General features: G+C 38.4%; 2 protein-coding genes across 6 annotated transcripts; one reads left to right on the top strand and one right to left on the bottom strand.

The window, feature by feature from the left end:
- The first annotated feature begins 42,169 nt into the window (after nt 1–42,169).
- On the top strand, nt 42,170–71,946 carry FANCL (FA complementation group L). 4 transcript variants are annotated; one of them, XM_054195228.1, is made up of 15 exons: nt 42,871–43,595; nt 44,238–44,553; nt 45,251–45,304; nt 46,278–46,338; nt 47,844–47,900; nt 49,425–49,522; nt 56,129–56,225; nt 61,053–61,121; nt 67,408–67,558; nt 69,136–69,219; nt 69,834–69,879; nt 69,969–70,050; nt 70,855–70,971; nt 71,257–71,328; nt 71,811–71,946. In XM_054195228.1, the coding sequence occupies exons 2-15, from the start codon at nt 44,378–44,380 to the stop codon at nt 71,844–71,846; spliced, it is 1,200 nt and encodes a 399-aa protein (XP_054051203.1). In that variant the 5' UTR covers nt 42,871–43,595; nt 44,238–44,377; the 3' UTR covers nt 71,847–71,946. The 4 variants fall into 4 exon arrangements, with proteins under 4 accessions (XP_054051204.1, XP_054051206.1, XP_054051203.1 ...); XM_054195229.1 differs by lacking the exons at nt 42,871–43,595; nt 44,238–44,553 and adding an exon at nt 42,170–42,307 and having other exon boundaries at nt 45,246–45,304; XM_054195231.1 differs by lacking the exons at nt 42,871–43,595; nt 44,238–44,553 and adding an exon at nt 42,330–42,854 and having other exon boundaries at nt 45,246–45,304.
- VRK2 (VRK serine/threonine kinase 2) lies at nt 71,567–117,103 on the bottom strand. 2 transcript variants are annotated; one of them, XM_054195227.1, is made up of 14 exons: nt 116,952–117,103; nt 116,549–116,689; nt 105,669–105,724; nt 105,086–105,155; nt 104,173–104,260; nt 103,951–104,053; nt 102,434–102,526; nt 93,634–93,766; nt 83,548–83,668; nt 80,921–80,979; nt 78,932–79,113; nt 74,795–74,968; nt 74,262–74,444; nt 71,567–72,149 (listed from the first exon to the last, which is right to left on the bottom strand). In XM_054195227.1, the coding sequence occupies exons 2-14, from the start codon at nt 116,682–116,684 to the stop codon at nt 71,907–71,909; spliced, it is 1,641 nt and encodes a 546-aa protein (XP_054051202.1). In that variant the 5' UTR covers nt 116,685–116,689; nt 116,952–117,103; the 3' UTR covers nt 71,567–71,906. The 2 variants fall into 2 exon arrangements, with proteins under 2 accessions (XP_054051202.1, XP_054051201.1); XM_054195226.1 differs by having other exon boundaries at nt 103,951–104,059; nt 116,952–117,102.
- Between the last annotated feature and the right edge of the window lie 27,076 nt (nt 117,104–144,179).

The following is a 144,179-nucleotide window of genomic DNA, read 5'->3' as shown; positions in this document are numbered from 1 at the left end:
GCAGCAGTCTGCTAATCTCTTGGCCAAGAAAATCTAGTCTAGTATAAATCTAATGCATTCAAAGGGGCTGCAGACTCTAACCATTTTTGGTTTAATCTTACAGCGTTCTCAAGCTAACTTTGCTACAGGGAATAGGTAATATACATTAAGAGCATCCCTTTGGATATGTTTCTGACTTCCACTGAAGTCAGTTAAGAGCATTTTGACTGATTTCTGGACATATAAGTTTAAACCGGATCATACAGAAGATTGCTAAATATTTTTTTGTACTTTTGAACTACAGAAGCGAAGTAATTTATGTGCTTGGTGCTGCTGTTCAGCTGGTTTAGGATTCAGTCCTGTAAGCGCTGGTTTCTTTCAGTGCTATTTTCTGTGTTGCTCATTACTTACTAAGATCAACTGTCTTGTTAGAAGATTCCTAACACTGATTTGAGAATGCACTTAGTATAAAAAGCTGAAAGGAAATTTTATTGTAGAATTTACCTCTTCAGTGCAATGCATGGAGCTGTTGTCACATGCCTGTTAATTGTAACAGTTAAATATTATCTCTTTATCCTGCATATTTACCCACAAGAAACTTCTGCAGATACAGATATCAAAGATCTCATATCAGCTGAAGTGATTTGTTTTCAATTTTAAAAATGCATTGCAAAATAATAGGTGTATTGCAATTATAAGATATGTCCAATGTTTAGTGCACATAATGCATTTGATAAAACATTTGGAAGTAATTAGTAATTGATTTTTTTTAATATACTGCTTTCTTGCAAATTGTCAGCAATGATCCCTAAGACTCACTACAAAGAAGCAGGTCAACTAATATTTAGTGCATATAAAAATTGCAATTTAGAACCGGGAGCATATCAAGAAGTTGTATGTTTTTATGGTGAGCAAATGCATATCCTGGTAGGCCTGTTAAATGTAAACAATAGTGGAGTGTAGCTTACATCTTATTCTACATAGATGTTCTTATAGCCTGCTGTGATTTTTTAAAATTGTACCTGCAATAATATCATTTATCCAGATCCTTCAAATTAATTAGAATAATTCAAATTAACTGTGAGCATTTTTCTTTAAACCAGCCTTTCTTTGCCTTACATGTCCGTTGCTTTAAATTTTCTGAGATTCAAGTTCTGTATAGGGACAAGCCATATTTCCAGGTCTTTCCTCTGTTTTGTGCTATTTGGGCTGGTTTTGTCTAACACGGTTAAGGATGTCAGAAGCAATATGTACTCAGTCCATTAGTTTGGCAACTGCACAGAAGGCCACCATTTGAGAGCTGGTCTGTGCCAGGGTCAGTGTAGTTCAGGTGTGCTGCAGAGACAATGTATTCCCGTAGAATGGGGAGATAAGATTTATGATGACCTGTTCCATGGCCTGGTGAAAGTAATAGAAAGCTCCTACTGCATTCCTGCACTCTGTAGGCCGCTGCATACAGTGGGAGTAGTGCCATCCTCAAAAGAGACGACTTGTTTACCTGCTCTTCACTTAAAGCACTTCCAGCATCTAGATGTTTCAGGGAAATGGAGCAAAAGGTGTTTCCTGGAGAAGGTAAAAGAATAAGCTTCCAGAGGGTACAGAAGAGCTTCAAATTCCAGAGGGAATTAGATGCTAGGATGCAAGAATATCCCAAAGTGGATAAAAGTGTGTGTGAATTCCCACGGTCTCCCTCAGCTCTCATATCAGCACAACTACAAGTATATAGGCATGCTAAGATTTTATATCAATGTGGTGCCCAGGAAAATGAGAGCTTAACATCAGCGCAACATGATGACCCCTCAAATCAACTCACGTCTGAAGAGGTATTATTGTGCCATGTGTGGCTTCTCTAAAAATGTTAATAAGCTGGAGATGCATGAAAACGCTGCAAAACAAAAACCTGATGGTGAATGGATTGCAAGAGGCCACAAATAAACGCAAGCTTTGCTATTGCAATTACCTTGATTTCCTCCAGAAAAACAATACATGTGCAAAAAAATCAGCTCTACAAAGAACCTGCTTACACATGTCAAAGCAAGCTGCCTTTCAGATAATGCTCTGGGTACTCCACTTGAACTGTTAGTACAAGTTCGTAATCGAGAACTTAAGCCTCTGGTTTACTTGTATAAACTTCTTTTTGTTTTAAATTTGTCCAATGATTAAAGTAAGTTCAGGTCACTCTGAAAAATCGAATGTGCTCTTATTTATTCAGATTAATTAACACTGAAAAAATGTGCATTCAAAGACAAATTTTTTGAGTCTCTGTTGCACAAGAGAAATTTAAGATCTTGAGACCTAGAAGCTTTCTCCTGCTAACCTGCAGGTTGTCGCCGCCTTGACCAAACACCAGAGAGGGGGCACATATTAACCAGTGCAAAATACATACTGGTAAGAGACAGCCTACAACTTTGGCTTTTGCAGTCTGAAATGCAGGGTATTGTTTAAAGTCACACACACAGCTCTGCAGCAAACTTCTGTCCCTTTGTAATGCTCATAAGATCTCATTATATGGTTATGCCTGCACAAACAAAATTGCACGTTATATGGAAATTCACTGTGAGTGTGACGTGTGTCCAAATGGAGACTAACTGGGCAACCAGAGTTAATTTAATGTATAACTTTAGGTAGGGTTTAGCTTTTATGTTTTATTCTTGGAAATTCTAGTTACTCTAAGCCCTATGTCTTAGTCAGATACTTAATCAAAAGTAGCCTTATAACCAGCCACAGACCACATGTAGCATGCCAGAAGCACTGTCCTGTGTTTGGTACTGTCAAATACATTCAGTCATTTGGAAGAGAGCATTCAGGAGGGTGGTAAACTTTCCAGACAGCAAAGAATTATTTAGGTTAGTCAGCAATACAGAACACTGCAAAGATGTTCAATGAGACCTAATAAGCCTGCACAATGGCAGCCAAATTCAGCATTGACAAATATGAAAATACATATTGGAAGGAACAGATTGAATTGCTCATGCACATTGCTGGGTTCTAAATTAACTGTAACAACTTGGGAAAAAGACCTGGGGGTCACTGCGGGCAGCTCAATTAAACATCTGATCAATGAGCAGTGGAGGTTAAAAAAGCAAACAAAATGTAAGAATGTATAAAGAATGGGAAGGAAAACAATGACAATATTGTAATTGTGCAATTATACACATTGTTGGCACACTTTCCCTGAATACGGTATTAATTTCTGGTCATGCCATCTTAAAATACATAGTGGAAATGGAAGAAGCCCAAAGTTAGGCAACAGAAAGGAACAGAGACAAGGAGAAACTTCCATATTAAGAGAGATTTAAAAGATGAGAACTGTTCAGTTGGAAGAGGAAATTAATAAGTGGGGACATGATCGAGAGATATAAAATAATTAATGGTATGGAGAAGGTCAATTGGGTGCTCCTATTTACTCTTCCCCATAATGTAAGAACAAAGTGACATCCATTAAATTGAAAAGAAACAAATTTAAAACTGATAAAAAGAAATACTTTTTTACACAATGCATAATTAGCCTGTTGAACTCACTGCAACAAGCTATCATTATGCCCAAGAGCTTAGTAGGATTCAAAAAGGATTATACACTTATTTGGATAATGAGAGCGCCCAGGGATACCTTAGATAGGATAAAAATGGTTGGGGGTGGAGATACATGAACCCTCATGCTTCAGGGCATAAACCAATCATTAGCTGTCTGGGATTAGGAAGAAACTTCCCCCACGAGCAAATTCAATAATTGTCCATTATGGGTTTTCTTACAAATTCCACTGAAGCATCTGGTCCTGGCCACTTAATGTAGAGGCAGGGCATTGTATGTGTTCCATGTGATCCAGTATGGTACCTCCTATTGACATTTCCCAAATTGTCATATGCATTTGCCATGAGCCTAGGAAAGACACCTCTGTACCAAGAAGGGATAGTTCTCTCTGTTCTGTGACCTCCTTGCTGCATGGCAATTAATGAATATTTATTTATGTATTGTGATACAGACAAGACAGGATGAAGTTTCATCTTTCAGAGAGGACAGATTTTTCGTTTTAAATGCAAGCATGGCTTGCGCTGAACTGTCGAATGCTAACGTGACAGCGTTTTATCTTTCAAAGTTTTGTAAAGCTTTTTGTGAGATTCACTGATAGTCAAAAGAGCATGTGATTCTACTGAAGTATTGTTAAATCTATTTTGGTTTTTATTTTGTTCCTTTTGATAGTTCGCTTGACAGATTTTTCTCCTTTTCCCACTTTCTCCCCAAGTGGGAAATACAAAGTCTTAAGGAAACAGTATTCCAGTCTTCAGCTGTGCTAGCCCTATAGCAATCTAGGTTAGATTCTCCAATGAAGGTACATCAGTTTACCTGTCCTGGAAAATCAGCGAGATATTCTAAGTTACTTTCTGGGGGTGCTTTGACCATAGCAAAGTCAAGTAAAACCTGCCAATTCTTCCTACTGTGTAATATGTTAAAAATTAGATGCCATTGAGATGCTTTTGTGTTTATTTTTGTTTTATCGTTTGTTCTCTGCCATCTACTTACCCTGTTTTTAATTCATTTACCGCATCTTATGATCAAGTTTTACTATTACTATCTAGTTTTACTATTTTACTATTACTATATAAGGCTTTTTACTATTACTTTTTTTTTCTACTACTACTATCTACTATTTTACTGTTACTATATAGTTTTACTATTACTGTTATTTACTATCAGGTTTTACTATACCATTTTACTGCATGAAATTCTGCAACAAAGAGAGTGACAGGTGAAAATCTAATTTCTGCTTTAACCCAATCAGAAGAGCATGCACGTACATAATGCAGAACTGGTACAATTATTCTGGACTATCCCTTTCACAGGTTTGTGACTTACCAGCCAGCCTCTGTGCCTGGAACTCTCTTCTACACACTCGTTTACCTATGGATAGTGCTTCTAAGATCCAGTAAGGTCAAATAATCACCAAATGCCAAACCTAAAGTGCCTTTATTTTGTATCTCTAATTGTCAGGACACATGACTTCATTATTAGTTTTTACAATACTGTGACCTGACAATGTCAAAAGCAAAAGGATAACAATACTTCAAAGACAAACTGTGGAGAAAGGAGTCAACAGTGCAGAAAATAAAACAAGGTAGATTAATTTGAGGGAGTACATTCTTAAACTCAATGGAAAAACAACTTTAAAACATGTAATTGTTTCATTATGCTGCATAAAAATAATCCTTAAAGCACACAATTAAAATATTGTTTTCCACACAAGAACTGTGTAAATGTATTTAAATCCAGTTAATGGAAAACAGACACAATGACTACTTGTAATGGTGGAATAGCATTTATGTTTTAAAAGCAACAGAATGTTTAAAAGTTTTGTAAGCTTGGTTAGAGTTTGGAAAATTTGGAATAGGGTTTTCATACCAAAAAAAAGTGTCTTCCTCATATGCAACTTCTTAGTCTGCAGTATGTGTACGTGTATTTTAACGATACATTTTCCTTAAATAATAATAGTGACCAATCCCATTTTGAAACTTTAGGAGCCCTTAGGAGATGTATCCAGTGTTTATCTATCTACAAGTAGCAAATGCAATTTCAGATGGTATATAATGGAGGAAATGCATGATGAAGTTAAATGCAAGGATCAGCACTTCCAGAAAGCCTCGTGAATAATGACAACCAAATTGGAAGCGTAGTTGTAGAAAACTATACTCAGGGAGACCAGCTGGACTGAGTTAACAAGTAGTTTACAAGATTAATACTAGAAACTTTGTAAGTCTTTAGTTTTAAATCAGCCTAAGTTAGAAGTGACCCAAAGGAGTTAATATATAACAACTCTCTCTGCGGCCAAGATGAAGTGAGTTTTCTGATTTTGGTCCAGTTCCTATCACCAAGTGTTCACACCACAGAAATTACCATTCTGAGTGATACTGGTTAGCGTCCTTGTTGGCAAGCCTCAAATAGCTATGGATTGACTGGGCACGGAGAATGACCAATGCTGGCAGCCTCATGCTGGAGGCTCTGCAGAAGCAAACATAGCTGCTGCCTATGCTCTATCAACGTACAGATAAATGGAGGTCATCAGCCTCTAGAGATGCCAATGAGCACCTTTTCTGAGTGTAGATTTCACATTTACAGCTGTGTTTCCTGGCTCCTAAAAGCCCTGAACTGTTGGAGGACTTCAAGTATTCATATAAGCAAAATATTAGAGAGTAATACAGCCAATGTGAAATAAGTAAACATTTGCTATATGTTTCTTTGAAAAAGGCTTCATAACCACTGTTGAATGTCCTTTGTTGAAACTGTTGAAGCATTAGCCAATACGGTCCTCAAAGGGGTTTCTGTTGGAAAAGTCTTAGGTCTCTGCCTGTTACGAGGCACAAATGACGCTGGTATTGGGACTGCTTTCACAGCAAGGATGCACTAAGCAAATGTTATTTCAGTGTAGTTTCAGAGCTGTTTTTAACACTTCTACTCAAGAGTTCATCCTTTAGAAGACTCCTCACATAAGTTCAGGCCCTTCTTTAATGCATACCTACCCCAGCCCAAGCTACTGATTTTGTTGGCATTGGCACTGTCTAAGATTTTTCGTGAAAGACACTGCGCCCCAGATCACCACTCACGTAGCCCTGAGAGCTCTCTTGTGACAGCCGAGAATCAGGGCCATTGTCTGGTGGTGTTTTTCAGATTCTTTCCCAACAGCTTTCCTATCAAATGAAAATGTACAATTAAATGTATTAGAATAGACACAGAAAGAGAATCACATATAAGGGATCTGAAAATGCACTGTACAAGACTGTATTAAAAAAGTAGTCACATAAAGACTCATTGCTATAGCATATTTTCTTCATTATTTCTGCCTCATTGTATGTGAAACTATATTAGTATAATGAAGTGAGAAATAGTAGGATATTGGATATTATATTTCCTGCCTAGCAGTTTTAGAGAATTTTGCTCAAGGCAAGAGAAAATGCAGCCTTTCTGCCCTGAAGAATAAACAAAAACCTGTTACAGAAATAAAAGTGTCAGTAAGAAATCAGGTGGTCTCTCCATATGCATCAGTGCATTTCTTACCATAGCTTTATGGCAGAGAACTGCTTGGGGTTTAGTTTGGTTTGGGGTTTTTTTGGAAATTCTCATGCTTCTTACGCAAGGATACGTACTTATATGTATCTTTCCTCTTTATAAAGAATGGCGACATTTGGGATGTTGAATAACCAAGCTGCCATTTACCAAACTTGAATGTCAGAGGAGTGGGGCACTGCAAAGCTGCCTGCTTCAAGACTTCAGGTCCCCTAGATCCCAATTAAGAAAGAAATGATTTCTTTTCCTCTCTTTTTCTCCCCCATGCTTTATTTTCCTTATTCCATATGTAAGATGTCTGATATTTCGAAAACTGCTGTTTCTCTTCTCTCTTATCTATGTTCTCTTTGGTCTGCCATTAGTCAGTCTTTAAAGAAAAATGAAAGGTACAAAATAGCAGAGGAGCCCATGTTGCTGGGATGAGTCTTATTGGACAGAAGTCCTGCTTCTACCAAAGACATCTTGCATTCTTTTTACATAAGCTGTTTTTAATATATATCACTGGTGTAAACTATGTACAGCAGACTTATTCACTTAATAGGTTCAGGTCAGAGAGTTATTGTATTTCAGCAGCTGGTGTTCAGAGATTTTGTAATTTATGGAGCTTATTAATTTACCAGGTTTTTGTTTTAAAAATGTCACTTTTCCCTTTACCAGGCCTTAGCAATAAAACAAAAATGTCTTATCAAAACAGTGGACCTTCACAGAACTTCCCACATTATTATGCAAAAGTCCATAAAATTAGACACAATATCTAAAATTAAAATTATCCAAAAATTCAGGCTTAAAGGAAAAATAATGCTATTGCCCTGAAAGAAATAATAAGAGAAACATGAGTGGGAGACTGGTGAAAAAAAAAGCAGACATTTTGAAAGACCGGAGGACCTAATACATCGTGTAAAAAAGCAAGTAACAATTCAATACCTACCCAGCATCTCATGCGAGTGAAGTGCAATACAAAGTTGCATTGTAATCTGCCTATTTGATATTTTGGAAGGAGTTTCTCCTGGTCTTATGCAAAAAGAATTGTAAAGGCTGCTACTGAAATAGCTTTTGAGGGAAGTATATCCTAAAGGAGGCAGGAAGAGGTAATAGTTTCAGCAATGCATCTCATGCGTTGGCCTTAGAGACAAGCCTGCTGCACTCTTTAGAAAGGCGTGACTCCCATTAGCTTAGCAAGCATAATGCTCTGTAAGGATACTCGCTTCCCACTTTCACCCCTTGAGGCAAAGCAGCTCCACACTGTTCCAGAGGACAGGGCTATACCTCCCAGGAAGGATCTAACACCTCTGCTGTAGCCTTGTAAAGAAGCATGATGCTGATCAGAACCTGAATGCCCTTTGGTTTAACCTTCCTTCAGGTGAGACCATTCTAAAATTCTTAAATGTGCATTACTTCTAAAAGCCGATTGTGAGCTTTGTCAAATGCACTTAGTTTCTGCTAGGTCTTGGGCTTGGGTAGTCAAGGCAGTGTACCTATAAAGGCACGCAGGCATAAGCCTAGCCCTTTAATTGGAAAGCGCAAAGTTATAATTAAGTATACAGTACTCAGAAGTCAGTAAGGCAAGTAGCTCATCTCAGAGGTTGTAGCGAGGCAGTTTTATTCCACTTTCATGTGAAGGTATTGTACTCCCAGTATAATCTGCAAAGAGATGTCCCTCCAGCAGCAGTGTCAAAGAGCTGCTCTACAAGATCAAGTGCAATCCTTTTGCTACAAACACACATGCAAAAAACCCCCCACGAAAACAAACAGAGGAGGTACTGAGTATTGTCACAGTACTGTGACCCCCAATAGCTGGCATTGCTCAGACAGTAGAGGGCTAGATACTGTAATTCATGTTGCTCTGAACTAACAGAGCCCCTCTGCTCCACCATTCCTAGCAGCCTCACTTTCCCCAAGTGGAAGGGAATAGAAAGTGCTTGCAACTTAGCTTCATTCTTTTTTTTGTCCCTGGACCATGATGTCTGCCCAAGCTGCTTTGTGAACCTGGACTCCTTCGACATTGCCTACTGAACTCTGGAAGTTCCTCCTTCTTTCCTAGCCCTCTCTGCCCTTTGAAAAGGGAGATCCAACGGTTGCTGAAACTGGATCTCCTCTACTTCGCTTTCCTAATGCCAGATACTTGCCCCCCTTGTTCCAATGCAGACTGCTACAGTAAGACAGGAGGGCTGACGAGAGCTCTCATTGCATTTAATTGAGAACTGCAATCACTGGCATAACTTGGGGCAGCTTAAGACCAAAAAGGGGCTGTCCTTGCAGCTGGAAGCTACAAAGAATTAGGAGCGCTTCTGTAATGTTGCTTTTCCCCTGCCATTTCTCCTACTGAAGTAATACCAGGATACCCTCATCCAAAGACCCACTTACTGTTGCTTGAGGACATGTTTGTGCTATTAGAGAAAAGGAAAATTACCTTAATGAAGGCCAGGTTCCAGCCCTGCATGTCTAACTTCTTTTATTCACATTAGAACAATTGCCTATCTTTCCTACCAACTACCTTTTGTTTTCATTTCACCCTGTTACAGTTTCCCCTGTATTACAGGAGAGCTAGTAGTTACTTCAGTGTTTGGATCCGTTACTTGCAGTTCCTTGGTGAATTTACAGCATACTTGTACCAAAATCACTTTGTTTTACCATATAGCCCAAACTAAATCACTTTCAGTGAAATTTCCCAGTACAGACACCAGTCTACTCTACTTTTTAACTCTGTCCAAAGGAGGATACTACTTCACCAGTTGCCACCAAACAGAATGCTTTGCATATATCTCAGAAAACAAACTTATCCTAGGGGTCAGGTGATCGGTTTTGCTGGAAAAAGCAATTTAGCCTTCAACTAAGGCTTTCTTTTCTAAGAAGAGCTCTACTGTGAACTGTGTTTTCTTTCTGTTAACTTTTCAAACTGTTTTATATGACATTTCTATGTTTTCTTCCTAACATAATAATTCTGTCTTTGTTGCAGGGATAAAGGCTGTAATATATTCTCATGTTTGCCACAGAGCAAGCACAGATTCATCTAAGATATGACAACCAGCATGCTTTCTTTTCTACAAAGAGGGTCATCTGTTGTGCTTAAGAATATGGTGCAAATGATTGTACCAGTATATTGCTAATGCTTAAATCTACATTTCTATGTAAAATTAATTTTCTCTTTTGTCTGTAGTTGCAACTTGGAACGCTTTCCTTATATGCACTATAAAATGTTAATAGCAAAATTTAGTGTGACTTTATGGCTGTGGTGTCATTTTTCTCAGCTTGATCAGCTCTTTCAAATGGCATCATTATGATCAAAGTTGTTTACAGTAATAAAGCAAGAATAGTTCCAATAAAATAGTAGGTGCCTTTACAGTTAAAGAGTAGCTGGCATTTAAGAACGCAGCAGCTACTCATTCTGTGGGTGCAGAATCATAGAAGTCCACAATATAATAGAGTTAATGCATGTAATTACAAGATTGCCCCCCTCAGGATTTGAGGGCATTGAAAGAGACAACAGGAAATACATTATGAATCTGAAAGGGGGAAACATAGCAAAATTGCATATATTGATGATATAAGGAGAAACAACTATGCATTGAAGCTTTGAAGTCTCCAGAATTGTGGATTATTCTAACGCAACATCATTCTTCACCAGTAATTTGTCACCAGTTATTGACTTAGGAGAATCAAATGGTGACATTTTAAATTTAGGTACATTTATAAATATTTCACTAATGTTACAAGATTAATAGGAATTACCTTAAATTATTGTAGGTATGCCTTAACATGTGGAAACACATATGGATGATGTTTCAAAAGATGTTTAATAAATGATGCTTTAACTACCAGTTATAAACATTAGTACTCTGGGACATATGAAATCATTTATAAACCATGGGTATCTGTAAAATCTTTAAAGAAACTTTGTAGCAATAAGAAAATAATCAGTGACGGTGATTTACACCTACTTTACTCCACATAAAGCACAAAGCTGAAGCCTGGGAAAGCAGGACTCAAGGAATGTAACGTGAATGAGATCTCTTAGATCAGCCACTAACCAGGAATATCATGGTTACGGTAATAAATTAGGTGAAATTCCAGGTCAGTAGTTGCAGGGAATAAGATAATAAAGAAAATAACAAAAATGAGTTCAGTGGAGGGAAGAAAAAAGATCGATGATTCTTTAGTGAAGCACTGCCTGGTACTTCAGAAGACATGGGATTAGTGCTCACCTCTGCTACATATGAATTCCATGACCTCAGGTGAATTACCTATACCATGATTGCAGAAAACATGTGATACCATCTCTATTCACAGCCGTTTTAAGCACTGACTTCAAACAGATTTAAGCATGGGCTTAAAAGATGAGCCAGAGCGACTTCTCTAAATCAAGACATTCGATTTGAGGATTCAGTGTCCAGTCTGTAAAATGAGATTAATACTACTTTCTCTTCTGCCTCTTTTGTTTACCTGTACAGTATGCCAAGGCCCTGCACGTACCAACAGACTCTACAGCTTCTTTCACCCATGTCCAGAGTCAGCTCTGACATGGTGCAGCTGTGTAACCTTGCATCTGGCTGCCCGGAAAACAGCTAAATTGTGAGAAAAAGCTGCAAGAAACCTCACAGGGGCCTCTGCCCCTTGGCTTGTAAGCTGCATTTAAGCTTTGACCATCTCACTTGGCCCTCCTCCAATTTGCGAGCTGCATGAGGACAATAATAATATGTGGTATTTGCCTGGTTAACAGCGATAACTGGCAAAGTTTGGATCAAGGTTAAACAAGTGAAAACTGACTCCGAATGTTCATACCCTTGGTAATAATTTATTAGCAAAGGTTTTACCTGGGACAGTAACAAGTAAATCCCAGACTGATCATTGCTGTCTTACAATGAAACCTAGTAACAGTACTGATTCCATTTGAAAGCTGTACTCTAAGATTGCAGGTCCCTGACAGAGAACTGAGGATGTGATTGATTTACATGACAGTGTTTTAACTGAGAACACCGTAAAATAATTCAAAACCAGTTTGACATCTTGGAAGACAACCTTATATTAAGAAACGTCAAGATTGTAGAGCACAGAAAGAGAAGCCCATGATATATTTTTTCAATGAATACCAGAACTGGTAGGGATGCATACCTATAAAACTCCCGAACAATGTGTTGCAGCACTTTGTATCCTTGGAAAGGCCAATCAAGTAGCACATTATATGGTACTTGTGAAATGTTGCAAGTCTTGGAACGAGGAACAGAAATTTGAAACAGGCATATAAATCTGAGTCACGCTGTTAGGGTTGAAGAATTTTCTTTTATCTGGATTACCCTGCTGCTCTTATTTGATGTTGAAAGGTGTTTATAACTGTTAAACTGGGAATGAAAAATATAAGCCAAGATAGTGTGGTGCCACATTCACCCAGAAAGACAGCTCACTGAGGAAATCAAAGTTATCTTTGACTCATGGGAAAAGAGGAGGAGACCTGTACCTGGATAGGGGCAGGTTCTTGTGTTTTCACAGGAAGAACGGCCTTTCAAAGCTGATTGCCTCGTGTTTTCTGTTGGTAAACTACATCCTTATTGCATAATTGTTTTTTAAAAATGTACAGGGCCACATTCTCCTCTTTTAATCTTAGAGAAGTTTAATGACTTTCCCTGCCTTTTAAAGAAATTTTAATCACTAAAGACTCATGTCTACAGTGTACATAACACTGCCGTTATAGAACATAATGCCTAGACAAACAGCATTATTTCTGCTTCATCCTTCCTATGCAAAGAGAGAATGAATTCGGTTCTGATCCTTTAGATGCTCGTTATCAGACAGATTTATACAAATGACACATGTACACATGGTTGCAGCCCCACTCAAATCAAGAGAGTTGCAATGCAGGAACTTAAATTTATGCATAAAGGTTTGCAAGATCCAGCTCATAATAACAAACGGGCTCAGTCTCTATGCATATGCAGTGTTTTCTCATTTGCCCTCATCTCAAAGTGACAGTGCATTTATATAAAGAGCTGCTTTTTAGAAACTCCTGTATCATTTATTATACTTTAAATTGTAAAGACTACAAATTATTTTAATTAGTATTATTTCTTGTCTCTCCTGCATTATTTATTCCAGTTCGACCTGTCCAAAGCACGAACATTGGATAACATCCACTTTACAATCCAGGTAGTAAGAGAAATTTTTTTGGCCCTAGGATACCCCAGGGTCTCTGAAATGGCAGTAGGTGAGTATGTTTAGATACCTAGTCCCAAGGTTGCGGGCAGTTAAGGTCCCAACTATGCATCTTCTGATGGAGGAGATGTCTTATTCCTATCCAAAGCCTTACTGAAGTCAGGGAAACTCACATTTGACTATTTACTTTTTTTAAAATGAGAAGAATTTTCTCCCACAGAAGAAAACATCCATTTCATCCAGTCTTTGCCTGAGAACATGTTTACATCTCTCTCCTCTCATTCAACATTATTTGGAATTGTATTAGGGCTACATTAGAGCTGCAGATGCATTAAATCCCTTTGCCTTTCCCCCTAAAAAATAGCAGGTCAACGTTCTCCTTCTACACATCGTCCTGATGCCCTTCTGCAGCAGTCTGAAATGTCAGCTCTCTGTCTCATTGCTAGCATCTGGCAGCCAAACGCTTTCTCCCTTGTCACAGAACATGCAGGGTGAGTTGAAACATTATCCACCAACACACACAGTAAGTGCACAGAAGGGAACGTGTTGCTTAGAGCGACTCTTTGCCTATTGTTGTCATGCTCCATGGCTATATTCTTTTTACCTTTGGCCTGGTGGAATTCCCAGTTGGGACCTGATGTAGTTACACAAAGCAGTGAGAAAGGTACAGACCCAAGTTTTCCATTCTCTGTGCCCTGCTGTGTTCTCTTTCCTTTTTTTTTCTCTTCTGGCTTGCACAAGGGTGGAGCAAAGGGGCATATCTGATTAATCCCTTTCAGACTGGAAGGCTTTGCAATTTTATTACAGGACAAAATTATTATGAACAGCTCAAGCTAGAAATACTCTTTGATACAGAGAAACGTATTTAAAAGTTTGCCTGCAATGCCTGGTAAGACCAGAGCTAGAATATTTGAATAAGCCCTTTGAAGCTTGCAGTTGCCTGAGTTCATTGTCGTCCAAAGCTATCGTCCAAGATGACTGGAGCTGCTCCAGGCTTTGCGAACTTATTACAAGCATAGGTGAGTTGCTGTCATCAAATTGGAGTGTCCATTAAAACTTCAAAGGATAAGCTTGATCTAAATTTTCCTTGTCATAATGTGTAATACTTATTACAGAGAGATTTATTAAGCTTCTCTCATTTTATAGGTAGAATCTAGTGTAGGGTCATGGAACATATTAAGGTTTTGACCAACAGTAAAGAGCTGAAATTTTCATATTTTGCTATTCATGACCTTGGGACTACCTGAAATGGCAGACACCTTTAATTCAATGCAATTGTGCCTAAGCATATCTGTACTTTCACTCTATTGATGTTTCAAGAGACAAAAAAAACATGAGAAGATGAATGTTGAGTGGGTTTAGGAGGCATTTTAAAAGCCAGGCACTATGCTAAGCCATAAATGAGGGACCCTGCCACGTAAAATAGTCTTACACTCAGGTGGTAATGCTATAAATTGAGAAAAAAAGATATATAATTTAGTAAATTAAGTTTGAGTGCTCTGTCCTATCCTGAACTAAGTCTGTGTCACTGCCACACATTAAAGACCCATACTGTGTGCCTGAAAAATCACTTTTAAAACAGTGAGGTTTCACACATACTTTAATATTGCATTCCTATCTACTGTGAATGTAATTACCAACTGGCACTGCACAGCTAATAATCTTATTTTTTCCGGACGGCTCTAAGCAGAGCCACAATGCCTATGAGAGAAGTGTTTACATTGCTTATGCTGGTGTACATCTATACTAGCTTCTGGAGATTGAGAAAGTTTGAAAGAGCTGCATTTTCCAGCTGTTTGTTTATTTCTTTGGACACCGGTTTTGCAGACTTGAGGATGGGCTTCATCTGGCTAAGAACACCCTGACATCACCTGGACTCTCTTGGTATAGTTAGTCCAGATTTAGTCAAAGGAGCCAAGGGCTCAGGTTGTTTCACCTTGAAGCAGACTCTAAACCAGTTCAGTGACTACTTTTCTCTGTTGAAGTAAAAGGGAGCTTTGTGTACAGTGGGTACCTCATTGTACATGTCTAATGCTTGCGAGACAAATAACTTCACTGTGTTTAGTTTTCAGAATTTCCAGTCACTTGCATCATTGTTGCTCAGGCATCTCAGACAAATGTGAAGATTTAACAAAATCTTACATTTCTGGAAGCCCTGTAATACTGGATCCCCAATATATCTCTTACTGGATGGTGTTGTTTTCCATGTATTGTATTAATACAACTAAAAGCAACATTTATCTATCTTTCAAAGTTAACTGGAAAAAAACACAAAAAACAACTGGATTTCTCTCCTTCTCAGGAAGGAAATCCAACAGCAAAGTTGTTTCTGCTTAAAAAAACCCAAAACATTTGCAAGGGTTGCAAACCCCGTCAGGTTTATGGGACAACCGCTACACTCAGGTTCTTAATTATGATAATACAAGTTCCTACTTTCACTTCACACAAAGTAGGATAATTCTTTCATAAACTAAGCTAAATTATCTGTAAGGGTATCACTGGAGTTATTATGGATTTACAATAATGTAACGATGAGCAGAGTGTGTGCATTAATTTGTGTCTTATTCCATTTTTATAGGCAGTTTTCACAATTTTGGGTTTTTTTTGTCATTTTACACACTGGGAGGGGGCCAATGGTATGAATGTGACAGGCAACAGGGAAGTATTCATTCCTCCTGATATTTGACAGTAAACTGAGACCATTGTTCTAGTGAGGACGTTAGTCTCCAAAAGCTTCCTGTATAATCCATGCAGAAAGAAAGGCTCCTACAGAGAGTGCCTGAGAACACCTGAATTAGGCTTCTGCTCCGAACTGCTCTGTGGAGGATCCTTCACTCTCTTCATATATAGGGAGATTGCCTTCCCCCCAGTATAAATTGGGTGCCTAAAAGCGAAGACCTTCCCTGAACAATCTATGTTCTGCATGGATTTTTGTGCATAGACTACATGACTAGCGGGAGAATGCTTTTTATTTTGGAGGGGTTAATTTGGACTGCTGGACATCTCTATTTAAATCTTTTTGCAAAGAACAACCTTTTGCCTACTGTCCTAAAGAATTTATTTGTTTTCATGAGTTTGTCTCAACCTTCAAGTTATTGTAACAGTTTTGTGTATTTAATATACAGCGTGTGTTAATATCACAGACAGTTTTATAACAGCATTATAACATACACCATTTCCTACAGCTTTTTATGGACATCTACGCTTCTGCATTAAACTACTGTAGCTTCTGGAATTTACAGTAGAAATCAAGAAAGAAGCCTGATGAAAAGCCTTTTAAATTGTGTTGTGTACATCCACTGCATCCATCTTGCAAAAGGACTAAAATGAAGAGAACCCTTATGGGATAATTTCTAGCATCGTATCTTAGCAAGAGTACAGGATTACCATTCTGCTAGACAAACCATAAAGGAAAAAAGATTGTAGTACAGTAGGAAGGCTAACTTAATCTTTTTATTTGCAGTCAAGTTTAATTATTTATGTTTTCTGAGGAAAATAAAAACAAAGTGGTAACTATGCATTCGTAGTTTAATAGAGGTCTCGTTTTAGATTCTGCGGCATTAAAATACAACTAATATATCCTATCTAGAAAAATAAAAGCAGAAGAGACCTGGGGGGGAGAGACAGAGAGAGAGGGAAACAGACAGAAAGATATGTCTCTGCCTACCTCTGCAAAAATTGGAGTTAAATAATGAGGAATTTTGTAATTACAAAGCAGTCTAATTATTTATTGTACTTTGAAGATATATTAATTCTTAATTTGAGAATTTCTATGTAATTTTTAATGTAAGCTTTATGGAAGTGAAGGAAGTTCTTATTATATTACCAACCAAAAAGAAAAGACACAAAAAAGCTAGACTGTTCTTTTTACCTTAGAAATGCTCTGAATTTCTACTGAAAAATAAAATAGATGACACAAGTTATACTTCACATTATCAGTAAATACTACCATAACCTCACCATGAGGCAACACAGGTTGTCATATCTAGTTACTATTTTCTTAGGAAATAAATGACTTCTGGTTATCGTGGGCCGATGTGACATGACAGTGTAAAATCATATTCCAGTCTGTGGTGAGCAAGATGATAACATATGTCACCACTCTACTAAACCTGTGAAAATCCCTTGGAATTTCTATTTATTAAACCTCACGTTCACCACACTGTACAGTATACGGCTTCTTCACTGGTTACAGTAAAGCACTGCTTACTGTTAATTGCTTCTGTGGATGCCATTTCAATAGCAATCAACCTTAAACAAACTAGTGAAAACTCTCCTTAAACAAAAACTATGAGCATTTTTCAAAAGTACTAGTATGCCACCAAATTAACTCAAGGACAGCTCTTTAGCAATCTGCGTCGCCTGTTTGTAGTCTACTAATTCAACTAAATTTAGCTCCCAATTAAAGCACAGCTGACCCATACTAAAAGTACATTACCTGCATTTAGGTTCTATTTTCACAGCAGTTCTTATCCCCTTTATCACTCTATCTCTCAGTTCTCCTCGTTTATCTTACTACAGATGTTCTTAATGGGGAATTATCATCCTGAATAAATACTCTGAGGAAAATTATGATTGAGCAGTCTATATATAACAGATAGAAGCAATTCCTGCAGAACCATCTTTGCAAAGCAAAGAAAAAAGTAACCTGAAAAATTTAACTCCAGAGTTTAAGACCTCTATGTTCATATAAATGTCCAATCCCCACTTTGATTTTTGCCAAACTAACATCCCATAGCAACAAGCTCCACATTGTGTGAGAAGTATGTCTTCTGCTTTAAATTTCACTGAATGTTCTTAGCATACATGACAAGATCCTAACCATCCTTATCAAGACATTATTTCGTAGCTTTTTATCATATCTATCATGTAGCCCTTCTGTGAAGCTGCTGATGCCAATTGTTTCAGTCTTTTCTCCTTATCCTCTGTCATTCTTGCCAGAGAGAACTGAGCTGCTTCTAATTTTGCAAAACTTCTGTTTGCAGTTGGTGACCAGGATTGTACATGGTGTTTGAAATGTGGAGGACAACTGATTTAATGACATTAAAGAGTTTTTCATATTATTCTTCCTTCCTGTACCAAAAGTTTCTACTATAGCTGCATGCCAAGTGGAGAACTCTACTGCACTCTTGACAATGCTATCAAGGTCCTTTTCCTTTGATACAATTAATGTAGAACTCACTAAAGTGTAAAAATAGATTAAAAAAAAAATCTGTGTAAATACGTTAATTTGCATACATCAACACTGAATTTAATCTGCCATCAGGTTGATCGTTTACCTAACTTGTTTATTTTCTTCTGAAGTTTCTTATTACCCTCTCTGGACTTGATTAACCTGAGTAATTTTGTGTCACCTGCAAATTTTATCACCTCAATGCTCATCACTTTTTCCAGTTCATTAAAAAATATATTAAACTATGCCACTCCTGCTTCAGAGTAGCACGCACTTGGATGTCAGATTCTACTATGGTGAAAACTGAGAATTCATGTATTCCTCCTTTTGGATCTCCTAGTTGGATTGATCCATGGCAAAAACTAAGTGAAATCTTTTTTGACTGAAAGCTACGGGAACTTTGTTGGGCATGGAATTTCTGTTTTTGTCTCCAGTTTTGTGACTACTTGATTTCTTTAAATTTTGTGAGGATTTGAAAGGCTAGACTTAAATGATTAAGCAGTTTACCTTTATCCACATTTTTATGACACATTCAATGATTTCTAATAGATAAATTGGTATGTGAATGTCCTGTTGTATACAGAGAACCAGAAAAGCAATTTTTGTTTACCAGATCAGGTTCATTTAAAAGTAGTACTTATATTATACTAATTTTAGGGAGTATTATTCTGAGAACTTTGGCCATTTCATTATTTAGAATATTTGTCTGAAGGGGTTAATTGAATTCCTTCAGAATGTGTGGCTCCCCGTATTTGTCATTTATGTTTGAGAGGACACTCAGCACACTTGGAACCTCTTTTAGCCCTGCAAGGTTTCATTTTCAGAAGCAAACAAGCAACCTGTTTCCCCACCTGACATGTAATTGCTCCCTAGGATAGTCTAGCAAGCAAAATCATTACCAGTAGTGAGAGGCTAAGTTTCTTGTTCCTGCAAAGAAGGATTTGCAGTTGTTAGTTCAAACATAAAAATTCTCTGTATTTCTAACTAGCAGATTTTCTTGGTTCTCTGTCCCTTGAGAGCAAGTTATCAGTTTAATGAAGGCCAAAGAATGGGCTATGCTACTACTATGAAAGTAACCAGACTGTAGGCAGGTACGTCAGGGTTACCTGTCTTCCCCCTGAAAGATGAGACCCTGCTCTGCTGGTGTCCTCTGCCTGATGATGAAAGTGAAATTAATAGCAACATTGGAGCATTCCAGTGTCTGAAACAAGGACTTTTCTGAAGCCCAATGATATTTTGGAAGATGGAAAAGGGAATGAATAACAGAGTATAGAGGGAATTATTTAATCCACTTGCTGACCTCCCTAAGATATCCTGGGAAAGTTCATTGAGTTTACAAAGAATTTAGTAGAGGGAGGCGACTGGAAGCTATAGAAGTTTCACTAATGCTTCCCTAAAATTGGGAAGTAATCCTCTAAGTTATATTAATATTTAACTCCACATCTTGATGCTCTGTAACTCCTTTAAAAGGAATCTATATTATTATTTTCCCAGGAACATGGGTTGCAATATATTATACGCAGGATTAACACGGGCCTGGTAATTATGTAATCTGCATGTAACTCATGTTACAGAGGTTTTTTTCCCATGCCTTAGTGATTTTCAGAGCTCTCTGAACACCTGAGAGCTCAATATGCAGAATAGAAATATCTTTACACAAAGGAGTCCTTTTACAAGAAGGAGTCCCTACCTCTCTACTGGATTGTCTATTGTATACAAGATCACTGTTAGAAAAATTCTAGTGAAAGGGTGGCACGCGTCAACTTTTTTTAGTTCTAAATTACTTGGAAATTTATATTGCATTGTGGAAACAGTTTCAAGATAGGTAAACTCAATTATTTTGGTGATGTGATGACTTAAGACCCTCTCTTCATGTGAGGAGAGGCTGAGAGAACTGGGACTGCAGCCTGGAGAAGGTTGATGGGGGATCTTGTCAACATTCATAAAAACCTGATGGGAGGGAATGAAGAATAGTCAGACAGACTCTTCTCTTCTAGTGCCCTCCGGCAGGACAAAAGATGATGGATACAAATTAAAAAGCGTAAAATTCAGTCTGAACACAGAAAACTTTTTTACTGTGAGGATGGTCAAACACTGGAACAGGCTGCCTAGAGAGGCTGTGGAGTCCATCTGTGGAGATACGCAAAACTTGACTGGACACAGTCCTGGGCAACCAGCTCCAGCCGACTCTGCTTGAGCCAGGGGGTTGGACTAGATGATCCAAGAGGTCCCTTCCAACCTAAACAATTTTGTGTAAATGTATACAGAATATTTAATGATTATTATTTAAAATGATTTAATGTTATCTCTAACTACTAATAGTCTAAACACTGGAACTAGTTAACAAGTCAAACAGAATCCCAAACCAATCAAACCAAACAACAGATGAGAGAATAGTTCAGTCTTTGGTGAAGCTTGGAATTTCCTAACTGCTTAACTAACTCTTTATGAAGTCAGTCCTTCAAAACTCCTGAGATGCTTCGATACATTTACATAATTTATACTTAGTGCCTCTTCTTTTTGCATAAATTTAATCCAATTATACAGGTCCAGTAATGAATATAAACTGACAGAATTTCAAAACATCATCAAATCTATGCACCTCTCATGAAGAAGTGAGAGAAGTGAAAAATCCACTCTTTCCTGATTCAGCCTGTAACAATTCCATTGCTTGTCTCAGTGTAATTAAATTCCCAAGACATGATTTTATGGGTGAGAATGTGAGACACGCTTTTATAAAAACTAATGCCTCATTATTTTTTTCCAGTAGATTCATAGAATAGCCTACTAATTAAATTATTAAACTCTTATGCTCTTTTGTAAAGACTACCTTTTTTCATAATGCAAATGACGAAAATGTTTCAACAATATTTTTGAAGGAATCTTTATCCCATTATTGCACATTAGACATGTTTTATGATATATTAGTGTTTAGAGCATGAAGAAGAGACTTCTCACTTCTTCCAAAGCAACATACGGGACATCTTGAAAACAGAACACAACAGAGATAGGAAATGTTTATGAGTTAGAGGAGCATGTACTACCAGAGCCAACTTAAATGAGGTATCAGATGTTTCTGATGATGAAAATCTTTGTGTAAGGTGAAATGGGCTACATTCTCTTTCTTTTATTCCAAAGATGAGATGGATTTGAAAAACCTACATGGCTCCTTGATGCAAGGACTCGCCACATGAGATAATCTCCAGCACATTACTATTGGCAAGCAGATCTTTCACCCTTTTTTCTCCATGCATTACAGAAAATATTAAATCAGTTTTGTGTCCATAAAAACTTTTGATCCTAGGAATAGCCTAGGGTACTATCATTATCTTCAGGAGAACCATTTGTAGATCTTCACTAGGTAGCACTAATTTAATTTCTTTGCTAGAGAAAAAGTGGCTGATTTTCTAGATCAATATTTGATTGAATATGTTTGAAATGTCAGCAGATAAAGGCCCCTTTTTCTGGCCCAAAGAGTTTTTGAACCACAGAGGTATACTGTTCTAGCTCCCCCGGGATCTGACTGCAAGGAGGTCTCAAAGATCTGTTAGAAACCTTCCTGCTGTTCCTTGTGTTCTTCCAGCAAGACTTTCTAAAGGTTGAGATGAGAAGAAAGAAGATCAAGAACCAAAATGTCTTTATATCCATTTTTTAATCTTTCCTGGTGCCTCTCTTAACTAAAAATAATCGTTTATAACACAAGTTTACAAAAAAACTCCTCTAATAGGATCATGTGAAAGGAAGAAAAAAAATAGTGAGGGCCAGTCCTTCAGATTTGCTTTAAGAAGATGCTCCAACAACTTTTGCAAGTCATTGACATTTGAAGGGCTTTTTCTCTTTCATGACACTAATTAAAGCAGAATATCAATGTATCATCTTCTTGAAAGTGATCTATTAAAGAGATATGCTCAAGGCTGAAAAACCAGGGCAATGGACATATGTTTTAGAACTTCAGAAGAAAAGTTGCCCAGTTATGTTAGATAACTACAGAAAAGCATAAAAGTGAAAAGATTCTTAAACAATGATAAGAGATGCTGTTGAAAAAATGGCATGATGTGAGACCCTGCATCAATATATTCCATATAAATTCATGCCAAATACATGCACACACAGACAACCCCCTCCCTCAGCCCCGTAGAGAACAGCGCTCGTGTTCGTGCTGTTCAAATGGAGAGGTTTCTTTAAATCTTCAGGACCTAGACCTACATTTCTCAGAATGAGACAATGAAATATTGTGGATGGAAACTTCTTGTAAAATTGAGATAAGAAATGCATCTAAAGAGCAAACCATATTGTCTATCTTGACTACATGTACAGCTTGATGTTACATGATTAACCGTACATACACTTCTACATAATAAGGTCCATTCATCTTAACATAAAAACTAATTTAAATAAGAGAAAATTGATGGTGATTTGCTTCATAATAGTTTACTTAGAGCTTTGATTTTATTTTTAAAAGTCTGTTTAACTTGCTAATAATGTATGTGCAAGCTTTTTCAATATAAAAATTAGAAAGAAAACTGTATTCAAGATAGCGAAACCATGTGGTACCATATCAGTTCTGATGATAACAGTTCTTACTCATCTGCTGCGGTTTCTAATATCAGTTTTTCTGCCATCTTTATAAATACTATGTTGTTTGCAGAGATCCAAAGTCCCCTGCTTTAAAAATGCCTTGTCAATTAACCAGTATTTGAGCAGCGTAATATCTTAGTTTAATTTATTTCACTGTGAAGTAAAACATATGCTTATAAGCCAAAAATGTGTAAGGTAGACCAGTAGTTGTTTTGTGTGTCATTTCAGCCATCCTGGGAAAGGCTTTCAGTCTTTTCATTTCTTTTAGAGGCAGCAAAAATGCACTAACATTCCTGTTAATCTCTTGGGAAATACAGAAAAAAAATCACTACCACTCTTGTATCTATCACATAATTTAGAAAGACGCTCTAGTAACTCCAATGCCTTGTATCTAAATAGAACATTGGTTGCTCGTTACTTCATTGAAAAAAAATTAGCAGCTTTGCCACCCGCTATTTCTGCATCATACCTAAATGACTAGATTATATCAAAAACACCTCATCCAGTTGCTGTACCAGGTTTTGCTAACCGAAAGCATAAGCCTCCAGTAGCGAAGTCAGATACCGGATAGTCTCTGCATGGATCAAAGTAAGCCAAACAAAATCTATGTTTTGTACCTGCTTCCAATACGTTTGGGAAGCACTGTTAATGAAAAATGAGGTTGATGTACCTATTGCACACTTTTGGATTATTGTTCACTACCATCAATCTGAAACCTAATGAAACAGAGACCACCTACAGTGGAGGGATATTGTGTCCATCTGACAAACCGCATCCAATTTACTAACTGATGGGGTGGCATAAGCTGCCACTGGTCGTATGATTTTCAGCTTCTGATTGGTCATACATTAAGCATTAGTAATGGGGCAATGCCATTTCCACTATCCTTCTCTGGCAAGAGTAAAAGTATTACATAGTACACTATAATTCTGTGATAATGATAGCACACAATGTGGTGTTTTCTCCCCACTGTGGACATGAAAATTGTAGCAGACTTGGCTTCTCCAGACCGTCTTTATGGAATTAACAAAGAAATATGCTTGCCGTGACACATATTGAACCTTTTCAGTGCATTTCTGGGTAACTTTATGGGTACGTGTGTTATGTATGTCACAACCAAACTCTGCAGGAAGAGATAAAATACTGCACACATCACACAATGCGTATAAACAATGGGCAACCTGGGCTCCAACCTGCATAGTACAAAGACTTTTTTTCAAAGAAAAATGCTGACTCTCTAAATGGAAGATGCTTTTGTTTCTGCACCTGTTTTGCTCGGTATCTTGTTACGCAGCTTCTACTACTAAATGTCATACTAAGAGGGAGAAGCAAAACAGGGAGAAATTATGATGGATATTAGTTGATCCTCTTGTTACTGCTAGATGTGATTATTGCTTTTTCCTGCTTGGGCTCCCTCAGTGTACTCCTAACAGAGTGCAGCTTATTAAAAAGCTCCGCTGTTTAAGTTTTACTAGCATAATAACCAGTTCTGTCTTTATGGTTGTTCTGAAGTCAATTCACTGGCCACCTGTCAGTTTGTGAAATAAATGTTTGGTTCTCCTAATGACTATTAAGGTTTTTCATGGATTTTCTCCCACTGTATCTCTCTGAACTTGTCCAGTGCTGTGTTTATGCTTGTGATTTATGCTTAGCAGGTGTTTGTTTGCTATGGGTTTCTAAATGTTGGCTTCCTACTGTAAGAAAGGCATGGGAAGGTGGGAATGGGTTTATTGTATTCTGTATATCGTTCCACAACTACAAAATGGATTTCCAGCTGACACTCTATGTGCTGCTACACATTAAGCCACAAAACCCTATCTATATCGGCAATATACCAACTAATGCAAGGGAATTCACAGTTAAGACTGAAGCTCCATTATTAACTCACTAGGTTGTGCCTAGGTATTGCTGTACGTATTGTTTTGAAATGTACCAAGAACACTGCCGTAGGTAAGCAAAAGCAGGTGAGCTCACAATACAACTTCAGTCTTCACTATGAGATTCTGTGCCCTGACTGTTTTAACTAGACCTTTTATATTCCCTGAATTTTATCTTTTGCTAAAGTTTTTCAACTTTAAAATGTTTGTTGAGGCTATGTGATCCAGTAAAATATATCCTTAGAGATCTCTTGTGTAAATACGTTAAATGTTTAGCTAACTTCTTTTAAAAGACATTATTCACATAATAGTTAAGATCTACAATACTAAAAAACACTGCAATTAGCTAGATTAGAGCAACCTAATTTTAAAATGCATATTACTTCCCTCATGAACTGTAAACTCAGAGTCTTTACAGTGTTCGTTATAAATACTTTTTGTCCGTAGTTCTCAGAGACATTACTCACTTTAGAGAGGATAACTACTGCTGTGAAGTTGTGGATTGTTAAGTGTTGCTAACCGCATTGAGATTGTTTTCAATACTGTACCTATACAAATGGTGGAATACGGTAGACATCATACCTTTCCTTAGTCTGCAAAAGCTTCTGAGGTTGCTTCTGTCACCTGCAGGATCATTATCCAAAGCCTCCCGAGTTGGCAGAAAAAAAAATCGATTGCCTTCAGTGGGCTTTGGATTAGTCTACATTTTAATATACCTTTCAAAGATGGGGTTTATACGTGCACGGCTCCTCTTTTTCCCCATAGACAGATCCTACTTAGCCTATGAGTCATAATTTACTCATGTCCTCAAGGGGCTCCATTGCATTTTGATAACCTTTTTTCCCCAAATTAGGTCTTCTTTTTTCAAGTGTTGCTGACTGAGCATCATTTGGGGCTTCCTTTTATTATTACATTCTCCTCTTGTCACTCATGTTACCCAAGTAGTCACTGGCATGATCTGTAGTTGACTCTTACAGTTTTATAAAGTTCTGACTTTTTTCCTGGTGATACATAATAGCACTGGTATTCCATAATGGGGAAAGAAGATACAGCTCAGCTTTCTGGAAAAAATATGAACCAACCCAATACAAGATACTGCAAAAACCTGCAACTGGTTATCATGCCTAGTACTGCGGGCTGGCTTTAATTCACCTGAATATGATTATAGAGGTTTAAATCAGCATTTCACTTGAAATTAGAGCATACTGTAAAGAATGAAATCTCAACAACAAATTATGGTGTTTGTAGGACTCTACCTCAAATTTGCATCTAAACTAAAATAACCTTGTATATACCCTTTGCAGGAATTTAGTTACTGGTCTTTATTCTTCAGCCATTCAGTGTGTTTGGGAAGTTGCAATGCATAGAATTTTATTTATCGTATAACTTTCCTTCATATCATTGAGATATACACTAGAGCTAAGATTGGCTGTCATTTGCCAACAAAAGGTTGTTATTTTTGTTGTTAAGTATCTGCGTGCTGTTTTGACAATAACTCTTCTGTTTCCGTGCCTCCTCTGCTTAAACTTCATAGCACATGCTAGATAATTTAGAAGATCTTCAGAAGACTGCTACTTATCAATATCTGTTAGCTCCATTTTGTAACTCTCATTTGAGGAAGGTGTCATTTGATTTATTTCTTTATTTGGATTTTTACTACTCTATAATAAGAGTATCCAGTCAATGCTCTGGGCTCTACTGACAACCTTTTAAAAATATGCACATAAATAAATAGAATTTCCAATTGTCACAAGATCCATCAGAGAGTCCAGGAACAAAATAGATATAACAAAAATAATTTGCCCTACAAAGTGACTGATAGTTCCAATGACCTCACTGGAACAGAAGCTGTATATCATTACCATAGTACCATAATGATATCACCAATCCTTTCCACTCGTATTCTTACAGCATAGGGAGAAAGAATGGGCTGAAGATGAGAAAACATATGATTTTATAAACTGAGGGAGAGCACCTTGTAACAGTTCTAAGAGGGATGCTTCTAATATCTGTAAGACAACTTAAGAGAAAGGAATCTGGATGTAAGAGATCCTGATTATATCACTGTAATTATTAGTCTTAATCTGGCCCATCAATTTCTGAGGATTTTTCCGTAATTTTATCGGTTTAAAAAGAACACAGCCAACCTTATAATAGGCCTAGTTAGCATTATAAGAATATTAACATAAACTACCTGCCAAACAGAATCATATATACATGTATGTTTTTGTAAAATCTGAATTCTGGTATTGTAGCACAGTGGAATGCTATTTTTCTCATAAAGTCTGCAACAATGCAGTATAGCTCTTGAGAGAGGAACTTTTTTCTATAGTGTTTGAATCACCTTCCTTTTAAAATGCTGCTAAGTGTGAAATTACTGTTGTCCCTCAAAGTGCATGAGAATAATTGTCAGTAATTGAACACAGTTTGGGAGCTAATTATATAAAAATTGATATTAAAAGAATACTACAGGATTGATTGAGTTTTGCAGTTCATATTTAGTTTTCAAATTACTAGAGTTGAAAGGCTGTGGTAAGAAACAATAAAAATCTATTCAAAGCTGCTAAAGCAAATTAAGGTTTACTAGTCCTTTGAAAGACAAATGATCCAAGTGAGGTAATGTAGGGAGGACAGTGAAAACGTTCTTGACATTTACCATAGATTTAAATTATCAGGTGTTTTAGGATGCTGTATGTTGAACATGTTTGATTTTTCCACTGAATTTCTCTTAAAATGGTTGGGATATCTGTTTTTGTTTGTCTTTAAAAAGGGAAAAACTCATAATGTCATGGAAGAAATGCCTTTTTAGGTGTATCAACCCCAGAATTTTTAGAGGCAGTATATGCTGGGATGTGGAAGGAGCATAGCCTGTCATGACCTTCATCTATGCTTTTGAATGGGAGCCGGAAATTAGTTGTGGCGAGAATTTTTTAACCACCACTTGTTCTAATTATATACTGTCAGAAATTAATGGGATCTTGACAAAAGTAGAGCAAATGAACTTACAACTGTTCCTCATGCTGGAAGGAATTTTGCAACCCCAGAAGCAGTTGAAGCACTCCTGAATTTTCCTGGAAGAATTGTTCAAAAAATATGACAGAAAAGAGACAAACCATGTGCACTGTTGCATGTCATAGGCGCAGAGGGTTTCAAGACCTATTGTATGTTTCTTTGCAATCAGAAATAGCTGGAAATTGCTGAACAGTTACAACAAACAAAAAAAAGTCAAATAAATATTGATCTACCCCAAAAAGTTATTGGTACATAAGCATTTCCTTTTTCAACTAGTAGCATGGAAGGACCACTAAGCAGTATTTTGAACATGCACATGACAATGAAGAATGTTTTAGTTGTGAATAGCCTACTCATGGAATATTCAAAAGACTGGACCAAAATGATCTAGTTCGGGGTTTATTTTAATTGAAGCTTATAAGTATTGTAAGGAAGATTATATCCTTTTCAGATTTGCTTATTTCCCTATAAAAACATCATTCCCTCTTCATCAAAAAGTCTAGAGAAGGTTTGTAAGAATGATCACTTATATTTTTCTCTTAATGAAAAATGTTAACTCTAGAAAAAAAGTATTACAATAACATTTTAAATAAATACAGGCTAGCTAAGTATAAAATAAATATTCTTGTAAAATATTTTTAAGAATCTGATAAATTTCAGTTTCCGTGTAATTGTTTGGAGGCTGAATATTTTGCTATAAATAGTTATAGTTTTACAGTATTATTGTATCAAGTAATTTGGATGTTACAAAACCAGTGAATATTTACATTGATAACAAAAATATTTCTAAATGAAATAGCACGTTTTTGAAAAATAACTGAAATGTATCTGAGAAAAAAATACATTTCTCTCAATAAAGACAAAGTTCAAGGCTAAACAATTAAAAAAACCAAAAACAACAACAAGAAAAGTAATAACACCAGGATGAACAGATATGAGGAAAGACTGCATAATACTTGCAACCTCTAAATGATCATAAATAAGGAATCAGCCTCCGATGAATCGTAAGATTATCATTAAAGTCATTGCTTTAAGGAAAAAACTTTTTCTTCTATTTTACTGTTAGTACAGAGAACACAGAATTTGTGCTTCTAAGGCTCTGCTGACAGCCACAATGTTATCAACTTAAGCTGCTCTCAGCAGCTAGGCTTTTTAAAAAATAGCCATGGTATCTAGAGTCACATCTCTAAAATTCACAACTTTGGCTGGATACCATGACAGCATCCATTCAGCAAAATCGTTTTATGTCCAGCAAAAATTTAATATTCGCAAACCAAATTGCATGCCTGGGCATGTACTCCGAAAGCAAAGTTTAGATGGTAACAAAGAAACTGAGTTAATTATTCTCTTCCTATACAAACATTCAAACCCAGACCCTTTCGATGATAGTTTGGGATGCTAGAAATAAAGGCAACATGCGGTAGTTTTGCAAGTAACGTGAAATGTAATAGTGGTAAACATGTGCCAAAAAACTAACAGACATCCATGCTCAAATACTAAAATACTAAATATGATTCATTACTGAGAAATTAAAATGTTCAGGAGATGAGGCCAAACTGTTCTTTCTACAGAGGATGCCACTGGCTAAAGTTATAAGCAGTGGAAGAGCAAACATGCTTAGATATAACGGCCAACTGCAAATGCATGTGATCAAACATGTTTGTCTACTCAAATGGATGTACAAACTACAGTTAATGAATCTGACGAAGTTTTTAATGGATTGGGATGCATTAAATCTATAATATATCACACTGCTATAGGCCCCAATGTGCTCTCTGAAGTAGATGTGCCACATAAAACCCAATTAACTCTGAGACAGAATACAAACTGAACTTCACCAGACAGCTCAATCATTTGGAGTTAATTCAGACACTACTGACTGGGTTAATAGTATGGTCACTGTACTAAAACAACAAAAAAAGTTATGAGAACTTTAGAGATAAGAAAGACATGAATAAAGCAATCAACCTAAAGCAGTTCCCCAGAAGTGTAGGTGAAGAGGTCATATCTAGACTAGATGTGACTAGACATCAAAAATGCAAGAGAGCTTTTAGTTTGGGATGTCAGCCAAGGAGCCTGGCAAGTCTAACTCTATAAAGAATTTGTTCCTTCAACTCTTTTCAGAAGAGGTCTGCAAGAATTAATATGTTTCACAATACCATCAGCACCTGATTTTTAGGTGTATCTTGTCTCAGATTTTGAAGGGTGTGGACAGCATGGAATCAAGTAATTACTACTGACCTGCTGGGAAGTGAAGAAGATCAGCTCCCACATCAGAATGTTTAATTTCCATAAAGGAGAAAAAACATTAGACTGAACAGAAAGACACTTCCTGGTTGGCCGGGAAGAACGTGGTTATGTAGAAGAAAATAGCGACACAGAACAAGGCTTGACCCTGTAAAAATGGATTTAAGTGTATGAATGGAATATCCCAGAGCAAGGGGGTCTGGCATACATTCATGGACTTAATTCTCATACTTGAACATATTAATCCATAACTTCTTATGGTTAAGTGCTTCCTTCAAACAATACATAACGACAGTAGGTTGAACGGCAGAAGAAAAGCCTCTGGAATGCAGAAGACATTATTCTACAAGCACTGGAATATTTTGAGATTAAGCAAGGTCCACAATCTCAACTGTGTTGCGGATTATTTTAATATTTATTGACATGCACTTCTAACCCAATAAAACGTAATAGAATGTTAACACTTCATTTAGTTCAGAAATAGTCTCTCGTTTAATGACTAAGAAATCAGGATTATTTAAAAGTAAAAAAAATCCCATATACAAATGATTGTTTTCATAAATCCTGCTGTCCTTGCTGAAGCTTTGTTTTATACTAACACCTCTGTTTTGAAAGACAGGTGAATTATTTTACTTTTTCTATCCATCACTATCACTGCCATTTTAAAATATGCCTAACTGAGATTTGAACGTTACATAGCTGTCAGGAATCTTCACTGCTGTGAGTGTTGCCTCCTGTTTAGCTGCCTCAGAAAAATGAGCCCAAGGTGAATCTAAAAATGGATTTCCTTAAACACTATCCTTCCTTACAAGCAGCTCACCCGTATTACCAAGCAGTACAACATAACCATAACAGTTTCACCAGAAAAACCTTTCAAGCTTTCAGTGGCTTCAAGGCCATGTAGTCTGAAGAGGGAAAATTCAGAGATCAGCCTCAAATCCTGCTACTTCTATATGACTGCACTCTTAGCAAAGCCCCTCCCTATTTTCTTTGTGATCTTTCATGATTTAATTAGAAACATCTTTAAAAGGCACTTTTTTCTTTTTTACTATAGTAGTATAACATCTGCATTTTCAGCAGTATGCTATTTAATCGCATTGGGTTATAAAGTGAAATTCTTAGTGTAATATCTTGTAGAACCCATGCATTTGGTCTTTTAGTATTCCTGACTCATCATCTTATATTCTTTCATCAACATTTTAATAGCCACTCTTAAAAATGTAATTTGATGGATAATTCTCTAAACCTGTTTCAGTTCTGTTATTTCTTTAAAAAGTTGTGTCTCTGCACATGATTTCTTTCTGTGATTACTGCACCTGAAACTAATTCTGAGCATGCAAACATACTTAAACTGAAGTTGACAGAGCTGTGCTAGATTGTGTTATGCAAGAGTCTGACTCTCAGGTCAGTGTCAAGAATTTCACTTCTAGCTTTAATTGAAATGTATTTATTTATTATATATTTAATGCATGGTATGCAGCATAGTTTGAGTTTAGATGCCTGAATTCTGTTTTAACCCTGTGTTTGTTCCCCACGTGCTTTATTGGATCTAGTACTCACTGCCTACAGTTAGTCCTCTGTTCCAATGTAATTGATAGTGACTCTGAAAATCAACTATCTGTGGGTATTTTGCAGCAAACTAACTAGGCAGACCATTATTCACTTAACTTCTTTCTAGTTAATTTGACAAAAATAAAATTCTATACAGTAAAGTGAGATATCTATGAATTTCAGGGAATTTTGGATCAAAGCTTCCCTGAAGATAGCACCTACTTAAAATGATACCTGATCTGGACAGCTCTGAAAGAGACATTTATGTTAAATGTTTACTTAAATATTTTTCTGAATAACTCTTTTTCCTTGAATATCAGGGGTGAATAGTCATATTTAGTTCAACTGGACTATCTAACATAAGCAAGTTACTTATGAGAGGGTATGTTCTTTTCCTCTCTAGCAATTCACAAACAGTTATCGCAGAAACCAGGGGACTAGGCTGACTGTGAAAGCCCAAAAGAGAGTTCCACTGCCATGTATTTCCTTTGATAGATTTCTGATAGTCTTTAAAGTACTGGGAAACAAGGAAATGCAAACTACTCCCTGGACTCTCTGAAACACGCCAATAAGGAGAGGAAAAAAAGAGGACAGACAAAATAGAACTGGCATTGAATTATTGCAATCATCTAATGTAACTGAACTGCATAAAGTCAAAAAAACCCCAACCAAACAAAAAGCTTTAAGGTGTCTGCTGTTGTTAAGGAAATCCCAGAAAGATAAAGAACTTGAAAAAACAGAGGAAAGAAGGTGTAAATGCTAAATATCTGATGGGGAGTCTTCACCTAAAACTTGAAAACATACTTTAAGTTCTGGTTTGAAAAGTGACTATGCAGTGCTGGTGCTCGCTTATTCAATACCTGTGTCCACTACGGCAGTCATGTGTGCCTACCTGGGTTTTTAAACCACATTGTGCATAAATGAGACAGTGTTTTCTTTCTATGTGTTTAAAAAAAACCCAACAACCTGTATACAAATTTCTACTACATATTTAATGACACACACAGAAAACTACTATGTTTCTATATACTGAAAAAAAAAAAATCTGAATTTTGTCTACAAAGATTTGCCTCACTAAACTGCATCAGTTGTTGTAGATAGACAGGCTCCTCTGGGGAGTGATACAGAGCAAAAGCCTAGTTTTAAGTGCTTTTAATTGTTTTTGGAAGGGTTGGGCTACACAGAAATTGCTTGACAGAGCTAAAGTCAGCATATGTGCATAACCCCTAAAGAATAGGATGGAAGCGCTGAAACTCTAGGCCAATATCTCCATTCTCAATCTGGATATTGAAAATAACCAGTCTGCAGAAATGTAGCCTTTGCAGATTCTGCATAGTGTACCTCCCGTTTAGAGAATTCCACCAAACCTTGCAAACTGAAACCCATAAAAATTCCTAATACTTCTACAGCACTTGCACAGAAAGGAAGTTAACTTTATCGGTTACTTTGGATAAACAAACTCTTTTTTGTATTTATGTATATTATACCAGGTGACCAGTCCTTATTTCCAGGCAGTGTTGTTAAGTCTTCATGCCTCAATATGCACATCTTTTGCTTTCTTAAGCAAAATCCTTGAAGTACTTCAGTCCTTGAAGCACCATTGGACTGAATATATGGTTTTGACCCACAAGTGATAATTATGAAGCCCTGTTTCAAAGGTGGAAGGACTCTGTATTGCAACTTACGTTACTAGTTAATTTTTTAAAAAGTAATAATCGGAGCCATTGTCTGAACTAGATTTCATTACACATGAGCAAATCTGGAATAAAGCTACTGCAGTCAGGTTAAAGTCAATGAACTATATCAGATTTATATTGGCTCAACTGAGATCATAAGTTGGTCCTGTAATTGGACCTTTAGTTTTAAATATAACATTTGCAATTGGCTGTTCTGCCCAGGGAACAGACAACTGTATCTTGACAGAGTTCTGATTGTATTAGAATTAGTTGGGAGAGGGTGACTACATGACGAATATCTAATTCTATAAAAGAGAAAGTAAAACTAGAAATAGGGAGGTGCTGAATTTGAAGTAGATTATCCTTAAACTTGCATCTGCAGTGTTTATAGACCAGGAGAAGTGTTAACTTAAAGCAAAATAGGTGGTGATGAGGATGTGATGTCCCTGTCACACTTTTTTTTTTTTTTTTAAACTTAAAAAAAGCTGTAGTAGGGCCCAATTGACTGAGTGCCTATTTGCAGCTGGAGTGCATTAGATGCATTACAGCACTTTCCACTTGAGTTTAATCCAAAAGAAATTCAGTTCATGTGCTTCAATACCACATGATGATGTGAATCAAAGCATGGAACATCGGGACAATCAGATATTCACTTCAAAAGCGCAATGCTGATCTGAACTAAAATGACACTGAGAACTCCTAGGTACAGAAAAGTATTTGTAGACTTTGCTGAAGATTGTTTATACGCTCAGTGCAAACTGTCTTATAAAAAGGCCCTGAGTCAATCCTATCTGCATTCTTTTCTGAAGTGGGAAGACAAGGCAAGAAGGCCTGTGAGTGAATTGCTTCTTAAACAATGCAATCAAATGATCTTGTCAAGATCAAACTACGCTTGCTGTTTTTTAGCCAGCAAAAACTAATCATGTAATATAAGAATGGTATACAACACATCTCTTAGGGCTGAAGTGTTCATAAAGAAACTATTTGGAGAGGAACAAGGACTTACTGAGATAACATTAACTCCTCTGCTGACCTTTAAGAGAAAACATCAATTGCAGTGTAGCTACTTTTAGCCCAAACCAGCTAACCTGGCTAGGTTAAGGGCTGAAATACAGGCTTGCTCCCTTTAATATAACATATTCCATTTTCAGTGCAGATAAAAGCCCTAATGTGTTGATAGTTCCTTTATGCCCTTTCCACAGCTCACCCTCATGGGCCAACAAGGTGTCTAACAAGCCAACTTGCAGAAGAATCCCATGTTACTTGACAACAGGTCATGTTAAGGGGAAGGCAGAAACTGTGAGCAATCCTTCATACAGATCAGGCTTGATAGTGAGGATGCTCACACAGTGACTAGACTGTCTTGCTTATGTACCTGCAGCAGCAATCTCAGCTCTGGATTTCTGCTTCTAGAGCTTTTCTGGAAAAGGCAACAAAATCCGCTTCAATGGCCTTCCTCAAATTTTTAAATCAAAATGGATGGCTTTGCTAGGAGCAGGAGGATCTACTGCGTTCCCTCACTCAGACTGATCAGCTGAAGAAACACTTTTTGGCACAGAAGGGACAGTCAGGTCAACAGTGTGTTCAGCATCTTCAACCAGTACAGCTATTCATGAAAGGAGTATCTATCCATGGCCTGACACTGGGGTACAAACCAGCAAGTTAACCGTATGCTGCAGATGCAGCCTAAATGTAATTAGTTCTTTTGTTTAAGAATAAACTGACTCTAACCACTTCTTGGGCATGTGGTTCTTTCAAGACAAAAAGGCAAATAACTCAGTTACATTTAGAAAAATGGCTTTAATGAACAGGAAAATGGCATTTAATCTTTTGGTGCATCCTGCATTTTATGAGTAAATTCCGTGGGAAACTGTGTAAATGGAACGTAATTATTTTTAAAATAGAATCCTCTGTTATTAGCTACATAACTGTCATGTGTACATAAAGCACCCTGCTGTACAGACAAAAGACTGGAAAAGTTTCCTGGAGAGTTTCTGCTATTGAAAGAATAAAAATTGAAGCAGTGGGGTGAACTTTTGGTTCACAGACTCAAATACTGAATGTTAAACCTGGCTGAGAGAAAATCACTTTATTCTGATAACCGGATTACTTAGAACAAAAATAGAGGAAAATTAAGAACTGAAGAGCAGAAAATTAAGGTGGAATGCAATTTAAAGAGTAAGTAGATGATGTAGGCTTTCATTTTCATCCCCCCCAGTGTCCAGCTAATTAAAATTACAATCAAAATGAAAGTCTAAACTTGTAAATATCTTTAGCTAATGATTTTGTCTCTTTAATCATCTTCACATTCAAAGACTTTATTTTATTCATTTAGAGCTTTACAATAAAATGAAATTGTTTTTCTCTAGTAAAATCCTTTTAATTTTTGTTATCTGTTTCTTTTTACATCATACATTATGTATTTTTCTTTTTTCTTTCTAATTTCTACACAGTATTCTCTACTTTTATAGTCTGTGCTCCTCTTGCACATTTACTTCAAACTATTATAAAGTTAAATGTAATAAAGTGCTATAATGTAAACTTTTTGCTTAGCATAAAATCACTAGAGTTGCATCAACTGGCTTGAAAACTAATCTAGACCAACACTAGCTTTCTTCATAAGGTGCATATGCAGATACTATGAATTTTTAAGCCACTGATCACATACAACTTTAAATTTAGACATAACAGTATGTATTCATCATCTTTGTTTCTAAGACGAAGAATGGATTTGCCCCAATTTATCGACTGTTATCCATGAATAATGGCTGGTTTTTTTCTGTGAGTTTTCAGGCAACTCTTAAATGGCTCAAGAGTTAAAAGAAGTTAAAAACATTCTTAACATACTGGGCAGCAATGACTCACCTTTCTGACCTTGGTGTTCTAAAAATTAGCGTTTGCTACTATTATATTAGTCAGTATACTTTGCACTTCCCAACAATCTGGGAATATGGAGTAATGTCAAAATTTAAAAATGCATACAAACTTAGATCCTTTTTGTTTTACATGCTTATGTCACCACAAAATTTATAAAAGTACATATTAATTTTTGCTTCAAAATTTGTTTTTATTATGTAATTTTTCTAAACTGAGGGTGAGCAAAACCTTGAAAATATAGGAAAAATTATGTTTGGTGATATGACTCTGTCATACTGACTTCCCCCATTTTGGATAATACAGGAATTTTATTTTATTTTGCTAGACAATATTGATTTGCAATGCACACGAACGCTGGAACTTGGCAGTCATAGCAATATACTTTAACACCATACAAATACAACATTTATTTAGTAACCTGGTTCATTTCGACCTTGCTGTTACTTGCATGATCCAGCTACACTGTGAAAACTGAGGCTTCTGAACTGGATCCTGGGAGTCAGACTGTGGATTCTGAGCTATGCTTGAGAGATGGTTTTGTATTCCTACAGTATTTGGAAAATCCCACAAAAATGCAGTGCTAACACCCAAGTGAAACACCATAGGTTTAAAATATTCCGATTCAATGTCTGGCGGATTCAATGTGAACACATCTGAAGGAGCTAAGCCTTTAACTTTACAGAAAGACAGTTCTCAAGTTTCACATTTGTAACAGCTGTCATGGATGCTACAAGTCATGTGTGTACAGGAGATCCCATTCTCATGCAAACACAGAACATGGCTGCATTTGCAACTTTTAACATTTTTCAACCTACCTGGGAAGATTTACGCTGTCAATCATTACTCTAGTTATCTGAATTATTTCCAGCTAAAACCTATTAGCAACACAAAAGATCCATCATGAAGCGTCTGACAAATGTTTTGGGGCTTATAAGACTTCTAGCTGGAACATGACAATATTTTTCTTTGTTTGTTATCTTCAGTTTGGTTTTTTTAGGAATTATCAGGAAAGAGGATGTTCACATTATACTCTATCTTGCAAGATAATGATCAGTTTTATATTTATATTGGCATACATATACACATCTCCACTGAAATATTCTCATTTTACACTGGTAAAAGCAAGGACAGATTTTGGCCCAGCATCTTTTGGAATCTCTAACAACATACATTCCCTGGTTCTAAAAGGCAACTTTCATCTGGCTCCTTGGAAGATCTCCAAGAGTTTGTGCTCTGCAAGGTTTGAAAGGGATTAGCTGCATACTCTTGTGCCTTTAGAATCAATACAACATATGGATTGGCCTCGTCTTCTTGAGTTGCCACTGACTGCAAAGGGAGTATTTGTACAATTCAGGAAGGCTTAAAGCCTCCATGATTTTCATGTGCAGAAGTTAATTTATCTGAATGTGTTAATGTTCATCCATCAGTCATTTCACCAGGTCATCTGCCAGAAAGAGTGCCAAAATTTTGCATATATGTACAAAGATGAACATGAGGTTTGAGAGCCCTCTGGACCTAAGACATTTTAAAACATCCAATGCTTACTTCTTCATTTTATACTGTTAATAGATCAATCAGTATTCTTGGGTTTGGTACTGGCATATGTTTTCTAATATTAAAGTTCTCAATACAGAAGAACAATTGCATTCAAAATCATCAGAACAGACACATTTGCTGCTTCAGACACTTTTGTTAACAGCTGCAATGCTTTGTACTGAGGTATCATAATAGAGATGTCCAGAGTCTCCATCTGAGTTTGTGAGCTGATAATGATCCAAAATGATTTTAAAATAGGCAGAAATAAAAATATAGTGCAAGACAACTCTATGCAAATCACTAGAAATATTTTGTAGCAAAAATTTCTTAGGTAAAGTAAAGGAAGGGGAATATATGAAAACTGTGCCAGTAACAGACTGCAGACTGGGAGGACTGTGGTAGAAGGGGAAACCTGGTGGTTCTCACCTGTGTGCTCTTCCAGCGTCACATCTAACATCTCACTTTTTTCAAAAAGTGTGGCTTGGCTTGTGGATAAGCCCCCCAGATGCTTTCTTCATGTCAGCTCTAGTGCTTGTGTCACGGCTTCAGCAAACCAGGCCAGCCTAAAAGCAATTTATCAAAAAAGCAATTAGTGTTTGGTCAGTGAACAAACTGTCCCAGTGTACAAGGGGATCAATGGGGAGTCAGAGTTGGCATACATGAGGAGAAGGGGCTGCAAGGCCAGGAACAGGGGGAAGGGAAGAGCAGACCGTCCTTCACAACAACAGTAAGCCAATCAGTGGGAGCAGCAGTACAATCAAACCTCTTTCAGACAACAACCATGGCCTGCTGGTTTAGTCACAGAAAATTCCGTCTAGTCCCAATGGCTGTTAGCATGCCTGAGCTGTGCTTTCTAGAAGTGGAAAACTGAAGCTCAAGAGATGGAAACTCCTTAATTAGCTGAGGGCAAGGTTTAAGTGTTATTTTTTGTCTAAGACCTCAGATAAGCTTCCCTGGTTTTCAGTGTGTATGCCTTTGGCGTAGCTTTTAGGCATAAGCAAGCTAATTTAACTTTAGTTTAAAAAAAAGTACAATTGCATACTACTCAAAGTATTATTTTGCTGTATTTGAGTCCTTTCATATGCTTTTACCTTTAAGAATTTGTTAGGGCTGGAATTCTTAAACTGTGGTCTGTGGTACATTTTATAGAGGCCTGTGAAGTTGTGTGCCTTTAGGTCTGCTTAAAAGGCAGCTAAAATATACTAAATATTTTTCAAGTGTGGCTTTTCCTTACACACAACTACTGCTTTTAACACCACACCTTGTGATCACCAGATAGATGCGAAATCACCTCATCAGAGAGGTGCTCTCTGAAATAGAGATGTTCTGTATTAAAAAATAATCTAAACTATGAAAGTTTAAAAACACTTGGTCGATGGCTTTGCATTTAGTAACATTGACCTTCAGTGGCTTGAAATACTATTGTAATTTTTCAATTTGCTATTATAAAATCCAGATTTCATAAACATATTATTATCTTTCCATTATGATTACTTATTCCCTCTAAGGTCTACAATGCTTTTCTATAACATCTAAATGGAAATGGGATTAGGATGAGATTCTGTCACTCAGGGGATTTGTGCAAAAAGGTGGGGATATGCACAGAAAAGGTCATTTCTTAGGGGCGAGATGAATAAAATGACACTGAGTTATGATGAAGGACAGCAATAACAGTATTAGCAATTTTGCATGTTTTTAAATTGATTGTTTTATATTGGAGATACTAATGTTGGAGAACAATGCACTGTTATTTTCTTGCCTTTCATAATATCTTTAAATAAATAAAAAAATCAAGCTCCTAAGGAATCTACATTATTTCAATAAATTATTTTTTTAGGTTACTAAGTGGTTTCACGTGAATGCTATATTCTGTGAATGTACTTGCTGTTTGACTGTTTGTGGGATAATTGTACTAACAAAATCTAACCTATTAGATATTCAGAAATTGTCACTTTCACGTGTTTGGTCTGCATACTGTTTGTTTTGTCACTCAAGTCATGATTTTTTTGATTACTTAACTGGCTGAATGTGATATTTGAATGGACAAATAATTAATAACAAACTCCATTATGATTCTTACGGCAAACAATGATTGTAATTAAATTAGAAAAGGTGACCTGTGGCTGAAAGATCAGATCAGGACTCCTTTGCCTTAAGTAGTATACCTGTCAAATCTCTTTCTTGCTTTTATTCTGTTATTTTCCCATTTTGAAAATGATGAATTCTGTGTGCCAGATCAAAGTAACATGATGTTTCAAGTAATTGCATCTTTATATGAAGTTTAAAAGCGTGCAATATATACAGTATAAGATAATGATTAATGTTCTCTGGGCCCCAGTACTAAAATATTTTATGGTTCTGATATTACAGTATTTTTACTTAGATACATTACTCCGTAAATGCACTTGGCTAAAGTGACTTGACATTTCCTTAATGTCAGAGACTAAGATAAACATGGCCAAAAGGAGAAGAAAACCTGTCTTCAGTTTTGCATTTGATGTAATTAAGAAGTAATCTCTGTACCTGGTAAAATACAGAGATAGTTCACAATTAAATAAGGTAATTTCTAGTGTAATGCATATTGAGAGAAAACAGCTCAAGAGAAGAAATGTTTTGATCAAAATGAAATTAATAGATAACACAAAGGATGGAATTTATGAAGTATTGGATTAACTGCTCAAGGTGAGCCACACTGGGTAACAAAATGCACATGAACAGCTTTAGGGGAGCAAACTATGGGCATACTGCTTGAACACAGTGGTATTTAAAACCTGTTTGTGCATATATTTGGAAAATGTTTCTTGGATCGGTAACTGAGTCTTGCATTGCCTGAAGTTCTCTAGAGTAAAAAAGGGTGACTAAAAGGGGTGATTAGGACAACATTCTTGCACAGAACTGAACTTCTAGGACATGTCTTTCTGAGTTACACTGATAATTTGCTGGAAGCCTGGAAATCATCAGTAACATTTGTAAAGTGTAAAAAAAAAAAAAAAAATTAATCAACATTGAGTATATATTTTTATTAGCACGTATTCTTGAAAATCTTACTATGATGAATTTTAATGGCAAATCTTGGGACTCTTTAATGTCTCTATTGACTCTTCTTAGTGCATTGTACGCCTGATAGTTGGGCAAAGAAAAAAGAGACTAACATCCAGCTCAAATGAGCAAACAAGCTTCACATTCATTCCCTCATGTAGTAGCTGTATTTTTAATAGCCACTACAACAACATAAAACTGCAAAGGGTTTGACTTCTTTTGATGCCTCTATTTCCATGCAATCCCCACATATAGGTATCCCAAGCTAGGGGAACAAGATCTAACTGCAGGTATAGACATTTTCATTGTTTTCTTTGCTTCTCTTTCTATTCTCCTCTTGTCCCACAGGTGCTGAGCTGCTGCCAGCTATCAGAGACAGTGGTTTTCTGACTGCCATAAAAACTTGCAGAGAATACTTGAAGCCATTTCCCAGTTCCCTGGCCTGGAACGACTGAGCTCCTGCTACCTAATATTGTCTTTTCTACATTTTTCTGAGCCGTCTGTACTCATTTCCACAGTGAGAAGCACTGGTTTAGAGACATGAGAGACTCAACATGTGCTGGGAGAAGTAACCTCCTCTATTACAAGACATAAGTAACTGGAAAAGTTGACAAGATTTATCCACTTTAGTCATTCATATCATATCCAACAGTGGAGGCCTTATTGGCTGGCCTACAAATATATGACCTACAAACTTCAGTAATATATTGCATGCTAATCAAATTGCATTTGCATTTATTCTCAAGGGAAGCAGCCTCAGGGATTCTCAAGATTCAGTTGCTAGTTCTGCAACACACCTCTCAGGTGACTTTGGTAAGTCACCTATCCCTTTATAAAACTGTGTTTTCTTTCTCAAACATGTCTATTTAGGCAGAAACTGCCTCCTGCTGTGTTTTGCATGATGCTCAGCCTCAGTGATATACAAGGTCTTATGGCCTCCTGAACCATACATAATAACGCCCACAGTTTTGTTTAAGTCTCTTTCCTGAGGCGTTCCCAAACACAGTGACTGTCAGGCCCACCCAGAAAGGCGAGGAAGGTTTTTATCCCAACACCTGCGTGAGAGGGCAGAAGAGCTTTTATCACTCTAAATGTGTTGTGCCAGGAAACGCTGTATGATCCCTAGAAGAGAAACGCATTAATCGAGCCAGAAGTAACCCCTTGCCTTGCCTTGGACAACGCTGCAATCTGCCTGGCACAGCTGGCCATGCGTTAAGGGCCTTGCTCGACGGTTCTCCATAGTCCAGGCCGCTTATCCCCTCAGGACACGCTCAAGCGCGAGCAAACCCCGGGGACGCCCTGTTCCTCAGGCTTCTGGAAGCCGCCGGGGTCTGCACAAAATTTCCCGCCTCAGCTAACGGTCGGCTCACGCGCCTGAGGGGAAGGGTGGGGCGCGCGCTGGCGGGGGCGGGGCCTCCGCCGGCGGCGCGTCGGGTTCGAACGGCCGTGCGGGAAGGAGCGGCGCGGCATGGCGGCCCCGGCGGCTCTGCTCCGCCACTGCCCGCTGCTGCCGCCTCAGGACCGGGAGGGGACGGCCTACGAGGGCTTCGTCACCGCGCAGGTACCGGGAGCGGCGGGTGGTACTGGGCGTCAGCCTCTTCCCCTCATTCCCCACTCCACCCCGGCCGGGTTTGGCGGGCGGGGCGGGGAGGAGCGGAGCCGCCGGGTTTGTGAAGCAGAAAATGGCGGCGGGGGGCAGTAGCGGGGCGTCTCCGCTTGCGGTGGCTGCCTGCACCCGGTCCCCTGCGGTGTCGGGGGGAAATAGGGGGTTTTTTTGCGGCGCCGCCTCGCTGAGGGCGAGTGGGCTGGATTTGCGCTGGGGAACGTTTTCATTCGGTGTGCCTGTGGCCTAGGGTTAAAGGTTGAAGCAAATGACCAATGGTGGGTATTTTCCTGTCCCTGTGTTTGCGAGGTTTCACCTCCATCCTCTCCCTGGGGATGTGGTAAACTGCAGCGCAGGGAGAAGAGCAGCACCCGCGGTGGCTTGGGAGCGAACGCTCTGAAGCCGCCTTTGCCATCAGAGGTGCCATGCACTGGTGCCACAGCCGTGGCTCGTGAAAACGTCACACATGTGCCTGCACGCAGACCATAGAGACAGCTCCTAACAGGTGTATTTTAATTTAGAAATGGCTTGCGATTGTCTTCCTATAAAAATAAGTAAAAGTCAAAAGACGCAGGCTGCGTCACACTTGCATTTTCAAAAATCGTAGTTTTGCAGTCAAAACTCAGGAAAGTTTTTGGTGACTCTGTTGTTCAACTTTCAGAAGACATTTGCAAGTGTGTGTTTATATTTGCATTCCTCTAACAGCTGCAGCTTTTGAAATGCTCTCTGTGTTAGAATGCATCCTGGAGTTAACGGGAAGGATAAGATGCAAGTGTGGGTGTCTGGTCTCAGATGTGATTTTTGGGTTAGGGCTAAGGCCATAATGTAGTAAAGTCTGAGGTTATGTGCTTAATTTAAGCGTACAGTAGATGTCAGCTTTGGAGGAGTTTGGAAGCAACTGATGTGCTAATGGGCTATATCCAGCTCTGAAACGGGTATCTTGTTTTTGCTTGTGAACATCACAGAAACAGGGAGGTTGGAAGGGACCTCTGGAGGCCCTCTAGCAGGGTCAGCTGGAGCAGGCTGCTCAGGACCATGTCCAGTTTTGAATATCTCTGAGTACGAAGACTGTGCAACCTCGCAGGCAGCCTGTTGCAATGTTTGATTACCCTCGCTCTTTGAGATTTTTTTTTTTATTGCACGTAGGTGAAACTTCCTGTATTTCAACTTGTACCAGATGCCTCTCATCCTGTCAGTGTGTGTCACTCAGAGCCTGACTAGACTTTCTTTAGTCCTCCTCCATCAGGTATTTGTACACGCTGGCAAGATCGCCCCTGAGCCTTCTTTTCTTTGGGCTAACCAGTCCCAGCTCCCTCAGTCTCTCCTCTTGTGAGAGAGATTTCAAGCTCTTAATCACCTTCATAGCTCTTCACTGGACAAACTCCAGTATGTGCATGCCTTTCTTGTACTGGTGACCCAGCACTCCAGGTTTGCATCACCAGTGCTGACCAGAGGGGAAGGATCACCCCCCTTGACCTGTTGGAAATGTTCTGCCTAATCCAGCACACAATGTGTTTAGCCACCTTTGCTGCAAGGGTGTGGTGCTGGCTCAGGGTCAACTTCATGTCCACGAGGACCACCTGGTCCTTTTCTGCAAAGTTGCTGTCTAGCTGGTCAGCCACCAGCATGTGCTGGTGCATGGGGTGAATCCTGTCCCAGTACAAGACTTTGCACTTTCCTTTCTTAAGTTCATGAGCTCCTTTCCTCAGCCCGTTGAGGTTCCCGTGAACAGTAGCACAATCACATGGTCTATCAACCACTCTTCCCGGATTTGTATCCTCTGCCAACTTGCTGAGCAAGGGCACATCCTGTCCCATCATCCAGGTCACTAATGAAGGTGAAATAGTGTTGGCCCCAGGACGGACCCCTGGTGTGCACCATTATTCAGGGGCTTCCTGCTGGACTGCTTCCTGCTGGACTTCGTCCTGCTGACCACAACCCCTTGAGCACAGCAGTTCTGCAAATTTTCAGTCCACCTTGCTGTCATCTTGTCTAGTTCATCTTCTTCAGTTTGTCTATGAGGATCTTATGGGAAACATCAAAAGCCATTCTGAAACTGAGATAAAGCATCCACTGTATCGGTCATCTAATCAGAGGACGAAATCTGGTTTTGTTCTTAAATTCCTGATGAAGAACTCTCAGAATTTGCAGACAGAATTCAAGGTATGCCGAGCTGGAACAGAGTCTGGAATAAAAGTTTTGAGGTGAGTTAACTGCCCTCTTTGCTTCAGGGAGGAGTTAAACTTACTCGCAAACCTTCTTTATTTCAGTTTTATTTTGGTCATCCCATAAGACAGTATAAGGAGGATCACGAACAGGAACAATTACTGAAAATACAAGTAGGTGGCATTTAGGAACTGCCCCATATGCATTGCACTAACAGGTTTACATTCATGTACTTGGGACTGGTTTTGTTTACAGTTTCTAAAACCTTGCTGAAATGTGTTGTGGATCAGTGCCCAAGTTCCTTCTTAGTGTGGTACCTTTATGATAAGAGTCTTTTTTGACTTCTGCTTGACTTGGAGACAGGCTTTCATGTACTTCAGCATGGCTTGGATTAAATTATATTTCTTGGTTTTGTCCAGATTTGCATAATGTTTATTTTCTTCTAAAAGGTGTTATCTTTGCTTTGTGAAATATGATGCACTGAACAATTTTTACTGAATACTGTGAGTTAGAGGTCAAGAGTATTTCAACTTCAGAATTAAAATCAGCGTTATTTCTAGGTGTCATTTATGCTGCTTTTTTTTCCTAAATAAAGAAAATCTGAATAATATTCCTGAAAGTCAGATAATACAAACTTTCTTTCTTAGCAGCTGATCTTATGGGCAATACTTCCCAAAAGTGTCTATTTTTCTTTGCTGACCTTCCTATTAACTAAATGTTTATTTTTAAGGGTAGAGACTTCCATATCAGGATACGGTTACCAATGGATTTTCAACTGAAAAATGCAAGGTAAGATAGCAAATGAAAGCAATTTACAAGTGTACATAACAGAAGCTTATTTTGATAAAAGCAATGATGGATATGCATATGAATTATTTTTTCCAATATCAGTGTTGGTAATTAATTCTTACTGGTTTCAACTTAACCTTGCAACAAAATTGTACAGCATCAGTGTTTTATAAACACTGGCAATAAACATTGCCTATATCAAAATATTTTGTTCTTAATTAACTTTGAAACTTGTTGTAATTAATAATTGGTTGTACTTATATATAAATCAATGTACTTGGAAAAAAATGTTCGTTTAATTCAGATTATTTATATGTCACCATTTGGGAAAAAGAAAATTCAGTGCAAGTTTGTAATTTTTAAGTAATGATATACATGGAGTTAAAGTTATGCTAACCATGATTTTCTCTTTCCTGTTAATACGTATTAATTTGTGTTACCCAACTTTTCTTTAAAAGCTCTGTTCTTATTGCTGTGAGTATTTATACGAATTAGTCTTCAACATTGTGTTCCATACTTCTGCCTTGGCCAGCCTGCTCTGAACTGCGAACAGATGTGGTATTAGACAGCTTTATTACATTTTGGGTCAGAGACTTAAAACCACATTTTAGGTAACTTTGACATTTTCAAGATATCATTTTTAAATATTGGTGTATTTTATGAAGTCATATTAGCTTGCAAGAATTATGTTGTTGTTTACAGCGAAGAACAGAGGCTTTTGTAGGTAAATGCTTAATTTTTAATGGTCTTCGGGATAGTGACATTTGAAAGTTTTAAATAACTTTGAATATGAAAACGCAAAGAAATCTTGAAGTATTGTTTACTTCCTTTGTTTTTTTGAAGAAAAAACTTTTATGTTGTTGTGTAGCAGACTTTCTGATCTCTTCTAAAAACTGAATTTATAGTTTATACAAATTATTATTAAATTATAATACTGTGAATTTATAATTTGTACAAAATACTGTTTATCTAGGATAGAGTGTAGCTGGCACCTAAAGAAGATACTGCATGGATATCGGCATATTTTAAAGCAGGTATACAACTTTTAAAACCATTTCTGTTAAATGTATGCTTATAGCTCTGTGGCCCTCAGCACAGGAACGACATGGACCTGTTGGAGTGAGTCCAGAAGAGGCCATGAAGAGCCCCTCTGCTGTGAGGACAGGCTGAGAGAGTTGGGATTTTCGGCCTGGAGAAGGCTCCGGGGAGACCTTATAGCAGCTTTCCAGTACTTAAAGGGGAATTACAGGACTCTTTTACAGAGGAATTACAGAGGAATTACATTACTCTTTATCAGGGAGCGTAGCGATAGGGCAAGGGGCAACTGTTTTAAACTAAAAGAGGGTAGAATTAGACTAGAGAAAAGGAAGAAGTTTTTTACGATGAGGGTGGTGAAAGAATCACTGGCCCAGGTTGCCCAGAGAGGTGGTAGATGCCCCATCCCCAGGCTGGATGGGGCTCTGAGCAACCTGATCTAGTTGAGGTGTCCCTGCTCATTGCAGGGAGGTTGGACTAGATGACCTTTAAGGGTCCCTTCCAACTCAAACTATTCTGTGATGGTAATTCAGAAAGGCTTACACTCACACGCCTATTCTAAAAGTGTTAAAGAACACTCATTGTGTAGCCAAGATTTATTTTGAAATGCTTGAGGATTTGCGTGTCAACCTAAAGAGAAATAGACAGAATTTGGTAAATATTTATTTTTATTTAAGCTTGATATTGAACAATTTTAATAAATGTCTGCTGACATATTACTGGAATTTTTCTTTAATGTCTCTTTAATCTCTCAGTTAAAAACAGATTTTGTTTTTCCCTTTTTATATATTTATTTTTTTACAAACTGTTCATAGTACAATGAAGAGAATGAATATTAACTATTGATAGATGTAGGTCATTCTGTATTGTAGACAGTCAAGGAATCTAAGTTAAACCTCCCTATCCAGAAGAAACTTTGGAGCAAGAATACAACAGCCCTGGAGTCATGAAGAATGTTTTGTTTCAAAGAACGCATCTTTGCCACCTGTGCTTTTTGAGACACTGTATCTGGATGTGCAGGGCAAGGGTTGTGACTATGGAGTGACCAAAGATACAGAGCCAAGGAAACTGAAGTGTAAACATGTACCACACCTGAAGATAGACAGGGATCCTTAATCATGGTCAGCATCTAAAAGCAGGCAGGTCTGCAGAGTTCTTAAAATGTAACCAACTATAAAACATTTTTGAGTCATTCTAAAGCTTCTGTTCTCATCGTCGAAGATGAAAGTCTTCATCAATGTCTTCACAAATACATAAAGTGTAAAGTCTTCATAAACTATATAAACATGTAATGTGACATGATGTGACAAAGTTGGTGGTTAGTTTTCAGTAAAGTTCCCCTCACTCTGTGAGGTTTGTTCTTGAATTGAAGTATTTAAACGTGGTATACGGTTGTGATTTTTATGTTAATTGCTTTGACAATACTAGAAAAAACTAGACTGAAATTGTTTACCACGGAAAGTTATGAGTTGAAGAAAACAAACTAATACTGTGTTCCCTCCAGAGGTTGCACAGCTGTCCAGATCTTGTCAGTTTTATGGTGGAGCTGAAAACTGTTTTGGTAAGTGACAACATGTATGTGTGGCAGAGGGATGTACTTAGAGCTTTGGTTTTCACTTTCGATTTGTTACAGTTTACTGTTTGGTAGATGGATTTATTTGTTTGTTTTAAGAAGAGGTGACTTTGTATGTATGCTGTTCATGTAATATTTGTATAAATATCCTTTAGGGTTTTAAGTGACTGTACTCTGAAAATTGGAATGTTATCGAAAAATTAAAATCCCAGCAAGGGATTTCAGTATAGAGCCATCCTCTTCCAATGATTTTCTTGGAATTCCTGGTATTATCCAGACGGTGAAGAAGGCTTATAATCACACAAAGGATTCTACAGTCAATGGATTGCTAAAGGTGCTTTTATCTGTGTGACAACTTGACCAGTAAATGCTTGCTTGTTTGTTTTAGTTCAGATACTGCTGTTTGTTTGGAGGTTTTTAAAGTGTTTTGTAATCTGGCATTGAAAAGTAGCAAAGTCTCCAGTTAACAACGCAAAACTGACAATTTCTTGTCTGTTGATAAAACATTATTCTATAAGCCTCCTTGGCAAAGAATACTTGTGTACAACTTATTTGACTTAGAAATAAACCAGAGTAAGTATTCTTCAAAACAACAGAAATACCCTCCTGGTATTACACAACTGCTCTGTGTTGGGAATGCCTTGCCTCAGTGTTGGTTCAGTCCCTGACAAACTAGATTACGCTAAACCAGGCAAAAGCGCTTGGAATGGGACTGAATAAGAATGTCTTCGCGTGGCTATTTTGGAATATTTCACAATAGTAATTCCAGTCTATTTGCCTGGATGCACAAGCACTCAGGACATGAGAATGCAATGAAAGTATAATTCATTCAAAATAGTAAAATAGTGATCCTCAGTGAAGACAGTAAAAACAACAGAAGACACTGTGGGACAACTGGGCAGAAATGATTGTTATACTGATTTAATTATTAAATCTATTTATTATTTATTTAATTTTAATTTTTTTAAATTATTAATAATTTTATTATAAATTTAATTTTAATTTTTTTGTCAGTACTCTCTGGACTCCTATGATGATAAAACTGAGAAATGGATTTTTTTTTTTTGATTGCCGTATAAAGTTGTATATAGCTACTTAAAAATAATATGGGGGATTTTATAGATGTGTCTTCTTTAGTGGCTGTGGAGCCCAGGAGACAGCTGTGTGCTTAATAGAACCTTCTTTTGAAAGATGCTTTTAGTCAAGATGCTTGACTTCAAATTTATTAGCTGAAAAAGAGGCACTTTTGATATTTGCATCTGAAGACTATGTTGTCAACATCTGTGGGTTTTTTTTTTAAATTGCAGATGTTTTCATTACCAGTATCTGAAGTAATTTACCAAACAGCTTCTTTATCTGCTTTAGCTGGAGGCTATAACAAAACAAATGCAGTGTACAGTTAATTTTACATAAGCTTAATATTTTTGAATGAATTGCAAAAATCACGTGACTAAATAGATGCAAAAATATTGAAATCTCTCTTAATGATGTTTCTAATGTTCTTTTAAATAGGAAATTGCTTTAAAAAATACACAAGACCTGCATGTACCACGGCCGCCAGAATACTACTCCTGTCTTGTCAGAGATCTAGAAATACTGGGATGGAATAAGTATGTTTATTTTATTTCTTAATAGACATTATTTTTAGAATATATGTTCTTTTGTATTTGTGAGTTGAACATATCAAATGTTCTGTTAATTTATCCTGTTCAGAAACTGGTTTTGCTTTAAAAACTCCGCTGCTTTGTTTTTAATTTAAAAAAAACCACACAAAAAAACCCAACAAACCTATATCAGCTGAAGGTATATTTTCAGTCTCAAATAACTGAGCTGAAAGGTGACATGCTGCTACTAAGAAATCAATTCTTCTTTGACCTATAAACTATTGGCACAGTAAACATATTAAATACAATTTTTATAGGTCTCTTTTTTTTCTTCCTTCTTTTCCCTACTTTGTACAGCTTTTTTTGACTATTCCCATATGCCGTGGTTGATCATCTTGTACCTTTATGCTTTCATAAATACAGTTCATACATTTTTTAGAACTAGAATAATTATTTTTGAAGAACAGTTCTATCTTGTTCTCCAGAGCACAAAGATCTCCTTAGACAAAGGAATAACATAGTTATCCACAGAAAGGTGAATCTACAAAAAAAGTCTGTGAGCGGAGGGGAGAATTTGCAAGGCTGTAAATCCAGAACTTCAAAACAGCCAGCTCTTTGTGACACCTGCAGAGAGAAACTTACATATATTTTTGCTACCTAGATGGGCTCAAACAGAGATGAGGGCTATTGAAAAGCATTCCTTAGTCTCCAAAAACTCTGCAAGCAGACCATGTTTGGGGGAGCAAGGGGGCATTTCCAAGTGAGAGAAACGTTGGTTACTGCACAAGGAGAGTATAAACTGTGTTACCCGGATGGAGGCTCGGTGCACCCAAAAAACATGGTTTCATGTATATGCTGTACTATAAATTGAGTATCTGTGGAACAAGAAGCGACAGCTCAGGTCGTCTTCTGAGGGAAGAATACTAGAAGTCAATCTTTTCACCCCAACTTAAATGGCTGGTTGAATACCATGGGAAAGTGTGTCACACTATGAAGGGATATTTGATTTTGTTGAGGAACGAAATGTACACATAGCTGCCTCTGGATGCCTTCTCATTAGTGTCTTAAATGAGTGCAAACAGATTATATTATTCACAGTCCCATATACTCTCAGATGACCTCATGGAACAAATTTAATTTCATCATCCTACAGAGGAAGACAAGGTTATTCTCCTCATACCTCGTGTAGAAACCTGAAGGAAGACACAGTTGGGATCAAGTGCTTAAGGTCCATGTGGAAATTTTTCGGGAGTCTGCAAAGCTTCCTGTTTTGCGGACTGTTACTTGAAAGGCTTTAACTGCTATCAGCTGGCAGGTTCTCTGATACTGAGTCTTTTATTCCTCCAGCAGAGAGCCTGGAATGGACTAATTTCTGTCCTTTCCCCTGGAACCTCCAGGAGACCTCTATGGGGTTGAAGAAGGTAGTTCTAGGGAGGCATTAAGGAAATATATTTGAAAGTGTCTTTCACGATGTGCAATTAATCTCACAATGCCTTCTTTAAGGCGTTAAAATGAATGATTGTGTAGGATGTTGAAGAGTTTTGAATGAGAATGTACTTTTAGTTTCAGTAAAATGAAAGCTAAAAAGTCTACACTTGTGGTTTTCAACAAGACCAATCTACTTTTACCTTAGTCTTGGATGGATTGTAAGTTAACTTTAACTAGTGTTTATTTTGCTAAATGAGATAAAGAGGCCTTGGGTTTAAGAATAGCTTTGAGTTTTCTCACCTGATTCGTATATAAATAACATGTGACTAACATTAAGTAGGAATCTGCTTTGAAGGCCCACTTTTATTTAAAGATTTAAAACATCCTTGTTAAATCAGCTGTAGTTTTTTCAGTGATTTCCATTACTAAGTATGTAGTTGTGCCAGCTGATGACATACTCTATTCAAATTTCTCGCTCAGGTCAGAGAATATTAGTTAAAATTTCCTAAACACATGCAAAATAAATTTGAATCATGCCTACTCTCCCAAAATGAAAAAAAACCACAACCCCAGACCCTTAAAAGCCCGCACCAGCAAAACGGACACTGTCATAAAATAAATATACTTTAAAGATATAAATTTGTAAAATATAATATATTTATAATTGGATATATAAATACAGTATATAGCTAAGTATACTAAAAATACACTTTCAAAATACAATTCAGTAGCTTATCTCAAAAATGGTATTTCTTCTTACTTGCTGTACATAGGAAACATCCAGTGGTTTATTATTAAAAAGCACATCAGTGTTTTATCAGAGAGCATGCTTCTAGGGCAGAATTTGACCCGGTTTCTAGACAAAGGTGGTCTTCATGTAGACACACAACTTTTGCTTTGCTTTTGTCCCGTGTAGCCATGTAATTCAGTAAACATACGCTTCTTGACTTACGTTACGGATAAAGTCTCTGTGTGATTGGGTTTTTTTGGTTGGGGAAGTCAATCACTAATCAAAGGGCTAGGCTGTACATAGATGATCGTGTCTGGTTTACTGTGAGTTGGGAGAAAAATAACCTAGAGAGGCGATTTGAAGTACATTAGTAAGTTACACCACTAATTTTAGTGTGCTTTTAACAATACAATGAACTACAAGGCCTCTTAACCTAGACTGATTTAGAGTTGCAAGTGATTCGTATTCACATGTTAGTTAAAAACATCCTGCTGTGGTCTTTCAGCACAGAATTAAGTCTGCATATAGTACTGGCAGTAAGGATCAATCACTGCTTGCACCTTGAGAAGCTTTCAGCTTTATTTATCAGGATTTCTCTTAGAAAAGAACTGGCTTGTTGTGGGCCCCAGATTTACTTTTTCATAGTGAGTTTTGGGTCATGCTGGAAGCCGACTGCGTCCAAATCCAACGGACAAACTGATAGATGTTTTGGTTGACAGAGCATCAAAGCAATAGGCTGTGGTTCCTTTACCTCTGAAGTGAGTTAAGAAGATCATGGGTATGGCATAAATTTAGTGTGTTCTAGTGGCTTTTATCTAAGGAATATGTGAAGTTTCTCAGAAACAAATTGAAGACATTTTCTGCAATGATCTTTCCTCCTAAACCACTGAAAGTACAAGCGATAATGAAGACTGCAAATGGGCAGGCTGCTGTGATTAGGTATAATCACTTTCTCTGTGAAACAGAAAACTTGATTCTCTGACCTAATTTAGGTGTGGGGGAGGGAGAATATGCTTTCATATTCAAATGCTTGTACACAAAAGTCACAGTTCAACAGGTTATAAAATTGTACCAAATTTCCAACACTTAAGTGCTGTCCTAACAGCTGAGGAGTTCAAAGGATACTGCTGTCATTCAAAAACACCAGCGCAAGCCTAATCAGCTGAGGTGGGAGAGAGTACGCATGTAGTAGTATTAAGCTACAGGAAAGGCTCTTCTAATACTGTTTTATAATCTCGCCAGTTGATTCAGTGACAGTGTCTTGGGAAGGTAAATTATCAACTATAAAACGTTTGTAGGACTCATCACCCTCACGTGGATTCATAAAGGTTGCCAGTATGTCTTAACTCTGTGGTGTGAGTTATGATTCCACTTGTCTCAAGTCTCAGTGCATTTCTGCTTGGTACTTGCCAAGTTTTTTCATAGAAAGTATCTTCTCCTCTTGCCTTCTCCATTTCCAAGGGAATCCTGCCGTGTCGTGTGCTCTCAGTGAAATAGGATTTGCATGTTATGCTGGATTACAGTGCTTCAGAGATTGAACTCAGGCTTTCCATCTTTATGGTCATTCCATTTTTTTCTATGTGGTAAAATGATGGAGCCTACAGACAAATAAAAGTTTATATAACTAAAATATCACCTATGTAAACAATTTCTTATTGTTTATTATTGTATATTGTACAATCACATGAGGAATTTCATACCACTTTTACAGCATTGAGCAACTTTTCCCAGTCTTACAGAACTGATCCTTTCATCTCTTCTTATCCAAAGATGTCACGAAGCTACTGGGTTCCTTTATTGTATCCTAAATGGAAAACTGAATCCTCCTTTGTTCCCTGGAGGCAGTTTATTGGTTTTGCATTCTGTTGAGAAGAAGGAAGGCTAGCTATGAGTTTTCATTCTGGGCATTCTTCAACCCTGTATGCCCCTGTCTGAGGAGTTTTTTATTCCTTGGTGTTACCGTTTGTGAAAAAGTTTGAAAAGGAAGAGAATCCTTTACTAGAAAACCTCTTTAAGTACGTGATTGGTGATGAATAATACTTAAAAGGTGTTGTGTTGCTTAGCCTGAATAGTCGTCTTCTACTAGGGACTAGTTGTTGAAGTCAAAATTGAATAAAAGTCATAAGAATTTCCAGATTGGTCTGTGTTGTAGTGGCGCTTCATACAGCGGTGACGATCTACATGTTTTTACAATTTTTTTTTCCTGTTACCTCCAAGCTCAGTGAAAATCACATTTTTAACTGGTATCATATAAATTCTAAAACTAAAAATATATTAAAAATTGAATAATGGACAGAACTTGAAAGTCATTTTATGACGTATTCCTCTGTACATAACTAAACTGGTGGTGATTATGTGTGCTCTTAGCACTTTTTCTGAATGCTTACATATTTTTTCTGAAGTGTCTAATTTACACTGTCAATAAAACTGTAGTGAAGGTTCTTTACAAATATGATTGAGCATAATCATATAGTCACTATATTTTTAATATAATGGTGTGCATATATTTATTTTTAAATACATAAATAGACACACACATGTATATATGTTTATTTTAGAGGCCGTCAGGTTGTTAAACTAATTGTAAAAGTACTGAACCCCTAAGCATTTCAGAAATAAGATTTAAGATATGTATGTCCATTGCTATCTAAGAAATTAAAATAATTTTTAAATCTTTTCCCCTCCTGCCCAATATAGAGTGAGGAACTGCAAAAATGTTTGATTTTAAACTAAAATAATCCATACCTTTCTGGCATCTCAGGAGTGAAGTGGTCCAAACAAGATAACTGTTAGAACAGATAATTTTAAATCCTAACCGCTTTGGCAGCATACCTTTAATTTTTCCGTCCTTTTTTGCCATGTAACCTCACAGTGCATTGATGCAGGCAGCAGTTGGGCTTTGTTTTGGACACTGCTATATATTTTATTGCAGTAACCATTCTGGGCCTTAGCTGCTGGTTTAGGATTTCCCCACCCCAGGCAAGAGCAGCTGGAGGGGTGGCATATAGGTGGTTTCTTATCTTTGTAAAACTCTGTGGTATATTTTTGAGGTAAATTTGGAACAAAGCGGGAGTAATGAAGTTTTTCCAGTTAGAGGAAGAATGCTCTAATTCTCTTTAAATAAATCAAGTTTTGTGGACTCCAGTTGAATTACACTTTTATCAAGACTTGTATTTCTTTCTACTGTTGTAGAGAAAAGGAGAGCCAAAACACGCGCAGGAATCTGTAGGGTTATTTAATTTTATTGCATTAAAGCTAGTCAGCTTTAAACATGACATGGTGTATCTCTCTCCCTACTTACTACCTCTACTGCTTTTTCCATCTGTATTTTTCATTTCCCTCATGTTGAGGCTGTGTCATTTATGCAGATCGTTTTTTCTTCTTTTCACTTCCTTCCTAGGAAGGTGCACACCCTTTGGTGTATATCTACTTTTTCTTGTACAGGCTTCTACAACTCCGTGGCTCATTTTCCTTGGAAGAGAACCATTTTTCCCAGCATGCTGGCTCAAATGACTGGGCTACTTTGTAATGGTTTAAAAAAAAAAGCGTTGCTTAAGTCAGCAAGTAGGTGCTTTCTTTGAACTCTGATAGGCCTTCCCATCAGTCTGGGTGGTAAGTTGTACGATGATCTTGGACTGCTTTTTATCTTTATGCAAGAATGACATAGTAAAAATGCCAAAATATTCACATTCCCAGTTCACTGGTAAATATCTGGAGAAGTTTGAACCTTTTTGGCAGTTGTTGAAGCTACTCAGCAGAATGTGTTTCTAGAGCGCTCTATATTTTACAATTGTATTCATCTTCGTTGTTGGGGGAAGCACGAATCTATGACATCTTAAGCAAAGAGTCAGTGATTATGTCAGAAGTTTTAAAACTTATTTACATTTAATATGTACTTGCTACTTGCTTGGGTGCATGCATACTGTGTAAAACTGTCAGGAAACGAAGGCAAATCATCATCAATAACTCATTTTGTACCTGTTTGGGTACTGTTTTCTGCAGAAAATCAATTTCAGAATAGGAACCAATATCCATTGAATTTTCCACAATAGCAGTATTGATAACAGAAGAGAACTTCATTGAAGAGAAAAGCAAATCAAGAGCATAAAAGTCTCATACACTAAGAAACTGCAGAAATGGATCAAAGATTTGACAGGAAGTTTAATGTGTACATAAGTAGAGGCTGACAGGAACATGCTGTGTGTGTCAAAGGTTCCGGTGATGGAAAACTGAAACACAGTGCTCACTGACCACAGCGTGAGCCCTGACACACATTGTAAATAACCCAAAGATATATGACTGCATTAAGCAGTAGACCGGTGTATTAACAGCAGTACAATGGCTGACATGTAGAACTTCCTCTGATTAATATTTGTAACAGACTAATAAGAGTATTGCAGACACTTCAAACTGGACTTCTTACAATGCTGTTAGAGTTTTCTGTTCTCTTTCAGAGTCGCGTATGTGGATAGTGGTCTTGCCACAATCAAGCTAAAAGCTGAAGACTCTTGCGGTCGACAGCATCTCATCATTCTGAAGTTAAATGCAAAGGTGAATTTCTGTGGGAGAAGATGTTTTAAGGCTTCCGTGAAATACATGGATTTTTGTTAGTTCGTGAGGATTTTAGAGAGTTGGTTTGTTTTTAGTATGTCTGTTCTGCAAGATAATGGGTGGGGAATTTTTTTAAGAAATTACTTTATATAAAGTAGAGTTTTCAGTCTTTAACTTAATTTGAAATTAGTAGTGCATTATGGTTATCAAAGAATCTTTCCATATGAAATTGTGTATCACATGAAAAATGTTTTATGATATTGTAATAATTTTACTGGATTACAGACAAAGCCATTTGGGAGACTTTCTTTCATCATCACTCTATCCAGAGACTATGCATATAACAAGAAGTAGAGGATGTTGGGTTGCTTCTGTAGCAAGCCTTACTGTTAAAGCTATAGATATAAAGATTTATGAAAAACTGACTACAGAAGCACGTTCCTAATTTTTTTAAAAGTATTTCTTTTTATTTTAAATAATTGTCTGAGTTGGACAGTGCTTGCAATGCAAATCCATGGTATGTGCAGAAGCAGAAAAATTTTATTTTATTTTTTATTCTTCCTGGTACTTAGAACTGAATTCAGATTGCGGTGCTTCTTCACAGAATTTCTCATTTCAAGGCATAAATCTCTTATCAGAAACTGTGAATATCCAGGCTGTATGGTAACAGTTATATGGTAATAGCTGTTGTCTTCAGAAAATCAGTCTAGAGGAAAAAGTGGATCCAAAAGTGTCTAAATGTTGTTGTTTGGGGACTATCCTTGGTCCATCATCTGGAGTAATAATCTTGGAGAGATGAGGAGTGAGCATGGTATTGTAAGATTAAATTTCACCTTCACAGGCATCCTATGTTCCTTTAAATACGAGCAGTTTTTGAGTTTTACATAAGACAAGCTAATTTTACCTTAGAGGGGAAAAAGGAGCCTGTGGAAAAAGTACCGTTTGGGAATTGAGATTGCTAAAGTGGATTTTGGAAAAAGACTAAAACTATCCTACACACACAGAGTAAAGAATGCATAATTAATTTGTTAGTCAGTCCATTACTAAATACATTGATGGGAAAATATATCAGGAAATACAATTATGGTCTATTTAACGCGTGAGGAGAGTAACCAGACTGTGTTGTCATTGTTCATAAGGGAGCTGCTATCCCGTGCTTAGGCTGCACTTAATTTCTAGTGTCGTACTGTTGCCCTTGAGTTTGTTCTTGATTTTATGGTGACTGAAGTATTTTAACTATATGGAAGTATAGAAGTGCAGAAAAAAAATACAGTGCAATGCCCATTTTTACCAAGCAGCTGCCATGGTCAAACATTATTAGACTTATGCATCGGCTGGTTCTGTTCAGCCTTAACTTACCACTGTACTGTAAGGGGAATCGAGATTACCGTTTTCTGTTCTTAGGAAAACTTGTGTGTTTTCTTTATAGTAATAAAAGATCTGAAGGTGAGGCTCCTAGTAGCAGAAGAAAGCACTGTCTAACAACTAATGATCTAGTGTAATGAAGAGACTAGATTATCCAACTTGTCTGTTGTAACAATTAATCATCAATTTTATTTATTTTTTTTTTCCAAGTGATGGTTATGATGAAGGATCAATTGCTTGTCCTTTTTAAACCATGTCTGGCATTTAAATTTGCCAGAAGAGAAAAACTATATGTGAAGTGTGGTTTGGTGACATGGGGATTTGATTTTACTTCATATGCATATCTAATACCTTTGGAAAGACTTTGATAAAGTATTTTTTGAAGGGATTTCTTTTGATAACTGGCTTTAATAAAAGTATGCTGATTTTTTATTATGCTGTTTCTTTGATTAAAGTTAGTACGTGAGCTAAACCTCTCTTCCCCAGTATATGTTGCTGGCTCTTGTCTGTGTTCGGGCAGATTGGTTTTTTCAGCCTTGTCCTCATGGATGCCATACAGTGAAATGAGTTTATGAGCCTGCCAACGATGTTTTCAGGAAGAAGGTCTTTGAAAAGTGATTCAGTAAATTCTTTTTCATGAAGTTATCGTGTGTGTTCAGATAATCCCCTATATCTTCCTTTGCCATCACTCTTAATGGCTTGGATGTGTTTCGAGGACTTTTCCTTAAAGCGTTGTCAAATACTTCCACCAGTTACCCCTGTCTGAATGTGCTTTGCGGTAGGAACTGTCCTTTCAAAACACTTGCACTCCATGAACTGCATTTGTAAAGTGTCTAGGAAACTTGGGGTGATCAGTTTAAACCTGGAAGAATTGAGAATGGTCCTGTCGTAGTTAGGTTTCTTAGCCGATTTATGTCCTACGCAACTTTGACGTTTTATTAGACTTAAACCTCATAAAAGGATATATTGTTTAATGCTCTGATTGCATTTTGTGAAATAGTTTTCCGATGTATTTGGTTGACAATGCCTGGTCCAGAAATCTTCATCCATTCACAATTTAAATAAATGCGTAGAGAAGTTTTCTGAAAACAAAGCATGCATCTTTGCAAGTATGAAAACAAATACATTGGGCTTTATTTATCAGATTTCATTTTGTATTGCATGAGAAGTGGGTTGGGTGCTTGCCATTTCAGATCCCAAGAATTCAGTTGGGCCACTGCAAGAATTTGCATGCCGTGTAGTAATCAAGGTGCTTTGGTAATTATCTGAATGATCTGGCAAGGGTTATGAAAATATTTTTTCTAGATAAAGTTAGATGCATGCTCAAAAATGTAATATAAATATTTTCTTTAATCGTTGCTTAAATTTTTCTACAGAATAGGATGATTTCAGACATACAAATTCAAATGTAACTGTAATAACATATGATGTCATTGATATACTCTGGTATAGTATTTCAAAATACTATCTCCTGGGAAATCACTTGCTTTATTTTACATAGCATTTTACTCTGCAAGGGCTAAAAGCATTATGTACATATGTATGGAATTGTTGCATAATTCTTGGCAATTATCTGGTGCACAGTACAATATTGTGCTCTTACAGAAAATTTGACAAAAAATGCAGGGGGAAAGTGCTGTAGGTTTTTCGGTTTGTTTTTTTTTTTCAAGTAATATAAAGTTAGTAGAATCTGTTTGCAAGCACTTTTTCAAAGGCAGCCTACAAAAGACTGTATAAAATGAATTTACTTACCAAGAAAGTAAACACGTAATTGTCTAATGCTGCTGGGATTTAAACGAGGTAGTCCTAAAACAAATCCTGCGGAAAAATTGTTATTGTTCTTAGTTTGTTCTAGGCATACTTTCATACATCGAAAACAGGTATATTTCTATGCAAGCATAGTATTTAATGAAAAATAATACCTACAATACAAACCCACCAAGACTACAACGCCTCCAGTAACAGTACAGGCAAAGGAACTGCAACAGCTACTGTGGAGATACAGCTCCAACTTGTAACCGCCTCCGCTCCAAATCAGCTGTTCCGCTTCTCGCTCCGTCACTGTTATTTAACTTGGCTGACTCCAACTTGGTAAAATGGTAAACCACAAGATACTCAAGTTGTAGGCGTTCTCTTCAGAATGTGGATACCTTAACAGAAACCACAAATGAAGGCAAATTAAAAAGCAGGTTTAAAGAAATTTTTGTGAAATCCATAAATCCACTAGATTATTATTAAAATCAAAGCAATGAAGAATGGATGCTGTAGGGAAGCTATGTCTCTTTTTTGCTCTTTGCCATAGAGAACAATTTGAAAGTAACTACTGTAGCATTACATTTTACTTAAAATAAAAACACATTTTAAAAAAATCTGATAAATTAATTGCCAGCTGTCTGGTAAGTAAGGACAATATCTATGTCCAGAGGTTTACTTTGGATGGAAGGTGGTTACGGGAAGCAGCACAGCTAAACTTCACCTCTTTGTCTTAACTCTCTTTAATTCTGTGAAGAAGCTGGGACTTTTTTTCAGAAAATAAGATTCTCTCTAAGGTTTTCCTGTGTTGGCAGTTTATGCAATACTAGTACAATTTCTATAAAACTGCTGTGTGCATCATTGGTAGAATTTGAAAGGTTGCATAGGACTAAAGGAGGCAACTTCTTAGGTGAATAAAATTTTGGATAGGTGCTCTGAGAAAGGACACCATTTATTTGTAATTCGATGTTTCTTTCCTTTGCTACATTTATTTTTCAGTAAAAACCATTTTTTTCCACAGAATTCATCTTGGATGCTGAACAGCAATAGGTTTACTAGGGTAATGGATAGTGGTTATTTCTGGGCTTATCAAACCTTTTATAGCTTCAGTTTTCATAATGCAGCATTTTTTTCTTTTCCTCACTGGTACCTGTTAATTTAGGGCAGGGAGTTGTTTTAATTCTGGGTGTGGTCATTTGGGTATTTTCATTCATCTCTTTCTAAATAGTTATATACATACTCTTGATTATTTCAGTTTCAAAACAAAAAATGTCGCCAATCGGAGCAAATATTCTAGTTTAAATGAAAATTAGTTCTTGACTCACGTGAGGGTTGGTTTTATTTGCTTGGTTTTTTACATTCTCCTATCCAGTAGAGGTAATCGAGATTATTTTTTTTTTAAATATTTGATCTTTTTTGTCTTCAGTTCTTTTTTAATGTGTCTTTGTGAACACTGAACACATAAAACTGATTCTCTTGCCCTTACTAAAAGCTGATTTATAAAAACTGTTTACATGTAGATTTCTTCTTTAAATGATAATTAACATTCATAACTATTTCTGAAAATGATTTACATACTGTTTCCTCTAAGAGCCAAGTTCTCAAGACGCTTGAAGTGTTCATATTTCGCTATCAAATTTGGCAGCTGAGTATCAGTCTGATTTTTAAATCACTTTAAAAGAAAAACTGTGTTTTCTTTCCCTCCTTCAGTATCCAACAGAACCACCGGACTGCCTTGTGGATTTTCCCGTTCAGTTTGCTGTTTCTTGGATGCCACAGGTAAACTGCCGTACTCCACAGCTTTTTTTACGGACTGAGATACATATGCAATATGTAGGTAGCGATGAGGGGCTGGATTTCTTTAACTCCAGCTTTTTTCCCTGTGTGCATTTAACTTTTACACATGCTTATGTCAATGTAATAATGCTGAACTCCGTATTCCTTATGGTAGTGTTTTAAGTATTTTCCTTGCCATATAAATATACCTTGCATGTTGCGTGCTTTGCACTCACACTAGCTGGTTTTTTCTTAAGCTGTTCATACATCTGAACTCTCTTTAGGGGAGATATTAGGAAAAAGCATGCATGAGAAACCGTGTCTTACAGAAAAGAAGCACCCTCTGAATTGACAGACATTGAAAAAATGCGGTCTCCCCGTTTGATATCCCATATAGTTTCCATAACATAACAAAACTTTCTCAGCTACAATCAAAAGAACAACAGGAAAATACTTAAGAGAAATCTGATTTCATAATTTAACTGATACTGGTAACATAAAGAACCAAGAGCCATTGTCTTTTTCTAGTCTCTCTTGCATTATGTCATGTATCTTTTTTCCTTACTAGAGCGTGTGTACTTGATTAAATGGATTTAAATGTGACCACTTAGATGTAAGTTAATTTGAGTTATCTCTAGAAAATAGTTGATGTTTAATTTCATTTAATTCAGGGAAAATAGATTCTACATAAATTATGGCATTTCATAATTTTAACTCTCGCGAGGGTTTCTACCCATCAACAAAGCCTGTCTTATGGTACTAAATTTACATAGGGACCATGGCTGAAAGGTCGCACCAGAATGATTTTGAGACGGGCATATAATTTTGCCTGCAAAGCTGTCGGTTTCGTGTGTCACCTCAGATCCTCCAGTGTGAGTGCTTGAGGGAATACCTGCAAGAATGGGCCATTGCAAATGAAAGATACATTTAGTGTCGTCTGTATTTTTAGGTTTTGATTCACCGGTATGGTTTGGAACAATTTAAACAGATGATATTATTTTTCCATTAAATTATACTGGATTCCATATACTACAGGCAGGATTTCAAGTACTGTTTCTAACCTCGAACTTTATACAGACTTTTAATAGTATTTTATTAATTTTACAGCCTGGCAATGTACATTGCCTCAAATTAACAACATTTCAAATATCCTTGGCAGTCATTGCTTCTCTGTGTTTACTGGTAGTCGTTTTAAAGCTACTAGCTGGACTTCTGTTTTAATAAAACGTTCTTGAAAAACATGATATGAAGTAGCCACCTTTGACGAGTTAAAGGTGGGAGTGAATGTATTAATGTTGACACCACAAGCAAGCAAAAATCTAATGTTAAAAATATGACATTCTAATGCTTGAGATCTTAAAATAATTGTCCAGTTCGAATGACCTATGGACTATTTGAAAACAAGAACAATAGGTGTTTGTACATAACTGAAGACTCTGTTTTGAAATCGTGAGCTACTGATTCCAGCTGCAGACGGCCTGCTGTAATACTGGACCAAGTACCAGCGACCCGGGCCTTGTGCTGCTGGAAATGCTGGAAATGTACAGCCGGTTTTGAAAATTGACCTTATCTGCGTGGCTGGCGTGAACCTAATGCTTCTGGAAAAAACTGCGTGTAGTAATTGTGTAAATGGTATTTATTTTCAAAATGCATGGAAATTGTTGCTGTGAGCAGTCTGCGCCGTGGTAAAATAAGGGTTAAGCTTAGCGGATGCTGAAACAGCATTGGTAGCAGAATTCGGCAGGTCCTCAAGCGGTTTAAAATTTTGGTTCCTAAAAGGGACAAAGAACACGCTATGCCTATTTTCTAGCAAAATAACGTGAAGTTTTGATACTGATAGGTCTTAATTTTAATATTTGTTGGTCATCTTTAATGTAAAAACTGACAAAGCTTCACTAGAACTATGCAATTGCGCTATTAGAATATAAAATCCTAAGAAAGAAAATATAAATAGCTTTCAGGTAATTTATTTTTTTCCACCCCCGTGTGTGTGATGTTGCCTGTTTCAGGTTCTTTTCAGCGCTCGTGGACTTTGAACTTGAGGGGTTGTTGGGTGGCTGGGTTTTTTTCCTCTTTCTTTTTTTTCTTTTTTTTTTTTTAATCTCCGTATAATAATAGACATGGCTTTATGGCATCCATATTAAAAATGGGTAATTTTCCTTATGGTCCCTGTCTTCCTGCTGGGTTGATAATGTTTTGATGTATTTTTCTTTTGCTCTGATGAGAGGTCTGCTGCTGCTGCTCTGACATATTCATTTGGATGAATAATTATAACTTGCACAATGTCAAGCTGAAGATGGTAGGGTTTTGTGCGTCATGACAAGCCTAGTAGCCAGTGCAGGTGTCTCACAGCATGAGCAGCAACAGCCAGTGTATTCTGGCGCAGAGGAGACATTTTAGAGTAGTAAGAAATCAGCACCAAGGGCAATGCTGCTGCTGCCACTGTTACAAGTGCCAAATAAACGCAGAGTGCTTCTCAATGACAAGTGCAAGAACATCGACTTACTCCCGTTATATTCTTTGTCTAAATAACCCGATAAACGCGCCGTCGCCACATCTCAGCAGACGCTGTAAGCAGGCTTCTGCGGTTTCGGTGCATCTATATTCTGCTGCCCTCACGTCAGGGTGTCGTTCCTAGACTGCCCACTGCCCACCTGGTTGGCGACATGAAGGTCGGGAGAGTGGAAATTAATGACTAATGAGGTCATGCAGCCAGCCAGCGATGAAACGGTAATACGAGATTCAGAAGGTACAGCTATGAATGAAATTATTCTTCAGTTATTTTGATGAAAACACAGTAAAAGGCATCATACTTGTGCTTTTTCTTAGCAAAGGAGCTTCACAGACACCAGCTTTATATGCGTCTATAAATACAAGCCCCAGAGATGGCTGACAAGACACTTCAGAAAGATTTCAGCGTTGGGTCTCAGTTTGCTTTCTGCCGAGGAGGGGGGAAATTGTTAAACTATCGTTTGTGAGAAATAAACTGTTTCCAAACAAATCTAAAGAATCAAAAATTATTTCAGTGATGGCAGCTGATCCCTTTTCCATCCAACAGCTGTTGACTTTATTAAATTGTATCCTGTCTGTGAATTCCTACAGGGCCAGCGAGTAACAACATCTATAGTTTAGGCTATTTACCTTTTCCATTAGGAGACTTCGCAGTTGTTTTAATTCTGGATAAGAAAATTCTGCGCTAGGAAGAATTTTAGCAAAAAAATCTCAGAAAAAAGATCATATTTTAATCTTTTTTAAAAAATAAATTTTAATAAAATGTGCTGTATGTACCTTAATTAGAACATTCTTACTATCATTTAATTAACGTTTAGTTTATCCAGGATTTGCAGTGGGTGTTTGAAATATATACCTATAGCATTTCTGGAAACTTGCTGAAAGGCTTCGTGGATTTTTCTGGTAGGCACAGACTCGAGACTTTCCGTGGCTCTAGAAATAAGACCCAAGAGCAGAGTGACTCTCTTTTCAGTTCCTCCTTATTCCTTTGATTGAAGGAAACGGCGTATGGGCAATAGGGATAAGCTGGGGAAAGTGTTTGAATTGGAATAAAATAAAAAAAGAAGGAAGGAATTGGCAGGGGGAGCTACCAGTGATGAGATGGAGATGAGAGCGCAGAAATGGAAACAGAAGTGTTGCAAAACTCCAGGGACTTGGTCTTGGTAGAAGAGACGGTATGTTCCTCTCGGCAACGGGTGCGTCCAGACGTTGGATGGAGTAACCAGTTTGGCTTTGCGAGTGATGCTACCCTGAATTATGAGTGTCTTATTTTCCAAAGAATATTTGCCATATTTCATGCAAATTGTAATGCGTTCGTACAAAGGTTCCCAAGAAACAAAGAGTTTGCGCTGTTTGACGTTATTAACAACTATCTCGGTGTAGTGTAGACAAACAAGCGCACGATCGCACTCTAAAAGCATATCGGGCAATGACCAAAAATTAGTTGGTTAATCAAATAAAAAGGAATACTATAGTTTTCACGGCTTGCGTGACAAGCGTGTGATGTAGTTAAACAGCTATAGATGCGTTTATGTATAGAGCAGGAGACAGCTGGCAACATCAATGAAGCATGCAAATAAGATCAAACGAACAGCGCGTTAAAAAAAAGATTTAACTACCTTTTTAAGGAACATCATTGAAAAATTACAATTAGTATTAAAATTAATTGGATTTTAAAACTTATCTGTGGGTTATAATCCCTTGATGTTTCTTTTTTCTAGTGAAACCCTTTGAATTCCCGGAAGATAAAGATAAAAATGATTATTAGAGGATTTATCTGTGCGTGATATAGAAAAATGTAAAAAATCAAAATGGAAAGCAACTGTTGCAAGTACCAGAAAATTATGCTATTAATTTAAGTGTCATCAGAGCACAAAAGATCACATTTCAGGACTGTGTGAAAATTATTAAAATACTGGAAATAATAGTACTTAAGATGAAGATATTATACTCTAAGATGTGGTTAAGTGACTGACACTATTATATCACTTCAGGTATTATAAAAGTAACAAAATGCTTTTAAAGATAATAAGCGTTACATTTGGAGATTGGCAGTATTCACACTTTTCTGCTTAAGTGCTTTCCTACTTTAATATAATTTAATAACAGCAGGAAAAAATGTAGCATTTTATTTCTAAGCGACGCTGTTTCTTTCTAAAATATGTGTGCGTAAAATAGATAAACTTGTTACATATAAATACCTTTCTTCATCTGAGAATGTTCATATAATTTGCTTCTTTTTGACCAGGTGAGCAAGGAAGAACATAATTACTAAAGATTAAAGGAAACCGTTCCATGTTTTATAGTTAAATTAAAAAAAAAAAAGAGAGAAAGAATAGAGGTGTTTATAGAAAAATACCTCTCTACGAACCAAACATTTAGTTTGCTTTTTCTTTTTGACCCCAAGAACTTGTACCAAGGGCCAGATTTCAGATGGGTTTTGGCCCGGGGACATCTTTTTGGTTTTTTAAAACGTCCTTTACGCCAGCTGCAGAAGTCTCGTCGGTCTCTCCTGTCCTTCCTGCTTGTCCTCGCACCTTGAATGGTTCGGTTGCGTTCTTGTTCTCTGTAAGCGATTTCAAAATACCCTTCGGTGCTCCCAAGCCATTTCTTCTTTTCTACTCTCGAGTTTCCCGCTGCCAGACAATTTGAGGCAAGGCGTTCTCTGGGAAGAGTCTGTCTCCACACACCACCCCCCCTCGCTCGCCCTGCGGGGCCGCCTCTGGCGAGTTTCTGGCCACCCTCCCTTTTGTGCTGTGGCAGCTTCGTCTCCCACCAAGCCACCTTCTCGCGGCTCTCCCACTCGCCTCCTCATCGCGCTTCCCGCTCCCCCCACGGATTCCGTCTGAGCTCAGGCGCGGACCCCGCGTGGGCATTGCTCCAAACGGACCTCGCCCCTTTCCCCTCTTGCGTTCTTCACCTCCTTTCCCTTCCCTAAATGCATCTTGGCGTCTGGTACCCTCTGGAAAGCTGTTACTTGCCTGCTGAGCGCTTGCTCTACTCAAAGAAGTCTTTCCCCGGAGAAACAGCTACTTCTTTTGTGCTCCCCGACGAGTTTAAAAAAACATCTTTCGCATTGCTGCTCTCTGTATTGTCCTGTATAATGAAAGATTTTTCTGATTCCGTCTAATCCACTCTCAAATATTGAAATCCCTTGAGTGTAATCCTCTGATTATTAGACGGTTTCTCCTTCTCTTACCGTATTTACATGGCTTGAAATCTAATGTTAAGTACCTGTTTTTATACTGCTTAATTTTGAGATAATTATGACATCGCTAGGCTACATTTCTTAGAGCCTTTAAAAAATAAATACGCTACTTTAGTTATGTGGGTATTTTGGTGTATTTCTATTTGGTACCACAGCCGTGTTGCTCAGCTGAAGTAGAGACGAAATCTCAGAATGTTAGAAGTTTAATAGTAGAAAATGATGATTTTTACTTTAATTTTACGGTGGTTTGTTACAAGTTAGAATGCAAATTAATAGTTGTCACCGGTTTTCAGAGAAGTTTTGTGAAAAAGAGTAATAAACCAGTATCGAATCCAGGCATGATGTATGTATATCACACCACGTTACAACTACCAGGGCCAGAGAATTGATGTCGCGCTCGGGATACAGCTAGTCTTCCTTTGGCTTGCTTCAGCAAAGAAATGGGAAGTTTAACATTTTATGCTACTAGATTTTAACATTTCTTAAATTAATTCCAGTTTGTTTTTAAATATTCTATGTGGCTGTAGGTGGAAACTATACAAAACTTGTTTAAATTTCTTCTTTTCTTAGAACTCCTTAATAGACATTTATAATCAGTTCCTGGCGGCATTAGAATCGCTGAAAGAATTCTGGGATGCCATGGATGAAATCGATGGGCAGACGTGGGTGCTTGAGCCAGAAAACCCCGCACGGGCGGCTACAAGAAGAAGAATTGCGATAGGTAGGGAAGACTTGAAGGAATACAGTGGGTTTGAGAAGTAAAACTCGGGTGCTCTTTCCCTTTGCTTATCTAATTAGAGGGTGCTTGTTTGAGTTGGGACAATGAAAAGTAGCGCCTATAACCAGCAAGACGCAACTCTCTTACTCTGCGTATTAAAAAAAATAACCTTCCGGAGTATACCGGACCTGTGTAGGAAACACTTTATGGTGTTACATAAAATGAAAGTTTCTGCAGGAAAATAGTGTGTATTTGTAAATTATGAACATGTAACTGTCAAAACTGAGGACTTGCACGATAACTCTAGAAAAATCCGTATTTGTGAAGAATCAGCTTAGATGAAGCCCTGATCTCATTCACAAATGCCATTTTTTTTTAACAGACTATTACTTTAGATTGATCCTGTCCGGGAAGAATGAAAGGAATATTAGAGTGCAGCCAAAAGGGAAAAAAGGGGGTTAAAACAGGAAGGTGGAAAGGACAAAGAAAGAAGAGAAGAGAGGAAGTGAGAGGCTTACAGTGTTCACCCTCTGAAAAAGTACCGTAATTCATATGCTGATGTCTGGCATTTTAAGGTCTTAATATATATAGGAGAAGGAGTCTTGTAATTGCAAAGAGAAACTTGCCACGGGCAGATACAGGGGGAATGTTACCTTTGAAAGAGGAGTTCTGATTTTTAGCTGAAACCCCATGTCAGTTGCACACTGTAGAAATCTGGAGAGCGTACAATGGACCAAAGCAGACCTCAGCTGTCCCCGAAACCTGCAGCGGGAAGGAGATAGCGGGGTGCACGGGAGGGACAGAAAAAGTCCAGCAACCCGCGAAAATGGCCTGAGTCGGACAACAACGTGCGTGTGTGTGTGGATTTCATTCCTCCCAGTTTCTTCAAGGAGGGCAAGGCTAACATACCCCTTATTTACAAAAAACACTGGATTTCACCTGTTTTTATTTATTTTATTTATTTACTTTAATTTGCGGTGAGGTTTTTAAGCTGGATGCAGGAGATTTTTGAGCTGCTTACCCCTTATGAGTAGTAACCTTATGAGGATGACGGGGTATCTTCTAAAAGAACTGCTGTTTCCGAAAGATGCCTGTGCCATTGTTCGGTCAGTCCAGGGGCATGCTGTGGAGAGGACTGACTTTTACTGCGTAATATTGTCTTGATGCTTCTATTTTTGACTGTAGAAGATGACGAGGAATTAATAACCATTACTCTACTCCCTTTAAAATTTCACTCAGATTTCAAATGGATTATGTCATCTAGCTTCAGTTTGATTATTCAGAAATAAGTTTAAGTCTTAAGGTTAAGAGGGGTTTATAAGAAATGCAAGATTGGCAGGATGTTTTAATCAGTTGTCATTTTTAATTACAGTCCATTGAAATTTAAGTATTTAATATGTGCTGATATTTTGTAGAATTAATTTGGATACCCACCAACTTGTTTAGTATTTGTTGTAACGAAAACCACCCTGAATTAACCAATTTAAAACTGCTTTTAAAAGCCGGTTAATGTTTCCTTTTCCAAATACTTGACTGCAAAGGGAAACTTCCCCTATGAGTTATTTGCTTTTTCGTTGTAGGGACCAACGTCTCGGTGAACATAGAGGTAGACCCTCGGCATCCAAACATGCTCCCCGAGTGTTATTTCCTCGGAGCAGATCACGGTAAGGCAGCGCACAAACACTGTTTGTTTCTCTTCTAGAATCGGATCTCAGGGAGCAGATACGATACCAGCGTCGGCTCCCGGGGGAAACTGTACCTAAGCAGGGCCGGGAATTCGGCTGCCCGTGCGCGTAGGGCTGTTGCACACAGGAGATGCCGGGGTTTTTACCAGCCTAAAGCCACAGCGTGCTGGTTTGCTCTGAGCGCCACGCTTTTTTCTAGCGCCTTCCTAGCACAGTTTAGAGGGAACCCTGTGTCCTACAGATGATCAGCCAATCGTGCTTGTATTTTAATATACTTTCCTTTAAAAAAAAGAATTACATATGTCCTAATAGTGTTTGGAAATACTTCAGATCTACTCTGCGTCCCAGAGCTTTTTACCAACTAGTTAAGGTAAACAGGATCGTATTTCAACAGTCTGATATTTCAAGTACTAGTGTAAAGAATTTCCAAAACAAAAACCTAAGAGCAGTCATTGACTTGGGTTCCTGAAATAATTTAAAAAAAAACAACCCATGCCTTCCCCCTTCCGTGCTGAAATCCGAGGTCAACCGGGGGGGGGAGGAGTGAAGAGGATCCTCAAGATGACATAATGGTTTATGTACGTTGTTTGCAGCGGTTAACCCTTTGAGAATGAAGCTGAACAACAACATGCACTTATGGTAAGCATCTTTCATAACGTCGGTTTGAAAGTGAAACGGTGTTTGCCATTCCTAGTGTTGACTTTTCTCTCCCTCTCTCCCACCTGCAGGGATCCAGAAATCAGTTTATTACAAAACTTGAAAGACCTCTTGGAAATAGATTTTCCTTCTCGTGCTGTGATAGAAAAAAGTGTAAGTTGCTTTTTATTAATTATCAGTTGTTATTTCTCAATAAGTAAAATTTAAATGGTCACTTCATAACTGCCAGCAAAAATAAGAGACTTCAGAGAGAGGTAATTGGATTAATATATTGCCGTAAGGACGTCTGAACTTCAAGCAACAATTGTCAGAGCTTGTTAACCTTTGATTAGAGGTGCACACCTTCCTGTGGCCTTCATAGCAGTAAGGCGATTAATAACGGGCTGCACTATTAAAAAGGAGAGAGGAAGTTCCAGAGTAGCTAATGAGATGTGGAAAATCCAAACAGTCTGTTATGGATGTTGGTGACTTAAGTTCTAATTAGGTGGAGCTGCTTAGAGGGGACAAGAGGCCGTCCAAATACCGGTGCATTTCAAAGTTGGAATTAATTTTTGACAATGCCGTACCACGGGATTACTAGCTTCACTTTCACTTGTAAAATTTTTAAGCTAATGTCTGACTGTGAGGTGTTGTGTCTGACGTCCAAACATAACGCCAAATCATCGTGTTTAATAAAAAAGAAACAGTGGGGCACAAAAGTATGAAAATGCTCGTCAAACTAGATGTAATTCGGTGAGAGGATAAAATAAAACCTAGCAAAGTCTTGTACATCTGGCAGCTACTCTCGCTCTTCATACCCTAATGGTGTAGACACAGATAGTGAAGGCAAAAATATTTAGTAACTGTAAGTAACAAAAGCTGCAAAAGCAAAGACAAACAGATGAAGGCGTTGCCTGTGTTACCAGCCCTGTTTCGCCCTTGCCCTTGGCCGCCAAGTGAAAGGTGTTGTGTTCTCAGGATTTTGCTAAGGACTGTGGGATCTGCTACGCCTATCGCCTCAACGGCACTACTCCGGATCACGTGTGCGACGATCCCCGCTGCGGACAGCCCTTTCACCAGACTTGCCTGTACGAGGTAAAGTAATTAACGGGACAGACTTCTGCATCGACTTGCAGATTCTAGAAAATAAGCGTTGCACACTGAACTTTCAGTGCTTCCTCTTGTCTTCCCACCCACGATTCCTACAGAAGGCCCTGGGGAAGGGAACCTGCCTCACTGGGTGATACAGACTCTGACTCGACACGCACCGTGTCAGGTCTCGATCAAATGAACTCTGTTTGGAAAAACCCTGCTAACGAGATCGTTCTTAAATTTGATAAGAAACAAATGTGAATTTTAATCCACTTCCTTGTGTTGCAGTGGCTACAAGGTCTTCCTTCTAGCAGACAGAGTTTTAATGTCATCTTCGGTGAATGTCCGTACTGTAATAAGGTAAGGGAATCTAACGAAAGCGAGTGGTTGAACTAAATAGCGTGTGGTAGATTAAATAACGGCAAAAACTGTAACAGGCTACTATCTTCCCTTTACACATTGGAATGAAGAGAGGAAGACTTCAGCTTCCCCTGTGTTTAGTCCATGGGTATTTTAGTAAAGGTTTTTTGAAACAGCGCAAAGACACAGCAGTTATCGCCATCTGAGCGTCAGAGTAATTAAATACCACGCCCCCCTGTACTTCATAATACCTTTTTAATGTTGCTGTTGCAAAGATCCAGTTTCCAAAAAAAACCCCCAAAAAACCAAAACAAAACCACAACAACAAACCCCCAAGAATCCTAACACTGGTAAGACAAAGCAGCCTTGTACAAATAGTCTAGTGCATATGTAACGATGAAGTGCAGATGTGGAAAGTTTAAGAGAACTTGCCTTTAAGAGATAGCTATTGACAGTGTTATTTTAAAAAAATCTTTTTCAAGCCCCTGACACTGAAATCTTCAGTGAAGAAACTCTGAGAAAAAACTGGGCGATGGGGACAGCGCTGCGCTTACGCTGAAGACATCGGAAGAGGAACATCAAAGAAAAAACAAGGAAAGTACGATTAGTAGCAGAAGTACGAGTATGGCTACGCTGTAGTGGTACGTCTCATCAGCAAATGCAAGCCGAAATACAAGAGATGGAGAAGGAGCAGTGATGGCAGAACCGCTTCCTTCCAACCATGCGGGATGATCGGGAGTTAAGAGTTGATCGTGTTTCTTTTTGGGTTGTGAGAATATTGCTTGGGGGTCAAATGCTGGTAATTCTCTTGCAGTGTCTTTCTGCAGGAAAAAAAAAAGTAATAATAATATTGAATAAACGAGTGTGAATTGGAAAAACAAAGATGCCAAAGATGCCATCTAGGTCTCTAAGTTATCCTAGAGAAAGCAATACAATTCTTACAAAGTCTTAACTCTGGAATTTGCAGGAAATTGCAGGTTGTATCTCGGCTATGTAGTGTGCTGCACTAGGTGTGATTAAACACCGTCTAAAGAGACACACACTGTATTTATCAATTACTGAAGTCAACAGCTGAAGTTCTTCTGTATCTTAAACTTGTGTCCAAAAAATGTTACTGTATTGTCTTTACAGCATTCCTGCTAATAAAGTTTCAGCTTGGAAACCCTAGACGTTACTCTGAAGTTTGATTTGCCGTTTTAATTTGTGTAATAAATGTTTTTACATTTCTTAGTGAAACAAAAGTTCTGCTGCTGTATCCCAGCTCGCACAAACATGCCCGTAGTGTGCTTTCTCTTCCAGTTGGACAGGGTGGTGGCTGGGGGTTTTTAGGTCTCCAGAACAATGTCTTAGCTGACCTTTTTGATCTCCACCTCTGAAAAGAATCCCCAAACACTACGATTCTGTGTCTCGTGTATCCGAGATGACCCTATTTTCCACTGTCCCTTAGAAAAGTTTCCACCTTTGGTTTCCTTTCCATGATCTCCTTCACAATGTGTTATTTGTAAGCAATACATCCCACTGAATTCCAACCTTAGCAATATCGTTTTGGTAAAAATTGATAACCTAAATTGTACTTCTCTAATAAAGTTTCCTGTCTTCCTGTTTTATTCCTCTTTCACGTGAGAACTGTTATACATAGGTGCAGCACTATCAATCATAGTGGAGTATCAGCTTTTCCTTTCTAAAGACTAAATCAAAACACAAATATAATCTAAGTACTAGACCAGTGACTGGTCCCTTTTCTGTAGAAATGTACTCTTCCTTCTTCCTGCAAAAAGGAGGGAAACACAAATGCCCCAGTTACTCTCCAGTGTAAAGATCTAGAATCGGACCGTGCTCACTGTTCAAGTAAACACGGGAAGTTACACCGGCTCTTTTTTTCCCCCATGTCATATTGTGGCGCTCTTTCCATTTTCTACTTCTTTTTTAGGATTACAGTAGCTTTTACACACCATATGCAGGAGGGAGGAGCTTTGCTACCTTCTCGCTACTGTCTTTTCAATTTGGCAGGTGAGGGCTAGGCAGTCGCACCCGAGTACCCCCACGTTACAAAGCGGCGTTTGTTACTCCGAGCCACTGCTGCGTCAGGACTCCAGAGTGTGGGGCTCAGCCCTTGGCTGCCTGACGCCCTGGGGCACAGCTCTGCTCTTCGCGTGCGCAGCAGGCTGCCTGACGCACAGCGTTTTGGATTAATAACAAAGCTACCTTTAAAGTTGCATTTTTGTGCTTAGGAGAAATTGTCCTCATTTAACAAGTTGGTTTTCTACATGAAAGAAAACCTGGCTACAATCTCTCTTAAAATATGCTTAAATTCCATGGTAAAGGAGCACAGTGTGATTACTAAGATATACTTAGTTCTGCATTATTTTTACTAAAACCTTGATTTTTTTTTTTTCATCAGTTTTTTCATATACAGTTGAAGAGTAAGACTGAATACATTCATTCAACCCTTTTATGCACTAAATTACCAATATTATTTGGGGCGAGTTAGTTTACAACTAAAATCCTCTGATTAAAAAGTCAGAATTTAAGGATTTAATTAAAGAGTGTTAGGAAGTTTTCCGCTATGCAGAAAAGGAAACTACTGAAGTTTCTACCAAGAAAACGAGAGGGTCCACGAAGAGAGACTTGTTTCCCAACGCTTTGACCTGCACGCTGGTGCAGCACTCCGAAGTGCGGTGCTTTACTACCAAACTATAGGAAAAAACGGAGCATTAGTTTGCCGGTATTTTGACCAAGCAACTCTACACAAAGTTTCAGTGTTTGTGGCAAGCATCTCATTGGCATACATTTAGTTTAGGCTTTGTCTCTGGTGGTGTGGGTTTTGTTTTGTTTGTTGTGTTGTGTTTTTTTTTTAATTTCTATTTTCAGAAAGGCTGCTCTCTCTTTCTCAGGGTGCTCTGACTGTTCTGAGGTAACACCCAAAAGCTGACCTGCGGGGGGTGGTCCTGGCCAGGCTCCCGAATGGTAGTGTAGAATTTATTCGGCTGCTCTTCAGCCTGGAGCTGCCGGCGCGTTACGCGAGCTTGGGCCCTGCTTAGGCAGTTAGAGTCTTCCTCTTTCACCTTGTTTTGCTCCTGTTGCGCTGGTTTTGGTGCAGGCTTCGCTGAGGGAACCTGTTGATGTACAGACAGTAATTCTGTACGCTGAAAAGCATTCAGTAACCTTCACAATTACCACCTCCCATTCCAATACTTGGACCTGTCAGGTTTGAGACGGGTAAGGGTAGTGCCCCGTTTGCGCTTATTCCCTGGGCCTACAAGAAACTCCGACTTTTACATTTGGAAAATACGAGCCAGTAAATCATACGCCAACTTCTGGAGTTTGTGACATCGCACTTGGATTTTTTTCAAGCACTTTTCTTCCTTGCCTCCCCCCTCTCCCCCGCCAAAGGTGGACACTGAGCTACCAGTGCAGACACGCTCCCAGGAGATGCCGTGTGTTACTGCAGTGCCCGAATCCTCACCTGCTGAGGCTCCGTTTGGTGAAGTATCCTCTTTAATTGTCTTGCCTTCTCTTCATCCTGGAGCTGTTTGCCTCTTACCCCAGTACAGGCTTTGTTTTGACAGATGGAGTCTTCACCTTCCAGCTTTTTTTGCTTCTGCTGAACTGGTTTCGGCACAGGCTTTGGTAAGCTAACCTGGGGATGTACAGTGAACAATTTTGTACAGTGAAAAAAAAAGTATTTCTAAAAGAACAATGTTCCATCTTCAGTACCAAGAACATAGAATGAGAATAAGCTTTTATCTTTCTCAAAAGAATTGTTTTCAGCATTGTAATTGTCAATAAATGTCTTCTGCAAACAGTACAAAGTTAGAGCTATGCCGTATTTGGGAAGTATGCTATAAAATAAACTTCAGTTATACATTTCCAAACATTCACTAATAACCTTTATTGGGAACGATGCCATTAAGTCACTGTTAGTTTCATTAACGAGTAGAGCTGAATGCATTTCTTATCACTGGATTGAGTCAAATGCAAAACTCTAAAATAAGATAATTACGAAGTCTGCTGACTCGGGTAATCTAATGTACGAGTTAAGGCTTATAGTCTTTCACAGTCTTCTGCAATGTAAATGGGGAATACACGGTGAAGAGTTGCAGGAGTCAGTGCAAGTTTTTGCCAGTGCCGCTCTAAGCACCAAGTCTGAAAGGATGTCTGCTTTTGGCTTTTGTCACCGGCAAGGCAAACGTAGCCAAAACACAGGCTGTATGCCACACGCCTTTGGTACTTCTGGCACACTAATAACTCTCTAACTGTAATGTTTGCATATGCTCCTCTAGGCAGCAGCTGTATCTGAACAGAGCAGCGAAGAAAGAAATAATGGGCTGCTTTTTTATACTGTAAATTACATACATACAGGAGACAGAAGCTGCACAGCCTGAATACCATTGGAAGTGCCAGTAGGCACTTCATATATCGTTTAATCCAAAACACCTTTTAAGACTATAATCCGTAGTTGTGCTCTGTGAAAATTATTAATGTTTAGAAATGAAAAGGTGTATCTGTTCTGAACAACAGCTCAAGCTGGTTTCAAACCTCCTGCCCCAGGACAAAACGCTGCAGCTAGCCCCGAGCAATGGAGCTGCAGAGGTGGGGCTAACCCTGGTGGCGGCTAACTCTGCTGGCTTCACCTTAAATGACCACACCACTTTCAAAACAGGACTTCCAGCACCTGTAAAAATATTTATTTTATGCCTAAAAATTACCATATTCCATACTAATAAAAATGACAGGTTGGTATTGAAGTAATTATTTTTTCACATGAAATCTACAAAATCCAGCAAGTAGTCAGCTGGCCTTACCCCGCTCCATTTGGCCCTAACACTAGCACTTGCACTGTGGCTGAAAAAGCGGAAAATACTTACCCAGTGCCAAAAACTGTGGCAAACAAATTTGAGAATTAACGCAATTAATATTTTATCATCAGCTATGTTTGGTGTGCAACTGAAACAAAGAACCAGGATGTAGCCTGTTACGCGTCTTACGTCATTTCAAGATTAGATTTGTGTACTAATGAGGGAGCTACATCTTACAATTCACGTTCCGTAGCAATTCCTCCTCACGTTATCTTCAAGGAGCTTGTGCTACAGGATCCCCTTATTGGTACTGACGGGTGTTTACTGGTCTTCAGAAGGGAACTGACCCAAAATCACCTCTTTCCTGTGTACCAAGCTGGTACAGGTGGGATCAGACAGGTCATCTGGAGTCAGGTGCTGCTCACAAGCAAGAAGTGAGAAGACTGGATTGTTTGTAGTGGCTCCCACTATTCTTAGGTTGCCTCTTTAATGGGAGAAGCGTTTGGTGAATAAAAGGAGAGGTGGAAAGGGAATGCAGAGGGCTGAGATGAAAAGAGAGAGACCTAGGCTAACGATGGGCAGTGCCGTGAAGAGATGCAGTGGGAAGTGCCTGCCTGTCATCCAACGCTTTGTCAGGACTGTAGCACCAAAGTGCACCAGGCCTTGAATCTCCTCCACAGCCAAGAACCACAGACTGAAACATCGGATTTTCTGAAAATAGCAATAAATTTAGAGAAAGTTCAGTTACCTGCTCTCTCTACTAGTACTTAAGTACTCCTTAAGTCCTTTGAATAACCCTAGAAATTTCCTTTCTGCAGCTGTTTTGCAGTGAATGTTACAGGGGACTCGCTCATGTAAGTGGCAGAACTGGCTGAAGAAATGACTCAAGTCAAAACCAGGTGACTGTTGGAGCAGTGCTAGCATTCTCACGATTCCAAGCAGCACACCACTCAACGTTAAAAGCTGCTCTGAAAAAGCGATGCCAGTTGCCAAGATTTAGTGATATGCAGGCAAACTCTCTGATCTTGTTCTTGGCCATCAAAACCAGTCCTGCTCCGTCCTACAGCACAAGAGCGGCGATACCTGGCACTCCTCAGCCATGGCGTTTTCAGTGGGGTTGTGCACTTGCAAACAGCAAGTACTGCAGCTGCTTTGACAGCCTGCAAGGTCAGGATCATCTTTTCTGCCAGCTTACTGTCAAGTCTTAGGCCAGGCTATAAGAAGAAAATAGATTTACTATTCAGTAGCTGACTCGAAGAGATCAAAGACTCTTGCGAACCAGGCATCCAACAGGATCAGCTGGAGATCAGTTAACAGCCACCTGATAGTTCAGTTCAGTTCAGTTCAGAAAACAGTACAAACTTTAAAAAAAGCTTCTCAAATTAGTGAGGACAAAGTGGTCACCATCATAGCAAGAGCAATACTGTCACTGAAACAGCCTTTGGTTTGATTAAAAGAAAAAAAAAAGATAAAACCAGAAAAGTCAATAAAATTGCTAAAATAAGTATCTGTAATTACCAAGATCAAAACCCAGTGCCTTTTTATTAAACATGAACTTTTGTTCTGCCTTCCGTAATACGTAAATAGTGCTGACAATTGGTTTGCGAGGCACTTGCTACAATAAAATGTAATTGTATCATGAGAGAAAGGTGACAATCAGGAGATCATGAAAAAATTACATATTCTCACTGGTGGTTAATTAGCCATGCAAAACCCCCTCAAACAGATATTCTCTTCTATTAGGAATGATTACTATGCAGGCCTACAGATGTCAATACCACAGTCATTCAAATACTTCTTTCCCTACTAATTGAAGGTTGTAAAGCTCTGGTGCCAAGGTTTTGCTTCCAAAGAGCTAATTTATGACTAGAAGGATATTTTATGTCTTCAGTTGCAGCAGCTACAAAACTCAGCAAATCAGAACCATCTGTGCACTGATACTTGAATCACCATTCATCTAGCAGCCTATCAGTCACATTAGTTTGCATCCTGCATTCTTGGCTCACGTACACTTGCGATGGTCCAAAGTTCACCAGAAATATTAAAAATGAATGGTACCCTGACCCTGCCTTATTGCACAGGCATCAGAGACGGAAACAGGGCTTTTGCATACGGGGAGTTTCGAGGCAGAGGGATGACGGGACTGACATTTCACAGCAAGTCCAGTAAGACTGCTAATTACCTCAATCTCCACTTATTCAAACACGGCTCTATTAACGGTACAGTTTCAGACTTAAAAGTACAAAAGGAAAACATAACACGATAGCTGTCAGTTTTAAAATTCCGCGTTAGTGCATCACATAGCACGGCACACCTATAACGAAGTTAAATCCCAGAATAATACCTCCTCCACATTAGCGGCTGCAGGAGGATAAAGGCAAATGACAAAGAACAGTTTGAAAATGAGAAAATGAATTAAATGCTTTCACTAATAAGGGCAACTTTGCTTTTAATCTGGAACGAAGGAAAAACCTGGCATTCAGGCTTGTCTTCAAGATGTTAGTGAACACAGTCCTTGACTCCCCCATTATCCTGGAAGTAAATCATTCTCCACAGACCTACCGCTTTGAAGTGAGAGGCTGTAGGTCAAAAGGACTCATGACAGTTCTTCCTCCTTAAGGGTTGACATCCCACTTTTTAGCAAAGCCAGGGGAAACAGGAATTAACAAACATGGTGTATTTAAGGCAAAAGAACTGCTGTGTCAGTCTCATTTTGAGATCTTAAACTATTTCCTCTTCTACAAAAGAAAAGGCAACGATCAAGCAGGAGACGTCAGAAATAATCCCAGAGCCACCTTACTTACTTTTGACAGTTCAGCAGCAGAGCGATTTCGTGTCTGTGCTGCCGCATAAAATTCCAGAGGGCCATCACATTCAGTCCCACTTGACTTGAGTCCATCCAGCAGGATTTTCTTGAGCACTTGATACTTTGGCTTCTCATCATAAGCTAAGTCATAAACACATGCCAAAAACTTGGATATTTCACCTGTAGAGCAGATTTTAATGTAAATGTCACTTGATGCAGACCTGGAACTTCAGAAAGAATTGAATTCCAAAATGGATGCCAATCCCACATTGCCAAACAAGATGACACAATTTCAGCTGAAGACACGCTCAAAAGACAGAACTGACAATATCTTGTCTTTTTGAGATGAGAAAAGGAAAAGGTAGATTTGGATACACAAGCTAAGCCTGAAGTGCCATGTCTTGTTATGCACATGCACTAATTCCTATAGTACTGAAAGCTAAGTATAAAAATTAATCAGAATGCTTTATTGACAAATATTGATAGTTCTGTGTAAAATAGAAGTATTTTATATTTGGTAGTTCATAATACCCCTTTAAATATTAACTACTCTCAACAACACCATTTTAATCTGCATAGATATTATACTTCGGATGCTTTGAAAAAAGCAATTTTTTATTTTTTTTTTACTTCTAATACTTGGACAGATATTGGGTTTGAGATTACATTCCTAAAACAGTCTACCAGCAGCATTACTTTGCTATTATTATTGAGGGGTTCTAGAAACAGGGAAACCACTGAATGGGCAGAAATAACGCTATTAGGAAAAACATATGGGGGGGATCAAACTTTTCTTTCAGTTGAAGACTCAGGAATATCCTAAAACTGGAGTACTACACCAGATACTAGCATCTGGTAAAATCCCAGAAGATCTACTAAATGCGTGTACACATCATGAATATATTTTATGTAATATACGATGCAGTCCAATAATTCAAATACAGAAATGTTAGGAAAATAAGTGAATAAATCAAAGATAGTTACTGACCTCTGAAGAAAGTCTGGTCTTTTCCCTGGGTTACTTTTGTATTTCAGTGAAGGAAGAAACATATGAGAAGACAAACTCTCCATTCATTTACTTTTTCAAACTCTGAATCCTAAGCAATAAGCCTTTTGCAGACAGTTGCTTACTATTTCCATACTAACAGCTACTTCTGTTTCTAAGATAGTTGCTGCTTCTTAAAAACCTTGGAGTACATATGGCTAAGATCCCTTATGTCACTCTACGGCATACATCACAGAGGAGACTGATTAAGACTTTCACACTACCATACACCGGCGTTGAAAATTCAGCCCTCAACGTCTGTATCATCTACTTAGTCCTTGTTTATGGGATAATGCAGGAAAGCAGCAGAAAAAAAGAGTTCCTGCAACAAAAGCATGAAGTATTCTGTACCAGTAAGCATCGAGCATCATTTATTGCAGTGACCAGCATTCCACAGCATCCAGAAATTTACTTTCTCCCCTTGCAGTAAACAAGCTTTCCAGCTGAAAATGCTTAAAATATAATAAGCCTGTACATGAAGGGCCTGATCCAGTTCCACTGAAGTCAGAAATATGTGTTCAGTTAAACTGCACCCTGAATTACTGCGTGTGACACATAACCTAACAGTGAGTATCACACAACTATGGTGTTATCAGCTAAACACAGATACTGCAGGCTGAACTCTTCTCTCGGACAGCTGTGGATCAGCGTGGTTCACACAGTCTTGATTTGAAGGGGTCAATTCAAGGATAACTTCTGCTTGCGCACTAGAGATTGCCCTAAGACCAGAGCCCGGGAATACTGCATGGACTCAGGCCTGGTGAAGCCCTCTACCTTCGGTTGCAAAACTTAGCAATTGCAGTTAAGATTTTAATTGAAGACTTCGTTAAATGTGTGTCACCTTTACTTTTGTACTGCTTCCTCCAAATAGACTGAGACGTTGAAGCATTTTTTTGCAAGTGCCTAAAGAGCTATAATGGTACATAGGACAAGTGCACTTACTACAGCTGCTTCCAGAAGAACCCCATTCCATCACTGAATCTGGGAGCTCATCCATAAGTCTGAAACAACATGAGAGTGCAACAATTTAATGTGGTTTTGGAGCAGGTGATTCTTCATTTGGGATTTAGGAAGACAGCAAGTCTCAATTCCAAAGGGAGTGGACCTCCGGGATAGCTAATGATTCACAGCACTGCTTTTAAAACAAAATCTCCTCTTACCAGCTATATTTTTAACTCTTTGTAGACTGCCGATGTCGGCAAGAACAGGCTTACAGCTAAGACTGCACTTTAACGTTAAATTTTTCTTCGCAAATGTTTTAAGCTTTCTAGAAAGAAAAAAAAAAACACTTTGAGCTGAAATGGCCTGTTCTGATTTCAGCTTTATGATTAGTATTTGTATTTTGGAATTTAAAAAGCACTTCTGGTCTGCCTACTAGTCATTTAGCATCAGGTTCTTTCTGCCTTGTAGCTCACGGGCAGCTGGGCGATGGCTGTCAAAATTCCAAGCAGGCATGGCAGGGACAAAAGGGGAGACGGAGGTCAAACGACCTTAAGCCCCATGCACTTCATAAACAGAAGGGCAGGGCCACAGATGTACTTTCTATCTATCCAGAAACAGAAATAGCGAAGGACGCTGGAGCTCAGAATCAACCATATCCTAAAAACATACGAGGTAAGACCAGCTCTCATCTTCGTGCAGGCATGAACCAGGGTGATCTCCTGGCACCTGTAGGAACCTGCAGCTGCACCAGCCCCCTTGCCCAGAGGAAAGGAAATCTGTTAGTTCGGTCTATTAAAACTGCTAAGGGATCCCTTTTATTTTTTTATTCATTTGTTTAAAGGAGCCATAAAGGTTCACAAATCAGTAACAGGATGTGTTCTCAAATGCATAAAGTTGGGGTATGTAAATTAATAACCTTCAATTCAGTAATCTGTTGTTTAGTATCAGAAATAGGGGTCTCAATTTTGGGGAGACGTTTAAACAAATATTTTCCTGTAATCTAGCTTACATTCTAATTCAAATGGAGCCTCTCCTCTAATTATGGCATGGTATGAACACTTCTAAACTCAAATATACCAGCAGTCCTTAAATATCCCCTCACCAATGCCCAAAGTTTTGGCACAGTTGCCTCGTCACCCCAGCATCCCTGGGAGGAAAGATGAAGAACTTGTGGTGAAGGGATGAGAGGATGAGACAACTAGTGAAGAACAAAGTTTGAGCTCCTGCTCTGGCTCCTGCCTTTCAACCGCACCCCACCTTCCAGGCCCAGCCCCTTCTTCCTCACCATCACACAGGCCCCACAGCAAAGGGCTTGGCATGCTCAGAAGCGATGCGACTGTGCTGCTAATGTACTAATTAACATATAAGCGACTGGATACGCACATACATCTGCATGTCTATTTCTGGCCTTCAAAAACAGTATAGGCACTGAAAATTAAGATAAATAAGAGGAGACAACCTGGGCAAGTTACCTAATACCAAGAATGCAATTCATTAGATTAATAGGATATTTCTGATAAATGGAATCTGTATCATTTTCCATGCGTTTCCTCTAAGCATCTGTTTGCTTGGCATCCTGAAAATGCTAGCAATCTAAGGGTTAACTGCAAGGGAAGAATTAGTGAAGCAGCTTGATTGATTAAATTGATTTAACATTGAATTGTGTAAGTGTTACCTTGCAGGGGGTTGTGTAATGATCAGAACTTCTAAAGGAGAAATATTAAACATAACACACGATGTCAACATTTACAGATGCAATCTGTATTATCCACAGTCTGCAGGCTAACCTTTTTCTCTGTTGAGAGCTGATGCCACACTGAATTTGCAGATTGATTTCTGTGGATCAGCTATCCCTATTGTGTACCTCTGTTGTGACTTGCCCTAGTTAAAAGTTTGCTGCCTTTTCCAATGGTGATGTTACCGTTATGGGGAACCACTCCTCCGTATAGCCTTCTACAGGCTACTATGCTCTACCACGTGCAATTAACTCTCTCAAGTCCCAACTGTGAAAGCAGGGAAAGGAAACACTAATATGCTGTTGCTTTAGTAAGCTCTAAATGAGTCATGTTGGAATACAGGAAAGACTTCAGTCAAAGTTCTTTAGTATTTTGGTATTTGTTTGTAGCAGCAGTAGGCTTATATAACATTAAAAACCTACGTAAAAGCATCTGAAAAATACTATCCTATAGAAACTTAGATAAATTGAATGCATATGTGGAAAAACTTCCAAGAGATGTTTGCACTATAGTCTCTACAAAGCACCCATGAAGTTTAATGGAAACACGAAACAACTTTCTGTATGTGCAGTAATGTCTGCACTAATTTACAAATGTTTTCTTTAAAAAAAGAGCACTAAAAAAATACGCAGCAGAGTAAATGACTGTGTTCTGTGCATTTGAATGTATCATCTCTCTATAGCAGTACATACGTAGACATGTATGTATTTTTAACTGCTTCTAACATCTCTCAATTAAGGAAAATGGTTTTAGCCGCCTTGTAAGGTGCTATTCTAAGGGATGTAAAGCTGCCTGTCTCGGAGCTGTTTTGTTAACTGATGAGGACATTGCAGGGTTCTAGGGTAGTATGTGTGTGCACATGTGTACATGTGTGTGTTGTTTTATTTTTACTTTGTTTTCGCAGACTGGACAGCCACAGGGTCCTTCAGGTTCTGTTCCCAGGGCAGCTTCCCACATAACCATTGCAGCATGCAGTAGCCAAGGATTTCAAGGTCACCTCGTCTGGATGGGGCTAAAATACAGGAGGGGAGGGGTGGGAGAGAGAGAGAAGAAAAAAAAAAAAAGGATGAAGAATAAGAACCTCTTCTTAGGAAATAGAAAAGACTTTGATTGAACTAGTGTTGATGAAATATGAAAAAGCCAAATGGGCAAAGTGTTTTGTTTATTCAGCTGTATTAGACCTAAACCGCCCCGGCATTTGGCCCCAGTCCACAGACAGGCAGTGACTTGTTACTGTTGAAGTAAGGGTCAGTTTCCTCACCTCCTCCACCTTCATCCTTCCTCAGTCTGGCCTGTCACATGGACTTGATCCCCATGGCCTCTGACATGATCCAGACAGCCCATAACTGAGTACCAACACTTTCTCAAAGAGCCAAGCAGTAAAACAAAGAAATAAATGTCTGCTGCTAAATTGCTAACACATGTTCCAGGAAGTCCATGGGGTCCACATTGGTCATGCAGGGACCCTGTGAGTGCAGACTAAACACTGATGGCCTTTCCTGTTCTCCTACAGAGCTATTTGAACTTGGAAGATATGACAAAACTGCCATCTAGTGTACATTTACACACCAAAGTTGTCTGCTTAAGAGTACCACAAACTGCTTGTTTAGAGAGTCGTAGCACAAGCTAAAACACACTTGCTGTTTAGCAAGTCCTGCGTAAAATTACTACTGCCGCTTCCACAAAGGAAGTTATTTCAGGAACCACTTACTCTCACTCTGCACACCCTAAAACAGACACACTAACTACAGGATACAAATACAGTAGATACGATTCAATCAAAAATTAACGCTGTCCCCAAACATCATCTATGCAGAAAAACAGGTACCTGAAGTTAATCTATAGATGAATTTTTCCAAGGGAAAGAGGAAAGAAAAGTGCAATACTAATAGAATTGCTATTGCTTGCCGCTATTCAGAGGAAACCAAACTCGAAAAAACTGAACAAGCAGGATGGCTGCAATACTTCTTTGTACACATTTGACTTGCAGCCTATACTTTTCAAGTCGACACCACATGGAATCTGCAAAAACAGTAACTGTTAATCGTGATTAAAGACAGACAGATGTAGAAGTTAAATTTATGCTTTTCCAAAATGACTTTGCGCTTTCCATGAAGGAAAGAAGATTTCAGATTTGTTTGGTACTTTTAGTCTAGCATAAAGACTAGTAGTTGAGCACAGTGCTGTTAATCCAGCTGTAAACAGATATCATATTTTATGGGCCTTCATTAAATAAATTCCAGAAAGTCACTCGGCAAACTTATCTTTTAATTTAAAAAGTCATCTGCTAAAAGCTACGGTGCCAACACATCATAACTGTTTCTTGTTACCGTACACACGTTATGGTAAAAGCAGAAGATTAGTTCTTATACAGTCTCTATCTTAACCGCTATTAGACTATGGGATTATTAAAGGCCCTTCAATCTAACAGAATGCTACACTATCCCTTGGGTGCCGTTTATTTTCTGCACTAGATTCAGCAACGTCCTAATGCAAGACTTGGCTCTCATATTAGAATAAAAACACAATCTCTACCACTTGCTGTTCTGTAGTGATTTCTTCAGCCATAAATCTCCCGTTAACTGTGGAATCATTCCATTCATACACATGTGTTCACAACTCCTTTTTCCATTATGGTAATTCCAGATTATAACCATATAAACCAGAATTTTTGATTGCAGATCCTCTAATTTTCACACAATGCTTTTCTGGCACCTCTTTGCGTACAATGGGCTACAGAAAGCGGCCTTTTGAGAAAAACTGACAAAATTACAATGGACCACTTTTTTCCACTGAGGGACTAACTGATATGAATCTGTAAATAATGTTAAAACAATTAGATTTCAGAAGGTAACCTAAGACAACGCATTTTCTGACAAAACAGTCCCCAGAGAGTAAAGTTTACTTCACAGTTAACAGTTTGGGCATGACTAATTACCTTCTTGCTCACATGCAGATCTTCCAGCCATTCCCTGACTAACACTAGGGCAAAGCCATCACAAACAAGGAGATGTGTGCAAGTAAGACTTAACTAATACCTTCCGAAAGTCAGCTGGGGGGAAAAAATAACAATAAAAAGGTACATGTAACTGAGGCATACATCACTGAAAATAAGAGGGGAAATGATTTACAGAGAGATGGTAAACTCCTGTATCACTTTATCTACCAGGTCACTGCAAGTGTTACTGCATAAAGACATTTACATGTGTTTTTCATAGAACCACATGAAAATGTCAGCGTTTGATTATTTGACTGTACTAGCTTGTTCTTTCTCTCTGCTTTTTTGTCACCTCGGTATTGGAGATGCTAACTTCCTCAACTTTTTAAATCATTGAGATCCTTATAGAAAATGTATTCAACTAACTAATCTTTAGTGAATTAATATTATCTATGAACAATGCAATAAGTAAATTTTCACCCCAAATAAAGCACCACTACATAAATTTCAACTATATGTTTACTTGCAAAAATAAATCTGCTAATAAAATTGGAGGTTACAAGAATTCTTGACAAACATCAACTGAGAGAAGTCAATCTGGCTTCATTTTAAATGTGATAGCCATGCAAAAATAAAACAATTCTGTTTGATAGCTTGTCACTGTTTCAAGAGTATACATTCAAAATAGTACTTATTTAAATCGAATTCTCTTACTTCTCTGTAGACTAAAAACTTGTTGGTTGTTTTCTTTCTTTTTTAACGTATATTTGATTTCTGCTTCTCTGTTAACCAAGAATTTTATTATTATTTTAGTCTCATATGACATACTATTTAATGGGAACAAGTTGGCAGTATTTTATTTCATGATATTTTTATAGTTTAATTTTTTAATTTGAAGATTTAAGGCCTGATTTTGTCCTCACTGCTGCCAAGATAAGTCAGGAAAAACTCCATTGAAGTTAATGAATTAACAACCACGTCAATGAAATCAGATTCAGGCCATAACAAGTTTTATACACACCACAAACATATATTCAACATGCAGGCACAGGGTTCAACGATAACTCAGAACAACATAACTGAAGTAATTCACGCTGAGATGAAAATATATTATGTACCTCTGTATACTGGATTTGGCACCTATCTGACCCCTAATTTATATTCAGATTACTATTTCAAAATAGATCATCAATGATATCACACTGGCCACAATATGCTTTAAAAACTACACTGCTCCCAAGAACCCTTCTGAGACCCACGTAAAAATGGGAGTTTTCCTCTATGGCCTTTATTAAGCTAACTCTCTCAAGCCTTTTGTAAAGATGTAGAAGGCTAACGAGTGACAGATGAAATGTTCTTCTATTGTTTTTAATTAGCACTGTTACATTATAATTTCACCATTAGTGTTTCTTTCGATTGGAAGCTTTTCATAAAAACGATCATTTTAGTTGCTCATATTGCATCTACATGCAGTGGAACCTCCAATTCTCACTGGCATTACAGCATACAAATTCATGTTAATTCACAAACAAATATAACTCATACCATATCCATTAATCCAAAAGCCCATAAAGGAAAGGAGTGTTAACATGACCATGGAGAAATATAATTATGTTAAAAATGTATCATCTCAATGTTTCAATAAATGAACTAAAAGTGATATAACTTAGTAACTCAAGGTTGAGATGATAAAAAAAGCAGACAAATACAGGCTTGTCAAAAGCCAGTGAATATATTAGGGGCAGGAGAAAGGAAAAGACCAAAAAAAAAAAAGCTAAAAATGAAGTAGTGCTTGCCTGAGGTACTTGGTCAGCCTGAGGAGTTCACTCCAGCAGGATAGTGACTAACTGAATAGAGTGGGTGGCTACAGCAAAAAGGTTTAACGTAGTTAAATTTATTAAAAATTTTAATGCTCGGAGGCCATTCTGTACAGTTACCCAGTCTCAAGCAGGGTGACTGCCAGCAGGGCCCGGGAACAATCTCTCATCTCCTCCTGTACAGCTCCGCACCGTTAGCTTGGCACAGTGCTGAAGTACTCACTGACAATAACCACCACCACTGAACACTCGACAGAAAAATCCAGGGCAAACATGGTGTCACCACAACTGGACTACAACTTTTCCAGAGAACTCACTCTGGGACATGGGAATGAGTGACTTTTCCCGTGCCAACTACGGTCTCCCTCCTAAACTGGGATGCCTCAGCTACACGCCCAACTGGTCATATGGTGATCAGCAGGAATCCTCCCGCAGAGCTGGCAGGAGTTCCTCAGTTCTTCACAGGGAGGATACAGCCGTGACTCCCCAGCACTGCCCTCCCCTTGGGCAGCCACAGAGGTGCCGTGCTGACAATATCGGCCTCACGTCCTCTCAAAGGCAGCACCAAAGCTGGTGACCAGCCCGTACACCAGCACTGTCCTGTCAGTCACAGGATGCAGTCCCAGCGCCGTAGTCGGATAACTCGCTTCAAGACCCACAACACTACTGCTGCTGTCCTGCCATGGCCAAACTCATGAGCACACTGTGAGCCAGCAGGTCCTGCAGGCCAGACGTTCCAAACTGTGATCCTCAGACCTCTTCAAAATAGCAGAGCTGTCCCGAACAATCACAGCAGCCTAATGTGCCAAACAAGCAGTTACAGGTATCCACTGACCAGCAGGACCTAACTGCAGAGCCTCCACGTTTTTGCACTTGCTCTGCTGCATCCATATTAGAGAGTGCAGCCAGCAGCAGGATTCTCCTCTAAACACGGCCAGAGAGTGAATAACCATCAGGACTGGTGGAATGGAGTGTGCTGAAAGGAAGAGGGCTGAGGTCCTGATTTGGTGGGGAGAAGTTTATGTAGCAGGAAGGTTGGAAGATGCAAGGGAACTTCACCACGAGATGTGGGTGGGAGATAAAATGGTGGTGGGCAAGAGGTGCAGGTACCTGGTCGGAAGTGAAAGGTTCCAAGCTTGCAGTAAGGAGAACGTGTGGCTGGAAGAGTGGGAACAGGAAGTTTTACTCTTCTTTCACATCTGTGTGGCAGAAAAAAAATCACAAAGGTAAGGGGCTGACAAGTTGGGGCTGATAAGCAGCTGTGAGATTCACTAACTTTTTGAATTCCTGGTGTAGAGGAGGAGAGCCAAAATTAAAAAAACAATTCCCAGCCACACTCATCAGTTGTACCAGAAAGTTGTGAGGCTCATCAGCTTATTTTTGCTGCTTCTGGACATTCTTGGCAGGGCAGAATAAGCTTACAGAGGTGGTTATAGGAACCTATTCAATCTTCTCCTTGCTACAGCCCGACCCTTCTTTCACTTACGACGACCTCCTGCTCCCTCTTCCGCTGGGCACACATTTCTAACCCAACACTCAGAAATGAAAACATCTTTTTATTTATTTCACACTGCAAAGTTCCACCCATTTTTCGCCAGACTGGTTATATTTTCCTTTTGTTTTAGGATTTACAGTTTTTCCTGCACACAGTCTTTGGGAAACACATACCAAACTGCAGCAAATCAATAATTCATTTGACCGAGAAAAAAATCCAGCAGGCTCCCTCTGAATCCTAACTATACATGGACAGATGCCAAAGAACCCTCTTGATCCAGAGCCATTTAGAGCTCTGTTCTCTGGAAGCTATGCGGGCTCAGAAAGAATATGTTTCCAGGCATAGGTGTTTATATCCTTGCACATCCTTCCTCACAGAATGAACCCTGCATATATTCTAGTCAACCCCTGCATGTAAAAGAAAAGGAAAAATGGACAAGCACTGAGCTATGTTTTTAATATCAAACAGCAAAAGTACTGTCAGACCAGTGGGGAAAATAAGAACACGAACTGCAGAGCTCTCCCTACCATGAGCCCAATGCCTGCACTGCCCTGTACAAACACTGTGTACAAGCATTCGCACGGACCTCCAGGAGCACATGCTGCAATAACCCAATGTTAGCACAAAGAACTGGCTAAAATATTGCATCAAACACAGCTCCAACTGCCTTCCCTAAGACAGCACATGAAAATAAATACATTTTTGCTCTATGAAACCAGCTCACAGAAAACTTACTCACCAGCTACAAAAAAAGTGACAACCAGTGGGTCTGATTGAGGCAAACGTCATCAGACCCTCTACGTATCCATAAGCTTGTGAAAAGTCACCGCTACTGTCTTAAGCAGCTTTTATGATTCCAGATGTAGATACAAGTTCTGCAAGGATTTCAGCTGGCGCTCTACCCAATGCGAGAGACGGCAAAGCTGCGATTAGATACTGTGAAACATTGTTAAAAGGAAGAAGAGTTACCTCGAAATCTATGGCAAACACAAATATATGCTGGAGAGAATTCAGCATAGACAGTTCATACTCTTATGTTCATCAATGATAGCAAATTAAAACTGGTCTTACGCACTCAATGCACAGGACTGGAGTATTTAAAAAAAACTCAATATGTTAAGCGCAGTACATCTCCAGAGAAATTAGGTATTGACTGCATGCCTCAGTGAGTAGAAAATCTACACAAATCCATCGGAGGCATTGATCCAAATATTACTTTTTAACACTAACTATGTAACAATTTTTTAAATGTACACTGGGTGCAGATATAATTCTCTTTAATTATCAATCAACAAACAAAAAGGTAATACTGTTTATACAGTATGGTCTTTAAAAATGAATACAATGAATACACTCAAATACTACGCTAAAACTAACAATGCAGTTGTGCCATATAAAACTTGTATCAAAATAAAAAGGTTTTAAATTTAAAAAGCCCACACGCTGGTTGCAATGAGATCCAGCCAGCAAATATAGCTGATGGTGTGGGTCAGATCCTGTGGCAAAGCCCAACTTGGGCCCTCACTTGGCCCAAAGGGCACTCTAGACGTGGATAGGGGATCTAACTGAGGTTGTGATGAACACTTGCAAGCACCCGACAAGCCTGGAAGCCCCCAGGAGCGCCAGGTGGGGGGGCCAAGCCCACTGGGCAGAACACAAGTGAGCCCTGCAAAGCTAAAGACAAAACCAGCGTGAAGAGCCAAGACACCAGACAGAGGAGCTGCTCCCAGCCTTTCCCAACTCAGGAAGAATTCCTCTTCAGTTTCAGCACAAAGTCAAAGCCACCAGCACCATCCACATACACTGGCACACACTAAACTAACTTGTGTGAAGGCAGCAATTCGCCATCAGCTGCCACAGTGCAGCTGATGCAGTTGCCGCTGGCAGGAAACTTTCTGAATCTCAGTGGACTGCAAAACCTCTACTTCTGATGAACTCCATGGAGAGCTTGGGGAACAGACAGGCATGCAGCTGGGTTAAACTCTCAGTTCAACTAGGGAAACACCAATGTTGATTTAAATTAGTGGGAAGTGGTTGCATTCGATTGGCTTTATGCAAGGAGGTTATCTGCTTCAAGCATTGCCAAGAGGCACTTTTGAAAGCAACAAATTCATAATTTTGTTTTAAGTTTCTGCCTGTACCTCAAATCACTGTATATATTCAGGTAGCTACTTTATCAGCAAGTCAAAATGTTCTCATTTGTCTAATTCAATACAGCAACTTGTACTATTCAGGGGTTTTGAGGTTTTTGAGATATTTATGTTGCTACATACATTCAAGGAAACGCTCTCTGGAAAAGATTTCATTTATATAAAATAACATTTAAAGGTTAGAACTATATGCCAAGAGCATTGAAATTTAAAAAAATACTCCATTTTGAAAAACAGGGTAACACCAGAATGAAGGCTGTCCACGCAGCTTTAATTTGCTGACAGTGAAGCAGTCTTTAAACATCCTTCAGAAGAGCACCCTACCTCGCCTGGTACATGAGACTGCGCTGAGGCTCAATCACGAGTCAGGAGTACAGGAGATTGTTGAGCAAAGCAGCCCTTTGCCCCAGCTGTTGGAAGGCTTCTAGTATCCTGAAACATCTCCGCAGCTCTCAACCTCACAACAAGAGATGAGATGAGGGAAACCAGTTGCTATATTCTGCCATCTGGACCTGTGCAGTCTCCAACAGAAGTCGCTGCAGATGCATATTTTCCCTGGGATGTTGAGACCTGCTGCAAATGGGAAACTCTGGTAATTTGACCTTAATGAATTCAGGCTGTTACAAGGTCAGAGCAGAGGCATTCAATGTGAACCGTTTGGATTCTCTGCGACATACCAGACACCACATCACGTTCTGCAGGCTTTTCCGGCAGGAGCCTCAGAAAAATCTGTGGATTTTCTGTTTGCAGCTATTAACAAGCAAAACATTTTCAAGTGTAAGATGGAGGTAAGCTCCCTCAAGCTATCTTTATGAATATTTTGTTTTCTGGAGTCCTCTGCTTTTCACCAATTCCATCATAGCTTTAGCTACTTGAGGGGGTAATCTAACCCACAGATTGCAAAAGACGACGACTTAACTCACACTTGCATGTGCACAACTTCTGCCATCCACATCTGTAAAATTTTCCTACTCTTTCAAATAAAAGGAATTATCTGTCCTGTAACCACATCCCCATCAACAGACACCTTTCCACTAGACAAACTGGCTGCTGTAACTATTCAACTGCCAACTCCCAAATACTCCATCTTCCACCTATTCTTCAAACAGCATCCACATCAAATACTAGTACCCAGCCCCATCGCTCACACTACCAGGAAAACCAGCCAGAGTCAGGTCTCCAGAAAATGCACTGTATGCTTGGAAGAGCTGGAAGAGTCTGAAACAGATGCCCTCTTCACCACAAAATATTTTTTAGCAGGTGAAACCGTGCAATTGTCTTACCAGCAAATACTTGACAGTCTTATTTCATTTTTCCTAATGACCAGAGTTAAACGATTGCAGGTTTTAACAGCACTAGCAAATTATCAAGACCCTCTACATTACATGGTCAATGGTCCTTTTAATAGAAAAAGCAATAATATACAGTTGTTTATGCCAACTAAAACTCGTTAGAAAGTATTAGTTTAAGGTAACAGTTCAGCAGCTATTAACAAGCACAAATTTCTACAGTTATCACTTGTGACACTATGATCCTAGCAAAGCTGGCAGCAGAAAACCATTCCTTTTGTTTTAGAAGATCTTAGGGGTGAAGGGGGGGAACAGGGGAAAGAAAAGTTAACAAAAACACTGTTTTGTAGCAAGAGTCAAAGTTTTTCAATAATCACCATTTTTTTCACTAGCATAACATTAGAATTGACTTTTTGTCTTGCTGACATAGCAACTAAGAAAGTTGTGTTGCATTGACCATATTGATTGTGAACAATGCAGCCATCAGTGGTACTTTGCACCATATATTTTCGATATTGACCTCCCATTCCCTTTTCCATGGCTCTATGGGTCCGCTATTGGATTTGGACTGCAGTGTAATAAACAGCTAAGGTTTAATTAATGGTAAATGAATACAAGACATAGGTTATGACTTTAACTAATTAGGGAATTGTTGAATTAAGTCTGCCTTGGAATGCAAGGCAGTACAATCAATATCCAATAAAAGGACTATGTATGTAATTTACCTGCAAATGTGTTTCCAATACCATCAAAGTGAGTTTAAATAAGTAAGATATATGAAAGGCTACTGGAAAAAGATTTCAAAAAGTTAACACTTTATGGCTTCAAAAAAGGTTTTTCTCCTTGCAGAAGGAATGTCATCTTGAAATATCCTCTCATAACACAGATGGTGACACGCAGACACAGCTCTCCCTAAAGGACAGTGCACACTCAAAACATTTTTTCTTGACAATACAACATTAGCAAATACTGCCTCTGCCTCTACAGAGTATAGCAAACACAATCCAGTACTCCCAACATGAACTAATTAAGTTTAATGGCAAGCTCTTAGGGCATCTTGGTCAGCCTCCCAGTACCATACGTAGAGCAGCCTTTTCGTTTTAATCATGCGGCTCCCCGTCCCACACTGGCCCTGGAGAAGCATTCCCAGGTACAAGAAGAGGTCACCACACGAGGGTCTGATCAACCCTGAGCAATCCCCAAGACTACTTCTATTGTATATACCAGCTCACACAGCCTGATTACTCATTCTGTAATCACTCCTCTGAAATAAAAAAAAGAAACCTACCTACTCCCTTGTGGGCATCTATGCTGGTAAACTCTATTGTCCCATTATGGCCCTTCCTAGGATTTTCCTGATACTGTTTGTGGTTCCCATTGGGACAATATCTGTAGGAAAGTCCATAATCTGCAAGATAAACCTGGAAGACATGAACAGACAAATGAATAATGCTTTTGTCCTTTGAAAGTATAACCTTTATAATTAAGTCTTAAGAAACTGATAGGTTAAGGACAGCCTTAGATCTAAATTTTATTAAACCAAATGGTGCCTCAGGATAAAATACGTACAACTGGGGGCTATAACAGCTGCCCTCCCCATTTAAATCCTTCCACTACTATACTCTTATCTTATTTCAGAGTCGAGCAGAATTTCAGCCTTTTTATTTTGTTCCTAAGCTCTCTCCTCTCCAGGTGGGCATCTAGACATCATAAACCGCAATACGCCTTTTATGTACCAGCACATTGCTTATGGGACCCCTTCCCCTCCTTACTTAAACAGGCACATACACACCCGTTTAAATTTTCCATCAGCTGAGACTGTACAATTTCATAACAGCATTGCAACTTAAAAGCCAGAGGAAGTGAGAGGCAGGAGCTTCCCCCAGCCGGGCCGGACACAGGGCTCCAGTGCTAAGAGGGACTGTGACCACAGGGCTGCTGGGCATCAGCCCAGCTGTAGTCTCATCTTTTCGAGTGTCACTGTCAGTAAGTTCATACTGACAACAACTATTTAAACACAAAGTGTGAGATAAAACAAAGCAAAACAAACTACCCCCCCAACCCAGAAAGCAATCTTAGTAAATCACTCCTGAATTTATAATAAATTTTAAAAAGGCACAGAGCCAGACTTTACTCTGAGTTACTCTGAAACAAATCCATGGAGCTAAATCAACGTAAGAGAAAAAAATTTGGGCCCCTAGGGTGCGTATTGCAGGAAGCTCATGCATTCTGCCACACTAACCTTTCCATCCTGGCACAGGTGATTTTTTTTTTCCAAAATGTTTCACCACAGCCACCTAAATAACCAGAAGGAGGAAGCCACACAGTTCTGAACGATGTATCTGGGAGATGCACTTGCATATTCTTGTGACTCAACTGTGAAAGTATTAACTGACTTTAAACTTAGTCTCACTAACGTTTATGGTATCTGAAGCTGAAAACAGAACAGCTCAGGACAGCTGAATTTTACTTTCCGTTATTCTGTTGCCTGTCAAGACAAACATGCCATCTGGCCCCTACGCCTCTATTTCTCTATAGGCATAGCACATGCAGTACTGCATCCATGTCAATTCTGCCACTCACATAATTCAGATCAAGGGCACAAGTCCACTCTATGAAGTTCAGATTAACATGTTCTACCTTCCAACAGGGGTGGACTTAATACATGCACGTGGTCAATTACTGCAGCGCAGCTGACAAGCAGTAACTTGTTGAAAGCATCTGGAATTTAATCACAGTCTGTCCACCCCACAATATCCCATAAGTTATTTTCTCGCTCTGTCATTTTCACACTCCCACCTGGCCTTTGCCCCTTACATTGACCAGTTCTCACACTACTGAATTGCTTTTTTATAAATATCCAAGTATGGTACTTTTCACTTAAAAAAAGAAATAATGCTACAGACTGCTATTATATTGTCAACGGAACTGATCTCTGGGGCAAAAGCTAAATCATCTGAAGGCATATAGAGATCATTTTTACTAAATCATATTATATTATAAAGAAAAACTTATTCAAACCTTAGTTTTGTTTCCTCTTTAGTTAAAAAATAGTTTACCCTATAAAAGTCTAAAAAAACCTCTTCTGGCACTCACTTGTAATTTAATTATGTCCCTCCTGGTAAAGGAAAAACAAACAAACAAAAAACCCTCAAGAAAACTTAACGCATTATTTTGTAGCACATTCTGTTGAACTACTGATTCCTGTTTGTGCTCCAGGCAGCTTCAAATCCTGGGATGGCTGGTCTCTTGGTTTTACTGTTTCTGCTGCAGGATCTGTGCTTATTTGGAGCGTGTAAGCTGGGACACAGCGCTCACTTCCTGCAGGGTGATGGCTTTTAAGACTGCCGATGATGTTTTTCACCTGACGGACTATACAAACTGTGATACAAGATTAAAGTCTGTAGGCACGTTCAGAAAATCTGGGACGAGGCATAAACTTTGCTGGGTTGACCGATTTGATTTTCTCCTGTGTCCGTTCTCCAGCGTATTCCTGATGCTCTGGTACCTGTCCTAATTGAACCCGCAGTCAGTGCAAGAGAACTAATTTGAACTACCCTAATATCAAGTTTTATGAGTCTTCTGCATCCTCTGTGGGCTGGGAAGGAGAGTAGGCTAGAAGGTGTATTCTTCCCAGGCTAAGTGGTAAATTTTGGATTTTGCTCCACTACAGATTTCTAACACGTACAGTTGACCAGATACAATAAAACAAAATACAGAGTAGATTTCAAGCTTTAGGAATTCAGGCTATGCCTTATATTAAAATGAGATTTTAATTGTTAGAAAAAACAATACAAGAAAAAAATCTCTGCCAGCTTTCTGGTTCTTGCTGGCCTCAGAACACTAGCTTAAGTGACAGACACTTCTAGATGGCAGCCCGGCCTTGATGGTCTTTCAAACTATCTTAACAATAGGGCATCTAGAAAGTAGCCACAAATGTTTGCTAGTCAAACTTGAACCATGTAAAAAAAGTTAACAGTTACCCTACAGATAAATCATGGTAACTATGTACTCTTAGTCCATTTTTAAGCAACAGATTTGCTTAAAATACCTTCAGCATTAGTATCAGCAGAGCAGTTTTAAATTTATACCGGAAAACCCCTGCAAAAGCCAGAATTAGCTTAAGGTTATTATACCTTGACTGATGGTGGCAAGACCTGGAAACCAAGAAGCAATCACTTCTTAAAGCCACTCACATGCAATTGCAACAACATCTATGATCGCACCACAGTTTGCTCCAGAAGTTGGTCCTGGGTGTCATTGTTCAGCTTACTTCTAGCTGAGCCATTTTCCACAACTTTCACATCTGATTTTTTCCACAAACATGCAACTGATGGTAGCCTCTCAAGGCAGAGCCTCTTGGCCACCAACGAAAATCAATCCCCTTCAGCGCGGTTACAGCATTGCCACAACTATTATCAGAATGACTACATTATTTTAAATTACCATTAATTTCATTTCATCAATTCTCATTATAACCCTTTCCTCATTAAAAAGATATATAGTTCTTTATAACTAGTTGTCACTTTTTGACAATGTAACACAGCGTGCCCTTCCAAATTTGCTCAGAACATGGTGGGTAGAGGACTTAATGACTTTGTAGGTTGTTGTGTTTTTTTAAGATGAGTATTAAAGAATATAAAGAAAAACTAAGTCAGTGTTAGTATGTGTTTCAATACCATAAATTCCATTCAATACCATGCTTTATAGGAACAACAAAAGAAATAAGAACAAAAAGAGACCAAAAGGTATGCAGAGTAAGATAAACAAGCCACTTGAACCAAGAAAGGGTAACACCTATGACGAAGGTGCAACAGTGACATAGGCTGGGTTTAGCTGTGTTACATTGTACACTCTTTCCCACATACTTACTTATCTAAACGCTTGGTTTGGCTCAAATTCCTGTCTTACACATCCCAGTCTGCACTAGACTCAGCACCGCTTAGCACGGTCTGTTATTAATAGATTTTGTTATAGATTAGGAGCCAGATTTCTAAAGTCTTTGCACTTAATTTCATGCAAACATGAATGTGCCCAACTTATTCAAGTGAATAGCCACACAGGCACAAATAATTATTTATGTGCACAAGTAACAAGCTGTAGATTCAGCAGTCCTCTTGTCCTTTCTGGGCACGACTCCCAAACACTGCTTTATATCTGAAGTGCTAAATATCTGCTAAACATCTAAAATTCTTACAACTTTTATACATCATGATATATAACTGCACTGATCTGGTAAGTCTAAAGCCTGGTGCTTTGGATTCTCATGGTATTCTCTTTATCTTGAAGTACACAGAGAAGGAGATTTATGGCTGAAAGGGTAACAATATGGTGATTTTCTTTGTACGTTTTCTTTCCAGTGTTTCCATTACTAAGCTTACGTAATGCGCTGTAAATAATTAAGTAGATACCTACTGATAAGAGGCAGATTGGTTGCTAATGGCCACAGTGCTGTCAACTTCAGCTGGACACTACACTACAAAGTAGACTGAAGGTAGATCGAAGTCCATCTTGGGACAGCAAGTCTGAGGTGCAGTATTTGGGACAGAAACAGCATCTTTCACAAAACAGAAGCCAAGGAAGGAGGAAAGCACGTTAAGCAAAGGAGAGAGGGGCAGAAATCTTCTGTGACTTGTCAGCAGCGAGTCCTGATGCTGGAATCAACTGAATTCCAAGATATTTGGGCCATTACTACAAAAAGAAATTAAACCAGTGTAAAAAGTTCTACCCAAATGCAGCAGTAGGACTGATGAAAAAAAATTAAGACCACCTGATTGTGAAGTTACATGTCAGATCAGGGGTGTAGCCAGCATCCACGAGTTAAAACTCAGCTGTTTCTGTACAGTATCTCTGCATACTGTATCTCTCCTGAACACACGTGAAGGAGAACAGAGGTTTCCCTTTTTCTCAATTCATCTGCTCTTTAGCAAATCTGTCATACTGGACTAAAGAGCAGGAACCACAACGATTCATCTCACAATGAAAAACAACTTGAAGTTGTAATTGTTTTCATGCATGTTTTTCCTATATGATCAATGTGTGAGCCCTGGATCTTCTACAATGGTCCACTGAAAGCTGGTCTGAGAAGTTAAGATTTTGAGACATTTTCGTATTCTTTTTTCCTTTTCAGTTACAGCTATCTATGATAATCAACTCAAGAGTTTTATTCTGTAACTATCTTGTCTAAGAAACATTTAAAATCAAAATCAGAACTGAGGTGCAAATGCAATTAAAATTTACCACTTAAAAGTCCAAATAGGCAACTTCTGGTGCAGACTTGAGTCTGCAACACTGCAGTATGTCTGCCCACATATTCCATGAAGGCGGGGGGGGGGAAATACTACAAGGTAATTGTTTTGAAGAGGTATTCTTCCAAACCTTATTTCATTTATCGAAAACTCTGATTTTAAGCTCTTGTCTGGTGACCGCTGGTCTCTTTTAACAGTATCATAATTTACATGAGTTTAATGGATTTGAATTTCTCTTTTAGAGTCTATATCAATAATGCTTATTATTCTGCTTTATCATACAGTTACTGCTGCTATGCACCAAATTATCTTTAACTTGCCACAATACTGAGATAGTGCTTCACTTGTTCTGTAATTTATAGGTAGGATCACTTCAAGTTTTCTTTCAGGCCTCTCTGAGATTCATGGGTTGTGTACTTCCCTCGGTCTGTCACTCCTGTTCTGTCTGGGTCCATGTTCAGAAACATATTGACTAGAGAATTGATCTTTTGACCTGTAACTCGCTGAATGGCCTTGCTTCCTTCTATTGAATACATCTGCAGCAAGCTGCTCTTTGAGGTCAGTTGATTCTGATCTTCTAACCATTTCTAAACATCATTTGGAGGTCACAGAGTGGCAGGACCTTTACTTTATTTGTTTCTCTGCCTTGCCACAGAAGGTAGGGGATAGCAGTATGGATTTCACACGTTCTTTCAAAAAGGGGACTACGATATTTATTTTCTGTGGTGTAAATTTACCAAGTTAATTTAGAGAACAGAGAGAGAGTAGCAGCAGAAGGTCTAACATAGAAAAATGATCTTTTTTTGAACTGCAGGAAGTCAGTGACAAATTCCTGCATAAGAGTACACATGAGCAGCCACTAAATGACAAAAAAAAAAAATGCAATGTTGAGTACAAAGGTGCACCTGCTTCTTTGAACAGAGATTTATGTCTCTTTACCAGAACAGAATACGAAATATATTTTGAATATATATATATATATTATTTTTATGAGATTAGTTATGTCTTCCTTTTGAAAACAAATTTCTAGAATTAAAGAACACTTAAAATTTATTTTCTCATAAAACGCTAAACCCTAAAGAGCAAGAACCCACTAGCAAAAAATTCTTAACAAAAATTCACCACAGAAATTGTTTGGTCAGACAGCTTAATTATGCCAACTCCCACTGGAGCTACACATCTCTCACCTTGTGTTCCCGAGTTTGAGTTTGCCACTGGCTAGATGCTCTCACTCCCTATTTATGAGATTAGATTGATCACTTTACCTCCCAGTTCCATTGTTTTTAAAAAACAAGACCAAAGCAATCTAGCTATCTACCATTTTAGCAGAGAGAGAAGGTTGGACAAAACACTTCACAGGCATTTGGTAGCAATATCAGTGCCTGAGGTTTTATCTGAAGTGTTTAAGGTTAGTACAAGATTGCCAAATTAAAATACAGCATCTCTGACAACAGTTTAGAAGATATAGGATAGAATATTCCATATTGTTGTCATATTTAGTCAGTGGTAATGCTCCACAGAGCTTCCCAAAATACTGCTCTGGTAAATACATAATACATTTAGCTAGCTCACCAGCATGTTACAAAGACAGCTTGATTCGTAGAAAAGGCTGTCACAACATCATGAAGCCTTACATAGGAACTGGACATGTTTGGAATAGGAAGAAGCAACTTTCATGGCAAAATTACATGCAAATTAATGGCACATGCAAATAGCCAGGACATGACAAATGCAGAATCATCTGCGTGAATACACATGTACAGTTCTGAATACCTGAAGCCTGTGCGAGAATATTGACTGGTACTGCTCCTAACGCAGGTAAAGAACAGTTATTGAAGTATGGGGGCAGAGAGCACACCACAGTCAACAATTTCAGGGCAAGGATATTCAATTAGTGGCATATGTAGATCTGCCAATTTGAAAGTTTTAGCTGTGATGTCAGTGAGATTTTTCCTCCTTTTCATGCCCCACAAGCCACAGAGCATACATGTTTCAAGACACCGTGCAAGCTGGGTCTGGAAAATAATTTTTTATTTGACAAGAAACAGTCCCATTAAGCCATCTGCCCTGTAGTACACATTACCTTAAAATACATTTAGAAATAATCATCACTGTCATGGCTGTAGACTGGTGTGGTATAGTTATCGCGGCTTCAGTGAAATCAGCAGACCCGTGGCCACTTGCAGAATTTCTGGGGCACATGACTGGGAAGTTTATCTGAATAATATCTGAACAGCTCTAAGTTTTCTTAAGCATACAGAAATGAAAGTTTCGTTCATACCTTAGAAGTCCAAGCTAATATTAGAAATTCTCTCCTGTTAACTCTTTTGAATTAGAATGTGAACTTTTAAAAATGTTTTATAGAATAATTTCAGCGGAAAAAAAAATTACTGAAACAAAATTCTACGCTAAACCTCTCAGCAGTAACATACACTTTGTACATGTTGAGCTACATGCTACTTACACTGGAATATCTATTGATTCATTTTATTTAATAAATAAAACTTCAGTTATACTTCCACCTAAAACCTCTGTCCAGTAACTCATAAGCACCTTATTTTTAATTTGTCAATGAATTTACTACTCATGAAAAAAATAAAATAATACTATTACAGCATGATCTTCATGCAGACAACATGAGAAACAAATCAGAAAATCACCCCACAATGTCACTAATGCAAAAGCAGCTGATCAAAGTCAGCTACATGTCTTAAAATTTTATTATTACTGTAAATGGACACTTCCAAAATTATTTCAATGTGAAAAACAGCAGCAGCAGCATATCTTGCTGTCATAAAAATACACAATAGCCAAGACAAAAAAAAAGTAATTTGAGTTATGTTAATGGGTTTGGGTTGCAGATCGTTTTGCCTCTAAATAGCCTCCTTCTTTGGATTCAGCAGGCTGGTAAACACCATAAACTGAGATTACGTACTGGCTGCTACCACTGTCTAAAAACATGGCTATTAAAACAGCCATGTTAGTTTTCAAACTGTGTGTTTTAGAAAGCTGGAAAGTTAAATTTGACTCAAACATTTAATTTGAAACTTGTAAAAAAGCAGATATAGTTCAATGGTTCAAGCTCCAATGGCAGTGAGCTGTTTTGGAAGATCTGGTTCTTCATCACTGCAGCAGAAAAACAAAAATTAAAAGAAAAGAAGTACCGCTTACAGCTAATTATATTTAACTGAAGTTAGAGATGTCCTTTTTTCCTAAATGATTTTTTTTACCCAAGAAAAAAAGCATACTTAAATTTTATTAACTGAAGAAAAAAAGACATCATAAGAGCATGTGGAGTATGACAGCATCAAAAGATTTGTTTCAAAAACGTTTCACCAAAACACTTCAATTTCAAGGCTAGCTTTAGGCTTTACAGTGTTAGAGAGCAGCAGCCTTAATCCTGCTTACCTGTTACATCTATTACAATGAGCAGGACAAGAGAGTTAGCAGCATGGAAACACAATTCATGACAGTATTAGAAAGCTAGAACTTCCACAAGTGAAAATACAAAGGGCCACATCCTTAAACTCTACTAATATACTTTAACTGGCATAACCTAGAACAGCAATTTGGTCCTCTAACTTACCCTCTTGATTAGTTGGCCCATCCATACCAGTACCCCAGTCAGCAGAGCACAAAGGGAACAAAGTAGAGCTTTGTCCTGCTTCTTTCTCAGACCTTAAGCTCCATAGAGACACTCACAGATTTGTCATGAGAAAATGTGAATGTTCACGCATAAACTTCTTTTAATACGTGAATTGTTAATGCAGAATATACATAAAACTACTAAACAGTTATTAACACATTAGAGTAACAGTGTAGATAAGTAAACATGCTTACCTCATGTGGATTGGTATAGCCCAAAAGTAGATTTGCTGCTTTAATGTCACCATGAACATACTCATTTTCATGTATATATTCCAAAGTATCCAACTAGGAAAGGATTTAGAACAGAAAAGAAGACATCACCTTCTCCACTCTGCCCCTAACCCTACCACCAAATATTTCTCACTTATATAGTGAAATCAAGGGCTATGCAGACTGAGCTGACAAATTTGTTTTGAGATAGAGCAGAAGGGCTACCCACTCCGTCCACAGGGTCTTTTCCCACCAGGCACGTAGCTGATGACAAATCATAAACAAGCCACAGTTTGCCACGAGGTATCCCTGTGTAACTACCTACAAGTATCAGCTTCTAAGGTCACAAAGCAAAAATGAAACTAGTTCATTCATAGAGGAAACACCGAGAACACCAAGCTCTTAAAAAGAACATATTCAATCAGCCCTGAAGGTTTATATTTGATCCTGCCAGCTATTGTATGAGCTGCATTTTACGTCACCATCCCCCTGCATCATCACCCTTTTTCAGCTCCTTACTGAGGTACAATAGCTCTAATTGTTCTTAAAAAACACGTTTGCACTTGGCAACTCATACAAAGGACAATGTAATCCTGGCTTTTGGACGGTACAAAGAGTGTTACAAGTTTGTCAATTATGTCATTACAAAAGCCCTTCACTTTTTTTTAAATTATTATTATTATTATTTAGGTTAAAAGGAAACTTTGGAGGCGTCCAGTCTAAACCCCCTGCTTCAAACAGGACTAATATAAGTTAGATCAGGTTGTACAAGAGGCTGAACAGTCAAGTTTTAAAAGTCCCAAAGGATGGGTGTTTCACAGCCTCTGGGAAGCACGTTCCAGTGCTAAGACACTCTTTCTGCAAAAACTTTTCCTTTATACTCAGAGTTCCTCTTCCTTACAGCCATTGCCTCTAGTCCATTTGCTGTGCACCTCAGTTCAGTAATAGTAGCTTTTCACAACACCAATGATATTGCTAAAGAGTATGTATACAATCTTCCGTTAGTACGTACCAGCCTACACACATTTGAAAACAAAACTGATATTTGCAGACTAGCCTAATCCTGGCCTGTTCAGCAAACACACTGAAAATTTTGCATTCAGGCATACAATTGTGAACTTGGACAAATATGGATGTCTAATACAATATGCTTCAGACATTGGGGAAAAAAAAAATCAATACATATTAAAGCATATGAGAATAGGCTTACACATCTCAGTCTAGACACACATTTTGAAGTGTATGGTCTATGTTTTAACCTATTAGAAAAAACTTCTGGTTTAAGTCCACCAACTTCCAGTCTGCAGGAAGCCTTGATTTTCTACTTAATACTCATTTTATTTTTAAAAAAAAAAGATCAAAAATAAGAAAATATATATCATTTACACAAGTTTAATTCTAAACTCAAGAGCTACCCAAAGATACTATATTAGAAAATAATTTTCTAGTTGAACTCAGTAAGTTTGAGACATAGCAATTGCCTCTGTCTCCGTGCATACCATTCGTGCTCCAAGTTGCAGAACAGTGTCCTTCTTAAATCTGCTTCCACAATCTTCAAAGATTCTTTGAAGGTCTTCCCCCAGTCTCTCCATGACCATGAATCTATAGCTACCAGAAAATACATAAAAGGGAGGAATTCTCTAAGACAAGACTACAAATTTGTGTCAGGTTGAAAATGGATTTTCACTCAATTTGAGCTTAATTACAATTCATCTTATTACCTTTTTCCCTTGTACTCAGCCAAGCCTGATCCCCAGAACACTGGAATTCCTAAACATCTTATTTTTTTGAGATTCATCCATTTTCTTACTGTAATAATCATAAAAAGATAACATTGAGTTAAAGGTAGCTAGATAATTTCATGTTTGGTGTGGGATTTTTTGTTAGTTTTGTTTTAGCTATCAAGCCAAGACTTTAAATGAAACACTGAAACAAAGAAGACTTAGTCAGCAGTTTGTGTAGCAAACAATTCAGACCGTAACATTACTCTGAAGGTCTCTACATTCTGCAAAACAAGAAGCAGTTTTTTGCTCTAGCAATGTGGTACTTTGTTACCGTAGAAGGCAGATAAGCAATTACCAATAGCTGAAGAAATAATTCCTTTAGAAGCTCTACTTTATTCAACACAGAATGCTTCAAGCTATCAAAAGTGCTTATGTCTACCAGCAATCTAAGTCATCTAAAGTCTTTAGGACAGTTCCCATGAATAAATCACATCCATGCTTAAGTGTCTGCAGAATCAAGTGCCTTGATTACTACTAAATCCTATGATGATTACACACACTCTTAGCTCTGCACATGGAAATAGTTACTAGCAGAAATACAGTCACCAATTAGTCCATGGAATACCTCTGTACTAACACTGGCTTCTCTCTGAAGCCCATTCATTGTTGTGCACTCTAAAGTGTCCATAAAATAAATTTGGCACACTTCTATTTGCCCTTCTGGGATGATGACATCCAAGTAAAGAAACCTGTCGCAATATAAAATTATTATTATCACACCAACTAGTATTAGTTCAGTGTATATGAAAAGAGTTGGCTAACAAGCTCTAAAGCAACATTTCTTATTAGAATAAGTTAAGTCCAAATTTGTCCTTAGGTCTACCTGAATCAGAACTGATACATTACTTACTATGCTCTTGTTTTGCAGCCCTCTGGTAAAATTTCAGTTCAGAAAATAAGGGACCATTTTCAAGATATTCCTATTGAGAAATAAGTAAACTTAATATCATAAAATGCATGAGAAAGACAACAGTTTCTAAAGAAAAGTGTATGAGAAATTCAAAGACAATGAAACCCCTTTTTTCCCCACCTTCCATATAACATGCCATCTGAAATGTAATTTTAGTAAGTAGCTAAAAAGAAAAGTTTGGCAACACATTTTCATAAACAACACAGACTCTTTCAGGAATTAAGATACTATTTTCAGAAATATTGTAGATGAGTTGTGTTTAAGTTCATAGTCTGATTTTCCTTACTGAACTGTTGAGGGCAGTAATCAAGGAAAGGAAAGAATCAAGCCAAGAAAACATTGTATGTCATGAAAATGCCAAATACATCCCCAAGCGGGGAAAGCATATCAAGATATAAAAAATAGGGTAAAAAAACCAAAGCCACAAGCATGCAATATAGGCCCAATGCTGAAAATAAGGATAGATAATTAAGAGAAAGAACTGCATACAAGTTACAATTTAGAAACGAGAGCTACACATTACCACTTTAATTACATGCACTGCATCATCTTCTACAGGAACATGAGTTTGAGGGGAAGCTGCAAAATGAGAAAAAGATGAGGATCAAGATGAATGCAACAGAATATAGTTGCAAACAAAGACCAAGCTAACGTTGCATAAGGTGACCAAAAAATACATGACAAAAAATACACATTTTGACTGAACTCCTGCTTTTAAAGGTCAGAGTTTTGCCAAGTTCAAGGAAAAACAAAACAAAAACACCACACACAGGGAAGTTTTAATCAACAAGCACAGAAGCAATTTTAACCCACATTTTCAGAACTCTCTCCTTTGATGCTAATTAAGGAGTAAGCAGGATGTCCCCATTGCACGTTTGCACCACAATGAGGTATTCCATTATAACAGACTATGTTTAAGTCCTTCCAGTCAATCGGATAACCTCTGTATTTGGTTGCTGTCAATCCACTGTCGTGACAAAGACACCACTTAAAAGTTATGACCTACATTATGCCTCTAGACAGGATTGTCTGCTTTCCTCTATTACAAATTAATTTGGCCCTAGAACCTTGATTTCTATTCTGACATTATTTAGACACTGGCCTAAGTTAGGGATAGCACAGACACCACCTGCCTAAAGGGGAGATGAGGGATTGTGCCTCTTAGTGCAAGCAGAGATTTCAAAACAATAATTGACCACATGTGCCAATTACAGCTCAGGAGACAGAACCTCTCTGCACAGACAATGCAATCCTATTTTCTTCTGACCCTGAGAGAACTATCAGTTCTCTCTGATACTACTGAAGCTACATGGAGCTACACTGGGATTAAAATTTAATGAGACTAAATCATCTTTTAGAATCATCACTGAAAAAAACCTAAAAAGAATACAGTTCCTAGGAAATAAGTGTCCTTTTCAAACTTCTTATAATGATCAAATACCAACAACAGTCCAGGTGTGAAACACTTCAACTATCAGCACACACAAAATAGACTACTTTTATCAGCATAATAAAAATCAAGTAAACTTGGATCTAATCAAACCATCCAAGCTTACATTTTTTGACTGTCGGAGCATACTTTTTTTTTTTTTTTTTTTTTTTTTTTACAATGAACAGACTCCTTCAGCTACCATCTTCCTTCAATTCTATTCAGCATCTGGGTTGAATCTGGCAGCATACACACCCCAAACACCCACAGGGTCCCCGCTGCCTTCTGCTTGACAATTCCCCAAGGGAATGCTTCTGTGCTAATAACACATTAAGATAAAATTAACATTCCTAAAACAAGAGCTCTGGAAGGTGTGAACTATCCACAGACTCAAACAACTAGTAGTCACATTCAGAATACAATTTAAAACTATCATACAATCAGGAAGTAAGTTTTGGTAAACTTTGCTCTTACCACATTATTGTACTGAACTGGGAATTAAGGCACAGGTGCTTAAGTCTTTATCTTTCTCTGCCACATGTAGACTACGTGTTAATAGCCGAAGACATTAATTTAAAGGAACACATCCCATGTGTTTTCATTGTATTCAACAACATCACATTACCCAAACAGAATTAGATGCGCTCCCTCACTGACACAGATCAGAAAAAAATCCCCTGCATAAGAAAATGTATTTTAATACCAAGTTACTTAACAGAGGTTTGATAGGTATAGAGAAGTATCGAATTTAAATGTATTTGAAAGAGTCTGATCTAACTTCCCTGTAGACATCTTGACATTTTATAAAGAGAGGCCTCATTCATGGTAATCTGGAACAGACAGAACAGCTGTCAGGGTAATGAAGAAGAGCAATTAACGGGAGGCAGCCGAGCAAAAGGGCCTAACCCTCATGGTTCTTACACTATGGCAGTGTGGATGCTTTTTGGAGTCACACTGAAAGAACATCTTAAAGAAAAATAAAACCAAAACTAATTGCAAATCGTTACAATGTGAAAAGGGAGGAAAGTCAGACAAAGCTCAAAAAGATACAGGAACAGATGCTCCACAAAATGACTAACGTGACATTCAAGTCCACAAAAGGAGAAATGGTATTATTGTCTTTACTGCACATACATGAAACAAGGCATAACATTTGCAGTGAATAACACTTTCAACTTCTTACACAGATAATGCTTAGACATACATACAGATAAGGAGAAGTTGCACATGTACCTTTTATTACATCTTTTTAATTAACCATTCATGTATCAGCAGTAATATTTTAACCACAGCTTAGAAATAAGACAGACTATTTTTTCTCCATAAATATACATAAATGGTTTTTTAAAAATTGTCTCATTACTATGTATAGTTACTTAACAGACTGGAAAGGCTCCCAAGGTTTAACAAACAGTCTGATTACATACCTCATAGACCACCACCACATACTCTCCTGCGAGTTTAGCTCATAGTTAATTACTGTATACTCGTAATTAGCCATGTGCTAGCCTCGTTCTGTGTGGTAGCACATGGCTATTTATAATATTACAATCAGTTAAATGCTAGACTGCAGGACAGTAAGCAGAGACCCTGCAGGAGAGCAATGCTGACAGGCAGGAGGTCTCCAATGGCATCTAAGTACACACATAGAGTATCAGGAGCACTATATGGTGAGATTATGTTTGCAAAGGATATCTTGAAATAGCATAACAAGAGTGAGTGTTCCCAGTTTACGGTTTATGTTGGTTTTATCAACTAGAGACACGCAATCTCCTTACATCTGGGGGGAGGGGTGTTGATGTATGCGCACAATCAAAACCATTGTCTGCATAATTGTTAACTGGGAACACTGGCGCAAGATGAAGCTGCGCAGGGGGCTGTGGCTGTTTCCATCTCATGCCAAGATGACTCTCACAAAACATTTGCAAAGGGCACAGCTCTATTTTCTCTTCCTCCTCTTCATCCCACAATCACAACTACCGTGCCAGTGAAAAGCATAGAAATTCAAAATGCACTCAGAAATAAAGCAGTGTGGTAAGATTCACATTCTTTGCCACAATTTCCAACTGTTGAGCCTACACAACACAGCAAATAACTTGCCTCAGATCAACTTATGTCCAGAATTCCCTAGTGTCACCCAGCCACAGCAGCTATGGTCTTATCATCCACTCCGATCATGAATTTCATCCGTTTTGTTGCTGAGTGCCACAACCTTAATTAATGTAGCTTTCTAAATGTTAATATGACATGGTAACAAAAGAGTGTTTCTGGATGAACTGCAATTTCCTACAACCACACAGCACAATTGTATGCAGTCTGACAAAGAAACGTGCCAATTCTGTTTGCCAGTTCAAACGTGCTTGTTGTAGTTTTAGCAGTTAATTTGTGGCAGTCACATTTGGAATATGGTGAAATATTTTCAATGGCTCTCACAGAACCAGTTTTGTTGACAAAGTTTACACAGTGGAAAAGAAAACAACATTGATTTGGCAGTTTGAAAAAACATCCCTGCTCCTGTCCACAGCTGGTGTCTTTGCCACTGCTGGATATTTTGAGGATATATTTGTTAGGGGAACATGAATAAAATTATTTTCAGAAGTTCTTGGGTTGCAAGTATTTAATTTTTGCTTTGTTCCATTGGTTAACTAATCCTGAAGAGTGAAATTGTCAACCTAGGTTTTTTTGCAGAAATAAAAACTAACCTCAAAAATATCACACTTTGAAGTTACAGGCTACCTACAAAAAAGGCTGGAAAAATTCTGACCCCGTTTAAGTCAAGCCAAGAGATGTTAAATTCAATGGCTAACAATCGGGGGGGAGTGTTGCTCAGAGCATCTAACAATAAAAAGCAAACCAAGTTGCAGGAATATAGTTACTAAAACCAAAATGTACACAAATAAATAAAAAGTAGCATCTGCTACTTAACACACAACTTCAAATATTTCCTACATATGGAGGGTACTAAGACAAATATTTAAGGCAAACAAAAGTATACTGCTTTCCTGCTCTGCCTTAGCAATATCCAATATTTCCCAAGAACTGAAACATTCAGTGTCTGAAGGGTGTTTACAGTCCATTTTTCACATAGACCAAGGAAGACCTGCTCTCCTGCTCATATTGTTATTTTAAAGATGCATTATCAGTTCCTGGACAGACTCTTTTCTGAGCAGTGTTTATGAATAGCGTTTTTTCTAGATTCTTCTTCTAGGTAGCTTTATAAATGTAGAGTTTTATTACACAAATTGCATATATATAGCCCTCTGTATCAGGGTTGTGAAACCATTTTCCACAAGACCTAGCTAAGTTGGTTTTGGTAGAAAATAGTGCTCAACTGCTAAACTGTTTTGCAGAGAACTGCAAATGCCTCCAAGTTAAGAACATTCAGTACTGGTAGGAAATTTCACTACAATTCTTACTCATCTTTCTATGAAACCTTAATCGTGATTCACTAGAGCCAAAGTTTTGTGTTCCACAGCAACGGAAGCCACTGTTTGACTTTCAAAGTTAATTACTCTAAGCTGGAATAGGTATGACACATCCTTTAACCCCAGGCAGAAAAGCTATGCATGGTCTGCTCTTACAGCACTCTCAGATGGGAGTCCAGGCCTCTTAATATTTAAAACTTGATGCACAAACTGTTTGCTGGCAAGATTCTGCTCCAGCCCATCTGCTAGTCTGACACAGTGCCCGCTCAGAATATACTATGCCAGCTTCAGTGGGGTACAGGTGCCAAAGATGGCTGAAGGGAGTGCCCTCCGTAAGGCAACAGGTGTCTTATCTTTCATCCAAAGCCCTTCCTGCTACCATATAATACTGCTCAGAAACACATCACCCACTGAAAAAAAATAAATCAATCACGCTCTCTTGACTTTCTACTTCTACTTAGCAGGCCAGGGTCTAGTTCCCTGACCAGAACTCTCACAAGGTGGAATAATGACCATGACTAAGGTCCATACATATGGAAAAAAAACCCCAACACATTATGTGTCAGAACACTAAAGCGTAATAGTAGTGATCTCTGCAAACTTTGTAACAGGCTTTAGACTACTGTGTAAAAATGAGTTATCTTTCAAAGCTAAAACAACTAGCCCACAGGGGTTCAAAAAAAGAAGAAAGACGGAAGATTCAACAGTAGTCACCAGCAAGAACTCATCGAAGCAGGGAGTATTTCCTCTTTAACGGATGGAACAGGCTGATGCTGTACCATGTGCACAGCCCTAAGTAACCAAGTAGCAAAATCAGGCTAAATTTCTGATTCAGTTTGTCCGCAGACAGGGTGAAAAACTAGATAATCTACTTGCTATACCTGTATTTGTACAGTTTAATATTAGTGTCAAGATAAAAAGACCCTTTCCTGAAGTGGTCTTTGTCTGCCAATGAATTTATTTTCATGCTAAGGTTCATACCTGCAGGTACAATGAGATCTTTGCTGAAATGCATTTTAACATCTGAAGGTTAAGAAAAATCCATCCTTAACCAGACAGTTACCTACCAGTGCTATTAATTACAAGGTTTTGCTATTAATATTCTTCTTTCTATTTTGTTTTTAAAAATCATGCTAACACATATCTTTTGGTATAATTTTTATTGTTTTTTTTAATTTGTTTGCTGCACTACAGTAAATATTTTCAGTGAAGTTAATTTAAGCAACTGTTGAAATACTTCATCTCTCCAGAACCAATTGCTAAAGCCAGCTTCCTATCACAAACCAAGGAACGACGACAAAATGTGCTTCCATCAACTCTTCTCTTCCCTGACACATGTACACCCCTGCTCACAGCTACCGAAAAAATCCACAGCAAGTACTGTTTCTGAAATAGAAACAACCTTTGTTTCACACCTCAGCCTGACTGCCAGAATACCAGGCCTCAGAATACCAACAGCAGAGTTACTATGGTCCAAACTTAAAAGCAGAAAAGGCCACAACCACACCTCTTCCCTACCTCCACCAGCAGCAGGGCTCCTTGTGCTGCTAGTATTAAAAGACAATATTCACTCATTTAATCACTGTTTACGGCTCAAGCAGATGTTATTTGCCTCTTCTAGAAAATGAGGGGGAAAAAAAAGAAAAAAGAAAAGGATAGTGTGCTGGCTATAGTGGTGACAGATCTCCAAGCAGGCCAGAATTCGATTATGAATTTATCAATACAGACTTTGCTGTTTGTCCAATATTATGACAGCACATGCAAAAACAGCAGTCAAACACCAATATATAAACACCTGCTGCAAAGCCAGCTACAAAAGATGGTTTCAAAACTTTTAGTTTTTACCTATCACTTACAAAGTTCCATTACAATGTACACACATAATACAATTAAAACACATTTACAATGTAATAAGTGCTATTGTAAAAGACATCATCTAACAAACATGCATGTGTATACAAATATATACAGAAAAACATAAATATTTTGCAGAACCATTAGTTTCCATGAGAAAGAAGATTGCAAGTAGATAAGGCTGTGTACAGCAGATTTCACCATGACAGTGGAATCTTAACAAAACGTTGTGTGACCTTTCTGCATTTAAATTTTCAGTCCAAATTGTGCATTAATAGAGTGCTTGCAGCAGGACTAGAGAATGATTTATATAAAGACTGGTGTTAATTACTGACTGTGATCAGGAAGATAAATGAGAGAATATAAGGCTCTCAGTAGCACTCTCCTCAACTCTTGCTTCCTTTTCTAGTGTACTATGTACAGTGTACTGTTCTCCACAGAGCTACAAAATAGACGTGAGGCCACCAATATATCCCGTTCTTCCTTGGTTGCTCTCCATTCTGCTCCCCCTTATCAAAGGGATAACAGTTCTGTCTGAGGTGCCTGACAGCAAATCAGCACCAGTTACAAAAATAAAATAAAATAAAACTTCTAACATACAACGGCATAACTAATTCCGGTTTATGATCCATATTGCTCTTACAACAACAAAAGTAATGCTTGAGAGAACATCTCTAGATGGCTTCTATTGTTTCTGGCAGCAGAGGAAGCTCTCCTCTTCAGAAGCATTGGGAAGAATCAGTATTTGTAAGCCTTCTGCTGATGGATTTGCCCCGGTCAAGATAAAAATGCAAAGGATAATCCAAGGGAAGGAACATGTCAACAAAGAAACAAACAAAACAGCACAGATGGGAAAGAGAATAAACAGAAAACCAGGGAAAATGTTTGTGAGGCAGGACAGAACTTGTAGATAGCGGTAACTTTCATGTACATAATTAGAAGTTTAGAAGCCCTGCACCTGAAGAGACTATTTGCATCCTAGGGTTCAGGGTCAGTAAATGGCTTTCAGCAGCTCTGATTTAGCGAACAGAACCTTCCATGGAATGCACTTCTTGTAAACATATTTTGCAGAGATACCGTAAAATTTCTCAAGAACATTGTTATAGATTAATGGAGTATCCTTAATGGGAAATTAAGCTATAACAACGCACATCAAAATCTTTACACCACTACTGTAAAAATACTTATTAAAAGACATAGCCGGCAAAGTTAAACTTTACTTTTATAAAAGGGCTGTTCTGTTCACATCTGGCAGGCAGTCAAACCTGTCTCCACTTTCCTGTCTTGCCTACCTCTCTACAGCACTTTCTGGGTCAGCTTCTCACTGAAAGCTTAGTGGTCCTCTCACATCCTGCTGTATATGCACTAAAAACTAGACTGAACAGCACAGACAAAGAAGCCTCCTCTCAGCACCAAGCATCTGTATCTTACTCTCAAAGCTTCATCATCTACTTCACTTCCCTTGACTCTCAAAGACAGCTACACTCTTTTGCAGGGTCAAGCCCAAAAAAGCTACCAAATGGTATATTTTACACAATATAAACACATTTCAGAGATAAAGAGGTGGACTAAACAAGAAAACTTCAGTCAGTATCAATACTGGGGGATAAATCTTGCCCATTTCTTTTTTTAATTGTAGGATGAGCTATAAAGGGAACTAAGCCTTCAGTTCAGTGCTACATGTAACATTCACTTTCCCTTCTGAAAGAAGAGATTAAACTAACACAAATACCATTATAAAAGTGGCACCTGTATTTCTTCACCCATGCTGTCACTTATGAAAAAACACAAAATAGTAATACCAAGGGTCCCAGATTGTATTCTCATTCTCAACTAATCCACTGATTGCTTTCCATCTTGGTTCAGTGGGAGCCAAACTGCAACAAACACAATATATGAAATCACCTCAGTGGTCTGTGTGATCAGGCAGAAAACAAACCCAATTGACATGAACCTGCCTGAAACCAAGGTGCTATACCACCCACAAGGTCCAGTACGATTTGACTGCAACAGAAAATGATGGAGCTATATTCTGAGTGATTCAGAAACACAACATTTTGTCTCACACATGGAGAGCTATACCCATTACAACCTCGCCTTCTGCACTGCAACCCCAGTTCCCTCAGTCCCTTCTCTCCGTGGGAGCCTTCTGCAAGTTCCTGTCTTCATTTCTTTTATCTTTGAATGGCAACACCCAGACACACCTTAACTTCACTTCTTAGCTCATGCCAAGGTCTATTTTCTTATGGTAACTTCTCATATATGCTTTATGCACAGCATCTCTCAAACATAACCAACTGATGTTTCAAAGAAGGTCATAATAAGCTATCAGATATATCAAAAGGAAAGACAATGTAAACATTCTAAAAGGGCACTAGCCTTTGACTCCTCTGTAAGTGCAGTTAATTGAAACCCCTGTCATCCCCACTGGTTCAGTCTGCAGAGCAGTTAAGTATGTGTGAACTATATGAATTCCAGAAGAAACCAAACCAAAAACTTCACTACAGGAACCCACTAGATGCACTCCACTACTAGCAGCAACATAAGGATTTGAACCAGTTCCTTCAGGCTACCTCAAACCACGCATTTGGTGACTAAATTCAGTGCAGCAGACCATACCAAATCTAGCCCAAAGTAAAACAAACCCTCAACTTAAATAAAGTATAGACATAGGGCCATACCCACCAACTGTTGCAATTTGCTCATTCACTTACGTTACACCAAACTCCTTGCAAACACACACAGAGCCTTAGTTTTCTCCAGGTGTTTCAGTGACTGTGTTTACTCAGCAGAAAAGCAGAAGCAGTGGCATTTAGGTTGTTACTGAAATCCTTTTGCTTCGTTTACATGGGCATTCAGTGGAATAAAGTGCCAGTTTACGCCTTTTTTCCCTCCCTAGAAAGTTTCTCCACTCAAACCTGAAGTCTAGGTGCAACTTAAATCCAGATGCACGAGTAATATTGTCTACTCTCCCAAAATTTACAGCCACACTTTAATAGCTGGAAGAACAGTACAACTGGGCAACCACTTTAGAGAAGCAACATCTGACCGCATATGGGACTAGCACACCATGAAATAAAATATGTGTCTTCAGTTGCCATCCAGTTCTTTGTGATTAACCATAATGGACATAAGGAGATAAAAAACAGGGACAGGAAGAACAATTCAGTGCCATATAACATGTTCTGGAACAGCTGAAAGCAGAAAAGCACCATGAGATAGCCAGACAGATGCAACAACGATCACCGTAAATCTGTCGCCAAGAGACCAGTGGCACACAAGCACTACCTCTATATCTGCAAATAAGAACAGACCAAACATGGTAACCCTTCTATAGAAAAGGCACACCTCTCCTCTCTACAGTAGGTGTCTGACGCTACAATTTGACACTGATGGACAACTCCTTCACCTCCATGAAACCACACTGAATCTAGCACAGCTCTGCGTATTTCAAAGGAGTTACTAAAGACAACAGAATTGAGAAGGCACGTGACATATGATAGCTGTTCTAATGAAAACTTGTCGTGTTATAAAAATCTGGAAATCACGCTAAGTGTAAAGCTCATGCTGTATAACTGTATTCAAAGATTATTTTCTGACAAATCACTCAATACGAAGGACACATCATTAAGAGATCAACTGAAAAAAAACAAGAATAGGAAACAATCAAAAGCGTATTTTCCATGACAGAAACAAGGAAAAATAGAAGGTATTGCTGATTTAGCATAAAAGGAAGTTGATTTATATAGATGAGTGACTTGCTTATCAAGTTTTAAACACTAATTCTCCAAATAGAGAGTTAACGTACCTCTAACTTTAGAACATCACGGTTGGCTCCAGGGACGACGTACTAAACTGCTTCTAGATAATTCTCTACTGCTGTCTTAACAGAAGCTCAATTTAGTCCCTAACAGTCACTGCAGACTAGTTTGCCTGTATATGTTTGCCACACAAAAAAACCCCACCAAACTCATAATACTGCCTTGAAAACAAGATTTGCTCTTTCACAGAGACCAGCAATAGTAACATACATTATATCCTCTCCAGTGACCCAGAGTGCTTTACAAACTGCCTTTCAAAACCATTCATTCCTTATAAAACACAGACTGAGTGAAATGCAGCAGCTTCTTCTGAAGAAAATACAGAAACGTATCTGGGCTACAGCAAATAAAGAACAGCACTTCTACCTCTGGTGAAAGACTTAATTCAGAGGCAACACCCAGATAACTATTATTACTGTTACTTTTCTTGGATGAAAACTGATTTAGTCTTGGCCAGAAAATAACATTTCCAATAACTGGAAATGCAGAGCACTGCAGAGCACAAGACTAGCATAAGTCCAAAGCAGCAGCAGCTCAAGAAAGCATCGTTATTACTTTGAAGAGCATCGCCTGGCAGTGCTCTTCAGTAGTCTGACAGCAGCAGCACCTTGCCTACCCCACGCAAGCTCCATAGCACTAGGAGCCCGCAAACTGGGCTGTACAGCCCATGGAGAACACGCTGCACCATCAGCAACACTTCTGAACAAGGACACCCAACAGGGCACTGGAAACATCAGAAAACCACGCTTCAACACAGATGACCACCAGCACGTAAACGCCAGTAACTTTTTAAACCCATGCTGTCTTATTATTCATGTCAGAATGTCACAAAAAAAGTTACAAGTCACCCTTGTAATTACCAGCAGTATTTTACCTAAATAGATTAAGCCAAATCCTCCCTGGCCGATCTGAGTGCCCAGCCTCCACACTTTTCCTTCGGTGTCTTTCAGGATCATGTCTTTTGGGAGAGGAACTGGCAACTTGCGTCTGCCGCGATCCTTAGGCGGCATCGCACCTTAAGAGGGGGGAAAAAAATGAAAGAAGTTGACTTTTGCCGGAAGAAACAATACCCCTCGATGTCCTTCGTCCAACACGCACCGAGCAGGGGCCCAGCTCTCCGCGGCCTCCCCCTTAGGGCGGCGGCCGGGGGCCTCTCCCCCGCCCCAGGCCCTTTCAGCGGGGCGGCTTACTCCGAGCGGCCTCCCCATCATCCGCCGAGGGGACGGGGGTAGTCAGCGGTTCCGCTCGGCCGCCCTGCCCGCTCCCCTCACACCCACCTCCGCAGAGCCCCCGCGGCCTCCCCCCGGCGCCGGCTACAAACTTCCCAGCCGGAAACTTCCCCCAGGCCGGGCCCAGGCGGAGGAGGAGGCGGGCTGCCGTCTTCCCGCGGGAAACCCCGGGACAGGGGAAGGGCCGGCCCGGGCCCGGCCGGGACTTTGCGACTGGGCCCGCCCTGTGTCGCCGCCGGCGGGCGGGACTCCCGCCGCCACCCCTCTCCCCTCAGCGAGGCGGGGCGCGGAGGGAGGCTGTCTCGCGCCGTTTCCCGCCTGGCCGGCGGCCGCGCGCGCAGCGCTCCCCCCTCAGGAGCCGGCGCTTCGCTTCAGGGGAAAGCGAGACGGCATCCAGCGCACCTCAGCCCCGCCCGCTTCGGCTCTCCCTCTTTTTAAGCTGCACTTCGCAGGTGAGGATTAAAAGGGATATTTTTTTGTTTGTTTGTTCGTTTTTTTCGCTTAAAGTGGTTTGGAGCATATAAAAGTTGATCAGACCGTTCCCTGCCTGAGGTTAAAAGGGGAACATGCAGCAAGGGCTTCAGGAGCTGTAATGAAGTCAGAGAGCTGCCAGGGGGCCACCCCTCAGTCAGGCCACTTTTATCTCAGGATCTTTCTGGTGTAGATCCACTGCTGGCTACCTCTTGTGTTCCCGGATCATTTCTACACAGAGAAACATAGGTACTTACCCCAAACCAGCATGCAACACCTCCTGTGCTCACTCTGGTTGAGGCAGAGCAGAGGCTTGCACTGCCTGCAACCATCAGCAGCCCCGCAGCACAGTGTGAAGAGGCAATGGCCAGCCCACAGGCTGGTCAGCCATTGCTCCAGGCAGGTACAGAGGACAGATGCAGCAGACCCAGGGCTGGATCAGCCCCATCACCACCATCAGCTTGTGAGTTGGCAATAAAAAACCACAATGAGTCTTTTTTTACTCCCCAAGCTCACACGGCATACCTCTGATCACGAGCCACCATCTTGTGTGAGCTTTGCTCTATCACTAGGGTCCACCCACCCAGCTAACACACTACATCTAGGTAGAGCTCACTGGGGACCACCACATCTTCCAAGTGATGACTACAAGTCCTTTTCCAAAAAAAAAAAAAAACCACAACAAAAAACCCCAAAAAAACCCAACCTAAGTTCAAGAATAATCAAAGTCCAGAACATCTTCAGCAACTCCATAATTTGCAAGTGAATTTAAAAGTAGTAACAGAGATCATGACTGCAAAGTATACGTTGCCATGAGTAGAGTAGGCCTTAATGTAACAGCCCTTTCTGCTTCATCACTCTTGCAGGCTTTAAGGTTTTACCATTCCTGAAAGGACCATCTAAAGAATTGCCAGTAGAAAGCTCAGCCATAAAGCAAACAAATTCAAAATTGCCATAAAACATTTTGTAAGGTTTCTCCCCTTTGCAACAGCTGTCAAAACAGACTGTAAGAGGAGTGTTGGGGTTGTTTTGTGTGTTTTCCCCCCAAAAAAAACTAAAACCAACCACAGATGTGCAGTGCTGCATCAAGGAAACCATTACCACTCACTGGAGATGTAGCACCTTTATTTACAGAGACCATTTGGGCAATGCTCTAAGGATATCTGTCGCTTAGGATGAGCGCCACCATTCTGCTATGGGTGAAAGGTTTTCTCAGAAGAAAATGGTCTTCAAATAGTTGCCTGGGGATCAGAGAACGAGCCTCTGTTTAAGGAGAAAGCTTTTTTGCTTAACTGTTGCAAAGAGGTATTCACGTGATTAAACTGAAATGAACGCATGTATTAGACAGCTTACTGCTTCTGAGCTATCTTTTCCTGCCTACAAAAATACAATGCCAGGGTAAGGAAGTGAAACAAATCAGGTGAGGCTTGCGTCTGTCTTCTGGACATTTAGCAGATACCAGTTATAGCATTAGATTGCGAGCAGACAGCAGACACCTATGTTGGCATATAGTTTAAGGCTTTTTTTTTTTTTTTTAGAACCAGGAGAAAACACCATAAATTAGAAGACTCAACATTTGTAGAAATTATGTGGAGGAAAAAAACAGATTGATTATGAATGAATAGAAAGATACATGGTTCTAAAGAAACAAAACTGATTAAATATTCATATTTTTATTTTATTTTTAAGAACACAAGAACTGGCGTTGATTTCCCTTTTGTTCCCACGAAACCATTGAGAATACTCTAACATCAGGAGGTTAGTGGGATGCATTGATTTAATGAAAGGTTGGGGTTCAGTGCAAAACTTTACAGTTCAGAAATATAAGTTGTTTTGTGCTTATTTAGTGCTTTTTATTCATGAGCAAGGATAAGATCACAAAAAGAAAACAAGTTCATGCAGTTCTGAGGAATAATGAAGTCGTCAGAAAAGGCTATTTTAAAAATAGTCATTATAAGCTAATAGCAAAACTAGAAGTAGAAATAGATACATAAGGGTCTATTTAATTGCTACTGAATACAGTAGTGTAATACAGTCTGTTACTGTTTTTGAAAACTTAAGTCAGGCTACATAACATCCCTTTGACTCGTACAAGACAGATACATACATAGGTAGCTGAGGTTTCAGGTCTTCAGTTTTTAAACAAAAGTTTCATAGTACTCTAAAATAAAAGAAATTGCAAATTTACAGCTTCATTGCCATCCAAATGGAAGAGTACCTGAAGTCTTAATCATCTTTAATATCATGCAGCTTTTTCACAACTTGTACGGTTTAATATTATCACAAAGTATAAGAATATTTGAGATATATATCCTACAAGTCACAGAAAATAGTTGTGGGTTGGGTTGTTTTTGGCCTTTTTTTTTTTAGAAAGGGAATAGACATAAGGTTCAAGATTTTGAAGTTTTTATCATTTTTTACAAGAGTTAAAAAACCCTGAAAGACAAATGCACAAGAATGTAATAGAGTCTAATAATATGATTGAATCAAAAAAAAAGTTCACTAAAAAGAAAAGTTTCCTGCATATACCACGCTACTCCTGAAGAATGAGTTTGTTTGTCACTTAAATCCCAATGTTTATTGGTAAACAACCACAACTAGTAGGCCTACAAAAAACGTATGCAAATGCCACTAGCAAATTTTCCATACAGTTCTGTTCTATACAAGAAAAAATAAAAAATTAACACATATATCTTTTTAAAAATCAACAAAGATCAAAGACTTTACCTGAGAAAAGCTCTAATCAGATTAAAACTTGATACTAGGGCCTTTTGCCCTATAAATAGCACATCAGTGTGTTTTGTGGGTGGGACTGAAAAAACCTTTTTTTCTGTTGGGCTGAACTAGAGACAGGGGGTTTTGTTTGTTTTTTTTTTCTGGTTATAATCAGCCAATTAGCAACCCTCCCAAGAAACAAGAGCTTCATTTAGTCAGGTTAAACCTCCATTGCCTCTTCACAGTTGCTTCAAATTAGCAGTTTGGGGATGTGATGTAAAGGGGATGAATGGCCAAAATAATTGTAGATACAAGGGTGGGGTTTTTTGTTTATTGATTGGTTTTCTTTTTCAGGAAAGCCTAATTACGATGGAAGCAATTTCCCTTCAAGGTGATATAGCCAGCGTTACTGCCAAATTCAAGAATCCATGTAGGAGAAAGGTGTGTATGCTAATAAGACTAAAAAAATACACAAATCCTGTAAGCATACAACTGAAAATGCTACCAAATTACTGTTATTTTACTTCCTAATGGCACAATCCTGCAAACAGCTGAGAGCCACAGGCCCTTCTCATGAAGAATCTATCCCTCATGCAGCTCAGATGACCTGAGTCTCATTACTCAGAATTATATATTAGCAGTGGTGGTGGAGTGTCTGTTTGCATGTATGTTTTAGTGCTCCTGATATCTTTAGGGTTTTATTCCTTTGTTTTGCTTGGTATACGCTTACTGATGCACGAGGCATGAGGAAATCTGAGCTTCTCTCTAGAGTTGATACAGGTATGGTCATTATTATATTACTGAAAAGGAAAATGGTGGTGCTGGACTTCTTAGGTTATTCTGTGATCGTTGCTAGTGCCCTGGGATGGCTCTTCTGCAAGGTAAATATGGTGTTGTAGTTTTAGGGTGAAGATACGAGTGCCGATTATTTTGCGTAGTGGTTTAAAGTTACGTATCAAAGTAACTTGAATGTATGGTTCTGCTATGTGTTCAGATGTCTGGTGCTAGTTCATATCTGGCCTTTTGGATTTGTAGGTGCCCAAGAGGCACTTTGAAAGTTAGAAGTAAGCCTGTAAGGTATACACTTCAGAAGCTTTATCCTGATCTCTGTCTCAGAAGCAGCACCCTACTCCTAATGTTCTTCTAGAATAAATTGTAGAGGGTAGCAAAAAGTTATGCTGTGTTATCATGGGTTGCATTTTATAAGTGTGATGAGATTCTCAGGGAGCGAGTGCTTTCTTTTAAGTGTTTTGTAATACCACAAACTATTTTAATTTCTGTCCTGAGGCTATATTTGTTTCTGTCTTTGTTTTCAAGCAGTGTACATTAAATGTTTGGTCCATTTTCCACTTATTTCAATCACTTTTTCTTCTCCTTGCTCAAACCTAAGCTTGAGTAGAAAAGATCTAGTAAATTATATGAAGTCCTGCAGTGTCACATACATGAAGTCCCTTAAATTTTCTACAGTAGGTGAGCAACTCGTAGCTTCTCTCACTGTTGCATTGTGACGCTTTTGTGGTATTTAGCAATGACATTTTAGCACTTCCACATTTAATTCTCACTCCAGAGCTCCCTGTTGCTTAAAATATCACGGCTAAATTTACACTAGAGATGGAACATCTCTGTATTAAGACCATTGACAACAAGGCATTGAGTTTCAGACTGATTCCTAGTTTCTGCTGAGAAATCTATTTGTGTTCATGTGTCTGTGCGGAGTCCCATGCTCTTGTGGTGCTCATTCACTTGTCACTGTGCTTGCTGCTAGTTTCTTAGAACTTTTAAAGTAATTACTTTTTGCAGTATCAAGGGATCCCCAACATCCAGGGGGCATGTTGCTCAACTTAGTCATTGTCTAGGTGCATTAACACCCATTTTAAAGACTCTTGACTCTATTTTGTGTGACTGGCCCCATGATTGAGATCACATAATTACAATAATTAGGAAGCTCACCTCAGGATATTATCAGAGCAACCCACCCAAACCTAAGTCCATATGGTTTGAAATAGCTAATGAGTCAGTTAATGTGGTATGTCCAGGAGTAATGGACATTCAATATGGATGGCATGAAGACATAATTTACCAACTTCCTCACTGATTAAGGTTTTCCACGTAGACAGTTCTTGTATTTTGCATCTCACAATAAGTTCAAAATATTAAAGGCTTTTACATGTTAAATAGAGCAGAAGAAAACAGCTGAGTCTTTTAAAGGCAGGGAAGAAATTAGTCCTCTCTTTAAAGAAAATACCAAAAATCGAAGATCTTGGAGCTTTCATCTTAAATATCGTACTGTAAACAAATTATTTGAAAAGCTCTATTAAAGTACAGGAGATGACAATGGCATTAGGTGACATTTGCTTTAATGACAAGTAGCCTGAATGAATGAATGACTCCCATGCTTCTGGAGGGGTTGCTTTAGCTTCTGTGACTTGTCTACCCATTCTTCCTTTGATACTCACCTTGCTACCAATCCCATGGAAATGCAGAACAAGTTCTATCTCCTGAACTAACCAGAATACAGGATTAATACAGTGAGATCAAACCTTCTGGCACCAAAAGCCCTGAAACAGGGAAGAAGTGACATATGGGTTTTGAGTGAGCTATGGAATGTGTTTGTCCAGTCAGGGTCAGGATTCCTCTCACTCAGTCTGTTCCTGCTGTTGCATTGTTTTACTGTCTGTTGGGATGAACTGTTACTCCCAGTTCCTATCACTGTGACTGAAAAGACAGTCACACACTGGGTGTGTTCCTTATCTCTTGTATGTCACAGGTTTTGTTGCTCATACCTTGAACCATTCTGTGGTTTACGAGCACTGCAGAAAAGGTGTTTTTTCATCTGTGTTTATTTACTTTCAGAAATGTGCAAAGTTTGTTGTTGTTGTGTGAATGGGTTGTATTTGCAGGGAGAGCAGAATGTCTAGTGGTTAGAGCAGAGAAGGGGATCAGGAATGATTTTCCTTATGAGAGTAATTGCAGGAATCCTAATCCTGTCTCTACTACTGACTGACCTTATATGAATAATTTAATACCTGTTTCATTTTGTCCATCTGAAGCAGTCCAGGCAGCTTGTTTTAAGGCACTGAGATTCTGTTTTAAGGCACTGAGAGTTACTGTGTATGTATTATTCCCATGGCTATTATCTGATGGTGAACATTAGCACTACTTTATCATGAGACATGTGGTACATTAGAACTGGTTTCCCATATAGGCAGCTTGAATGTATATTCTTCTTTCTGTCATTGTTTCAAGATTTTTTTATTCAAGCTTCTCCTCTCCAAACCCAAACACGTATGGAACACCAAGTTTCCATGAAGTAAAAGTTGTCACAGTCTTGCAAGGAAAATAAGTAGTTTGCCTCCACTGGTATTCTTGTCCATTTTATCCTAGGCATAAAAGTAAAGATACGCTGGTCCAGAAACCAGGAGGAAGGTTGCTGAGATTCCATAGTGCTTATTGCTTAGGCACCAGGTCTTTTCAAAGACCTTCTAGGAATTGAAATGAAGAAACTACAGGAATATTAGCAGTAGCACACCAGTGTTCTTGGTCTACAGGAAGCAGTGAACATTCTTTTCCTATACAGCAACGTATTTGGAAAGGTTTGGGGAAACAAAGAGTAATTTGGCAAAGCACTCAAGGAGAAGGTGCTTTCCACTTACCAAACTATTCACGTGAAGTTGTTTGAGAAGGGAAACTCATCTGTCATAGCATTCATTATTTGCATATCAATGCTACTTTTTATATATAAACTTAATTATGATGATAGAATATATTAAATATGACTAATTTTACTGCAAGATTGATTTTCCCCCCCCGCCCCGACCTCAGAATAAATATCGATCTTCATGGTCTTTAAATGTAGTGCAAAGGTCCTTATATTAATGGCATATTAATAGAAAGTAGTCCTGACCATGCAATATTAATTTATTTGCAGTGTTATTTCTCAGATCCCATCCAGAAGGAAAGAGGCAGGGTGCCCATGCCTTCTTTCCCAGGAGAAATCAGGAAGCTGTTGATTTGAAGGACTGTTCAGACTGCTTTCAATTGGTTGTTGTGCTTTTGTTTTTCGGTTTTGGGGTTTGTTGGTGGGGTCTCTTTGGTTTTTGTTGTTTTGTGTTTTGTTTGTTTTTTTTTTTTTTTAAATTAAAACCTGTGGTGAATTGGCAAATAGATTGTATAATACATTTAATAAGATTGATATGTGTTGCTTTTCCAGCATGCCCAGGAAACCAAGGCACTGTCCTTACATGATAGTGCTTCACTACCCATTGCCATGCAGTCAATTCTATGAGCAGAACCAGATTTGTTAAAGGAGACTGATGGGATAATTTGATGTGTTGGGATTCAGTATCTGAGGCTCTGATTTCTCCAATAATCATGCTAGTAGTTTCCTTAACAGATGATTTTTAAAAGCGGTTAGCTTATTGAAGTGAGGCTTTGCCCTGTTTGTGTGACTTTTCTTTTTCCCCTCTTATTTTTTGCATTTGTAGTGACTCTTGAAAATCCAAGCTTAGAGCTGTTGTTCTAATGGTTGTCTGCACCAAGGCCAACCTGTTGGTTTTAAATATTCCTTGTAGAGTAGTTGTATATGACTTTTCTATAAAGTCTGCTCTATAAAGAGCAGGGATAAGAGATCATGTTTTGAAATAACCTTTAAATAATACTGTATAGTTTCTAGAGGTCCTGAGAAAAAAATGCCCACTTAGAGGAGGGATACTTGTGTGCCTTTTATAAATGCTGTTTTATGAGCGGTCTTTCTGTCTAATACGTGTTTTGAGTGTATTGTGTCAGGTGACATAAGTCAAAAGGTAAGATCACAACTTCCATTACATAGTTTACAGACAGGAAAGAAAATAACTGTGTTTAGCATGACATATTGCCATACAGAAAATACTTACAATTAAGAAAGGAAAATTATTTGAGCAACTAAAAATCTGGTAGACTGACTTAAGAAGTTTGCAGCTTTAGAACTCATTTTGAAAGGAAGAATAATAACAGTCCATGATGATAAATGGAAAATGGAATAAAATGCAGTATTGCTTTGCTTCCTGCCAAACTAACTTGGTGTCTATCATTGCTTAGATAACTGGTTTGCTAGACAAGAGAAGTGTGATAGAACCAATTCATTTTGACTCCAGCAAGGTATTTAATATAGAATCACATTGGAAATTATTAATTAGCTGAAGAATGTGTGAGTAAGTGCAAAAAGTGTGAAACAGTGGAGAAATGGGCAAGGAATAATAAACTGAAAGGGGAAATTGTGAGTGGCAGAGAGGTTATTAGTTTCCTAAGGATCTACCTCAGGACCTGTTTAATGCAGTGTTACTAATTTAATAAGCAACAAAAACAAAACAGAAATGTCCTTATACAATTTGCTGATGTGAGGGACTGGAGTATTGGTGTAAAAGAAACAGAAGAGAATTTTATAATATAAAATTTGAGACTATGCTTTTTGGGACTGCTGGTTTGGAGGAAAAAGAGGAGAATCACAGAATCACCGCAGGGGAGGAAAAAGAGAATCACAGAATGACCACAGGCTATTAATGTGACTTAAGAAATCTGAAGGAAAGTCAGGCCTAATTCTAGGTTGTACCAGATCAAGTAATTTTATTATGAAATTCAGAATACATATTTGGTAGTCTTTCTTTGAGAACTCATGGTTACTGTCCTTTATACTCCTTAAGTATTAAATCATGAATGTTATCTCTAAAACTATGCAGGCAGAGGGCAATGATCATATTAATTTCTGTTGTGGAAAGCAGAGCTAGATCATGACTGAATTGAGTTGGAAGAGGACCTCTTTTGCTGGAAACCAGTTCTTGTAAGAAACAGATTTGAAAAGAAGTTGTGAAAAAATTTCTTTCCAGAGGTACAGTAAGAAAAAATATATATTTTTTGGATGTTAGGTGTGTTGAGGGGTAGGAACACACAGAAACTCCTTTGGAATAAACAGTAAGTTTATTGCAAGGTGATAGTGAGGCCAAAGGTAGTATAATGTGAATTATTTTGGGACATGCAGGGCTGAATTTTGTAATCAATGTACCGTTCTATTTCTCTACTTCTTCATGATGTGAAGACCTGTCACTTGGATGTACTTTCTGCTTTGCACAGGAAAAAAGGCAAGAGCTGCTGAGTTCTGAGATAGTCTGGGATTCTCTAAAAAAGGAGATTTCAGCCCATTTAAGTGTCATTATTAGTTTGGCACTTCCAAAGTATAGCGATATGATAATGGTTATGCACTATTTGAGTAAATTAAGACAACGGAATTTAAGCAGTGTTTCAATAGCTTCCTGGGCTCAGTTTGTCCCAGAAGCTTTCAAGGGAAAATCGGACCTATTTACTTGCTGACTTAATATTTTGATGAAAATGTAACTCTTTGAATTTTTCTGATTTTAAAAATTAGTAACTACATTTATATACTAGGGATATCAACATAAACAGTTCATGTATATTACTGCATATGGTACTTTTAATTTGCTTGGTTGTATGTCTGTCTGCTCTTTGAGTATCTGCTTCTGTGTGTGATATTTTATTGGAGCATGTATGATTTGAAGAAGATGATTGCATGCTGTGGTATTTATCCTATATAAATTCTACATTAAATGACAAATTTTAGACCCATCAGAGACAAAAGACTAAGTCCATCCATTGAATTCCTATTCGTATTATTACTTTCTAATGAATTCTGTACTACAGCAGGTGTCAAATCATATCTGTTGTTTTGCAATCGAGTATGAATAGAAGATGTATTGCTATTGCAAATGAATCTAATATGAATCTAATGAGCAGTAATGAGCAACTGTTTTGTCATTATTGAGGCAACCACTGTGATGCTAATAAACTCTCATTTCTGCTCTTTAGAAAAAGCACTGACCAGGATTTATAACATGGCCTTAATGTCCCAAAAGCCTGAGGCAAAAGAGAAAAGTGGAACCCCTAAACTGAGCATAATTTAGTAATTTTCTGTGTGGCAGGCTTCTTATTTTCTCTTATTAAACTAAACCTGGTTTAAGTCTTTCAAGCTTTCTTACATTCAAAAGGAAAAAGATGAAGAAGGAGTGTCTATTAAAGGAACATAAAGTTAAGATGATGGGCATTCTGCCTTAATTTTCTTTAATGTAAGTACACTAATTCCATACTTCTACATTTGACAGTGCTTTTGTAATAATAAAGGCAACTATGTGCAACTGTTTTAAAAGCAGTCACTTTAAAAGTAACAGGTCACTTAATCACTATAGAACTATAATATATTTTGGGGGAAATATCACAACTGTTTCTTAATTGAAACTTCATTTTTTATTTTTTTCACTTATTTTCATTGTCTGTGGATCATAAGACTGCTGAATAAACAGAAATACTTTTGACACAATAGCATCAATAGCTTACTACATAACGCATATGTAAACGAGTTCTGACTCCTGTGTGGCTCTGCCTTTCCAAGTATAAATAAAAGATAGAATGATACATAAAGCTGTGTAAAAGGGACAGCTGGGTACATGGTACTTTCAAGTGGAGCACAGGAAAACCAGTCAGCACTGCTTTTCTAAAAGCCTAAGTACTATACTTCCATCAAAAAATAATGCTTCTGTGTATGTAGTCTTCATGGGCTCATCTCTCTGTGCAATAAAGCTAGATGCACTGTAGAGATTCATTTCAGTATTTCATTTGGAGGTTTGAACTATTCTGTGTAGGGTACAGCTGGTTGTTTTACTACAGTACACTCCATACTTGCTTTAACTGCTGAATGGAGACTATATTGCCAATATTTAAGGTATTATATAGACACAGCAGTGAAACTGTGAATTCATGAGCAATCTAGGGGATGGGCATTAGGACAAATTACAGCAGTCGTCTCTCAAAGTTGCAAATAGGGCGTCAAAGGTTGTATGAAAGCCATAAACTGTTCCTTCCATGCTGGGGCTTTAAAAGGACTTTTGGCCCGCTGAGCAGTAGCTTGCAATAGTTCTCATTTACTGACGTTTCAGTTCTAACTCCATGCCTAAGAAGGGAGTGGAACAGGAAGTCAGGACACTGTCAGCTTTCTATCAGTTGCTCTGTCAATGCTTTGTTGTTAACTGGGTAGGCCATTACATTCAGCTTCTCTTCCCGTAATTGGTAATATATGGATCGTATTTCTTTAGGTATATTATAGGGTTAGTTTTTAGTAATGCTTGATATGCAGAGTTGAAAAAGGCATCTCAGCTTAACAGCATCCAAGAACTCGGCAGGAAGTACCTTTCTAGATAAATTCACATTTACTCCAAAATTTGCATAGCTTCATTCACTCCAAAAGGAGTTAGTTCCCATACTCCACAACTGTTCTGTAAAACAAACCAAGGCATGACAAGGGGAGACAATCAGGAGCATTGCTTCAAAACTATAACCCTGATCTGAACTAAAACACTGGTGGATATGCATCCATAGTTTAAAAGAAAGTGTGAAGCAAGAACAGGTCCAGGTCTCAAGCATTGCTATTAAACCACTGTCTTTAGACAGGAGAGTCTGCAAGTTGCAAGTAATTATAAAAAGACTTTGGTTATAGAAAGCTTTCATACGAAATATGTGATTTCTCTTTGTGCATTATGGTGTAATGCACAGTATTAATTTCTTTATTGGGGATTAGATTCCTTAGATGATGCGTAAGTTCTTGTGATGCATCACATCTAATGAAGGCTTTTAGATCACTCATGGAATTAATTGTACCATATGTACAAGTACAGTTTGAAGGCGTAAATTAATATTGCATAAAAGTTCAAGACCATTTATATTTCACTTTGCTAACTAGTTTCACAAAATTATAGAATTTAGGCCAAAAAAGACCTGTTGAGGTAATCTGGTCCAATGCCAGTACGCAAAGCGGGACCAATTCTGAATTTATATCAATCTTCGAAGTTAAATTAGATTGCTCATGGCCAGACCTTCCCTGTCATTTGAAAGCTGCAATAGTTTGTTGTTGAATGTCTGGCAGTTTTATTACAACTTACATATTTTTTTTCTGATTGCTTTCATCTGCGGTAGTAACAGACATGTATTACAGTGGCATCCACAGGTCTTTGTTAGGACTGGATCTTTCACATAGTAAACATGGTAGAAAGAGAGAGGTGGAATTGGCTGCTCTCTGAAATATAGGTTATGATCACAAGGTAAAAATGTTTTGTGGTAGTAGAAACCATCCTTCTGTTGCTTTGCTTGTACAGCACCTTATAGACAATGTCTGGATTCGTGGCTCAGGCTCATCTGTGTGTGCTATGTGAACAGTAAGAACACATGGAGTAAATTTTCCTGTTCCCAAACAAATTGATCAGTGCAACACATTCAGCACTTCATCCAACCAAACCAACAGGTTTTTACTGGCTATCTTTAAGAAAAATATGTGTTAAGTACTCATTCAAGTCTATATATGGTAACCTAACAGTGCATATATTATTATCCATCTTGTATATATCAGTTTGAAGTATTTTATGATTTAATTAATGTGAATATCATTTACATTTCAGTAGTGGTCCATAGCTCTATATTTGGATGCCTATAGCCTCTAAAAATACCATTTAACCTACTTCTATAATGTCTGCATTTCAGCATCATTGAGGAAAATGGGCTCAAGATATTAAAAGTTATAAATTTGTGGGAGAAACAGTGACCTGGAGGGAGCTAATGAATGGATTACAGAATTTTATGCCAGAGGCAGTAAGTGTTGAGGGCCTGTTCATCTGACAGTCTTTTTTTTTTTTGTGGTTATGAATTTTGCTCATATAGAAAGGCAAAGTAGTTGTTAACTCTGAAATCATCTTGACATGGAATTGCTGAGTACTATAAAGCTGAGATCAATGTTTCCTTAGACACTGTCACATGTTTGCAAGGTCAGTTTCATTTTGCAGTAAGGAGTCATGCAGTGGCCACTCTTGTGCTCTCTGGCCGCAATTCTTGGAAGCTCTGGACAATTCTTTAAGGTCTCCCATACCTTCTGCAGTGCTGAAACAGAGCAGAGTTGTTGCATGTGTAAGGCTACAGAAGTCCAAGGGGACTTGAGCAATTAAGTATTGGGAGAGGATTCTGCTCAGTTAGAGTGCAAGTGGCAGAAACATTCCCGAAGATTAGATGAGAATGGAGAAAAAAATTGGCAGAAAGGGAGCAAAGGAGAGCTCATTGCCAGCTTTACAGCATTATGCATAAATCACAAGAGACTCACATGGCATCATCACTAGTATGTAGATTACAAGAATCTCCCACTGTTGGGGGCATGAGATAAGAGAGAAGACTTTCGAGGCTTTGTAGCCTTGCAGCCAATGTTCTGGAGTGGCCTGTGGTTGGAGTGGCTTGGGTAGGAAGGAGATTGCTACTGAAGTTTGTGGCAGGGAGAGTTGGGAAGCAGTTGTTGTTTAGGCCATCTTTGAATTCTTTAGTGACACAGGGAACTTTCCAGCAGCACTATCAATGGAGCACAGGCTTTGTCATGCTGAGTGTACTGTTTGCAAACCGTGTCAAGCCCCACTCAGAAAATTGCACCAAGAGGATAAAAGCAATTCCAAAATAAAGCACTGTATCTGAAATAACTAGAAATTCAGCTGAGATGGCTACAATTTTTCTGCTTGTATAAGATAAAACTGCCTTATATAAGTGTCTGCCCCTGACACTGTCGTTATATCACTACAGTGACCTACTGTAGTTGAGTGGTTCATCAGATCGAGGCTTTATGGAAAGTAGATTGTCATGGGAAGGCATTTGATGAAATCCCTTAAGGATATAAATACCACTTGCAGGAATGCAGAGGCATGTCTTTAGAAAAAGATAAAAGATTTCCTTCCAAGAATTCTAGTCTTCACATGCTACTACTTTTTACATAAATAATGAAACAGCTATTTAGCATAATCATTGAAGGCATGTGCTAACTTTGTTTACATATACACCAAACCTTAGACAATCTCCAGAGACATCCTTCCCTTTGCTTATGGCTTTCTTCTCTGTTCTGCTGCCTCCTTTGACCAAATGTCAGGAACAAATTAATCAAGGGGTCACTAAGCTCTAATAATCTATCCCAGTCCATCCCCTTGCTCATGTAGAATAGAATGATTTAGTTGGAAAAGACCCTTAAGATCATAGAGTACAACCATAAACCGAACACTGCCAAGTCTACCACTAATCCATGTCCCTAAGTGTCATGTCTACATACCCCCAGGTATGGAGACTCAACCACTTCCCTGAACAGCCTGTTTGAATGCTTGATAACCCTTTCAGTAAAGAAATTTTTCCTAATATCCAATCTAAACCTCTCCTGGAACAACTTGAGGCCATTACCTCTCATCCTATCACTTCTTACCTGGGAAAAGAGGCCCCCACACACATGGCTCTCTTACTGTCTCTGTGGGGCTGGAGCAGGGAAAAAAACACACCTTCCATTTTCCCCTGTTACACCACTGCTTGTATACATACCCAGTAAATCTTCTCTGTTGTATCCTTTCTGTCAATGTGGCCCAGTTCAGCACCTGATGGAGTTAATGCTTGGGAAAAGAGTGCTAGAAACTAGCTGACGTCCTAGGAGTTTTGGTGAAAGGCATGGGGCTGAATTTCTGGAAGAGGTGGGCATGAAACATTGTAAGGAGAAAGTAGTAGCTTTACCTATACAACAATTGTATGCAACATTGCTTTGTAAAGTTATATTGAATTGTATTTGCATTCTTATGAAACCATTATAAACACTATACGAGCCACGTGTAAACCAGCAGCACTATCACCATATGGATAGTATCCCGTTCAGATTGAGAAATACAATCTTGCACTTTTTCTCTGTTAAAGAGCTGACCCTACTCTTAAGGAGTGAAGGGCACCTGAATCCAAATGAGAAAGACAATATGCATAAAGAAAATGGAGTTACGTTCCCTATTCTAATAGGTGGCAGAAAATCTATAAAGAAGCTCTTTGTAAATTTGCTCACAAGGCATGTAAAAAAGCAATAATACAGACAAGCTAAATCTTACCCATACAGAAGATGAGCCTACTGTGTACTGACTTCATAGAAGGGCTAAATGTACTGCGCAGTACACTAAGGACACGTGTAGAAGGAGCACCACAACCAAAAGGTGATGGCCTCCAGAGAATCCTTGCTATCAGCTTTAATCCAACACTATTCTGGGCCTCAAAACCTCTGCAGTTCTGCTCAGCCTCCTTACCAAACTCTGGAACCACAAATTTTAAAAGATACTGTGCAGGGAATTGCTTCCCATTGCATCAACCATATAATGCATACCTGTCCACAGGCCCTCCTTCCTATTCCAGGAGGGAAAGATGGCCAGTTACCAAGTATAGATGTTCTTAGATGTATGGCTACACACAATGCATATTGACGAATGGATTATTTTTCTCCATGGAAAATAGCCAGATTATTTTAAAGAGCCTTGATGATACAAAGCCAAAAGGTTCCAGTCAACAGTTATGAAATGAAGTTAATGGTCAAATCCCAGGATTGGAAGAGAGGAAGCAAATCCATACCTCAGCTTCCCAAATCTGGAATTACTTTAAAATGTCTAGAAACCACTTTAGTTTCCTTTGTGTACTGGCTACAAAATATGAAGTATGGAAGAGAGGAAAGGTTTGCAGATGTCTTGAGATGAATTTCTTGCTTACAGGGTATAAAAGTAATCTTTCTTTCAGGGTAAATATCTATCAGCTCTTCCATCCTGCCAAGTCATGACAGACCACAGATTTGGCCCCATTAACCAGGTGGGTATGGAAATTGCAGGGTGAAGCTTTATAGCTTGTCGTTATTTGAACAGATGATCACAGTGGTTGTCACAGCCTTCATATCTCTGAAATTTCTACTGTATGAACTGTCAGGCAAAGCTGTACCCACTGGATATTTGTATCCCTGGTTGTCACTCCTGTTTCATTAAAAGGAAACTTTGTTCCCTATCTCTGTATAGTTGCTTCTGCTCCTAACTTGAAAAAAGATGCCATCATCCTGTGACCTAAATGCTTTAGCTGTAGTGTGTTGTTAATCAGATATATGCATTGTTTCTGGTTTCATAGCAATCGTACTCAGTATTCTAACATAATTTTGTAATCCAAGTAAAGATCAGCTGACTTTTACTTCCCTGCAGAAGGTGCGTGTTCCCTACAATTAGATGAATTATAACTGCTTAATTTTCACAGTACTTTCTTTCTGTTCCTAAGTTCTCAAAGCTTCCCTCAAGCTATCAGCGATCTTTTTATTCTCTGTCTCTCACATGCTTTGTTCTGACTCTGCAGTGGAGTTTCAATGTAACTTTTAAATCTCTTTCTTTTTTTAATATCTTAAATGTACAGGGAGTGGAGTTCACTTCTAGTTCTTGGGACACTTTTCTCGTCTCCCAGTTCTTTTGTACTATTACAGGCTTATTTTTTGGTGAAAGGAAGAGTAAGACAATTCCAAACGCACTCTCTGGGCACTATGTATTTCTTGACTCCTTGATACGGTGATGCTTTTGTACTTTTTCTAATGCAAGGCTTTAATTTCATCAGTGTTGTTATGCAGGCTTCCTGATTAAATAAGAGTGCATGCTTGGTAACCGCCCAGATCACCTTTGGTCTGTTTTGAGAATGGCATCTCTAGAGGGTCTTAGTAACACTGAGCAAAAACTTGGTGTCAGTCCATGGTTAAGAAAAGATACCTTGCCCTGTGGAAACCTTCCTGCTCCTTTGTTTTCACTCATCTCCTTTAGTGAGCGGTTGCTGTCATGAGCAACCTACTGCTTAGTGCAGAGAGCCTTAATGCAGCTGTGCTCGTGATTCCTGATGAGCTGCACCAGGGACTACACTGCAGCCCTCGGAGGAATTAGCTTCTTTAGTTGAGCTCTATCTTCAGAGCCACACTGCCCTGGATGACACCACGTTGCTGATGCTGAATGTTGCTATAATACAACCGCGTGAGGCAGAATGATGAAAAAGTCGTTATAATTTTCAGTTAGAAAAGGCAAAACTTAAGCAAGTGTCTAAGTGTTAAAAGATTTATGTTCTTTTCATCAACTAGTCTGAGATGTTTTGTACAAGGCCATTTGGTAAAGTTCAAGGGTAACTTGATTTTGAAATTTTTGTTGTTACACCAAGGAGAGATTTTTTTTTCCTGATGGAAGAAGAAGTAGTGCTGGCATAATATAACTTTTTTTAAAAAACAAGAAAAAGTATTTAAGGGAAGAAGAACGTTTGTGGATTAGACAGAGGTCATTTCTAAACAGAGAAAGTATAAAAACCATCTCCTTGTTGAAGTCTGAGGACAAAACAGTTTTATGACACTATTGCAAACAATAATCACTCTGATAAAGACACAGGCTCAGCCTTTGCAGAATGGTTCTAGTAATACAGTTTCTTATTTGTACAGTGAAATCTGGAGAACACAAGGCAAAGGACATCCAAGTGTAGTAAGTGGAAAAAGGGTAATAGATATTTTACATTCTAGGTTTAAAGAGATTGTAAAAAGAGAAGTACAAGAGAATAAAAAGAGAAGTACAAGTACAAAGCCTTTTATTCTTTTGGGGAAGAATATTGGAGACTTCTGTAACTTCAAGGAACTTTGTTTCAACATCTGGAATGATTTTTCATTGATTTTCCTGAGGGTTCCCCAAATGTATTTTTATGGTGCAGTGGATAAACAAAATATTATTTGCAGCTTCTCTTTCCAGTTTTACTCTGAAAACATTGCAATAAATGCAGCACGTATGCAAAACATCTGTCAGAACGAGACATTATTTCCTCTTTATAGCTCAGAGTGGATTTTCATTAATTGGTTGTAAAATGAAAATATCAAAAAGCTTGTTCAAAATGGACAGTAAAAACTAAAAATACTTACAGGGCTATATTTGTAAGTGTGATTGTTCATGCTGACATTTGAATGAGCCACGAAACACAAGGAGATGAAACAGAAATGTAGACAAAGTGTTGAAAAGTCCAAGAGTTCGGTCCATTATTCTTCTTTTTTAGTAGTTACTGTCAAGGCATGCGACGTGTTTTCAAGTTTCTTGAGGAAAAAAACCCTCTCATAATGTGCTATGAGGTAGTATGTGATGGACTGTCCCAGGTGACATGGATGCTCACATGTGAGGTCATTTGCAGTTTTGCAAAGAAAGCAAAAGCTTTGTAGTTTGTGCATTGAACTACTAATTTACAAGCACAAGTCTTTTGTCTGCACCAAGCTTTCCCCCCCACCTTAAAGAGGGGGGAAAAACTGTTAAAGAACTCTCACTGCTTTGAAAACGGAAGCAGTTGAAAGTAGCTTACAGTGGTTTTAGTGGTTGAAAAGTTGAAAGTAACATGTGTTTTTAGTGGTGTGATCACAGCATTGAGGTTGCTCCTAGGGTTTAAATGGAATCCAAATACATCTTGGGTCTGCTTCAGTGAGATGCAACAGACTATTAGTCTGATGACATAGTTAATGGATATTTGACAGAAGTGTGAGGTACCAAAGGGAACCAAACTAACTCACCTTTGTCAGTATTTAGATTTTCATGAGACTTGCATCTGTTTTGCAAGTGTGCTGATGCCTGTCCAAGGTATATAACAGGTATTCATAAGAATTTGGATTTTTTTCATAAAACATCTGTATCTGTGTGGGTTTGGTTTTATTTATTGTGGTGTTTATTTTCTATTAAGCCATTAACTTCCAAGGAAAGCAGCAAACTAGCAAGCCTGTATTAAAGTGCATTTGCTTACTGTTTTTGAAGTAGACTACAGTGCTGTTGGTAGCCCAGGAAGGTAGTGACATACTAGATGATTTCCAGAATACAAAGAATGTGTTTAAAACATATTTGTATATTACACTTTTATGAATTAAAACATAAAAATATATCTTGTGTGACAGATATGTCATATCCCAACCCACTGCAGAAATAGCTTTTCACAGTTAGATACAGTTTAATTTAAATGACTTATTTTTTTTCTACTCAAGTGAAAATTCTTTCAAGTATTTTGCTTTCTCCTCTGTTTTTTTTACCCCTTGTTAAAATTGTCATTTAAGGCGTATTATTATTATTGATTTGTCATTTTTCTATAATTCCGAATAAATCCACTGAGTGAATTGTAACATATAGAACAGAATATCTAGAATAATTTTAAGTTAGTCAAGGTTTGTATAACATCAAAGTGTCCTATTTGGTCTAGTGGTATGAAAACTTAGTTTATTGACTTAAAGGGAAGGTAACTGTCTTCTGCACAACTTCTACTTGCGGAAGGTTTTCAAAGATCTGAAAAGTCTTATATCTATGGGATAAATCGGCTCAGTTCCTTTTAATCTTTTTATATTATGTAACCACAAGTTATATTACAAGCCTAAGTGCTGTTATATTTTGTTTTCATTTTGCTTCTCCCCACTTACTTGGAGTAAAGTCCCAGCTCCATGAAGTCAATGGAAAACTCCTCATTGTGTTGCATGGAAACAAGGTTTAGAGCAGAATAGTTGGTTGTTCCTTCTTTCAATTCAGCTTTCTCACTTTTTTCCCTGTTTGCATCATGTGATTGTCTTGTTGGGTGAGAACGGGAATCAGATTCAAAGGTGGCATTTTTAAATAGGTCAGCTGGACTTCAATATATTATTGCTTGAAGGTCAACACAGGAAGAAAAGATTAAATTAGTTATGTGCTGATTCATCATGACAGTGAATAGGATACCTTTCCCAAAAATACCTTTTCTATCATGCTGATATTTGGACCAAGTTCTTTGTGAACCTTTGTGAGTCCAGGGGATAAGAACCCAATCCAGTGTGTTACATGTCTTCTTTTTGCATATGTTTAGAATTCTTCAGATATAAAGCTGAACGATTGAAAAGCTTTTGTAAGTTTTTATGCAAAATCCGTAATATTCAGAACTTCAAAATTCTTCCTAGAAGCCACGTTGTTTAAAGTCTGTTTGGCAGTCTTTAGCATTATAGCACATTGTGGGGAACATTCGTGCCTTGTGCTCTGGCATGTGTTTCTAATAGATTGCACTGCCAGACTCAACGGACTGCTCTGTACTTACCAGTCTCTGCTCTGTTCTCTAGTCATCCCCTATAAATATGGCACCCAAAATGACTTTTTGCTTATTTCATGTTTATCCCAGTCTTTCAGGACATTCTTCCAAGCAATTCTGTCAAGAAGACCTTTGTCATTATACATAATTGTCATAAAATATGGTCTATATCTCTTCTCCTTACAGTATTTGGTTCTTCAGATGAATACAGAAGGAACCTAGGAGTCTAGGACACAATTTTTTCAACAGGATTATCTTCCCTGGGATAGGTATATTTTCAGTCTTTATTCAGTTTTTCTTTGAGGCTCTGCAATATTGCATTCTTGGAAATTGCTGTGGTGATGGTAATCTATTGTGCTTAATGGCAGCTAAAGATTGCATCCAAATTTCTGTTTTGTTTCAGCTGGCTTCAGCAGGTGACTGCAGGCCAGTTTTCTGCTATCCATCCCTCCATAGTGTTGTAAACCCTGAACCTGCAGAGTTGTGCATCTGCAGGGTGATCCACTGAGTTGACTGAAAGTACTCGGCAGCATCTTTTACTTAGTGATAAAAGAGCCTTCTTTTAACCACTTAACTTTTTGACCTAAAAAGTTAACAAGATATTTGTGATCTAATAAAAATGTTGTCCAGCCCAAACCACAACAAATGTAAAAATCTTCCTATTCAGAAATCTGTAGAATTTCCAAATTCCTGCAAGTACTTGGAGCATCCTCTTTACTTTTGTTTTAAAGGTTATGTTAGTGGGGATTTTTGTTTGGGTTTTGGTGTTGTTTTGGTTATTGTTTGGGGGTTGGGTTTTTTCTTTTTTTTTAAAGAAAAGTTAATTTCTGAAAGCAATTTACCCTTTAGTAATTTTTAGTATTTTGCATGACAGGCAGTCACCCACAACTGCAGGTCTGAAAATTATAACCTTCAAATTCTAATCCTAATTCTGACAGAAGTGCAGGCTGAAGGTATCTGCAGCTTCTGGTTATATTCAAGTATCGTACAGAAGATTTTCTTTAGACTAGAAAATAAGGGCCACTTCATAAGACTTATTACCTATATTATTATGGTAAAGTGGTGAAATTTCCATTTAAACTAGGTAGAGTTAAAAATTATCCATGCTTTCTGACAGTTGTGGACACATGTCCTACATACATGTATTTGCTTTTGTTGCTAAGTAGCTGTAAGTCTCTCATCTTGTCATGTAAATTCTATGTAACTTGAAAATTCAGTTTTTACATATGCAGAATTGTCAGTCTCCAGCATTCAAAAATTGTATATACATTTCTGCAAAGTTTTAGCATTGCCTTGAAATAAATAAGTAAAAGATTGTCATGTGTTTTTTGTTTATCTCCTGGGTTTCTATGATTTCACATTTCCCAGCTTTTCTTTTTAATCGCAAGGTTTACAATCTTTTAGAATAAGAGCTGAAATTTTTATTAACTCTCAATACCCCAAGAGAGCTAGGCCTTTGTGAGATACTTCAAGCATCAGAGGACAAGAGTGAAAGAATGAAAAAGATCCTTGATGCAATAAAATATAAAAATCACATACAACTTAAATTATTCATTTTTAAGACAGAGGCTAATACAGTGCACACGCAGCTACAGATGGTCTAGGAATTTTCCTACCATCTAGGCTTCAGAAGGGGCAAAATTTTTTTTAATTTTAATCCAAATTTGGCAGACCATATCAGTCAAAAGTAAACAGAAGTGAGGATAAATAGCAGTAAGATGTATTTCCAGGGACTGATACATCTATCACATAAACCAGCAGAATTAACTGAATGCACGTATCTGCATTTCTGAATATAGGAGAGAAAAGACAAGGCCAAGTCTTTGGGTCACAGAAAAATCCCAGAGAGGAAGGCTAGAGACTTAGGCATCTAGGAAGGGGTCTTGGAATTTGTGCGAAAAAAGTGCTTCTTTTTGAGTCCTGTTGTCTTCAGGGAAATGGAGCTTCGTACGCTCTTTACAGATGAACAGAACTGCTTGGAGGGGATACACAGCGCTGTTGCCAGTTCTGCCTTCTAACTAGAATAAACTCTAAGACTCTTGAGTTTTTGGCTAACTGCTCAGAGGAGAAAAGGTAGGATTTTGTGTATTTTTCCTCAGCCTGGCTTGCCACAATAAACTACTTCAGCTTTTGCATCGATTACTTTCACTACCCCCATTTCACATGAAAACATTAGTAGTTCTGGTGTGGATATAGCCTATAGCAGCAGTGTTTCCCTCCAAGTAGCTGAAACTGCTGCCACTCTTGTGAGGTTGAAGTGTCTCTATCTTCACTTTACATACGCACATGAAAAAGTCATGCCTCTTCTAGGGTCCCACAGGAAATCAGTACCAAAGACCAAAATAGATGTGTAAGTATATACATAAATGGACAGCTGCAAGATCTCTCCTTCCTTATCTGTCTTTCTGCTAGCATTTTCACCCTGTTCTTTGTATTGATCCCTTTGTTTTTCCCCTTGCTCTTTCCCTTCTCATTGTAATCCCCTTTTCTTGGAAAAGCCCCACTTTACTCCTCAGGTCTTCCTCTCTAGACCACTCCCCACTCCTTTCTGTTTCACGTCTTCACAGGAAAACTTTTCAGATCCTTCTCGTGCTGAGCATTAGTTCTTCTGTACAGTTGTAATGCGGTTTTATTGTGATGTGAGATCCAACTGGGGTGAGAAGGATAAGGGACAGCTGTGCTGCTTCTCCTCTGCTCAGAAATGCAAAGTGTAGTCTCCTGTTGTAAGCAGAGCTGCAGGGGAAACAGGGATCACTGCATGCAGCTCAGGCTTAGGAGCCTTGCATCAGCAGCAGAAACAGAGTGACAGCAGTGGCAAGTGTCAGCTCTCATCAGGTATGACACTGCAGCATGAAGGTTTCAAATGTTGTAAAGACAGCAATGAGTACACCTAAGTTTGGGGCTTCTCTGAAATTTAAAAGCAAAACACAAATAAAAACTCAGCTGAAAAAAAGCTGAGCATATGAGAATTGTGTTAGTTACAGGTTCTGTAAAAAGAAGCTGCTTTGGAATAAATCTGACCTGACCGTGACCTTCAGAGTAGGCTGATCTTTCCAAAGGAGCTTCCTAATTTGTACCTGTAATGAACACATCACCTATATAACCAATTCCTGCATTTGAACTATGCCATGTTTGTTCCATTATATGATGAAATACAGATGTATTTCCAGACACACCAGGAAGCTATTTCTAAATCATCTTTTGCCCCACTGCTGACTAAATAAAGTGATTCCAGGCTTTGAGGATTTAAAACAGGTTCCTATCTAAACAGTTGTTGAGGGTTGCTTTATAGTTCCTGTAACTGCAGAGAGAGTCCTGCTATTTCACAGGATACTTGCCCAGCATGTGTAGAAAATTATAGAGTTAATAGCTAACGCTAACCACTTTCTCCCACAGTTTTCAGAAGCTTTATTCTGTACTGCAGTGTGCACAGTCTTCATGCTTACAAAGAAACTGAAGCCTGTCCCTTTCTAACTGTATGGTCTTTATGTTCTTTCTAGCAAGGCAAAAACCCCCTCTTATGTATGTTTGTTTCCCAGGAATGCTTTCAGAGGAGTGGTCCTTAAAAATCTCAGAGAATGGGGCCGCAGCACCTCTAAAGAGAAAACCGTGACTAACTTTACCTGTAGGTAGTTGCCTAGAGCAGCAGATTTCCACCAGTTAGCAAAGGCTTCTGGTTTTGTGAGGTGGTGTGTCTGTACAGTAATGCGTTGCTCTCTATGACTTCTCTGACATTGTGTTAGGGCTTGACCATCAATTATCCCATTATCACTATTCTTTCTTCCTTTGCCTTTCTGACAGACTGTCCTGAGACACCCAGTTGCATTGAAGTGGTGCCTCATGAGAACTTCTTTGTGTTAAAATAAGAGATACAGTCGTTTTCAGTATTTTTAATGTTCAAGTAATATTTATGTATCACATCAATGCTGATAGAAATGCTTGGATTATCACCTGTGTGGCTACACAGTAGCATGCCTCTTCTGTATTCCCACCATTTAGATCTTGCTTTATGAGCAGTGTTGCTGTGATAATTGCAAGATCTTCTGTTTCACCATACTGACCCTGTGTATTTCTAATGTCCCTGAATCGATCCCTCTTCTATTACATTATTCCTTATGTGAAAATCTCTTTGCTATCTGTAAAATTACTAAGGATTACTCCTCTCAGGAATGTGGCTGGATTTTGGTATATCTTGGCTAGATTTGAAAGTAGCAAGGTTTTCTTCTTTAGCTTTCTGGCAGTAATAGGAGCAGTAGGATGATTTTTCCTACCCTGATCCTGATTATGTCCTAATTCTGTACCAATCTTCTGTGTCTCCCCATTCTGGGGTGTGAGCTTATCTTTGAAGCAATGACCATTACTTTCCATGGCTCTGGTAACCTTTTCTGACAACATCTAATGTTCTGACTTTTGCCCCAGTTGTTGGGCCACCTTGTTCAACCTGATTCTATCATGATCTGTTTGGGCTTGGAGAAAATACAGCTACTGGTTCACATAGTAAATTCAACTCTATTAAGTGTATGTAATTGTGAGAAGCTAAGACTTTCTTCATGATGGGCAGCACGCTGCACGCGCAGGAGTGTCAGGTATGCTTCTGTCTCTGTCACTTCCCTGGGTTTGTAGTGACTGCCTTTATGCCACCTGCTTCCACTTCTCACTCCTGTTGCACCAACCTGGAGCAGCAGTTTTGACCTCCATCATGGTCTTGGCAATATGCTCTGGACATCTGCAGTTTCAGCCGTTAGCTGTTACAGGGGTGTGATTTGTGCTCATCTTTGCAAGACAGGCTTCTGCAGTGCTGTTTCCCTGGTTTCTATAAGCATTCTTCTTGTGTACAATGAACTGTGTGCACCTGCAGGCTCAAATGGCTGAATGCTGTAGCAGGCATATGTGTGTTAGACTACAATGAGGACTCTTTTTTTTTTTTTTTTTTTTATAAAAAACCAGCAACCACCTTCCTTGTAATATGATCAGAAGGGGCAATACACATTTCAGAGTACACTGAGCACATTCTGAAGGGAGGTAAGAGCTTGGAGTTTTTTTAAGGTGACTTTTGATATGCTGTATCTGCTTTTCCTCTTTTGCTTCTCAAGGCTTGGATCTTGGCTGAAAAGGTTCCATGTCCTGGCTGAACACACCCAGGAAACCCTAATCCAGAACCTTTGTGAATTTGATGCTGTTAGATATGGTGCCAGGTGGTGTATGTGTTTCAGCAACAGATGGGCAAGCAGCTCTGCTTGTAGTATTCTTACAGAAGATTTAACAAGAAGTTTCTTGTATTGCAGCCTTACAAGAGGCTCTTCATACCTCTTGTTGATGCAGTTTCATCATTCCTTCATGAACCGCGTTTATAAGATTTACCTGATGCCTTTTGGCTTTCCAAAATCATTTGGCCTTATGTGGATGATAGTGATGAAAGGTTAGAAGAGTTAAGTCACTGATAAAAAAGACAAAACTTAAAAGGAATGAATTTATGGCTCATTAAGCTTGTATTTTGCATGATTTTTATGTGATACAATGGGGAAATGTATGAATGAAACATTAAAAATCTGATTAGATCAAATCCAAAAGGTTATATGCTGATTTTCCAAATATGTCTGGTCTCTAAAACAATGACAGAAAAAGTCATACTTGCAATAAGTGATACCACTGTCAAGTGTTTCTTAGACTAAATTTTGTACAAGCAGAACCTCAAATGACCCATTTTTGGCACTAGCCAAATTTCCTCTTGGAAATTTCCTATTGGGGTATTTTCTCTTCAAGTACTCTTTTCACCTGGAACTTCTAATTTAATTTAGTTTGACTATAATAACGCCTTGGGGATGTTTGAAACCACATTTATTATTGAAAGAATTACTATCCAGAACGTTTTACTGATTAATACACAAAAGTAGCACATACATAGATGTCTCATTCCACATATATGAGACTGTACAAACTCTGCATTTGTTTTTCTGTGGTAGCATTATTGCCTGAAAATTTATAGCCATGTTAAAGCTTAAAAGGAGGGGACAGTGGTACTGGACTGTATGATTCTTTCAAATTGTCAATATCAAAGCTCTCAGTAAAAAATAAATTGATCAGATTACATTGAGTTCAAATGAAGTGTGCGTCTTTATATACATAGGGACATGCATGAGTTTAAGCATAAGGTTTTGAGCTTAAACTCTAGCTTAAAGCTCAACTTTACTTTCTCCTGATAAGGTTGACACCATGTGCCCTGCGCTGAGACAGCCCCCTCAACAAATTGTCGCAGGGAAATAACTAAGCGTATGGTCATCAGCTCATGCCATATTTTCCTCACAACACCATCAGCAAGCAGATGCTTTATGTAATCAGAAATTCCTGCTTACTAACAGAGAAATCACAAATATGACACATTGCCCAACATTTGGGCTTTTTTTTAATTATGGGATGGCTACAGGAATATTAAATGTGTAGATTAAAGCTAGTGAGTCTGTCTGTCTTATCTAAATTTTCTAAAAACAAGTCTCCCTTGTCACCATTTCAAGTCCCTTTCTCTTGTTTCATTAAGCCAATAGCTCTTTAGTGATAAGGTCATAAGATTCCTTTTTTTGTATCCTGATGACTTCTTATTAGCCCACCACTGTGGCCTTCTTCCCTGTGCCTTTGTCCAAGTCAGCAGTGAGGGCTGCACCCCTGCAGAGAGGTGGCAGGTATCCTTATTTTTAATGTCCGGGTTTCTACAGAGTTAAAATTTTATCCTTCCAGGTGGACAGGACATGCTTTTGGACACCCATTGTTTCTTCCCAGAGGAACAGGGTTTCCCCACGACCAGACACAAATGTGGAGGAGCCTCTGAAACTCCTGAAACACGCATAAAGAGGGGAGAAAAAGAGCATAAGAGTTGCTCATGGCCTTCCTGTCTTGGTCTTCTCAGGTTCTTTGCCAAGTCTTGTGACCTTCCTGTCTGGTTACACACTGCCCTTAAAATGCTCTTCCTTCCTTGGTCTCCTTGCTGTTCATTAGTTCTGTCCTCCAAAGCAAGAATTCATAAGTGTAACTTGCTTTCTTTTCCAAGAATATTTATCCCAAATAATAAAATACATCTTTGTCAAAGATTTTTGCATTATTAATATCTACTCACTGGTTTTCAGAATTCCC

Source organism: Rissa tridactyla, chromosome 3 (assembly GCF_028500815.1).
Source record: "Rissa tridactyla isolate bRisTri1 chromosome 3, bRisTri1.patW.cur.20221130, whole genome shotgun sequence".
NCBI lineage: Eukaryota > Metazoa > Chordata > Aves > Charadriiformes > Laridae > Rissa > Rissa tridactyla.
The sequence above is the reverse complement of the archived record's forward strand: the minus strand, read 5'-3'. Positions and strand labels throughout refer to the sequence as shown.

What these genes read in the sequence shown, in the direction of transcription:
- FANCL (XM_054195228.1), top strand. Translation starts at nt 44,378, where the DNA reads ATGGGAAACATCAAAAGCCATTCTGAAACTGAGATAAAGCATCCACTG. An exon ending in TTTCAACTGAAAAATGCAAG is followed by an intron (nt 45,305 to 46,277) that starts GTAAGATAGCAA and finishes CTGTTTATCTAG; the next exon opens with GATAGAGTGTAGCTGGCACC. An exon ending in TTTCCTCGGAGCAGATCACG is followed by an intron (nt 69,220 to 69,833) that starts GTAAGGCAGCGC and finishes CGTTGTTTGCAG; the next exon opens with CGGTTAACCCTTTGAGAATG.
- VRK2 (XM_054195226.1), bottom strand. Translation starts at nt 116,684, where the DNA reads ATGCCGCCTAAGGATCGCGGCAGACGCAAGTTGCCAGTTCCTCTCCCA. An exon ending in TGCAACTTGGAGCACGAATG is followed by an intron (nt 102,527 to 103,950) that starts GTATGCACGGAG and finishes ATCCTTTCCTAG; the next exon opens with TTGGATACTTTGGAATATAT. An exon ending in GCCAGGACCACCCCCCGCAG is followed by an intron (nt 72,150 to 74,261) that starts GTCAGCTTTTGG and finishes TTTTTCCTGCAG; the next exon opens with AAAGACACTGCAAGAGAATT.